The sequence below is a fragment of the Hipposideros armiger genome, unplaced genomic scaffold (assembly GCF_001890085.2).
Source record: "Hipposideros armiger isolate ML-2016 unplaced genomic scaffold, ASM189008v1 scaffold_14, whole genome shotgun sequence".
NCBI lineage: Eukaryota > Metazoa > Chordata > Mammalia > Chiroptera > Hipposideridae > Hipposideros > Hipposideros armiger.
In genome coordinates, this window is record NW_017731364.1 from 4794759 (window position 1) to 4935188 (window position 140430).

General features: G+C 44.0%; 2 protein-coding genes across 4 annotated transcripts; one reads left to right on the forward strand and one right to left on the reverse strand.

Annotated features, from left to right (window-relative positions):
• Positions 1-29508: 29508 nt before the first annotated feature.
• RTP1 (receptor transporter protein 1) lies at positions 29509-33742 on the forward strand. Its single transcript, XM_019668013.1, has 2 exons — positions 29509-29834; positions 31827-33742. Exons 1-2 carry the CDS (start codon positions 29563-29565, stop codon positions 32344-32346), a joined length of 792 nt encoding a protein of 263 aa, XP_019523558.1. The 5' UTR covers positions 29509-29562; the 3' UTR covers positions 32347-33742.
• Positions 33743-44076: 10334 nt separating this feature from the next.
• Positions 44077-107234, reverse strand: MASP1 (MBL associated serine protease 1). 3 transcript variants are annotated; one of them, XM_019623484.1, is made up of 16 exons: positions 107067-107234; positions 101254-101485; positions 80966-81143; positions 80077-80208; positions 77768-77964; positions 76145-76292; positions 74595-74713; positions 73545-73623; positions 66836-66973; positions 65950-66024; positions 55067-55204; positions 51214-51321; positions 48833-49018; positions 46952-47019; positions 45101-45200; positions 44077-44667 (listed from the first exon to the last, which is right to left on the reverse strand). In XM_019623484.1, exons 1-16 carry the CDS (start codon positions 107069-107071, stop codon positions 44477-44479), a joined length of 2094 nt encoding a protein of 697 aa, XP_019479029.1. In that variant the 5' UTR covers positions 107072-107234; the 3' UTR covers positions 44077-44476. The 3 variants fall into 3 exon arrangements, with proteins under 3 accessions (XP_019479029.1, XP_019479020.1, XP_019479035.1); XM_019623475.1 differs by lacking the exons at positions 44077-44667; positions 45101-45200; positions 46952-47019; ... (1 more) ...; positions 51214-51321; positions 55067-55204 and adding an exon at positions 59111-61586; XM_019623490.1 differs by lacking the exons at positions 44077-44667; positions 45101-45200; positions 46952-47019; ... (3 more) ...; positions 65950-66024; positions 66836-66973 and adding an exon at positions 70854-71074.
• Between the last annotated feature and the right edge of the window lie 33196 nt (positions 107235-140430).

Genomic DNA, 140430 nt, shown 5'->3' on the forward strand with positions numbered 1-140430 from the left:
GCAGTGTCACTGGCCCTCATATGTGGGATCCGAACCAGGGCCCTCTGGCATCCCAAGCCAGTTCTTAACCATCGCGCCACTCGGCCGGCCCTTGTTATGAGTTTTAAGTATGAATTTTTATAGCCTTTAGTTCTCCTTAATAATAGAAAAAGGCAGCTATAAGGCTTTTCACTTTGCAAGTCTCTCTTCTTCCTCTACTGCATGGGTAGACTGTTACCTGAAATTATGTCTTCTCTGTGTAATTCAACCTGGCTTCCTCCACTTTTCACATCAAAACTAGGTCCAGGAAACCTGTCATTGTCTCTACACTATATCCCATCAGTTATTAACAAAAGATTTAGGTTTTACATTTCACAGTGTGCTCCCTTCCTTAGAAAGTATATTTAATGTACTTTATGATCTCTTTCTGAGATCATTAGCTGTGGGTATCCTCTTTCCACTTCCTCCCATACTCATCATGGACTTCAGTGCTCTCCCTAACTCTTCCTGCTTCCTCTAGTTTTGTGACTACAGGTTTCATCAGTCTCCTAGTTTCTCTGAAAAAAAAAGTTTGCATTTCTGCTTCTCATTCTGCTGGTTGCTTAAAATTGATTTCCAAGAAGATAAAGAAATGGAAACCTTATGCCCATCTTCAAACCAGAGGTCCTGAAACTAAAGTCTTATTTTGCTGAAGTTTAGTCACTTGCAGTTTCCAACTTCCAGCCATGACAACTTGCTGGAGATTTTTTGATGCATGTGTATAGAGACCAGAGTATGTGGGAAAATGTGGCCAGTGAGGAATTTCCAAAGGTGGATATTTATCTTACTGCACATTTCCTTTGGAATATCTAGTATGGTAACTTCCCTGACCTTTGACCTGATAATGAACCCTTCTAGTCAGATAAATGGTCCTAGTTCATAGTCTAAATAAAGGACAATTTTTCCAGGTCCCCTATTTCCCATGTGATACATGTTATTTCAGTCTTTGTTGTCTTCCTATTTTCTATCTCATTTGTGAGCCACCTAAAAATTCCTTGCTATCAGAAATGAATTTGATGTAACCAAGGTCTTCCAATAATGGACTTCAACATTTCCTACCTCCTGGAAAGACCTGAAATGAAACCATACAAATACGCCTTTAAATTGTGTTATGGAAGAAAAGTCTTGCAATCTGCTTGTCATGAACAGATTTCTCCTCCATATAATTGTTCTTTAGCTGCTTTTTATGGCAATAGATTCCCCCACATTATCAAACTTAAAAATCCATTTCCCTTTGTCCTCTGTCAGATCCTCTGTTTCCAATATGCTCAGACCTTTCTCTCTCTTGGTTTATTCCCTTATTTTGATGTAATACCTCCTCTTAGTAATGTGCTAAGAATGAGTGCATGAGAGGGAAAAATATTTTGAGACATTATATATCTGAAAATATCTTTCTTCTTCTCTCATTTTAATTAAAAAAATGGCAGGGTATAGACTTCTAGGTTGGAAATACTTTTATTTCAGAATGTTGAAGGCCTTATTCCATCTGCTAGCTTCTAGGGTTGTGTGGAGCAAGCCAATGCCTACCTGCTTCTTGAACTTATGTATACAAACCCCCCTCCCCCCCATTTATGGGAAATTTTAGGATCTTTTCTTTATTATTGCTGTTCTGAAATTTCATAGTAAAGACCTGTTGTGGTTCCTTTTGTAGTCAATGTGCCACACTTCCGCTGGGTCCCTTAAATGAAGAAATTCATGTTTTTCTTTTTGGGAAATTGTTTCTTTTTATAATTTTCTCTTACTGGGGAGTTTATTATTCAAATATTGAATCTCTTGGATTTAAAAAAAATTATTTTACTGTGGTAATTTTAATCTTGATTTGCAACAGTTTTGGAGTCAAGTGATTCTTCTATAACCTTCCTGTTTGGCGTATATTGACTCATTCTCATTCTCAGCCATTTCTGCTTCAAGTCCACCTGCTTCATCATCTTCCGAAAGTAAACTTCCTGTTATTATGGTTATATGACTTCTTCAACTAAAAGAAGAAATCTGGAATTCTAACCCCTCTTCAAACAGACTTTCAGACAGTTCGGAGGTTTTGCCTCACTCTGAACCCCTGTCCTCAGAGATACCAGATGATTGAAATTTCCAAGGCTGATTTTTGACACCTTACTATTGCAGTTCTTTTCTAATGAGCAGTATAAAAATCACCCGAGGGCTGGCCGAGTGGCGCGATGGTTAAGAACTCGCTTGGGATGCCAGAGGGCCCCGGTTCGGATCCCACATATGAGGGCCAGTGACACTGCCCTCCACAGCTAAGATGCTGAACAATGGCTCAACCTGGAGCTGGGCTGCTGTGAGTCGCCGGCGACGGCATGGGCTGCAGTCCCTGCTGCAGTGAGTTGCCATGGGCTACCGTGTGTGGCCAGCAGCCAGCGTGAGCGGCCAGCAGCCGCCGTGAGCGGCCGTCCAGAAGCCGGCGAGTGATCTGCCTCACCCGAGAAGAGAGCAATGATGGTGCCAACTTGGGCCAGTGAAGCGACATCCTCCACAACTAGACTGAAGAACAAAACGACAGCAACTTGTCTGTCCCCCTTCCCCCAATTCCCCAGCACTGTTCCCATCCCCCCAATTCCCCAATAAAAATCTTAAAAAAAAAAATCACCCGAGGTGCTTGTGGAAACACAGATATCTGCCCCCACCTTCCCGAGATTCTCATTCAGTAGGTCTGCAATGGGACCAGAGTATTTGTATTTCTACAGGCTCCTGGGTGATGCTGATGCCTCAGGTGAGTGATGGTTTCTGCTTTAACCTGCAGGCCTTTCAGCTCCAGTTTCCTGACTACTGACCATCTACTTTCTTCTAATACTCATTTAACCAATTCTATTTTCCAAAATCGTATTAAATTATCCTGATGTCTGTAGTCTCATTTCCCATTCTGTCTGTCCTTATGGATTTATATATTTAAAAATAATCTTTTATCTTGTCTTTATGTGGTGTGGGAAAAAAGTGGGAATAAAAGCAAGTATTTAGACTGCTTCCATTTCTAACCAAAAGTCTAATTTGATTATCTGTAAGCTTGGGGCAAATCTTAATAGTGGTAGCGTCGTCTTTTCCAACAGCTGCTTCTCTATTTTCCACAGAGGTTGTCACAAACCACCATTACTTCTCCCTAAGTGTCCATCCTTCCCTTTTGTTTGCATCCCTCTCCCAGTAGAACCTTCCCTTCAACTTAACTCCTTTAGTTTCCTGCCTGCACACCTGAAACTTTATTTAGTTATCACCTCCTTGTGGTCTAGGCCCAGAGGAATAAGAACTCATTCTCCTGTTCAGGAAAATTCCTTTATCGTGTACCATCATTCATTCTCTTGGAATTCTGTATTTTCAACAGCTTCCTGTCTCTACTATAAACGTGTGTGTTTCTCTCTCCTATATGCAAAATAAATAAAACAACAACTTCTTTCCCCACCACCCAATAAATTATCCCTGGATTGTAAGTTTATCTCTCACTTATTTTAGTTCATTCTCTTTTGGGTCTGAACTCTGGGGAGTCTTGTACTTTAAATATTTTGGGGTGATAGATAATAGATGGCCACGGACACCAACAGAGGATCCAGTAAAGCATCAAGATGAGTTGGGTTTGTGGCTCTGACAGAGGGTCCATGTAATAGCTAGCTACGTGTTCTTGGGTATAATTCCTTTCAGTTATTTTTCAGGGTTGGGAATAGCATGCTTTTAATTGTAACATAAACTAGTCCAGCACTGGCTTAAACCAACTGGAGTTTATTTTCCTCACGTAAGTCCAGAGGGAGGCCATGGCTCAATGATGTCAGGAAAGCAACCGTCTAATGCTTTTGACCTTTTCCTCAGGATTGCAAGTTGCCTGCTAGCTCCTGACCAACACAGAGTGTGGATGGATCTCAAGGAATGAAAACTAAAGATAGTTAGGTTCAGCTGTGCCCCAAACAGTAGATTCTCTCTCCCCTTGACAGTTTTGGGGACTGAGGTACCATCTTAATAAATGAACCACTTCCCCAATAATCATCTCTGGGAATTATCAGGGCAGCTGTGGGTTTCTTGCTTCTCACCTGGCATTCTACTCTGGGGCATTTTCTATCTGCCAACCACAGTCTCTGCTGATACTCCTGTTTCTGTTCCTTTCATTAAATTCTGCTGCTCATCATTCTGCATTGCCTCTTTTCAGCTTTACACTGTCCTTATTGCTGGACACTTTGGTACTTGCTTTTTTCTGAATGCTATTATCTTTTCTCAGGAACCACCATCTCCCATTATGTACCACCTTGTCCCACTGGGCATTGCTGCTTCTCTCCTGGGTACCACGGTACCCACTGGAATTGGTGACTATGATGCAGTAGAACTATCATGTCTCAATGCTCCATGGCATTCATGGGGGGAGTACCCCTCTCCTTTGTATGTTATATTTGGTCATTGGGCACCATGACCGTGATGCCTGTTCCTGTGTTCAACGAGATGATTAGTGAAATAAGTCTTTTATTTTAATTCCACCTCCCACTGCATTCCCATTTCCCAGGGCACATGACAAGCAGTTATACTTAGAATGGTCCTGCCCCATCTGATGTCACTGGGTCCTCAAGTTCTGTCCAAACTTTCTTCCCATTTTCTATGCTCACTGCTTTTAATGAACTAGTTTAGCCAATTCCCCATTTACCCAGATATCTACTAATCCAATATACTGAGTTCCTATTTTTAGTTCACCAAGGCAGTGGACTCCCAAGAGGTCCCTTGGGAGGAGATAATATCCAGGTATGCAGCAGAAAGTTAAGGGAACACCTGGTTATTGGAGTCACTCATTAATCAACCCTGCCTACTTCTACATTCCCTGAAGCAAACTTCAAATTCTTCATCCAATGGAATGGTTACTAAACCCTCACTAACTTTGTATTTTACAATCTGCTGAAGGTAGCCGTGGGCTGAGACCTCTAGTGCCCCAGCAGTAGAATGTGGCTGTGACAAGCAGAGTTTATTGCCTGAGAATTAGATGCTGAAATTAGATGGAGCTTGAAGAACTCAGTCTGGGCTTATGAGGTTTAAAAAAAAAAATCTCAAAAACACAGATGGTGATGGGCTCTTCAATCCTCAACACATCCCTGCAGTCCTCCTCAGAGTTGTCTCCTGCCCCATCACTCATTGCAGCTTCATGTCTCTTCTAGAAGTATCAGCCTGGCAGCTTATATCCTGTGAGGTCCGTGGAACTATAGGTCTCACTGTTGAGTGAAGCTTCTCACCTGAGCTGCCTGGCTGTCACCAAGTTGTTCTTTGCTTCCTCTTTCTCCTTCCTCTACGTTGGTCCTCTTCCTCCATTTTTTTGTTTGTTTTCATTTTAATCTTGTTTCTTTGCTTCTTTGTCTCTCTCTTGTCTGCATTTCTCTTTTCCTGTGTCTATCTTCTTTGCTTCTAAAAATTCTGTATCTTCCCTTCCCTGACTGTCTTTGGTCAATTTATTTGAACACACATTACAAGTATGCTATGTGCCAGGGCATGTGTTAGATTGTAGTTATAGAAAGCTGAGTAAAATTAGATCCTTTTTTTTCTGAAACTTGGCTTATTGTTGGCATTGGAATTATTATCCACAAAATTAAAAAAAATCATTAGGTGACTATAGTATTTCAAGTGATTTACATGTTATTGTATTTAGTTGTCACAAAAACCAATGAAGTAAGCATTTCATTTTACATTTGAGAAAACTAAGACTCAGACATGATTGGAGTTAGATGACTAGTGGACAAAGCTCTGTATCCTGTTACTGATTCAACCTTTTGTCTTTTGCTCCTCTCTTTTTTCTATTAATGTTATCCCCTTCCACTTCCTTTTTCTCCTTAACCCACCCCCTATTATCTATACTTTCCCCTCCCTCTCAAATTCTTCCTGCGCTTGTTATGTCTCTTGGCCTTTTGTCCCCCTATTCTCATTTCCCTTTTCCCATTTTACTTTTCCTTCTCTCCCTTCTCCTCTCTCCCTGTATCCCTTCAGTTTATTCTGGCATTCTGATGTTGTCTTTCCTCTTTCTCTCCTTTCTTCATTGCATTCTGTCTTCCTTATTTCTGGGGAAGCAGAACAATATCACATGGTGTGTTTGAGTCAGGGTAGTTTTTAAAACTAGTTTCCTAACATCTAACTCTCTGCCTAACTCATGAATTCTTTAGTTTGTATTGGAGTCACATGTAAGGAAACATTCCATGGTTATTAAAAGCATGGGCTGCCGAGTTCCACCAGCCTGGGTAACATTTCAGTGCTGTGTGGTTTTGGTCAAGTTTTCTTCACGCCTCAGTTTCTTCATCCTTAAATGGGTATCATGATGGGACCTACTATATAGGCAATATATCAGGATTAAATGAGATAATGCATGTAAAGCACTTAGTGCCATACCTGTACATAGTTACTTAATAAAGCTTACCTAGTACTATTAAATTATACATGCTATTAATTTTTTTGCATTGTGTTCCTTATCTCTCAAGAATCCTTTTGTCACCTCACCTTGTTTCATACCTGTGTTTACAGTGATTACTTTGTTGCTTACCACAATTTCTTTTCTAGCCTGTCTTTCCTCTGTGCGATCCCCCAGTGGTCCAGGGCCTGCCCTTCCCCTCAGCCCTCCTGCTCCACTTGGTGGTTTTTACAGATTCTGGCAGGGCTTTTCCTCACTTACTTTTCTCTCAGGCCCTCTTTTCACATGTGGCTAGTTGGTCAAGGTGTTTCTCAATCTCATTTCATCTACATCATTCCCTGAAAAAATGTCTCCAAGGTTCTGGTCCTTGACGACACTATTCCTTGTTTTCCAGGGATATTGCAGATGATCACTCAGTATTTATACATTTTTTTTGTGTGTTTTCATGAAGTTTGGGTGGAAGGGGTGCTAACAGTGTGAACTCTAAAGCACATCTTGGCAAGGACACCTCGGCAGAACCCAGCCCTCATTGTGAAGGCCCAATGGGGTGACAGTTGAGTTTAACCTTCTCACAGTTCTGACTCCATCAGAAGCCCCACCTCTGCTCAGGGAAGCGTGTCCTCTTTTTGGCTTACCCCCTCACAAAGCTCCTGATGGCCCTAGAGAAGAAGTGAGTTATCTCCCTGGTAGCACCTATACCCTCACTCCTTGGCCAATCTGACCTTTTTTGACTCAAGCCAAATTTTGACTTTTAGCTAGAATTATGATTAGATTTCTCTAGCAGAGAGGCCTCTCAACACAAAGGCATAATTTGTCCAGGAGAAAGAAGCAGAGATAGATAAGAAGTAAAAATGGAAATTGTTAGACTCCAACTCTTGACAACACTTGGAATTTTTCCCAAGCCATAGAAACTTTTGGTGCTGAGAATAATGCGTAGTGATAAAGCACTGAGGAGGGTAACTAAAGTTCCTGCTTCACTGATCCATTTACCTGCTCACGGTGTACTTTTTAGCTAACACGTTTCTCTGAGCAATGGGATGAAACATGCCCTAGCCTGTGCCAATTTTTTTCGCCAACATGGAGACCGCGGATGTCTCCAGAGCATCAGCAGTGTGTCCAGCTGTGCCTTGAGGCCCAGGACTCTTACCAAGTAACCATGAGTGCAGGGATGGTGGGGGAAGGAGGAGGAGGAGGAGGAGGAGGAGGAGGAGGAGGAGGGGGAGAAGGGAAAGTTATAAACTAAACCTGAAAGTAGTAGGGCAAAGAGAGAGAGACATCTGGTGGAGTTTACATAAAAGTCTCTAATAAGATGGCAGTCAAGAAGTCTTGAGTCCATGCTTTTGGTGAATGGTGACCATCCTCATTCATGCTTTGGCCCCAGCCCTGCCTTTCCCAGCCCCGTCTGTCTCATACAAACGCACAGATGAAGAACTCATTGCTGGCACTAAAGGTCTCTTGGGGATCATTATATTCTAGTTGCAGTCCCCTGCAAGACGGAGCTTCCTTGAGGACTCAGGGTTGACTGCTCAACCTGCCGAACCCCTTGTCCTTCTGAATTTTCTGTTTGATGTTTCCTCCCAGTAACTTTGTGTCTTCATCTTTTAGACTTTTTCTGTCTTCAACCCTCTTCACCTCTTTCTCTCTTCACTGTCTCTGTTTCTCCCTTCATCTCTTTTCTCTTTAATTTCCTCTCTCCCTACTGACCTTTGTTATTTACTCATTCTCCCTCACACTATCTTCCTTTAAACATTTTTCTTTCAGGACTTTCCTGGTTCTTTCTATTTCTTCCCATCTCTTCCTCTATTCTCCTTTAATCCCCTCTCTTAGCACCTCTCTTTTCTTTTTATCTAACGCCAAGCTTCTCTTTGCTACTTTATTTCTTAATCTCTATTTCTTTCTACCAGCCTGTGTGTTTCTCTGTTCTTGCTCACTTTGTCAACCTCTTTTTTTTTCCTTAAAAGATATTGTAATGTGAAATATAAACATATGTACAAAGAAGGGCACAAACCATTAATGTAAACTTTAGCAATTTATGATAAATTGGGCACCCATGTAATTTCTGCAAAGGTGAAAAATAGATTATTGCTAGGACCTGTAGCTTCTCGTATGTGCCATCCTGACCACGAGCTCTGTGTTCCTCACAAGCCTCACTTTTGTGAATATCATTTCCTTGATTTTCTTTCATTTTGATCACCTGTGTATGTCTCCTCAACAATATAGCTTAGTTCTGCCGATTTTTGAACATTATGTACATGCAGTCATACCATAGGTATTCTTTGGTGTCTTGCTTCTTTCACAAAACATTACGTTTGTAAGATTTATCCATGTTGCTGCTTGTAGCTCTGTTTCATTCATTTTTTATTGCTGCCTAATTCTCATTGTATGGACATACTGAAACTTACCCAAACTATTGAATATCAAATTGTAGTTATCAGAGTACCTGTTTCACTTTTAAAAATAAGAGCTGGATTTGCTGCCCCCTTGTGTCTTGCAACAACATCTTTGCATGTATCTATCTTTACAGGCAAACATAAGGCTCCAAAAACCAGCTGAGAGTTTCACCAAAACAGGTTGCTCAAATTACACCTAGGGGCTAAAGCGACCACACCTATTAGTTACAAAGAGCTCTACAGAGGGAGAGGCTTTTATGACCAGCACCAAGCTCAGCTCTGACTCTACTGAGTCACCAAGACAGAAAGGAATTTAGAATGAATACATTTGCCAAGATACAGTTGGGAGAGGCTCAGGCGCCTAAAAGAATGTTTTTAAAAAAGATATCTTTTACAATATTATTAATTCAGTTACCAAGTGCTACACTGAAAGTAGGCTGGGGAAATTCATTTCAATGGGTATTTCATTCTTTTACTCACCTGATGTTTATTGACTGCCAGACATTTTTCTAGGCATGAGAATATAAAACTAAACAAATACAATAAACAAATAAGCAGATGACTGTTGTAGTAGGCTGCTAGTTAGTGATAACTACTAAAAAGAAGACAAATTAAGAGTAAAGAAATAGAGGGTAATGGGGTGGTCTGCGGAAAGCCACTAAGGGAAGATGCCATGTAGAAACATGAATACAATAACCTAGCAAGCCATGTGAAGATCCAGGGGAAGAGTGTAGGTAAATGGAACTGAAATGGCAAAAGTGTGAGGTGGGAAAGAACTTGGTGTGCCTGAATAACAGTGAGAAGTTCAGTATGATAAGAGCAGAGGAGGGAGGCAGAGAGTAGCAGGAAGTGAGGTGGAGAGATAGGTAGGTTATTGTAGATATGGTAAGGAAATTGGATTTGACTCTGAAAGTGTTGGAAATCCACTGGGGCATTTGATTAGGGAGTAATATAATCTAATTTACATTTTGAAATGGTCGCTCTGGCTGCTGGATAGAAAATTGATTCTAGGAGGACAAAAGTGGAAGTAGGGTGGTGAAATAGGAAACTGCTAAAAAAAACCCTGGCAAGAAGTGGTGTGGCTTTAGAATGGGTGAAATAGTGGTGATAGTAAGAAGTGATCATATCCAGGGTGTATTTGGAGAATAGAGCCCATTGGATATGCTGATGTGTTGGTGTGTTGAACGAGGGAAACAAGAGTCCAGATGACTAATTTGGGCTTAGCTGGTAGTGGAGGGATAGAGGTCAGGGACCTTTGTAACTTTTATATATACCATTCAGCCTTTAGCTGTTCCAAACATGCCATCCAAGTTTCGTGAAAATTTGTCCACTTAGATTTGAATGCTGTAATGAGAGATAGAATCTTAATTTTCTTTTTAAAGATAGGAAATGTGGCTGGACAAAAATATTACTTCAGGTAAAGAGCACATTCAACAAATTTCAAACAGAGGTCCAATGGAAAACTATTGTGTAATCAATAGTATGGAGCATGTGAGCCCCTGAGGAAGTTCTTTAGTAGTCTAGCCCTCACTTATTCATCTGGAGAGTTCTTTACAAAGGACTAACTACGAACTCCACAAACAGTTCCCAGTAGGGAAGAACAGAGAGCCATCCTTGGTCCTAAGCACTGCAGAGGGAAATGAGTGGGTGATAGGTCTACACTGCTTCCCACACTTGAGCTCGATGCATTTCGGAGGGTCACAGTCTCACAGAACTGAGCGAGCTAGATGGTGAAACGCAGGCCCGGGAGGTCAGTCACAGCCCCAGGGAAGCCTTCCTGGGTTTGTTTTGAATGTGTTGTTGAGGAGGGTGCTTTTGGAGACACCTCTCAGTGGCTCTCTAATGAAGACCCAAAGGAGAGGCTTTGCTCAGGACTCTGCATTGGGAATGGGGCTCCGCCTGACAGTCTTGTTTGTTTTTGCTGTATAGTCACTGAGAGGCTTCTCAGTATTCCTGTCTCCTTTTTCACATTGGTGGCTACAGACACAGAGCCAGCTTGGTGGCCACTCCTGTAACACGTATGTAGGGGTACATGGAACTCATTTTTGCACAAACTCCAGTTCTGGATACATCTTATTTATACTTCTTACTCTTTTATAGCCTCTGCTTTTGTTTTTACTGATTTTAAATTTTTTAGTATAAAATTTCTAAACATACTTACATGTAGAGAGAATAACACAATAAGCCTCCATATAGTCATTCCCCAGATTAAAGTTATCAAGACTTTGCCATATTTGCATCATTGATTTGTTGTTCACAGCTGGAAATTTTTGAAGCAGGTCCTAAATATCACGGCATTTTACCATACATACTTGAATATGCATCTCTGAAAATTTTGGACAAGTTCTTCAAATTCCATAATGATCTAGCACACCTAAAAAATGATTAATTGTTCCTCAGAATCATCTAACTCAGTCCCCCATCAAATTTTTCATGTTATCTCAAATATGTCTTTTTACAGTTTATCATTTATAGGCATAAGACTCTTGTGAAAATTAATATTAATCAGGGATTACCCATATACTTCCCTTTCCCCCCAATTCACCAAAGTGAACACTATAATGCCAAATCAACATTCCCCCACTCTGCCCCATGCTTTCCCCATAACTCACACCCTAAATTTGTCATTGCCAGCCCAGTTTCTACACTTGTAAGAATGGGTCACAAAGGATTTCAATGACAGAGAAAAATGACCTACGGAGAAAGGTAGAGCGATGGAGGATGAGAAAACTGAGGCCACAGAGGCTGGAGGTGGGCAATGTGGCAGAGAGGTGGAGATAGCAAATGAGCGGTGCCAGAGGACACAGAGGTAGGAAGCAGAGGGGGAAACATAGGAATTGGAGAAATGTTGCTACAACTTATGAGTTTGATCACTTTTGTCTCCTTTTGGAAAAGCAAGTGAATAAAATTCTTCTATAATTACTTGTTTGGCTCTTGTATGCATCTTGAACATAACACCATGTAGAGGTGGACCTGTGTGGACTATAGCACCGAGTTTTCATAACGTAAATGCTTAAAGTGTTTACAGATAATTCTAGAATGAGATTTAACTTGGCTGTCCATGAGAAATGACTGTGATTATGAATTTATGTATATGTACCAGTCTGTGTACTGACTGAAACCCATCTACATACGTACAATGTAGGTGTGTCTCTTTGTAATTATAAGGCAATTATGAGTCATACCAGTTGTCCACTATGTCCTAATGCTTGAATCCAGGTCTTCTGGGATGAAACTATATGCATCACTGGCAAAATTTCTAAGAAAGAAGAAAAAACGTAGTAACAGAAAATAAAGCCTGAATCTAAGCACAGACAATGTATTAGCTAAAAAGAATAGGCCAGGTTGTCAAAACTTTGTCAAGTGTGGCTGTCATCTAAGGAGAAACTGAGATCAGGCTGCCATGGTCCAAGGCCAAGGAGCCACTTTTGCCTTGCACAGGACTCTTTCATAGGAAAAGAGCCCTCTGAGTGTGGTTCTGGATGGCCTTAAGGGCTGACTCAAAACCCATTCCCTGAGGGTAATGCTTTGCAATCCTCTCTTTAGTTGACCTCCATCTGTGGAAAACCTGGGGCCTGAATTTAGGATTCTTTCCTCAAGAGAGGATTTAAACTTTTATTTGAAGTAGACTGAGGGAGTTACAGACCTGTGGTTACCTTAGCCCAGAGGTTCTCAACCTGTGGGTCGCGACCCCTTTGGGGGTCAAATGACCCTTTCATGGGGTCGCCTAAGACCATTGGAAAGCAAAAAGATATTCACATTATGATTTATAACAGTAGCAAAATTACAGTTATAGAGTAGCGACGAAAATAATTTTGTGGTTGGTGGTCACCACAACATGAGGAACTGTATTAAGGGGTTGCGGCATTAGGAAGGTTGAGAACCACTGCCTTAGCCCCTTTCCTTGGTCCAGGCTTACTCTGGAAATCTGAGTTGATTCTGCTTTTGCTCTGCCCCATGTTTAATTCTGGATTATTGTGCTGATATCGGCTTTTATCCTGAAGACAAATCTCCCTTTTTTTGCCTGCTGTTGGTTTCAGCTCAAGGTTTTAAAAGTAAATGTAAAATTTCCATATATTTATCTCAGTCATCCTCACAAGTACCCTGTGAAGCAGGAACCGTTATTTCCTCCCTACCTCCCACCCCCCAAATCAGCCAAATGAGGAAATAAGGCTTTTAGAGGATACGAACTTCTCTAAAGTTCCACTCAAAGTAAATGGTGGAGCCTTGATTTCAGCCTTGTATGTGTTTGACTCCAAAGTGCATTCTCTTCACCACTGTGCTTCCAGCCAAATCCTCCTTGGGGTAGACTATGGCCGTGACCTTCAAATGGCCACTCTGTGGTTTTCCTCATTTCAGTCCACTTTCTTGCTGCCAACCAACTGTTTCCTTTACAACATAGCTATCTAAGATAACATCAGTCTAACCATCCCTGATATGCAATCTCCCTACTTTCCACCAAAATGTGCAAAAATACACGAAAGACACAATTGCCACAGCACAGAGAATTAAGGATGGCGATGGGCCATTTGGCAGTGTCAGGGAAATTTCCCACTGAGTGAGATGTGGATGGGCTAAACATGACAAACTTTTCACTTTGGCCTGTGAAACAGAACAGCAAGGCTAGTTGTGATGATGCCAGGAAGCAGAGTTAACACTCTTCTCCCCCGGTTCCTCTCTCCAAGCCATGCCAGCATCCCACCCCCATCTCTAAGTCATCACATCCAGTGGACAGGGCAATTCCCTGGGCAGGGGGAAAAGAGAGAAAGAGTGTGTGTTAGTTTCTTCCTGGCATAAGATATATAAAAATAGCCAGGCGGAGAAGAAACCTAGGGTTAGTGCACTCAGGGACTTGGTTTCCTGAGACAGCACTGTCCTGCTTTCCCTCTCTGCACATGCCTTCTTGTGCCAATAGAAATAATGGAGAATTAATAAGTCAACAGGTTTTGTTGGGGGAGGTACTCAGGAGAACCAGCAACAGATGGGTTTCTGTGTGGTTTGGGAGAAAGAGAAAGAAAAAAATTTTTAAGGGATAGCTGCTATGGTAACTGGAAAATGGATGGGTGAAAAGGAAGTTTAGGATACTTTGTTTTGTGCAATACAATGAAATTTCCCATCTGGCACCTCTCTGAAAGATGTCAATAAAAATAAAAATTATTCGGGTCAGCTGAGTGGCGCAATGGTTAAGAACTGGCTTGGAATGCCAGAGGGCCCTGGTTCGGATCCCACATATGAGGGCCAGTGACACTGCCCTCCACAGCTAAGATGCTGAACAACAGCTCAACCTGGAGCTGGGCTGCTGTGAGTCGCGCATCGGAGTAGGCTGCAGCCCCTGTGGCAGTGGGTTGCCATGGGCTACCGTGTGTAGCCAGCAGCCAGCATGAACGGCCAGCAGCCACCGTTGAGCGGCCAGCAGCCGCAGTGAGCGGCCGTCCAGAAGCTGGCGACTGAGCTGCCTCACCCTGGAAGATCACAATGATGGTGCCAACTTGGGCCAGTGAAGCAATGTCCTCCACAACTAGACTGAAGAACAAAACGACAGCAACTTGTCTGCTCCCCTTCCCCCAATTCCCCAGCACTGTTCCCATCCCTCCAATTCCCCAATAAAAATATTTAAAAAATAAAATAAAAAATGAATAAATAAATTAAAAAAATATTTTTCAATGCCTTTTTGGGTTGTGCTTCTTTTCCTTGTGGCACTGTGTACTGAATAACTGTAAGGTGATCTAAGCTTATCTCCTATTCATAGTCATACAAATGGGCAGTGGAAGAAGTGAAGAATTCCTTCATGGCCTGGTTGAGTCAGTTCTGATGCATATCTATAATACAATCACCTCGCTCCAGGGTGTGATCTGAATGAGGGAAACCCATGACACTTGTCTGATGGAAAACATTGACCTTCCATAGATTTTCTTTCAAATTTGAGCAAATAGAGAAACACAAACAAACAAACAAAAACCCCAAATCAAATCAGGCCAAGTAAAAATAAAAACCCATTCCAAATGGAATCTATAAAAATAAGCCACAGAAAAGCATAGTAATACTCTAAGGATGTAAAGGAAGTTTAAACTTAAAAGAAGTTACTATAGGAACCAAAAGCATGCTTTAGAAGGACCTGCTTTGCTTCTTTTCTCTCCAACTGTTTCTTTCTTCCTGTGGCTCCCTTGTCTCTCCCAGTCTTTCACTATTCCATACCTTTTCTCACCTCTTTCTTCCCCTCTACTTGCCCTCTCTCACTTTTTCCCTCCGTCCGCATTTTATTGTCCCTATTTCCCCTGTATCCCTTTCACTTTAGGTAGTCTCTACTCAGGACAACATGGTGGACATCTTTACATCTTCCCCTCATCCTCTAACCCGTGTCTGTCTGGGTCTGAAGGTCCAGGTCTTCTCCATCCCTGAGCCTCCTGGGAAATTCTCTCTCCCTGTGGCTCCTTTCCTTGCAGCATTTGGCTTCATGTCTTACATCAGATTCCCTTGGTTCCATGTTCACTTATTGAGGCTTGTTAAAGAAGGCAACATGCACCAGGTGTGTGGCAGTAGTGATGCCCTATGTAGAGTCTTAGGGTGCCTTAGATTGAGTTTCCTGGAAACAGGCTCGGTGATGGAGAGTTGCATGCAGTTTACTGGGAAACACTCTTAGGAGTTACACCTCTAGGGAGGTGAGAAAGGCAGGATTGGCCAGACAAGAAACTGCCATGCAGTGTGGTTACAACTGACCCTCAGCAGATCCTGTGGGGAGCTCTGGAACTGAGATAGCCCTTAGAGTTGTCCCATTTCAGTTGTGAGGGCAATTCCCAGCGAGCCATCAGCATTCCTAGTATTCCCAGCTGAGGGATGGGGGCTTCTGCAGACAGGGGGGAATATGGGTGGAGATTGGAGTGATATTTAGGGGATGTACATAATACGGGTGTTCTATCTTCACCCACCCAATACACTCCTTCATTCTTCAGTCATAGCGATGAATGTGACAGAGGGTAATCAGACATGGGTTTGGCCTTCATACGAGGTACAAAGAGATAATGACCAAAATAATAAAAGAGCAAGAAAAAGATCAAGAAGGAAAGATATCATCCTCAGAGGATCTGGGAAGGCTCCCTTGGGGAGGGTGGGGTAGCTTTGAACTGGGCCTGAGAGAAAAGCCAGATTTTGATTTGTAAGATGAGCGACAGGGCAGCAAAAATGTAGACAGAGGGAGTCATTTTTAAGTACTTTAAAGTCTGTGCAGGTCTTCAAGCCCCAGAGCATTGTGAATAAAGAAATCCTGATTTCTCAAAGTAAATGTCTGTTAAAGACCTGGGGTACAACATAGAATGGATAGAATGGAGTGGGGGGAAAGCCCACGGGGCCTTGCCCTGGAGAGGTTTTCATGTATTAATACCTCAAAGATGGCAGAGAGCTGCAGGTGTGGAGGTGTACCGTGGAGACCTCGTGGCTTTAGCACCCTGTATTTAATGAAAGCTTAGTCACAGAGCCATTTCGGAGGCTTGTGCCTTAGGATGAGGGCTGGGGAAGCTCCATGGACGGTAATAGCTGCTGCTTTTAAGTATCTGAAGAGTTTTATAAAGTGGGGTCGGGTGGGCTTGGTGTACCACTTAGTTAATCTGGGTCCAGAAGGCAAGCCTAAGGCTACCGTATGAATGAAACAGGAAAACAGGTGGCTCAACTCACTAAAAGAAAGAGTTTAATGACAGTGCTTTGTCAAAATCAGGCAGGCTATGAGGTAGTTGACTGTAGGAGGAGATATTCAAGAAAAAGCTGGAAATGCAGACATGGTTAGAGGGAAGAGCCTGTGTTTGGGATTGGCAGTTGACCTAGATGAACTTTAAAGCCCACTCCAGCTCAGGTGATATAATAACGACTACATTTATTCAATGTTTACTACGCACCAAATACTATTCTAAGCAGTCTGAACATGTTATCTATCTCATTTAGTCCTCACAAGTTTATAAAGTGGACATTATTACTCTGTTCAGTTTTTAGATAGGAAATCAAAACTTAGGTAGATTAAATCATTTAGCCAACTGTCACACAGCCAGGAGGAGGTGAGGCCAAGATCAGAATACAGACAGGCTGATTCCAGAATCCAGTCTTCATCTCTTGTATGACTAGGGTATTTGAACCTGTGGCATCATTGCCCAGCAGGTGACACTGAGACAGTCAGTAGGAAGAGCCCGGAGCAACAGTGATGAACTCTGATGTGTTAGCAAATGCCCCCTCCACTTGGTAAGTTACTTAGCTCAGTAATCTATGAAATGTCTATAAATACTGTTACCCAAGGGACACATTGCTGCCTCTTACCTCAGAGTGGGAATGAGATAGTCAAACCCTTAATAAGCTCTAAATGGTGGGTTGCTTGGCATGTGAAAAGAAAATTTGCCGATTCCCCCCCACCCCCCATCCCTTATGAGGTGAGTTGGGGACCAAGAAGAAATGACCTAGTTTTCCTAAGTGGAAGTTCCTGAGAGCAGGAAGTGTCACCATGTTTCTTGGGGGTCAAAGATCCGTCCTTTCCTCCTGCAAGTCAACCTGGGTTCCCAGGCAAGAGCACTGAGCCCATTTGATTCTGTCAGACACAGCTCTGCCCTTAGGGAGCCTGTGAATGATTAGAATTGTTGTCACAGTTACAGCTCACTCAAGCTCAAAATAACATGGCAAGTATAACAGAGGCACCAGAAAAGGTTTGTGTGGCTTAGAAGAGAGAAAGCCTGTTCTCACAGGGACTAGTCAGGGAGTCTTCCCAGTGCAGGCAGGATTGTAGCTCATTCATTGAATGCCAACTTCCTTTAATGCTGTACTTGATGTGTCAGTGCATAAGTTGGAGGAGGAACCTGACCTCAGAGTGCTCATCTTTTCTTGGGGTAGACAGATAATCCTGCCACAGTGGTTAAGAGAGTGCACTCTGCCATCAGAATGCCCAGGTTCAAATCCGTCTTTTACCATCTGCTGGCCAAGTGATCCAGGACAAGTAGTTGAATCATTTCAAGGCTTATTTGAGTCACCCACAAAAGGCATAAAAACAAGAGCCTATTTTATAAGGTTGATGTGAAGATAAAATGTAAACCTTTAACAGAGTGCCTGCTAGGCATATAGTAAGTGCTCACTAAATGCTAGCAATCCTTATAAATGTGATATGGAAAATGTGGGCTGCTATAGAATACACAGGAACTCCCTGCCCCATCCCAGTATAGGGGAGTGAGCCTACTAGGCTAGCTAAAATGGTGCTCTATGAAGATGGAAGCAAGACCTTTCAGGTGGAAGAAACAGCAAGAAGAAAGGTGGGATTCCAGGTCCTGTTCTGGGAAAAGAGAGGCATCACCTAGGTGAGTTGAAAAAGAGTAAGGTGATGGGCACTATGCTTGGTGAGTTACATTGAGACTCAATCATGGGGGAACTCGAGTGCCACACTAAGTAATTAACCCAGTGTGGTGTCCCCAAAGTGTGAGGCAGGAGCTGGTTTCCATACCTGTGCATCCTTCTTTTGTAGACTCTGTTGAGTTTACTTGAACAGAAAAACTTGGAGGACACATTGACTCAAGTAAAGAAATAATCTAGAGGTGGTTATTCCATATTTTTGGTCCTTAAAAATTTTAAGGAGTTTTCTAAATAACCATCAGTTCTATTTTATTCAGAAAACATTTAATAAGGAAAAATTATGGGCATAGCAATATCTCTTCTTTGGGAAAATAGAAAGTAGCTCATGTATATATTTCAGAGAATCTGGGGGGAGGGTGGTGGTTGAGGAAGGGAATTCTGCAAAAGCTACAGGTGTTTCATATAATTGTGGGCCCACAAATTGTTAGGGCAGGGAGGAAACTTACAGACATACTCATATAGTACAATTCAACTAATTTTAGGGACATGGAAATGTAGGACCAGACAGGGCAAGTTCTCTGGGTCACACAGCAAGTCAGTGACAGAATGTAGGCCTTTCATTTCTCTTTCTTGTTCTTTCCACATAGTTCTTGCTAATACTATCGCTCTCCTATAGTTCTGAGAGTTTATATTCACTGAGTATCATAGTCACACCTAAAAAAGACCTGTTTATATGTGCAGGGGTATGTGGCACCACTTAGTCATGCCAGGTGCTAGTTGCTTCCAGAAGCCATGGATCCCAGATGTCTGAAATGCAATTTAGTCAAACAGTGGCAAGGAGTCCACAGAAAATAGTAAAGGTGTCACCTAAACTGGAAAGGTTATGGATGCCAAAGGCCTAAGGTGGCTGCCATGTGGAACAATACTTGGGTCTCATGAGCTCACTCTAGTGCAGACTTGGCTGATTCTGGGCTGGTGTGTTTTTTGTATATGCTTGGGCCTTCTGGACCTATTACCCATGGGCACTCAGATAAGGGGCTTCAGGCCCCTCAGCCTTCTATAGGTGGAGCTTGACAGGGCTCCCTGAGTGGAGTTTTGGCTCCTGGAAGCTGAAGGAGGGAGAAATGCAGCTTCTGAAACTGGGGCCCCAGGGAGCTGGCAGCAAGACTGACTTCATACTCGCCTTGTGGACTGGCCTTCTCATCCCAGTCCATTGCCAGTTCTGGCCTCAGCCTCACTTTTCTACTTCTCTTTCAGGCTCTTTCTGGCAATAAACATCTTGCTGCCCAACCCTATGGTAGATGTGACCAATACCCATCTAAAGGGATGGGCTCTCTCTCCTTGAGAGTTCTCCCTCTCATTCATACAGGAGTCACCCTCTGGGCCTAAAACGGGGTACTGCAGAAGATAATAGCTTCCCTGGGGTACCAAAGAGAGAGAATCTGGGGTCTGAAGAGTCTTAGCTCCCAAGTGACTAGCAAGTGAGGACCCTTTACTCCTTTGCTCCTGAATCAGATCCACAATGGAATTAACTTAGATTCTTGAAAGAGCAATGTTGGCTTCTAAGAGAAAGAAAGAACAATTTTTAACAAGCAATTGACTTAACAACTAATGGGACTGGCTGTGAAGGGTACTGCTGGTTTTTACCCTGTTCTTCTGTCTTGTTTGCATACGGCATATAACCCTCCAATTTTCTTCACCTATATCAAATATTGCAACCAAAAGTTAATCTTTAGACTTCCAAATTAACTTCTAAACCAAAGCTAATCAAAAGCTGAGGCCCTAGAAAGATGACAATAGCAGAACAAATTCTCCCTATTTTTTCTGCTGAGTTTCAAAAGTTACTTCTCAATAATTAATTCATTGGTGAGATGCTGGGCATTAGAATGTGATATCCAGCAATGCACTCATACATTATTCACTCAGCAAACATATATTGAGTATCTACTATATATTGAGCAATATTCTAGATGCTGGGGATCCCTATTGTCTTTTATTTTTATCAATACTATTAAATTTACTTGAACCCTGGTCAAGAAAGCCAAGTGAAGAATAATTTGTCTTTGTCCCCTGTCCCCCCCCCTCCAACTGCAGCATCTAGCAAATAAATTACTGAGTGGATAGATATTGAATGAGTGAAACTTTATTTAACTTTTATGGTTCACTAGGACTGTCCAATTCCTTTAACAGAAATTTTTTTTTGGCCTGAGAAGCTAGGCATCTGCATAATGGAACTACAAAATTACCTACATATGATGTGTGCACTATGTATTTCAAATACAGACATTCATTAGTAAATATAGGTGAGGCTGCAAAAGAACATGTTCAGACTATTTTGTATTTATAAGGCTGTCATTATAATGACAGAAAGATGCATAGAAACACTCAGACTACAAAGGGTTAAACTAAAGGCCTATAGGTACAAGGCACAGAAAGCATGGATTCATGGTTTCAAAACAAAAAAATTAGGAGTGGGCATTGAGGAAAAAAAAAGTTATTTACTTTCTGTTATGGAAATTTTCAGCATAAAAATGTAGAGAGAATAGTATAATAAATGCCTATGTGCCCACCACCCAGAGTCAACAATTATCAACTCATGGTTAATTATGTTTCATATATACTCTCACCCATATTATTTTAAAGGAAGTCTCAGATAGTATGTCAAAGAAAATGTTTTAGAGTGGCAGTTGGCTGGTGGTTGTTGAAGCTAGGTGATGGGTAGGTGATTTCATTCTCCCCACCCCTATTTTTATATGTGCTTGAAAGTTTCCATACACAAATTAACAAATAAATACAGCTTTGCTTTTGCCATTACATAAAATTATGTCAGAGAATAGGATAGATAGTACTCTGTCTTTCTCCTAAAGTTGTGTTGCAGTTCAATATAAGGTATTCTTAAAAGCTGTCATGTTTAAAGAATAAAACAAGCAGTGATATTCTGGCAATACAGACTTTAATACATTATTTAAATAGAGGCTTCTAACAGAAAAACTACAACACACTTCCCCCACCTTCCCCCAAAGCAGTTAGTATTTATGGACTGTACTGTGGGTCAACACTTCGTTAAGTGTCCCGTATTGCAAGGCACAGTGAGTGAAGACTGAGAGCAGAGAGTGAGAAGTGGGCACACAGCCAAGAAGGGCTTTCTAACAGCCAAGGGGTAGATAGATCTGCTGCCTCTGGAGAGAGTGTGTGTGCTCCATGGCACTGGGGTGTTCACGCTCAGGTGGGTGACTGCCAGACTGTCAACCGGCATCTGTGATTATTTGGACTTCAGTAGTAACCCGAATCCTGTATCACTGGATCTGTCTGAAGATCGACCATGAAAAGCCTCCTCACTCTGAGTGAAGAGTTATGTTCACACTAAATTAAAAGCTGATCATCTTATGCCTATTTTAGGCTTCACTTGCAATGAGTCAGTCACTGGTGCATCTGATCAGGGTTGGACTAGATAATTTCCCAGGTCCCGTCCACTCCTTGACTCTGTTCTACATACTTTTGAATGTCCAGGTCACATGGTAGAGGCTCAGCCAAAGTAATTGAATGCAAGTGTGATCCATATTTATCCTGTGGTTGCTGGGAAACACACATTTGTTGTCCAGAGAAGTTTCTCTTCACTTGCAAAGGAGAGAATCAGATTTCTCTTCATTGCTTTTCTTGGAAAGGTCATGCTTGGAAGGAGGACAGTGTGTGACATGATGGAATTTTCTTTCTCCTCCACCCCTTGCTTTTCTTCTTCTCTTTACTTTGATGAGTAGAGGGTCTTTGGTATAATAGAACAAAGGGACAGAAACATTGCTAACAAATCAGAGTTATACAATGGTAGGTGGTCAGTATTGGCAAGAAAAAGGTTTATTTGCTTGTAGATGCTCCACTTTGAAGACTGAAAAGCAAGAGAGCAGAAGAGCTCTAAGAGAAGACAGAAAGGCGGTCAGAGAGAGAGAGGGGAAAGTTCTGGACACACATCCTAGGTGGACTCTCTGTGTACTGACGGGTGACTTGATGAAAAAGGAAAGTTGTGCCCTGTCCTCTGAACTCCATGAGTATGACTTTCAACCACAATAAGACACTGATAATGTACTCTGCCCTCATTTCCTTCTGGACATTCCATAAAAAAAACAGGTTGTTAGAGTTGAGCAGCTGTATATCTTTCTAAAATCACCTTGGGACACCAATCTCTGGGGTTGGAGGGCCACAGTTCGATCTTGAAGAAGATACATTTCCATGGTAGTGGTCGCCTGGCAACAGGAGCATACATAAGGATCCGTCCTCATGTCATAGGTCATAAATGGCTCCGAGTTAGTCTGAGTCACTTGGCTGACTGATGTCATTGGACATGGAGCGGATGGGACTAATTCACTATTATGCCATGAGTCTAGTATAGAGCCTGGCATATAATAGTTGAGAATTCAGTTTTTTTAGTGAATAAGTGAATAAAAATTTTATTGCTTCCCCACATGTAATGTCATGGGGCCATGTCCCTTCTTTGAAATAAGGGGAAGAAGGGCCGGCCGAGTGGCGCGTTGGGTAGGAGTTGGCTTGGGATGCCAGCTCTGAGCAGCAGGGCCCAGGTTCAGATCCCACATGAGGGCCAGTGATGCTGCATCCTCTACAGCTGAGATTGTGAACAACAGCTCGACCTGGAGCTGGGCTGCTGTGAGTCGCCAGCGACAGCATAGGCTGCAGTGGGGCTGCAGTGGGCTGCCGTGAGCTGCTGTGAGCAGTCGTCCAATGGCTGGCGAGTGACTGCCTCACCTGGGAAGAACACAATGATAATACCAACATGGGCCAGTGGAGCGATGTCCTCCACAACTAGACTGAAGAACAAAAGGACAGCAACTTGTCTGTTCCCCTCCCCCAATTCCCCCAGCACTGTTCCCATCCCCCCAATTCCCCAATAAAATCTTAAAAATAAATAAATAATGTCAACTATAATTATATATACATATAGTCATGGGACATGGAGTAGAGAGTAGGAATGGAGGCAATGGAATTGTAATAGATAAGCATGATATTGGGGGTAGGAGGGCAATAGATGGGAGGATTGGGGTTGTTACTATGTGAGGGTGAAAAGGATAACTATTGCATTGTTCTGTACACCTGAAACTAACTAACTAACTAACTAACTAACTAACTAGCTAAATATATATATATATATAGTGTCAAAATCTAAGGTTATACATGAACATTTCATAGCATAATTAGAAGAATCTGTCAGATTACCTCAGCTATAGATGCCTGGGGATTACCCAATAAATTTTTGAATGAACGCTTGGAAATCCATTTGAGTTGATGACAGAAGGAGGTGGCATAGGTGAGCTCCTTGAAGGCTACACTCTTCTTTTTCTGAACCACTGAGAGTTGATCCAATTTGGCTTTTGTTTCTCTGAAGAAGGTGGAGTTGACATAAAACTCAGCTAATTTTTCTATGAGTGGCTTATCTCCCTTGGACGGCTCTTCAATCTCTGTGGCTTTGGAATAAAAGTGGATAGAGAGAAAGATTAACAAATAAAAAAATATAAATAAATAAATAAATAAATAAATAAATAAAATAAGGGGAAGAAAACTTTCTTTTATTTTGGATCAAATATCATGAAAATGGGGACAATAGTTTTTGAGGATCTGGTAATTTTTCTCAATACTCCCCCCCCCTTTTTTTTTTACCTCCTAAACCACAGCACTGTTCCTCTGTTAAAAGCTACAGAACGTTTTCTGGTAAATAGCCCTCTCAAAGACCAGGTAATGCACTCAAAAATAAGCACAAAGAAAGTCAGAGTTTTGTGGGGTAAGAGTTCAAGAGCATGAAGATTGGGGGAGTTTAGAGTTTGGTCTGTGACTGAGACAAATGGGGCTGAGGCATGGAAGTAGCTGTGATAGGGCCTTGCATGACAATGGCACAGAGGGCTCAGAAAACTGAGCAATGGCATGGAAGAGAAGCTCAATGGTGGTAGTGAGGGGAGGAGGGAAAGAAAAGGAAAGGATTCTTATACACCATGATTGGGCCCACAGAAATGGGTGGTAGTAGTGGGCTGAGTATCTGTGATGCTTCCTTTGCTGGGTTCCAAGGTGAGCAGCACCTTAATTCACCTACTGTTCCTTTCTGGTAATGTTTTGGGCTTGGGCTTGCTGGGTTTAATTGACTCTTTGGATACTTTTCCTCTCTGATCCTCAGTTTACTATTTTGCAAAATAATGTGAATCTCTATTGACATCATAGAATACGACATAGCTTTCTCAAGGCACTAAGCTTTTTGGAGGATAAGGAACATGAGCAGGAACTGTGGTAGATAGTCTCCGAAGATGCCATCACCAATTCCTTCCTTCCCTGTAGGCACATGCCACTTCCCCATCAAGAGGTGGAGTTTATTTTCCATCCTCTTAAGTCTGGCCCTATGATTGCTTTGGCCAGTAGAATATGATGGGAATGATATTCTGGGATTCCTGATCCTTGACTTAAGAGGGCTGGCAACTTCTATTTCCTTTCTCTTGGAATTCTTCTTGGAAACCAACCACCATGCAATGAGGAAACCTAAGCAGCTAAGTTGAAAGGCCAAGTAGAGGAATACCATAACAGTGAATAAGGCATTCTGGAAGCTCACAAATGGCAGGAGCATAGTGGCGAAGGAAGGCAAACCTATATCCATAGTAACTGTCCACTCCAGCGAGAACAAAGCTCTGCCCCTTCCCTGATGGAAATGGCCGTATGTAATGAAAATGCCACCAGGTGGTTGTTGGTTCTCCATGGGATAGTGCCCCTAGCAAGGATTCAGTGTTGATTTCAGATACTGGCATTTGGATGCTCAACAGTGGATTTAGAGAACACCCTGTTTACCATTGTGATAATACACACAGCATTTGCTTCTAACAGGGAACTCATTTCAAAGCAAATGAAATCTGGCAAGGAGCTCATGCCCATGTCATTCACTCATCTTACCATGTCCCCATCACTCTGAAGCAGCTGGCCTGTTTGAACAGTAGTATGGCCTTTGGAAGACTCAGTTCTAGAACCATCTAGGTGATGGCACTTTGCAGGGCTAGGGTAATATTCTGTAGGATGTGGTATATGCTCAAAATTAGCAACCACGATTTGCTGCTGTTTTCCCAGCTCCAAGAATTAAGAGTTGGGAAAACTCTCTCAAAATTACCCCTAATATACACTATTGATTTTTATTTTTTATATTATTATTTTTGTATTCCTTGCTTCCTGCCTCCACAACTTTGGACTCAGCTGGTTTAGAGGTCTTGGTGTCCAAGGGAGGAATGTTTCCTCCAGAGAACAAAACAATGACTCCATGAAAGTGGAAGTTGAGGTTACTACCTGGGTTCTTTGTACCAATAAACCAACAGATTATGGAAGAACTTACTGTTTGGGCTCAGCAAGGGTGGAACACTCTGGGAAGGAAAATTCCTTATTGTGGAACTGTCAAGCTCATTTAGATCCTTGGTCCCTGGGCACAGAGTGTCAACAGAAACTTCTAGTCATTGATCCAGCCCCCCAAAATAACCCTCCTCCTTCCCAAATGCCTCTTAAGGAAATGGTATTGCCCCTCTTTGAGCACCACTTTTCATTAGTGCATCATTTCAAGAGTGGCAATGTTTATTTTTGTAACATTTTGATAAGCAATAATAGAATAATGAGCGTTATAAAATATTTCTTATTGAGCCAAATGACAAATTAAGAGACTGGTTTTCTTTCTTTCTTCTCTTTTTTCCCCCACCACTCTATTTTCTATTAGGGAGTTAGTTTTAAAGCATTTTATGGATTTAAATTATGATCACAAACTTTAAGAAATCGGCCAAAGAGTCACTGGCTTTAAAGATATCTGGACTGGCAATCTCAAAATTGTGTATTTCAGGGCATCAGAGCTCATTTGATAGAGAACAAGTTGCAGTACCACAGGGTTATTTGTCATGATAGAAATATTACTTTATTAGATAAAACATTCTGTTATGCAGAAGGATGCATTACATAGGCCTGCATAGCAAGCTCAGGATCTAAATTAAACTTAATTTGTGCCAACGGGAATTGCATCAGCTGGTTACACACACACATATGCACCTGCATGCATGCGTGAGCACACACACACACACACACACACACACACACACACAACTTTGGTGATTCTTACCTTCTGTGTTCTTGTTTTTCATCACAATGTTTATTGTAGTAACAAATGCAAAAATACTTCCAGATAATTTTTTCCTGGTGTTGGGTAATACACTCTAATTCCAGGACAAGTTCTATAAGCTGTTCTCAGCCTCCATTCTCACTTTGGCCCATGGCTGCCACCTGAAACATCTCCCATCACACCTCAGAGGTTGGTTAAGTCAGTTTACTTCTCTGGGCATTGACTGCCTTAATTCAGAGGCAACAATGCTGACTTGAAGGATAAAAAATGTAAAGAGCTTAAAAATCCATCCCAGTGTTAGCATTCACTGGCTCTGATTTAATTTCTGTTCTTCTTACTGTGTCAAGTGCAAAGCTAGTGGAGTGACGCCTCCCCAGAGCTCTTTAGCTATGTAGCAGCCCTCAAGGAGACAGGTCCTGATTCCAGGCACTGCCTGAAAAGCCTTATTAGAAGCCAGCCTCTTCCATTTGGTGGCCTCCATCCTCCCTCCTGCCCTCTAAGGATTCAGGTTTCTAAATATAAAGCTCTTTGAATCCATGTATGACCACAGTCAGAGGGGGCCTAAGCATTGCCATCTCCTCTAATTCTTCATTGAACAGATGGGCAAACTGAGGCCAAGAGAAGTGATTTGTCCAAGGTCATAGAGCCAACAAGTAGCAGAACTGAGATATCTATTTCTATCTCCTGACTTCCAGTTCAGTGCTCTTTCCACTGGACCAGGGTGCCAGTACCCGTCATCAAATGATTATGGCTTCACAGAGATGGCGTATCTAGAGCTTGCTTTATACTCTATCTTTTCTTTGGTAAGACTTAAAGCTGAATTTTTCTTTCAACTCTAAAATATTTACAGTGAGCATCAGGGGTCTGTGGACACTGTTGTTCTAGTAAGTCCAGCAGTCGAGGTAGGAGCACAGAGCCTGGCGGGTCAACTGCGCCTCACTCCTCTTCCTACGGATTGTGGCCTCAGTGTGGCCTAGTGAACCATCTGCTGAAAGGATATGAATTTCAATTCTTAGAGTCTGGAATGGTCATATCCAGTGATGAAAACGTAGAAAGACACATTTATTCAGCAAATGTTTTGTTCTAGATCCCATGCTGGGAAGTGTACTGATTAAGCAGGGGTTTTGCAGACAGTAATATAGGTCCAAATCCCAGTTCCATTAATTATTAGCTTCTGAATCTTGGGCAAGTTATCGAACCTCTCTGTTTTAGCTTACATATGTGCAAAATGGAGCTGCAGCTGCTATTACGTACCTATAGGGATGGAATAATTAATATACACTAAGCACTTAGGACAATGCCTGATACCTAGTGAGTGCTATGTAGTAATTGCTGTTACTATAAAATTTAAAATATATTCACATAAAACATCAAGACATATTTTGCCAGAATGAAATGATACACATTAAGTATATTAGAATAGCTACCTATGAGGATACAAGGGAATTATATCAAACAAAACAAAACAAAACAAAACAAAAAACCCAGGCAAGTGATTCTAGAGCCCTTGCTTTTAAGGACTACAGATCCTGTTTCCTTATTCAAGGCATCAAACATTCATGTAGAGGCAGAGGGAGCACTTAGAAGATGGTCTCCTGTATTACATGGGAGATTAGGACCTTCTTTTTCTCTCGTTAACTTCAGGATCTACAGTCTGGTCATAGTCATACTGTTTAAAGAGGCTGCTCAGATTCTTTTAACTACACCAAGCTTCTGCAGAGAGCAAAGAGATGTGTTTCCAACTGCAGGAAGCATCGTCTTTGATGCCTGGAATGCAGATACATGAGCTTCATCAATAAGTTTTATACAAATAGGTAGCAAAAGTGTAATTGTGAGAGACTGGAAAAAAACTTAATGCCCCAAATAGAAGACTGGAGAAATAAATTATGCCCAAACATATAACAATATAGAAAGACTACAAGATAGAAGAATATTAAGGACCTAGAAAAATACTCATGATACTCGTGTATTGTTATTAAAAAGATAGATCACAGTGTGGTATGTAGAATGCATATATATATATATATATATATATATATACAGAGGGTGCCAAAAAGTGTATATACATTTTAAGAAAGGAAAAAGCTATTAAAGTTGTAATACTCAATATATACCAATAACAAAAGATGAATACAAATCACGTTTGACTTCTGCAATTACAAGAGTTACTCAAAGTGGTTACCATTGGCATCCAGACACTCCTAATTATGGTGAACTACTGCTTGAGCAACGTTGACCAAAGGGTCCATTTGTATACATTTTTTTTGGCACCCCACATATATACATTATATGTAGTCAGACAATTAAGATTGCAAACTTAATTGCCCGACCTTCGTGTGTATGCCCCTTTGTTTATACATACATATAGACATACACATACATGTATAGAAAATGGCAGGCAAGGTGTGTATATCATAATATTAACAGTGATTATCTTGAGTATGGGTATTAGAAAGTCTTACTTTTTCCTTATTTTATCTATATTTTACAATTTTTCTGCATTAAACAAAATGACATTTATAAAGGAGAAATAATTTATTAAAAAATAGCAGAAGACTCTATATAGTAAAGGTTGTTTTTCCCATGGATATTGTGCTCCTCTCCTATAATCAAGTTGAAAATCATCTTTTCTGCTCCTGGCAGGCTGATGCAATGGCCGCTCTTGTATATGGCTGTCACAGCATGGATCCTATTGCATTCTGGTTATTGAGTACATACTGAGTTACAGCCACCTGGCAGACAGCCTGGCAGATGGGTATGTTTGAAATGAATTGGTAGGGGCTCAATAGCTTGGATTTGGATATGAGCTCTGCCATTTATAAGTTAGATTGAGTCCCAGGCTTCTGATCTGTACAGTGGCAATAAAATTATGGGTCAAAAGACCTCTGATAGTTTTTGTAAATGGCAAAGTGCTGGTCACAAGACAGGCGGGGGTGCAGAGAGAGAGTTTATTATTGCAGTGTCTATTAACAGGTCTATTCTCCCCATCCCTCATTTCTCTTTGGCTCCCTAAGGCATCATAGTTACCATAGCAGCCAGATGCTGATGATGTCTCCAGGGGCAGCAAGGAGAAGCTGAGCCAGCTCCCAGGTCCTCACCTCTTCATGCCCTTAACAGGGCCAGAGTGAGATGGTCTGAAGCTCAGCTTCCTTTCAGGCCCCCCGCTCTGTCTTGGGTCACTTAGGCCTACAAACCCTGTCTCTGCAGCCTCAGGGCCCTGAAACACCCCTACAGGAGACTTTCTCCTCCACAAGCTCTGACTCTGGCACCCTGCCTGGTTGCCGTGGAAACAGGTTCCACTGCGGACAAAGGAGGGAGCTGGGCCCTGCTTCCTCCTGGTCCTGTAGATGAGGATTTTTAGACCGTGGAGACTGCGCTGCCCGGCCCTGCACCTGCCCTCGCTCTCCGTGTTCTCGCTCAGGTGGAGCTTGCCCTCCCTCACCACTGACGAGACCATGTGTAAAAGTGTGACCACAGGTGAATGGAAGAAAGTCTTCTATGAGAAGATGGAGGAGGCAAAGCCGGCTGATAGCTGGGACCTCATCATAGACCCCAACCTCAAGCACAACGTGCTGGCCCCTGGCTGGAAGCAGTACCTGGAATTGCATGCCTCGGGCAGGTAAGTAGCCCAGTAAGTAGGGGCCCTGCAGGCAGCCCCTGGGGCACCTGCCAAGAAGAGACAGAGACATGGAGAACCCAGGTACGAAGGGTCAGTCTCACTGTTGGACCAGTGTAGACTGTGAGGTAGAGAAAGAGCCCTCAACTGGGAGTTGGGACACCTGAATTTGATTCCAGCTCTTCCACTGAGCACCTAGGTACCTTTCCCTTTCTGAGTCCAAGTTTCCCTTGTAGAAAAGAAGTGAAATATATTTACTAGTTCTAAACTCTGACATGTTACATATTTTCAGATTTTAACAATCTCTTTAAATGGTGACAAGAAGGAGGGCTTGAGGTCCACTGGGGCGGACAAGGGGTCTGTGCTCTCGTTTGGGACAGCTCAGTTTCAACCTATTTAATTCAGCTTGACTGAATATAAGATACTGAGCACATGAAATGTGCTATGCTAGAAACTGGCTCTATTCTTAGCTCCGTGGACCTTGAGCAATTCAATTTCCTTTGTGTACCTCACTTTCCCATTTGCAAAAGGAGAGGTTAGCCTAGATCCTTGCCTTGTGGTTCATGGACCAGCAGCAGCAAAACCAGCTAGAACTTGTTGAAGATGCAGAATCTTGTGTCCCATTCTAGACCTACTGAATCAGAATCTGCATTTCAATAAGGTCCCCAGGTATATACAATATATGGCTTGTACAATAATATCTGAGATGACTTTCCAGCACTCTTGTCCTCTGGTCTACTACATAAAGACTTGCCTTTGGGAACACAAGATAGGCTGAGTGGTGCCACCTGTGTGTCACAAGCAAGGCCTTCCTTCCTGCCCTGGTTTAGCCCATTCAACTCAACTCGAAAATATTTATTGGGCATTTGTGATGTGCTGGGTACAAGCTCTGCCTCTAACCAGCTGCATATACTGTATAGAGATTGCTTTCTTCTTCCCTGTGCTTCAGAGTAAAACAAAGTGTTAATTAGGTGATTTTTAAGATCTTGACATTTTCTAATCCAAGTTTTGTAGTCTAGGCTGAGAGAAAGGAAAGTCCCTAAAGGATGTGAGAAAAGAGGAGAAATGAAAAAGTGAAGCCGCTAAATTGGCTGATGGGAGGGGTGTAAACAGCTGGATACTTCCTGGCAGAGCACAGGAGCTTCTTTAGGACTTGGAAGGCTGTGGGGCCCAGTGGGGAGGGCTTGTGGCTCCTCCAGGTGGGCTGGTGACCTGTGACCCCCGGCTGACCCCAGTGAACTCACTCTGGCCACAAGGCTGCCTCCACTTCTAGGTCTTGGGGTGCATTAATTCTGGCACTGGCTGGAGGCTGAAAGGTGGTAATAATACCGTGTTTCCTAAAAACAAGACCGGGTCTTATATTAATTTTTGCTCCAACAATCTACATTTATTCATTTATTCATGTACAAAAACCTACATTTATTCAAACAGTCATGCCTGGCTGACAATCTTAACTGAGGCTTATGTTTGGGGTAGGGCTTATATTACAAGCATCCTGAAAAAAATCATGCTAGGGCTTATTTTCTGGTTAGCTCTTATTTTCAGGGAAACACGGTATTTTCTCCTGATTTGGGTGTAGCCTGTTCACTCAGTGCTGACAGGGAAACGTGTGGATGGATCATGTGTTTCCTATATGGTGCGGCCATCCCCGCTATCAGGCTCAAAGGAGGTGTGAGCAAGAAGGACTCATCTAGTGCACCTGCATATTTTACAGCTGAGGCAAGGCCTGAAGGCATTGGGATGGAGTGAGCTGAGGCCTCTGCAGAGCAGAGTTGGTGCGCCAGGTGAGGGCAGTGCTGCTGGATGCTAGGTATATCCTGTGTGGGCCTAAAGGCACACACAGAAGGAGGCAGGCGGTAGAAAGCTAATGAACCCAGGGGACCATAAACACACTGCCTCCATCTCCAGGCTCTGCCTACTTCCTACCTGCTTCCTGGGGTTGTTTCCACAGCCTTCACTTTGCCCTGTCCCCCCTACCTCTCTCTCAACCTACAGGTTCCACTGCTCCTGGTGCTGGCACACCTGGCAGTCGCCCCACGTGGTCATCCTCTTCCACATGTACCTGGACCGTGCCCAGCGTGCGGGCTCGGTGCGCATGCGCGTCTTCAAGCAGCTGTGCTATGAGTGCGGCACCGCGAGGCTGGACGAGTCAAGCATGCTGGAGGAGAACATTGAGAGCCTGGTGGACAACCTCATCACCAGCCTGCGCGAGCAGTGCTATGGCGAACACGGCGGCCAGTACCGCATCCACGTGGCCAGCCGCCAAGACAACCGGCGGCACCGTGGCGAGTTCTGCGAGGCCTGCCAGGAGGGCATCGTGCACTGGAAGCCCAGCGAGAAGCTGCTGGAGGAGGAGGCGACGACCTACACCTTCAAGCGGGCACCCAGTCCCGCCAAGCCGCAAGCTGAAGCGGGTTCTGGATGCAACTTCTGTTCTGTCCCCTGGTGCTTGTTTTGGGCCACGGTCCTGCTGCTGATCATCTACCTGCAGTTCTCCTTCCGCAGCTCTGTCTAAAACTCCCTTGGTGGGCCCCAGGGGACTCTAGGGGCCCATGGCCTATGGGGGCCTGCCAGCTGGTGGGAGAGGGTGAGGAGAGACCTGGGCTGGGAGTGGGGTTAAGTTCTAGCACTGGTTCCCTGGACAAATTACCCAGCTTTCCCATCTAGAAAACCATGGGTTTGGGCTACATCCTTGGTTTTTTTTCAAAGTGAAACCCAGGGCCCCAAGTGTCTGCATAGGTGCCTCAGGGTCTTTTGGATTTGGAAGTCAGGCTCACTGAGTGAGCTTTTACATCCTGGTCAACTGCCCATCCCCAGCTCCTACCTCCTCCTGTTGTTTTAGTCAGAACCGCTCCATCTTAGATGGAGTTCCGTTTAAGAGGTTTTTTAATTTTGACAATTACAGGACGAGGTGATCTCAAAAGGCCTTTCCACAGCGATGCGTGTGCCCTTTCTTTCTTGTTACTGCCCCCACCCATCCCTACCCCTCATTATCTCCGACATGTGGAGCCGCAGCCTTAAATTAGCCTCTGCCTAATGGATGAGTCTCACCCACAGCTCTGCCTCCTGTACACAAAGCAGAAGTTCCTCTTGAAGAGAGAGACGTGGGGGCACTAGGCTGCGCCTTGCTGCTGGGGTCTTCCTGGCTCAGAGATGCTGCTTGGGGTAGAGTCCCACAGAGCTAGGCATCCCGCCCACTGTATTTGAACTGGCGGAGAATTTAGAGGAGGTTTAGAAGGTAGAGTGTTAGAAGCAAGGCATAAAATTCCTAGGAAACAAATGTAATTACTTTCCATTATAGTGAAGTGTCTTCAGAGTTCAGGGACCAAGTCTGACTGATTTTCAGCAGCTCTGATGGTCCGAACACAGGAGCAGTGTCCTAGCTTCCATGGTGACACCCTGCTTGAGAGACTTTCCCACATTGGCCATGCATGGGCCCTCTCACCAAAGATCAGCTGTCTACCTAGAACCACAAGGATGGTTCGCAAGAGAGAGAGCATTAAAGATGTGAAGTGTTTTGTCCATACTCAAGTGCATGGATATGTCGGGGAATCTTACGTCTCTTTAAAATGGGATGCAGTACAGTTTGGACTGGGAGAAGGGAAGACTTTCTGATAGTGGGGGTACGGAGTGGGGTGAGAAGGGAAGCAGAAAACAGGAGGTGGGAGGCCACCCTGTTCTTTTGAGGGTCCTCATTCACCTCACCTCTGTTAATACTTGACTCCTTCTCCTCCTTCCTCCCTTGCTCCACTTTTTAGTGGAAAGTCACCACTGTCTGTAGTGGTGCAGGGAGGAGGGCCACTTATATAGATGGGATATGTTAATAAAGATGGGAATATCTTCAATCAGGCTGAGTAGTCATTAATGTGTGCTTGAGATTCACCACACTGTCCCTGATCTGTAATGGGCTGTTGGATAACCCCATCCTGTCCCTCCCCTTTCTGGGGCCCCCACATAAGGCTTTATCTAGTTCCAGCTTCCACACTTGGGCCAATCATGTGCCTAGTCAGGAGGTATGCAGGGAACCCCCAGTTAGTCATCCAGGGGACTCAGCATAAGGTCAGTCTTATTCCTGTCCTTGCTCTGATTCTAGTGACTGGCTGGTGACGTCCTTTGCTTCATTCACACAGTACTTATTCATCCCTTTGTTCATATCCTGAGCACCTTCTATCTGGCAAGCCGTGATTTGGGTTATGGGAGCCAGTGGGCACTAAGGGGCAGGCCCTGTGTCTCAGAGATCTCTGTTTCCTGCAGAACTTTTCAGCCCTGGCTGTGCTTGTCAAATCTTGTGGAGCTTTTAAAGAAATATCAGGGCCCAGCCTCCACCTCAGATCAATAGATTCAGAATTTCTGGGTATGGGTCCTGAGTGTCTGAATTAGAATAAGACTCGCAGGTGACCCACCCGTGCTGCCTGGTGTAACACCTTCTAACTGAGGAAGAGGCTTCCTTTGGCACCCAGTCTTGTAATAATGAGCCCTGAGATCTTCCTTGATGACCTGCCTTGGATTCCCCAGGACTAGGGCTCAGCCTTCCTACTCACTCCCACTCCCTGCCCTGAGGACTTCACCCTCCCTCAAACCTTCCTGCTTCTACAGGTCTGCCCGCTAAGATGTTCGCTTTATCCTGCCCTGAGAGTTTCTATTGATTGAGCTCTGTCACCCTTGCCAGGTGCTTACCAAACTTTGTTATAATGACTTGTCAGTGGCGATCCTCCCTGCTAGAATGTGACTTACCCCAGGTCCCACTGCCAGTAGTCGCAGAGCAAGGAGTCCAACTCTCACCTAGTTTTAGTCCAGAACTCTTTTCTAAAGCATTAAGCTTCTTCCTGCTCTGTAGGAAGATGTCTACAATCTACGGAGGCCTCCTCTGTCTCCCTCATTTTCCCTTATCTTGCTATAGATGGGGGGTTCTAGGCTCGCTCACCAGCTTAGCCCTGTCTTGGCAAAGACTTCTATGGGATGTTTCTTTCTTTGCACATATTGCTACATGCCACATGATGAACTTGTTAGATGTACCCTAAGTGTTATAAATAAACTCCTCAGGAGCATTCCAAGATCCCAGGCCTCTCTCACTGGAGCGTCTGTGTATGAGTCTTGATGTTCAAGCCAGAAGGAGACCTCAGACACTGAACTGTGGTTACAGAGGCTGAAATCCTCAGTGTGGGGTCAGCAAGAAGTGCTGCCTGATCACTTCCCTCAAACTCATTGGGGCTGGGGACCAGCCCAGTGGGAGAGCTCTTCACGGGGGTGAGGAGCACTGAGAACCAAGGAGATCACTAAGGACAATTCCCAGCAGAGGAAGTCCATAGACCCCCCCTCCAGAGCTGTAAAACAGATTAGGAATGCCTCAATCCAGGACCCTTATGTCATGGATAAGGAACTATCCGTAAGCCTAAAGAAAGTAAGGAACTTGTCCACCACGGTACTGCATGGAGTAAGAGAAGATCATGCAATTTGGCGTTAAGAAACATTTGAGTTCTGGCTCTGCTACTTACGAGCTGCATGGCCTTAGGAAAGTTACTTACACTCCTCAAACTCCTGAGCCTCATTTTCCTTCTCATCAAATGGGAATATACTGTCTGCTTTGGAGGGCTACAGTAAGGAGTAAATAATACACTGTCTGTGACATTGCCTGATAGCACATGTTCTTTCTCTTCTTTCTTCCCCTTTCCATTTCAATTGACAGCCACCCCTCTGAGTCCTGAAGGGCTCTTTCTGTTTGTGATTTCAGCTCTGTTGGGAAATGCTTTAGGAAAAAAGAAAAACAAACAAACAAAAAAAAGAAGAAGGCAAGAGTAACTTCCCAGCCCAAGGCTGAGACCTGGTCTATTCTAATATATTTCTTTCCTTTTCCTTATATGCATCTTAAAGCAATGACTTCATTTTTTTTTTAGCAGCATTGGAGCCCTTCTTCGTTCTTCAAAGATAGCTATTTTTAAAATCTTCCCAAACAGAAAACACCAGTGATTTCTGGGCTCCATTCCACTGGTTGAAACATTCCAGAAGGAATTTAGTTCTTTTCCAAGTCCCATTCTGGTTCTCTGTAGGACTCCCAGCTAAGGAATTTCCTTTCGAGTCATTTTTGGCATTGCGTGGATACTGCCACATGCACCAAGAAAATGAAATCCTCCTGCTGTATGGCAATTTGGTGACAGGGCCTCCTTATGAGGGTGGGTAGAGAAAGCTCATTGGCTTGGGAGCCAGGCAACCTGGTTTAGCCACTATGTAGATATCTAGGCTGCTGACTTTGGGTGACAGTCTTTCCCCTCCCCTGGGTCTCAGCTTCCTCATTTGTAAAGCAGAGATAAGGTGACCTGAAGGAACCCTGCTATCTCTGACCTTGTCACACACTGATGCTTAGCCCCTGTTTGTCCTCGAACATTTGGGGCAGTGCCTTGACTCTGAACCTGCTAGCAGGTCATCTAGTTGTTGCCTCAGTCGGCTTAGGTTGGTTTGGAATTTGGCCCTCTTATCTGAACATTTTTCTTTCCTTTCTTTTCTGGAAGCAAACTTTTTTTTTTTTAAGAAATTTTATTGGGGAACAGTGTGTTTTTCCAGGACCCACCAGCTGTAAGCCAAGTAGTTGTTTCAGTCTAGTTGTGGAGGGTGTTTTTCCAGGACCCATCAGCTCCAAGTCAAGCAGTTGTCTTCAATCTAGTTGTGGAGGGCACAGCTCTTTGGCCCATGTGGGAATCAAACCGGCAACCTTGGTGTTGTGAGCCTGTGCTCTAACCACCTGAACTAACCGGCCACCCTGGAAGCAAACTTTTATTCATCTTGCTCTGACTAGACCTCTCTAAAGGGTATTCACATTTTGAAAGGCAGTTACCTTGAGAGGTGTAGCCTTATACAAAGACTTGGGTGGTAGTGATGGAATTTCAGTCTGTATTTTATCCCCTCACTTCTAAAATAAGCCTGATAATTCTTCACTCCTGTCTTAAAATGGTCATAGTAATAATTTGAGGACATAATAAGATATTTCCTATTTTCAAAATTCATTTATTTAACAAATACTTGTTGAATACATATTATGTGCCAGGCATTGTTCTAGGCACTGGGGTATAGTGGAGAGCAAAGTGACTAAATTGCTAACTTTATGGACAGTAGAGGAACTAGACAATAGATGATATAAGTAAGATGTGTGGTATATTAGATAGTGTTAAGTACTATGGAGAGGAATAAAATAGGCAGAGGGGGAGGAAGGGCACAGGATGGAGTTACAGTTTTAGACAGGGTAACTAAGGAATGTCTCACTAAGAAAGTGACATCTAAAAAAGATGAAGGAGCTGAGAAAGGGGAATGACATGTGCAAAGGCCCTGAGGTAGGAGCAGATGGAATGTTCAACTGTGAGGAGGCCAATGTGGCTGCAGTGCAGTTCAGGCTTAGTAGTCATTACTAAGTAGTAACAGGGGTCAGCACGTATGTCATAAGTTATTGTCAGGGCACTGGTTTTTAATCGCAATGAGACAAGGAGCCACAGGAGGGCCTGAGCCATGGAGTGATGCAATCCAATTACCATCACCATGTTGAGGATAGACCACAGAGGAACAAGAATGAAAGAGGAAAGATTAGCTAGGAGGCTCCCACAGTAATCTTGGAAAGAGGTGACAGTAGTCTATTCCAGGGTGGTGACCTGTAACAGGGTGGTAGCTACTGGGATCGAGTCTGGATCTATTTTAAAGGTAGAACTGAGAGGATCTACTGATGACTCAGATGTGGGGCCTGAGACAATGAGGAGTCAGAGAGGCCCCAAGATTTTTTTGGCCTGAGCGACTAGAAGAACAGAGTTATCGCCTTCTGAGATAAGGAAGGCTGTGTAAGGAAAAGATTTGGGGGCAATATGAGGAGTTTGGTTTTGGACAGTTTGAGATGTGTTTTAGGCATTCTGTTAGACATTCAATGCGAAAAATGCCATGGTGGCAGCTGACAGTTTATACCTGCAGTTCAGAGGAGAGGTCCAAGCAAGAGATGAAATTGGAGTCATCAACATTTAAGTAATATTAAGTGTCATGAGATTATTCATGCAGAACCCTGGGGCTCTCTATGTAGATAGGTCGGAAAAGAGAAACCCACAGGGGGATGGTGGAAACTGAGGCACAGAGAGCACGACTTGCTTGAGCTTTTAGAGCCATTAGGCAGCAGAGGTTGGCCTGGAGCTCAGGTCTTCAGAGTCAGGGTTCAGAGCTCTTTCCACTGGCCCAAAACACCTTTTCTCTTGTGGCACCAACTTGCTCCTTGGATTGGAATTCTGCCCATGTCCCTTGCTTGGGACATGTTGTTTCATCAAGTCTGAGCAGGACATGGATTTTTGTCTCTGTTTTCCTTGGTGTGTTTGAAGTATTTCATAACTTTAAAATGCACTAAAATTAAAAGCCTTAGTGGGAGGCCTAGACTGCCAACATGGATTTAAACATTGGACATGCAAACTCAGACCAAAAGGGGATGTTGTCGGAGTTGTTTAAAGGAAAGATTCTGTTGTCTTGGATCGCAGTGGCAGGCCTGGGCCATGTGTGAGCATTCAGTGGGAAGGAGTAAATAAGCCAGACAGTCCCAAGAGATGGGCAAGATGGAATCATGTCACAGGATAAACAGCTCAAGGGGAGATGAGAGTCCTTACTTTCAAAGTAGGTCAGCGTCTTCTGAGACTGAGGCCTGGGCTACATCTACACATACCCTTCAGATCCCTGGAGCTCACTCTGGTTGGTGCTGGCCTGTTGGTATGGATTGGAGATCATAACCTGTTCCTTTGCAGAGGCCTCCACTGGGTTTGGCAGATGTTGGTGGGGGAGATACGTTCCCACCCACACTGATCTGTTCATCATTCATTGTGCTTAGCCGGGACACTGTCCAGGCTTGACACACCTTCTTGTCATAACACAGTCTTGTCTTAACACCCCATCCCTTAGAGGGAACTCCCTTGGAGGCTGTGTGATCTGTCTAAGTGTTGAAAGGGTCTTGGCCCTTTTTCCTGTGATCAGAAGCTCATTGCTGGGAATTGAGCCTGTGTTTTTGTATCCAAATGACATTTTCCTTATCTTCTTGAAAAAAAGGCCAGCACATAACCAGATGCAGGGGATGGTGGTAAAGGCCCCGTTTGTCTCCTTCCCTCAAGTTCAGAGAGCTCTATTCCTTTTTGGTGACAAGCACTGGTGCCAGGAGGTCACAGAAAGACCAGGGGCCTGAAAACCATTAATGCCTTTGGGTTTTGGTCCCTTCCCTGTTTCCTCTCTACTCCTCTACTAATTCACCCTTCAGTGTTAATAGAGGTAGGAAATCTCTTAAAACTGGCGTCTTTAGGCCCAGCCCTGGGTTCTTAGAGCCCCAGAAAGCAGATTCCTGCCCTCCTCTCCACGGGCCTACCCTCATTCAGGGCCAGGGAGTCCCTCGCCTGATGTTCAGAAGCCATCGTGAGTTTCTCTGCCTTTAGCCTCTTCTCGCTCCATTTACTCTTCACGAATACTTCATTTGAACCATCAAGCTGATCACATCTCTCTCTCCTTGGTCCCAAAACCTCAAACGTCTCCCCATTCCCAAAACTAAGCCAGGCATCTCAGGCTGACCCTTCAGATCTTCCTTATGGCATTTTTTTTTCTCTCAATTTGCCTCTCCAGGGACACCAAGGCACTCAGTTTCCCCACTGCCTTTTCGTCTCCCTGCTTTCGCATAAGCGATGTCCCCATGCCTAGAATGCTTTCCTCTTTGGTCAGTTTTCCACTGCAAAATAAAAGAGACTATTCTTTCCAGGAAAACACGAATGAAGAAATGTCTAAGGGAGGGTGTTGCTGAGAGTCCCGATAAAGCTCTGGATGATGGGCCAGAGCAGTAGGGTGCCCACCTCTTCTCCGCCTCTTGCCCGCTGCCTCACTTAAGCCAGAGGCCCACGCTTGGGAAACAGAGGCTCCCAACATTCTTTAGGGGTTACACACCAGCACGACGGCCTAGCAACGTGGTTCTCAAACTGTATGCACATTAGAATTACCTGGGGAACTTTTAATACCATCCCCTCTTAAGCTCAGGCCTTACTCCTGACTTGTATTATACGAGTCTTTGGGGATGGGACCCACCCATCAGTATTTTTTAAGCTTCTCAGGTGGATTCTGTGTGCAGCCTACTTTGAGAACTACTTATGTAGAACCAGTGGAGTAAGCACTTGGGCTCCAGAGTCCATCAAAACTGGTTTCAAATTCTGGTTCCCCCATCTCCTAACTGTTATGCTCCTTCTCCTTTAAAGCAAAGTATTTGTATGAATTATTTGGCAGTCTCCATGGGAGATTTATCTGTTCTTCCTTATATTTATTTATTTATTTATAGATATTTATTTTATACTTTGGGATATAACCCAATATTATTTTATTTGTGTCTTTTTGCTCAACTTATTCCAGCTTTGGCCGCCGGAGCGCTTCCAGTTGGCTCCTGCGTCCCTTTGGCACCCCCACCCCCATCATTGTGTGACTTCCTTACTTTCTGGTACAAGATGCTCCAGGCTCATCTTGTACCAGAAAAATACCAATATTAGGGCAGGGTATATTTCTTGCCTAGTTTTAGAATCAGTTGCTTCTTCAAGGAGCTCCTTTTATTCGAGGATAGTATTAAAAACCAAAATATGAATATTATGTGTGCTTGTTGCTACTGGGGCGTTGCTGTTTCTAGGTTGGGCCACACTTTTCACCTCACTGTGCTTCAGTTTGCGCTCCTATAAAGTGGGGGTGATAATGGTACTTTTGTCACAGGTTATCGTGAGGATTAAATTAGAGAGTGTGTAAGAGCTTAGTACAGTCTCAGTCAGACAGTAAATGCTAAGAAATGTTAGTGATTGTTTCCCATAGAATTATTTATATTTGAGCTAAGTTTAGTTTCCCAAGTTCTTTCCTATTTGCTAATTCTTCTGACTCAACAACCCTCAGGCAGGAGGAGGGAAAAGGTTTTTCTGCCAGTTTGTAGATGGAGAAATTAAGTGGATAAGGGAGTCGAGTTATATTGCACTAAAACCTAAGTCTCTTAGTTTCAAGGCCTTTTCTAGATTCAGATTGGCCACTATGTCTGTCGCCTGAGTGGGGTAGATTTTCCCTCCCTGATTCTTGCCTACTTTTGCTTAATGGGCTTCTTGGTGGCACTGATTCTTTGATTCCTGTCACCAGGAAGCAAGATTAATGCAGGGCAGAAGGAAAATACATACCCCAGTTCATAACAGGCCACTCATAAACATGGAGCCGTGTTTTCTGAACCAACCAATTAGACACATGATTCAAAAAAATTTTTGTGTCTATTCTGGGTGTGACAATCAAGGAATGTAATTTGGATGTTAAGAGACTGGCATCCTGAGATGTTTTGATACTTTACAAAAACAACAGGACAAGGTATTTAATCAGAACTGACCTGAAAAACCCAAGACATGCTATTGTATCAATAATACAATCTTCCCATCATAGTCTCTCTCTTTCTTTTCATGGTACAGCAATCCTAATCAGATATACGGAAATGTTGACACATGAAAACACAACTCGCCAGCCTCATCAGCACATGAAAAACATACAAGCCAAACAGGATGCTTTAACTCAATGCAGATGTTTATTGGAACAAGTGTGTCGTTACCCACAAGAACAACAGCTTCTGTTGCTAATGAAATTGGCGTGATCATTATTGATAACAACATTCACAGTATGAAATCATAACTTTAGATATAAAAACTATATTCTAGAGAGGTGGGTTTTAGTTGCAGAGGAGAGACCTTTTTAAGAGGTGGCTCATTTTGTGGTTGGAATAGACTACATTTGGAGGTAGTGAGTTTCCCATCTCCAGAAATATTCAAGAAAGAGGTCATGAAGTTCAATGAGATGGAGTTAGACACTCCAACCATCTGCTTCTATGACTCTGTGAGTGACTTGGGTTTCTTGGACATTAACAGCAGTGCAGGGGTTCATATATCTAATAAATACTGTAGATCAAGGTTAGGCTGAAGTTCCACAGCACATTTAGATATTTCCTCAGAGTAAGGATGAAGTTGCAATTGGGAGAATAAATGGGATAAAATGGGTCCAGCCAGAAGTCAATACAGATCTCCCCTGCTTTTTGAAAGTTTGCTTTACTTTACTTTGCTTTTGCAAAAGACGTACATTTGTACCTGTTTCACTAACCGAAAGAAATCTGAAGAGGATTTTCACTTTTAAGAAGAAAGGTCAAAAGCAAAATTAGCATCCACTGTTTGTTGTGCAGTGAGCTGTTATCGTGACAGCACGCACCTTGAGCAGTGAGAATGGCCCCACCAAGCTCCTTCCGCAGGAACTACACTCAGCATCTTAGCATCAAGCCGCCATAGCTTTGAACTGTGTATGTCAGCACCTGGGCTTTATCTTGGCTTGCTCTGTGCATCGGTTAGCAAGATGTGTCCCAAGATGTGTCTTTGCCTTACTCCATTTGGCTTATGAAAAGTTTCATAGTAATGCTCCCTTTTGGTTAGCAGGGGTGGGGTGGGGAAGTGGGGGTGGTTGTGGAGGGGGACCTGTATTTGTATACACATCCTGAGGCATCCTTGTCAGGCTTTAAGAAGAAAGGCTCTTTTAGATGTTGGTTCTGATCCTAGAATCAGAACATTGGTCTACTAGACACATCGTTTTTGTGAGAGAATCTAGAATAATCTGAAGAAAGCCTGAGGGGACATTTAGTCTGTTCTCCTTCCACCTGGAATGCCTCGCTGTCGTACCTGTGGAAATGCCCACCCTCCTCAAGGTTCAGCTCCAGTACCACCTCCTCTGGGATGCCTTCCTGGTGTCCCCTCCTCCAATGCCTTTGTGCTGCTCCAACATGTAGCACTTGGTGGGGTTCATTTTGTCCACGGTGGTCACTTGTGCATGTTTCAGTTCTCCCTGTTGGAGCTTCTGGAAGGTAGGGATCATGTTCCCCTCATCTCAGTAGTTTCCAGAGCAGTCAGCACAGCCTGGGACATGGGGGCTCCCAGACAGCACTGTGAATCAGGAAGGTATTGGTGCTTTGGAATGCTTCAGGACAATTCTAAAACTTTGCATTGCAGTTCTCCTTTGGTGTATGAAATAGAGCTCCAGCTTGCTTGACACATACCTGATGGATTTGGGTACCACTATCATCTTCCGTTTACAGAATAAACCACAGGGCACAGAGAGGTAGAATGACTTGCTCATAGAGGCAGATCCAGGCTGTGCACTGCTGTCCCTGAGCATACAGCCCAGGCTTGGTGTCCATGCGTTCTCATTCCTCAGTATCTTCTTTCACCAAGAGACCCTGAATGACTGACTCCAGCAGCTGCTATGAAGTGAAAACTCCCACAAAGTCCAATTTTGACAGAACATAAGAGAGGGACTTGGGGGCTTCTGATCACTTGAAGGGCTTAAACCTCATAGCTCTCCAGGGGACGAGGTCCCTGGAAGCTTGCTGAGAGGGGGATGGTATTCTGCTTGGGAAACACTTATGACCATTTGGGGCTAGGTATTTGTGGTGATAAATGGGTGACAAATCAGGGGAATGGCTGCTTGGAATCAGCTGTGGACATAGGGAGGCAGAGTGCAGGGGCCTGAGCCTGGCCTACCTGAGCTGACGTTGTGCAGCTCAGGTTTTCAGGAAGAGAAGAAGGCTGGGGCCTAGAGCAGAGGCTCTGTTTAGGAATAAGGAAAGGTCCCTTGATGAGCACTATGTCCTTGGGAACCAGGATGTGGTGGACAAGGATGGGTATTGCTGACCGGCATTATTTTGTCTGTGTCAAAACTCTATTGAACCCTAAGGTAATTTTTGCTTTTTGGTTACTTTGGCTTTAACTCATCAAAGAAAAATGGCTTCATTGGATCCTAGATTGTCAGAGCTGGGAGGGTCCTTAGGGATGAGGGGAAGGGACTTGCATAGAGTCACACAGGGAGCTGGGGACAGAGATTGTTCTAGAACCTGGTGTCTGGCTTCCCAATCAACCATTCCCAGTCTTCCCCTCCCCCCCCACCCCACTCCCCACCCCATTCTGCTTCTCACAGGCACGCTCATAATTCGGTGTCTAGCTCATGTTCATAATTGCATTGCTATGGGACATGTTATAGGACTAAGAACCTTGTCTTGACTTTTTTAGGGATTAGGGGAAGGGACTAGGGTTGGGAAGGGTGCATGATAGTGCAGAAGCGTGGGGATTTGGGGCAGATGACAGAAGAGGTGGTGAAAGTTGAAGGGAAGGGCGCACACCAATCCACTCTAAGACCCAGCCGGGATTTGAAAGAGAACTTCACACTGACCTTCTGCTAAGTCACATTTATTGAGCACTTAGTTTATGCCTGCACTGTGCTAAGTGCTATGTATATATTAATTAATTTGACCCTCATCAGACTGTTATGAGGTAGGTAAGGTATGCCATTTCCATAATATGGATGATGAAGAAACTGAGGTTCAAAGAGGCGAAGTCACCTGCCCAACGTTGCAAAGCGAGTAAGTGATAGAGCCTGAATTCATCCCTGTGTTCTGATCACTTAGCTACTCTGCTTCTTTAAAAAGCGTGAAAAGGGGGCTGAGATGCCCCTATTATTGGTCAGTAATGGATGGACTGAATGAGGTGGGTGTAGGGCAAGGGTGTCTTGCATCAGATAATTATCCTCTCCTGATGACTGACCATAGACAGTGTGGGGGTGAGGAACCGAATTCAATTCTTCATTCTGGTGATGCTTTGGATCCAGCCCTTGTTTTGGTAAACATAGGAATATACTCCGTAGCGGTCTTTCTTTCCGCAGTCGTCGCCCCAGGACACTGTGCCCATCAGGTACCACCGGCCTGTCTCATTATTCAGGGTCACCATGGGGCCTCCAGAATCACCCGCACAGGCGTCCTTGCCCCCTAGATGAAAAAGAGACCCAGGTTAAAATAACGTGTCCTCTTCCCTAGCCCCAAATCCAAAGGAGCCTCGTTTTCCCCACATCTGACTTGTAGTTCAGGGAGTTAGGCACGAGGGGGCGCAAGCAGAACATTTAACTCAAACCTGGGCCCTGAGCAGTTCTAGGTCAGGCCTCTTCAGAGCTCAGTAATTTGAGAAATTGCAGGTTCAAGACTTTCTTGTTTCATAGGGGAAAAGTTGAACTTGGAGAAGGGAATGGAAATTCCTTAGCACTCTTGTCTCTGCAGCCGTTTCTCCAGAGGAAACCTTCCTCTCATGATCACCCTCTCCTCCTCCACTGTTCAGCCTCCCAGACTCCAAGGTCTCCAGCTCTTCCATTGTAGGGCTCTGCATCTTTCCCTGGTTGTGGTGCCCTATTGTATGCCAGCTTCTTACCTTCCTTCTCCCCAGCACAGATCATGTCCTTGGTCACTTTCCTTTTCAGTGGAGCATAGGCCTCCTGGCAGGTGCTGTGGTCAACAATTGGGATTTCGATCTGGAACACAAGGTCATTGTTGGACCCCACTCCTGGCTGAGGATCCCAGCTGTTCTGACACCCCCCTGGAGCTGGCTCCTCCCCATATCCTTCCTGGATAAGCCTGGGTCTACCTTAGACCTGGTCTCAGAAGCTGCCTTATAGTGCAGGTGAAGGAACACTGAATGGAGAATTAGGTGATCCATGACCAGGTACAGTCTCAGTTAAGAACTTGCTGTGTGACCTTGGGCAAGTCATTTGGCCTTTCTGGGCCTCAGTCTTCTCATCTGTAAGATGGAGATAATAATACTTGCCTAGTATATGCATTATTTCATATATGACAATGTATGTAAAACCTATCAGTCTTCTACTCCTACTATTACTGGTTGTGGGGCCTGGGGCATGTAGCTTAATCACTGTTTTTCAGACCTCTGAGACTCTGTTTCCTGATCTGAAAAATGGAAGTCACAATATTTGAAATACTCATCATAAAGAATTTTCCAAAGAGGAGAGGAATGAGCAGATGCTTTGTAAATGACAAACAAAGCATAAATATTAGGTATTGTAGTGTTCCTGCTGCTTGCCTTGAAGCAAGCATTTATTTACATTCTCCCTCACTGCAGTACGAGTTTCTACATCTAGGTCAGTATCTCGTACATTTCTGCCTTTCATAGCTTGGAACACAGTCAATATGTATATACAGAGGGTGCCTAAGAAATGTATTCACATTTTAAGAAAGAAAAAAAACTGTATGAAAGTTGTAATACTCAATATACATTGAAAACAAAAGATGAATACAAGTCATGTTTGACTTTTGCAATTATAAGAGGTGCTCAAAGTGATTACCATCAGCGTAATTTTAATACATTTTTTTCCTTTCTTAAGAGATGTACACATGTTTTTGGCACCCTCTGTATTTGAAATGAGGCAATAAAGTGATACATGAAAGTCAGGTATTGTGGTTATTATTTCCTTTGATTCAGCTTGGTTAAATGTTGGCATAGATGCCTGGAATAAAATGAGGAAACATATGAGTCTCGTTCAGCCAAACCAAAGCTGAATGGGTTATATGGACCCAAAGTACAGCTCTTTGGCCTTGCTGGGAAGGCACCAGAAGTCATTCAGTCACTCATGGGCCATGCCTTCCCAGATAAGTGGGGAGAAGAATTCAGAGTAGGGTGGTTGTGAGCATATATCTTCAACAAACTGTCAAGTGCCTGATTAACCTCTATTTATTGTTCAGGTGTCATTTAATTGTTACTTCCTCTGGAAAACCCTCCTGAACCCCTAATACAAGTTCAGATCCTTTGCTCCTAGTTCCATGTTCTTTTATGCAATGATATAAATGTGAACTTCTAAATGCAAGTCAAGTATACCACTGCAAAGACCGTGGCTCTCAAGGGCCCATTCTTTGGTCCATTCTTGTTTAGTCTGCTACGTGAGTCTTTATCGGGTACAGATGGACCATCCTTTCGAGTGTCCAAGCCTGCAAGCCTTGTTTTCTGCAATACTTTTCATAAGCTGAGTACTTAATAAGCTACAGAAATAGTGAACAGTGTTTAGAGCCTAGAAACCTATAACATGCAGAACGAACAGATCAAGCTTATTGAGATTCAAGGTCCCAATGAACTTTGGAAGTGAATGTGGATCCCTGGTGTCTCCCTCTCTTATCCCCTGCCCAAGTCTCCAAGTCTCTAAGCAGAAACATGGAGTAGGAGGGTCCCTTGCAGGGCAGACATGTCTCTTTATGTAGGGCATAAATTGAACTTCACCTCCATCAAGGTCTCTGGGAACCTTTGCAAGAACTGCTTCCCCCATCCACTGACAATGACCACAGCCTCTGGAGGAGAGAAGACACAGTCAGAGCAGAGAGGCCTCTGTGGGGTTTTCAGAAGGTTGTATTTTTTCAGCCCCACCATCCCCTGCCTGTGGAGGAAAGGCTGAATTTGCCCCTTCAGAGAAAGGCAGCATGGTGGAGAGGAAGACTGCTGGGTTGGAGGTTATCTGCAATAGAGGTTTGGGCATTTGTTTCTATGAATCGTTAGCTGGTTTATTTGTCTATTCTCTCACACTCCCAACTAGCATTGAACCTAAGCTTCATGAGAGCAGTCATCTTATCTTTCTCGTTCACGGCTGTGTCCTCATGCCTACAAAAGTTCTGGCACATAGTAGGTGCTCAATCAATAATTGTGAAAAACTAAAAATGTCTGGCCTAGTCCACAATACGCTATGCAGCTTTCAGCAAGCCTTCACTTCTCCCTCCCCTTCTGAGCCTCAGCTTCCCTGTGCATAAAATGAAGAGGCTGGACTTGCTGTTCTCTAACTCCCCCACGCCCCAGCTCTTACATTCTAGAAGTCCACGAAGTTGGCCAATCTCAGGGTGATGTGGAAAAGAGTTGAGCACTGATAGAGCACTTATTTCTTCATTTGAAAAAAGGGCCTGGATCCTGAAAACAGCGTTGGGCTTTAAGTTGAAAAACCTAAACTGCCAGCCCCAGGTCCGTTCTTACAAACTGTGTCTTGGGTAAGTCGCTTCACCTTGCTGACCCTCAGTTTTCTCATCTGGAAAATGGGACTACAATACCACCTCATGAGGCTTTTATCAGTAGTCAACAAATTAATGAATGTAAAGCAACTGGCACGTGGTAGGCACATGGCATCTGCTGAATCAGAGCCATATCCGTGCCTTTCTTGTTGGCTTTCTTCCCCTAAATACTCCTCAGATTCCGTTCAGCAATGCTTTTATAACTTCTTTGAAGTAAAGGCATTTAGCTATGACATGGCACCACTGAATTTAGAATAGAATGAAAAGGAAACCAACAGCCCTGCTTTGGACTCTCACTCTATGTTGGGTACGTTTGAGTATATAACTTCATTTAAATATCACCATCTCCCCATGGGGTGTTATCCTCAGTGTGGAGGTAAGGGACTTGAGATTTGGCAACTTCCTCAAGGCCAGTCAAGTACGAAATGGCAGCATGGGGATTTGAACCTACACTGGTGATGAAGCTATTGCTCCTCAGCTCCAAACTTACCCTTCTGTACTCTGCTTTGTGATGCTACGGATAAGGCTCTGAAATGACAGTTCTGCAGTGCCAGGGGGATGGTCCTGAAAATAGGGGGAACGTCCAGGAAGGCTTGCCATCACTGTTGGCATCACCCTAGCGATAATTCCTCACCCCAGCAGTGGTGGTGTGTTCCAGCTATTTTCCTTAGCACCATCAGCACAGAGTTCCCGCTCCACAGGCACCCTGTCTAAGCTTCTAGGCTCTATAACTCCCACCTCTTCCCTGTGTTCCCTCAGCCCCAGGAGTGGTGGTTTCTTCCTGAAAGTACCACCTCTACGATCTCAGCATTCTCCCTTCACTTCTCCGGTTCTCCAGGACCTTATATTAAGCTCCCTGTGTTACAATAACTAGCCTGGTTTCTGGTTTCCTATCTGGACACTGACTGATATAGAATTTACAGTACTGATTAAGCTTGGCTGTTTACTATGTGCTTCTTTTGAACCAGTTTATGGGAGGCAGCGGAGGAATCACGCAGACACCGTCAGCTGGCTCAGTTGGCACCAGAGCCTCACCAACGCTGGAGAAGAGGTCTCTGTGGAGGCACCTGCTGTTCTGCAGAGACGGGATCTGGGGTGGGGAGGGTACCTTTGTCCGGGGGCCTCTCAGGTAGACAGATGGGCATCACAAAGTCGTTCAGCACCGGGCCCTTTGACAGCTCCACCAGAGCCACGTCATTTTCAAATGTGTTAGGGTCATACCGGGGATGGAGGAAGGTGTGTTTGACCCTGAGATGCTGTTCAGTGTCATCAGACCGGAGCCTCCAATGCTTGCCTGGGCAAGAAGAAGGCACATGAGGTATGGGAGTAATGGAGGCGCAGAGTATAAGGTCACACATACCTTGCTCCCTGTCAGCCCCCTGCCCCATCCAGTCTATATTTCCAGCCTTAACTCTTTTACTCCCCTTCCTACCTTTTCCCAGCCACCCCATCTACCTGCTCTTCCCCACATATTCTCATGGGCTCCCAGCTCTGTCTTTCTTCATGAACTGATCCCACTGCCTTATAATACTCATCCCAGTGCTCATTTCCATATGTTCAAATCATATAATCACCCTTCAGTCTCTGGATCATGTGTTGCCTCCTCCATGAAGCCTCTCTAATTCTTGAATTAGATTTTTCAGTTAGAAGTCTTTTCCCTATGAATTCTCATGACATTTTATCTGTTTCTCTTCTATAGAACTTACTGGTTTCTTTTTTATACTAGAGGTCTTCATGTTCATATTTTATTCCTTTATTAGACTGTAAGCTCCTTGTGAGCAGGAACTAGATCTTAATCATACCTGTGTCCTTAGATCCTGGCATAGTGTCAGTAGAAAATTTCTGTTGAACTAATTGAATCAGCTGGTGGTCTTGGTTTTACAAAGGGGAGGGGAAGCTTGGATTGTATATATTGAGTTGTCGGAAAAGTCATGACACATGTTTGCGACAGATGGCACTAATTCATTTTTGGAAGTAGTAGAGTCATTCGCATCTACGTTATTGCTATATCATTTGACAGCTGACAGTTCTAGCTTCATTCTAAAAAACAATTGAGTGATTTGGTTGAGTTTTGGAGATTTTACAACAAGTTGAAGATGGAAGACCAAACTGTGCATTTTTGCCGTATTTTACTGTTTTACTTCCATAAAGGGAAGAACACGCATCAAGCTTGTGAAAAGTTGCATAAAGTTTATGGTGACAATGCTTTATAAGAACGTCAGTGCCAATGATGGTTCACGAAATTCCGTGCTGGTGATTTTGGTCTCAATGACGCTCTTCGGTCAGGGAGGCCCACTGAGGTTAATGACGACAAAATTAAGGCATTGAGCGAGTCAAACCCACATTACACAACATGAGAGATTGCAGAAACATTGAACACCCATCATTCAAGCATTCACGACCACCTGAAGAAGCTGGGATATGTAAGGAAGCTCGATATTTGGGTTCTGCATGCATTCAAAGTAGTTCATTTGATGGCGCGTATAAACATCTGCAATATGCTCATTAAACATGAGGAAAACGATCCTTTTTTGAAGTGACTGATAACTGGTGATGAGAAGTGGATTGTTGACAACAATGTGGTGTGCAAACGGTCTTGGTCCCGACGTGATGATTCACCTCAAATGACATCGAAAGCAGACATTCATCAGAGGAAGGTTATGCTCTAAGTGTGGTGGGATTTTAATGGTGTGTTTTTCAAGCTCCTACCAAGGAACCAAACAATCAATTCAAATGTGTACTGTAAGTAATTGGACAGTTTGAATGAATCCATCATCCAGATACATCCAGAGCTTGTTAATTGTAAAGGAGTTGTGTTCCATCGTGACAATGCAAGACCACACACAAGTTTGATCACCCATCAAAAATTATTGGAGCTTGGATGGGATGTATTGCCACAACCACCATACTCGCCTGACCTTGCGCCATCAGACTTCCATTTGTTTCGCTCTCTTCAAAACTCCTTGTGTGGTATAATGTTCAATTCAGATGAGGTTGTACATCAGCACCTTATTCAGTTTTTCACAAATAAATACAGGTCTTTCTATGAATGAGTAATTATGAAGCTCACTGAAAGATGGCAAAAGGTTAGCCAACAAAACGGGCAATATATCATTGATTGACCTTTGTTCTTTGTATAAATAAATGACCTTTGAAAAACGTACACAAAATATGTCATGACTTTTTTGACAACCCAATATATGATCCGTTTCAAATCATGGTTTCCTAGAAGCCTGAAGCATCTTTGGAAACTATCTAGACTGGACTCTTTATTTTACATACCATTAGAAAACATTGAGGCCTAGACTTCGATGACTTTCTCATGGTCCCACCACCTGGAAATCATTGCCTTGGGCTTGGACTCAGGTTCCTGAACTCCGGTTTAGCTCGGTTTTCATCCCAGGTGTCCCACCCTGATGAGTGAGTGAGTGGACACACCCCATTCCCAGAACCACACTGGCTTCAGTAATCAACTTGCCCTTCACTCACCCATGATGATTTTGAAGTCAGAAGGGCTGAGCAGGTCTTGTACAGCTGGGTCATCTGGATTCAGCGAATGGTGGAGGCAGTGAGCCGCAGTCACAATCCATTTGGAGCCTGAGAATAGAATCGTACACACCCGGCCCTGCACTGCCCTGTCTGGCTCCCAATATCTCAAGCTGAGGGCCTACTCCAGGGTACCCCTCTCTATTACATTTCACAGCCCCAGTCCAGACACTCATATCCTAATTTGAAGATGAGGAGGTAAACCTGTGATTGTATCTGCCTATTGCAACCAAAGCCAATACATCTTAAATAGGGTTTCAGGGCTCCCTTAAACCCATAGGCTCAGGGAGATCTGGACAGCCCAAGGTGGGTCCACAAAAAATCCCGGTGCTCGCAGGCCCCACAGCCCCTCTCTCCCTCAGGCCTTTTGTTCCCTGGGCCAGCATCAACAGTCTCATTTGGGAACTTCTTAGAAATGCAGGCTGTCAGGTCCCATTGCAGATCTATTAAATAAGAATCTGCATTCAGTAGGAAAATCTGGGAATTTTGACAAGATCCTCAAATAATTCCTATGCACACTGAAGTATAAAAAGTACTGATCTAGCATGGTGCTTCTCAGCTGTGGGTGCGCATTAGAATCACCTGAGGAATTTAAAAACAAAACAAAACAAATAGTGCTTAGGACTGAGACCAGACCGGCTAGGTCAGAAGTTGGCAAGCTTTTGAGACGGAAGGGCCAATACTGTCCCTCACAACAATTTAAAAATTATTCGAGACCCATAAAACAAATGAAATCACCATTATGTGAATAATAGCCTTTAAAATTTTTATAAATGAAACTATGATAGTTTTATTTTCATTTTCAGTTTTACTTCAGAGCCACATGTATGTACCCAAAGAGCTGCATGTGGCTCGCGAGCTGCAGTTTGCCGACCCCTGAGCTAGGTCACGGGAGTAGGGCCCAAGCACAACTATATTTTAAAAGTTCCACAGGTGACTCTACTGCTATCACTGCTCTGATCCTAACTTCTCATTTAATAGGTATGGGCCCTGAGGCCTGGTGTCAAGCAGGGATGTCTAGGGTTACCCGGAAGGTTAGTGGCAGGCCATTGGGTCCCCTGATGGTCCGCTTACAGCATTTCTTGTATCTCCAGTGTATTTTCCTCTCAATGGACAAGTTCCTGCCCCTTTCTTAATATAGTGTAAGGCTTCAGTTCATTCTTTGGAGTGGATGGCAAGCCCATGAATAGCTGAACCCAGAGCCATAACCAGGATGAACCAAGCAGAAAGAAAAGCATCAGGGCTCTGGGGTGGGGGTCTAGGGGCAGAGCTCGGAGTCCCAGGAAGAGGTACCTTTGTGGAGCAGGCTCCAGGCTCCACTTGGCCCTCTCAGGAGCAGCTATGTGCTCTGGTTACTGGGTTCTGGGTGAAGCTGCCTATAGACCGCCTGGAGGCATTTTTGATCTCTGACCATAGCCTAAGGCTATTGGCCAAATTTTCCAAGAAAGTGGGATGAGGTAGCCAGGTAGGACAGCCTGCCTCAGAGCAGGGCTCTGGCCATTTCGATGAACCAAGGAGTGTGCAATGGCCAGTCCAGAGATGCCGCTTGGCTTCCCAGCTCTGCAAATCCTCTCAGAGCCCCTGAGCCAGGCTCCCGCTAAACAGCCTTCAGTGCGGACACTGAAACGTGGCACTTGCCTTCCTTCCTCTCTCCCTTAGCCCCCTCCCAGCCCTCCCTCTCTCTACAAAACTGAATCACAGGAGGAGGAGATTCTAGGTTAGGAATGCTGTACAGGGCAAAGCATGAGAGAACTTGTAGCTTGGCCAAGGGTAGCGAAGCCGACTCTAACATGTTCGAAACAGAAGTACTAGGGAATAAACATGCAGTAGATACAGCCGGCCCTCTGTATCTGCTGGTTCCAGATCCAGAGATTCAACCAACCGTGGATCAAAAATATTAGGAAAAAAGTCACATTGTTGCTGACATGTACTATGTAGTTAGGCCTGGGATGGTGACGTAGATACTGAACATGTACAGACTTTTTCTTGTTATTCCCTAAACAATACAGTATAGTAACTATTTACATAGCATGTATATTATATAAGGTATAATCAGTTATCTAGAGATGATTTAAAGTATACAGGAAGATGTGTGTAGGTTATATGCAAATACTAAGGCATTTTATATAAGGGACTTGACATCTGCGGATTTTGGTACCCAGTGGGGTAGGTCCTGGAGCCGATCACCAGAGAATACTGAAGGATGACTATACAATAAGCATTGGACATTATTGAGCTTAAGAACTCAGGGCCTAAGACTTAAAACTGTGGGCACGTGATCCATCTCTTTTACTCACGTTCTAACAGAACCGGCAATGTCTGGTGAAGCAGCCTCGCGCCCTCCACTCTCCCTGTGGTCTCCTCCTCACCATCTCTCTGCTTCTCTGCTTCTCTTTTGACCGTTTCTTCACGTCTGGTTCCTCCCTGCTTTTCTGTCTCTCCTGACTTCTCCTCCCTCTTGGGTGTCTCGTGCCCTACCTGTCTCTCTTCCTCTTGTTGTATTTGTTTCCTTTTATTTTCCCCTTAATCTCTCAGCTCCCTCTCTTCCTTTTTGGGTCTCTCTCATGTTCTCTGTTCTCTCTCTATTTGTCCTTCTAGCTCTGTCTCTCTGTCCCTCTCCCCCCTTCTTTTTCTTGGTGGTCTCCCCTGCCCACTCCCCACAGGGCTGTCCCTGTCACACCTGTACTCACTCTCCATGCCCCTTTGGGAGGACTCCATAGAGTGGGACCATTCATCTTTGTGTTAGTGGGAATATAAGGATCAATTCCTCGCAGAGGAGGGCAGACGCCTGGTTGCCATTTCCCATTTCCCAGGGTGTCCAGATTGCAGCGCTTGTCCAGGGCGGGCGCCTCCCCTCAGAGATCCCTGATGAGGAGCTGTCCTCACCTGACTGTACCCCGGAGGAGGTGGATCAGTGAGAGGTGAGGCCTGCAGCCCAGGAGCGACCCAGGCAGACATGGACCCATCCAGGCCTTTTTTCTCTGTGATGGGATCAAATTGGGAACTGGCCGGGGACTCTAGAGTGCTATTAATTTTTCTTATGTTGTCTGGAAGGGACCTTAAATTATCTGAACCAAATTGCGGCAGGAAGATCTGTCAGTGATCCCTTGCCGGCCCTCACTCCTACTGCCACCACATTCAATCCATGACAAAATTCTGACAATCGTATTTCCCAAATGCTTTTGAATCTGCCTCATTTCCATCTCATTTCCTGTCCTTATTCTGAAGCTAATGACTTTCTTCCCCACTGTTGTAATAGCGACCTCAATGAACTCCTGACCTCAGAGATTCTCTCTCCTTTGAAACCACATGCCTTTGGAGAGAACTTTCCAGAACATGCTTATAAACCTGCAGCAGCATTCAGGATAAAATCTAAATTCCTAAGCAGGGCATTCAAGGCGTTTGTTAATCTCCTTTCCCTCACTTCTCCAGGGAGAGTTTCCTGGTTCCCCCTGATCCCACAGCCCTGGTACACCTGGCCTTTGAGCTGCAGGTAAGTGCCTTGTGTTGTAACCCTTGTTTGAGGGGCTGACTCTCTTACCCTTCCCAGTGCCAGAGACTGACCAGGACCCGGTAGGTGTTTGTTGACTGAAAGAGCCAGCTGGGACAGGGACACGTGTCTCTTGGCTCCAGCTAAGGGCTCTTTGTCCCACACTTTACTTCTGGGCCCCGCTATCAGTGTGGATAATGATTCTCAATGAATTAATCTTGATCAGTCTCAGAAAGAGAGTCCGGTCCCTTCGCTTCCACCCTGGCACCTAACTCCAGTCCTCCATCCCTTTCACCTTCTCCTTACCTATAAGGGAGCCCCCACAGAAGGGCTGCCCATTCAGGTGCGACAGCATGGCAATCCAGGGGGTGGTGCCCTTTACAGCTTGATGTCCATTGAAGATCCTGGCCATCAGATTCCGGGAGAATTTGGGGAGCCCGCACACTGCAGCCAAGAGAAGGAGGGACAGATCACACTCTGGGCTACCATCTCATCACCTTCTGTTACGAACATCTGTTATTAATATTTTTTGATCTCCCAGCATCCATTGCCCATTTCAGTCACAGCACACCAGTTTTCCTCTGGGCTCTACTCTCCTCCCATTCTTAGTTCATATATCCTGAGTTGGAATGACTTTACCAACTAGGATTCTAGGGGTAGGAATGTGACCCAGACCCAACTAATTAAATCCTCCCATCCTCTGGTCCTGGCAATTGCTCAGAGATGAGAATGCAACTCTGGCCAGGGCAATGAAAGTCTGACTTGAGAGTTTTGCTAAGCATATTGGAGAGAGGGCCTTTATCAGATGGGGTTGCTAAGCTGCTGGCTCTAAGCCCAGATATGCCAATGATCACTTCAGAGAGAGTCTGCTGAGAATGATGCTACTAACATAGGAAAGTGGAGCTAGAAAATGAGGAGTGAAGCAAGAGAGCTCTTGTATCCTAATATTTGAGCTCCTTGATTTAACCATACCTGAAGCCTTTTGATATAGACTTTTCAGCTATGTGAGCCTGTAATTCACTCTCTCTCCAGCCCCCTCACCCCCTGCCCTGAAATGGTTCGTATTGTGTTTATGTCACTTGAAGTGAGAGTCTTGACTAATAAATAAATGCCATGCTCTATCCACAGGGATCTCTTGACCTCAGGGAAGCCCTGCCTCAGGGCCTTGGGGATTGAAGACCCCTCCCTGCCCCCAACAAGTGACTGCCTGCTTCATACTGGGTTCCACTGACTTGGATTCACAGACACAGACACGCATGAATCTTACAGCTGAACAGCCCTTGGACACCATCTAGTCCATCCCTTTCATCGTGTAGCTAGAGAAGTGAATTGACTTGTCAAAAGTTATCCTATAAGTTAGTAGCAAGACTCTACTTCTCGGTCCCCTGACTTCCAACTTTGGGCTTTTCCCCACTCTGGCCAGCACCACTGACTCTTACCTATGTGACTTCCCGGAGCCTTCATACCTTAAGTCCCTGGATCCAGGCAGCTATCTGCCTTCTTTGTAGTTGTCACCAGGCTGCTGAGCAGGGCTGAGGAAAATCTCAAATGTGTGTGCTGCAACCTTGCCTGCCTCTTCAGCATCTCCCAGCACCATCAATTCTACCTGCTGTCAGCTGGTCGCCCCAAGCTAACCTCCTGCCCCCATTATGCAGATACTTAGAGGCCACGGGGTAAGATAGCCTCCAACCATCCCCCTCTTCCATCTGCTTCTTCTGTAAACTTCCTTCTCTTCAGAACTAACTCTGGGCTTTGGATTTCCTCTCCCTTCCAAACTCTTGGGGCTTTGGGGATTCTCTCCCCTCTCCTGTATCATGCATCTCTCCTTTCTCTAGGCCTCCAAAACTTTGTAGAATTCTCATTTAAAAATCAAACTTCCGTTTCCTCTGCTTCCCATTCATTTCAAAGTCTCTTCTTCTCTCATCCATAGTCAAGCTTCTGGAGAGAGGAGTTGTTACTCAGTCTCCACATTCTCCCCCTTCCTTGGGAGGTAAATTTGGAAGAAGTGCCATGCTCTGCACATACTTGGAAGCAAAGCGGCCATTTGAATATTTAATAGATCCACAGCCATAGATGGAGATAAAATGGCTCTGGGTCAATAAATAGAACGTCAACAGTGATATCTACATGTATAGAAAGACACTATTTGAAATTTGATCTTATGTACCTTCATCCCTAGGAAGTCTCCTTGTCCCGTGACTCCTCACTATTGAAGCTGGAGCACCCACTGTTTAGGTAAAGCTAGATACAGCTTTGACTTTGGAAAGAGCAAAGCACAAACCAAAGTCTAGAAATACAAACTTTCATTTGAAGAGTCAGGGATTTTGGTAAAAGATGTGTAGGTCTCAAGGAACCAACACCTGGAGAACTGAACATAGAATTTTCACCGTAAGAGACAGTGAAGGGAGGATGTAAGGGCAGTTTCCTGCCTCAGAAAAGAGATTAAAACTCAGAAAAGAGAAGTCTGGAGAAGGAGGGAGGGAGGGAAGTGGGAAGGGAGGGAGGAAGCGGGGAGAGATAGAAGAGAGAGGGAGGAGGAGGAAGAGAGGGGAAGGGTTAGGGACCTTAAACACCTGGCCTGCTCCCTGGTTCCTCGCTCAGAGTTGGCAGTAGTGACCGGGTCCCTGTCCCTGGGGAATGTCCAGCCCGGAAGCGTTCCTCTGGACTATCCTGTGGCATTTGCACTGTTGACTACTTTTCATCCCTCTTGACACTCTCCCTGGGTTCTAAAGCACGTCTCTTCCTGTGTTTCTGATCCCTCTTTTTTGTCTCATTTCTCTTCTTCTCTCTATGCCTCCCACGCTGCTGTTTCCCTTGTTCAGTCTGTTCCCATCCTTTTCCTGCAAACTTCCAGTAGATAATACGATCTCCTCCTATGCCATCATACCTCCTATACCTTAATGGATTTCAAATCAGTATCTCTAATCTGCCCCCTGCTCTGAAACACTCCCTCCTTAAGTCTCCAGTTGGATTGCTCATAAACTCTGCCAGCACAGCAAAACCAAGCCCTGGTCTCCACCCTTCACCAACCTTCTCCCCTTTGTTATTCCAGATATCTGCTGATGTCTGCACAGGCCTCATCCTTGTCTCCTCTCTTTTCTTCAACCCCCATATTCAATTAGCCACTAACCCAGCAAAACAATCACCAGGAGAAGCAGAGAGTAATGTGTCTTCTCCACTCCATGTCACAGTGTGCTCTGCATGTGACCTTGTGACACCTCAGTATCTCAATATGTCACAACATACAGTCCAAATGTCTAGAGGAAAGTAAAAATCTAAAATATAATAGAACACGAGACATGATAATTCTTGCACCTGCTACATACAACGTGTAAAACACAATTTAGGATTTCTTTCAGTTCTCAATAATGTAAAAAGCAAGACCTTTTCATTATGATACAAATTCCAAACAAAGGCACGGCATGAGTGCATCCCATGGACAGCCCTCACCAACAAGCTAACTTGTGCACCCCCACACCCCGGCATCTGCACTGCTTCTAAGCCTAGACACAAAGCCCTGCCCAATACACTACTTAAATGTTTTTAACCCCCCCCCCACACACACACACACACATCTGCACTATCACAGCCCTCCGTCTGGTGGGTGTCCACCGTCTCTCTCCAGAATGGTTGCAGCAGCTTCCCAACCACTCTCTCTGGCTCAGTCCCTCCCCGCACCCCACTTTCTATACCATGCTGCTTACCCTCAGACCTGCTTATTCAGAATTTCCTGTGGGTGAGACCCAGGGATCTGCATTTGTAACAAGCATCCTAGGCGACACTGATATACCCCAAATTAGAGAATGACTAGTTACAGCATAGAGTGCAGACATAGTGTGGCTTTCAAGACTCTTTCCACTCTGCCTTAATCCCCATTGCTCACTCCCCTCGTAGCACGTGCCTGCTTGATTTTTGTCCGCTCTGCCTCTCCCCTCCACATCCCAGTGCAGTCTTTACAACCTCTCTGCAAAGCTCTTCAGGTCCCCCTTTAGCTGTATGGATTTCTTGCTCCTTTAAGTTCTCGTAATACTCCAATCTCCACTCCTCTTATGACACTTAACTCCTTTTGTCTTAGATGTACATGATCTTGCCTTACATGCTAGTTGAAGCTCTTTGAAGTCAAGGGCTTAAATAGCAGGCAATGCAATGCAGTGAAGGAACGTGCAGCCTCTGAGAGGGCACATGTCAACAGCCAACCCCATTCTTCATTGCCCCTTCTTGGATGATGTTGTACATGACACAAGTTGTAGTTCTTCTGTAATGGGAGAGGTTTTGGCTTAATGAGGGGCTAGTTTCCCTTTAAAAAGTCAAAACAAAACAAAACCAACAATAACCAAAACCACAAATGAAGGCTGTTGATTATCCGCGGAGGTTTTATTTCCACTTTAGAACCCGGACAGGAGAAACAGAGTGCAGAGGCACCTTACAGAGCAGTGAAGCTTGTGATATAAAATATATACTATATAGCACCCTCTACATACACCGTTCATAGACATAGGAGTGTGGTTTCATGAGCCGATTAGAAAAGTGGACGCTTCCCAATTGTTCTCTTGGAATCCTTCTCAGGGGCTTCTCTGGCTGCCTTTCTGTGTTGGAGAATCCCAGGACAGCGAGCTCTGGGGGGAGGCAGACATCAGCGCCGTGAGGGTCAGGGAGAGGCTGCTGGCAATCGGAAGCACTGAGTAATGGAGGTGGAAGGACTCTGAGCGGGATCTAATGCCTTTCTTTTATTGATGGGGAAACTGAGGCCCAGAGATGGAAAGTGGTTTGTTAAAGGTTATACAGCCAGTTGTGGGCAGAGCTGGGGCTAGAGCCCAGGACTCTTGACTCTCTCTGTCTCTTCTCACTGACTTTCATGGGCAAGTTTCCGCCTTGCTTCACTGGCTCCTGGAAGCCAGAGGAGTGCATTCCTCTGAACATCCATGTTGCATGAGTTTTCTGAAGAGCTCAGCCTGCTGTGCAGCCTGGTGGGATCAGGTCACTCCTAATGTCCTGAGCCCATTCTTCTTCCATTTTCCTGCCCAGAAGCACAGCAGGGCACAGTGTGGGCTTTCTTTTCCCAAGCATTCCAGGTGAGTCTTCATGCCTGGGGCTGGGGCTCAGGAAGCCTTTTCAGATGCTGCGTTTCAAGGCTGGAAGGTTGCTTTGTGCTTGTCTGGAGTGGCAAGTGTGGACACACTGTGTTATCAGCTGGTATTGGAGTGTAACATATGGGCCCAAATGACATGTTCTGAGCTGACAATAGGACTTTAACAGCCTCCCACTGCTATTGTCTCCCCCCAATCCCCCAAACCTTCCCAGCTTTCTCTTTGTCCTTTAAAATTCCTTTAGCAGGGAACGTAAGGGCTAAGGCCTGGACTGCAAGAAGCTTTGGGGAGAGAAACCCCAGGGATAAGAGTACTGCAGTGGGTACACAAGGAGTGAGGGGCTTCTGGGACATGATCCCTATTTCCCCCAAACTGAGTGGTTTCTCCTAGAGGAGGAACTAGACTTCTCTGTGCCCAGAGGGCAGAGCTGGGAAAATGCATGAACTCAGAATTAAGCTCAATGTATGGAAACATTTTCTAACAATCTAGCCCAGTTACACCAACAGTGGGTGTGATAATTGAATAGGCGTGAATAAGATCACTGGGAAAAGCAGCCCTGGAGCGGGGTACTAGGACTGGCCCAGACATCTAGCTCCCTTGTATTGCTGAGGACAGTGAGGCCTGAAGAAGGGAAGGGACTTGCCCAGGACCATGGACCCAGGACTCTCGGGTAGAAACTTTCCCCCTACATCACACTTCTGCCTCTCAGGGTCCTGGGGCTTTCTCAGGAGGTGGGGAGCAGCATGTCCCATCCCATCTAGTCTGGTGAGTAACATGGAGTGTGCCATCGGAAGTGTGCGGTCAGCCTCACTCGGGCTGGGGCAGGGCAGGCAGGCCCTGAGGAGGTCAGTCAGTTCACCGTTCCACCTGGAGCTCCCCCAGACCTTGCGGGGAGCCCATCTGCTCCCACACCCAGTCCACATAGTTGGAGACCTTTGTGTAGACCCCATAGACCTGTTTGCTGCCACATTCTTCAGGTCCCCCCCAGGACACCAGGCCTTGGGCCACCCAGCTTTGGCTTAAGTCATCAAGGAGGACAAAGGCCCCACCGCTGTCTCCAAGGCATGTGTCCTTGCCACCTTCATAGTAGCCGGCACAGAACATGTTTTCGGTGACACTGTAGTTGCCCAAGCGGGACTCATAGCTGGTTTTGCACTCGGCGTGTGGCACCACAGGTAACTTGACATACTGAAGAATATCTGACAAGGTCCGCGTGCCACTGCTGATGATCTCATCCACTGTCACGTTAGGATTGGAGATGCCCCAGCCAGCCACCAGGCCCAGCGTGTGGGGCGCCGGGCCTTCGGGCTCGGGCCTCGGCAGGCAGATGGGCATGATGTGGGGCCCCAGGGGCACAGGCTCCTGAAGCTGCACCAGAGCTATGTCATGGTTGTAGTTCTGGATGTTGAAGTCTGGGTGAAGCACCACGCGGGCAGCGGAGCTGTTGGCAGCCCCCGATTTGTCCCGTATGTCATGCAGGCCCAGGTAGACAGTGATGTGCTCCTTGGAGACTGGTGTCACTGTGTTGTCCCTGCGCTGGGAGCGCAGCACGTGGGCTGCCGTGAGGATCCAGGACTCAGAGAGCAGGGCCCCACTCCCAAACCACTTGTCGTTTGGCACCCTCGAGGTATCTTCCACCACTATCAGGGCCTGCCAGGGAAAGAGGCCGGGCTCAGCATTCCGGCCCCCGATGATCCGCTTGACCAGGTTTGGCAGGGAGCGGGAGGGCTGGCCGCACACTGTAAGAAGAAGGAGGGAGTGGGGACGAGAGACGGAGACTGGTCAGGTCAGCCATGCGAACAGAGCCACCAAGAGAAATTCACATCTCACCCACTGTAGATTATGCCACCACGGGACCCTACTCTACGTCATGAGGTCACACTAGCCTCTGTGAGCTCTGTGAAGGGTCATATTTGGCCTAAGTCTTTCTAGTCTGGCCCTGCTATAGCCAGGGCCATCTGTGGACCAGGCCATTTAAAACATGGGCCTTCAAGATGGACTCATGTCTAGTTGGGGAGACCACTTCATAGTCGGTGTAGCGGCCTGACCACCACACTGTATATCTGAAGCTGATGTTGAACAATATTGTATGTCAACTATAATTATATATACATATAGTCATGGGACATGGAGTAGAGAGTAGGAATGGAGTCAATGGAATTGTAATAGATAAGCATGATATCGGGGGGGAAGGGCAGTAGATGGGGGGAGGGGGGTTGTTACTTTGTGAGGGTGAAAAGGATAACTATTGCATTGTTCTGTACACCTGAAACTAACAATAAAAAAATTAAAAAAAAAAAACCCAAAAACCCATAAGGGACTCATTCTGTGAATGGATGCATCCATGGTTAGGAAAAGGTGGCATAATCTACAAGCAATGATGCATGGGCCCTGCTCTGAGCCACCCATCATTGCACCTAGGGACCCTGTAGTACCTTCAAGGGAAGAAGAAAGGTCTGATCAAACTTCGTTCCACCGAGTTGTACCCCGAGCATGCACATGCACCACCAGCCTCCTGCAGCCAAACACCTTTGGCTCATGCGCAGAGGGTCTTCTGTACCAGCCCCCCGCTGGCTAAGAACAAGTTCACATGGGCCCTTCCCAGCATGGTTTTTAAGCCTGGGAGGTAAGCCTGGTGTGAGTGTGGGCCTTCTCTTGGTTGCAAATGGCCAGGCTACATTTCTGGCCCTGGAAACCATCAACAATCCTTTAAAGACCAAAGAGCATTTGCGTTTTCTTGGCAACTTTGGGAGGTCAGGCTTTCAGCAACCTAATGTTTTCCAGATGTTCTTCTTCTTGATGCCAAACGCTTCTTACATGATGCTAAGGCGCCCTGTCGTTGACCCCAGGCCAGATGTGAGCTAGCCTTTCTAACCCTCCAAAGGCCAGACTCCCAATTACAAGCAGCAGTATACAAGGTGACATCTCAAGGCAGATTTGTGATTAGCCCTGAACAATTTACCTAGTGCCAAAAGGCCCTCGTCTGGTGAGGAACATGCCTGTGGCTTGGTCCATGGGCATGACAGAACCAGTACCGAATGGTGCCTTTTCCCAACCAATGTGCCAGTGGCATACCCCAGGTCACAGAATGTCAGAATTGGGGAAGCTTGGAGATCACCTAACTTACAGATGGAGAAACCAAGGTGCAGAGAAGGTAAGTGACATAGTCATTAGTGGCAGAGCTATAAGTAGAGCCTGTTTCTTCTGACTCTCACTTCATTTTTTCCACTAAAGTTTGTTTATCTTCCTGATATTCTCTTGTCCTTTCAAGAGGTTGGGAGTGCTCATGGAAATGGGGCTGTTCTTTTTGGCTGGTATCATTCTACATTTAGTTTTTCTTGGGACAAAGGAATCTTCTTGAAATATTATAGCTTCAGCTGTGCTGAAGCCAGACTTGATCTCTAGAAAAGTGGAAGTACTGAGGGAGGGCTCTTAAAACACATGTATGATATTCTAGAATTTTGGGTTCATGAGACTAGCATAAATATAATCAGGATCAAGACTGGCTCAGCATTGCTTGTGTTGACATAAAAAATATTGGGTTCACCTTCCAGCTCTGCACCTAACTTTCTGTGGGTAGCCTTGGACAAATCATTATACCTCACTGAGTTTCCTCATGTGTAAAATAAGGGGCAAATAATATTTGCTTAACAGTTGCCTTGGAAAGGTGTATATTATGATGTTCAGTGAAATGGCTTTCTCCATTCTGGCTTGCTTCTGGGTTCAATCTCAGTATTTCAGGAGAGAATTTAGAAACCTCTGGCCTCGTCCAGTGATAAACCATGGTTCTTCCCAACATCAGGTGTTTAAAGAATTTCATGACTCATTGTACCAAGATGCTTTATATAAATATAAAGGATGATGACTATTAAAAGTTATAGAATGTCATGAATCACATGGTCCTACTCCCTCACTTCTGAGGTATGGAAGCCTAGTTCCAAAGAGGCGATATTACTTACCAAGGATCACAATTAGGAAATGATAGTACCAGGACTAGGACCCAGGCCCCTAACTCCCAGCTCACCGCCTCTTTCTGTTCCAGAGGTTGCAACATGGCTGCCCAGGATGGAATTCACCTGCAGTACTGTTTTCTTTGGCCCACAGAATATTTTCTTGGGTTTTTTTTTTTTTTTGTTTGTTTTTGTTTTTGTTTTTTTTAGCTGAGCCATCCTGCCACCTGTTGGCAGCTCAGCGGCAACTCAGCCCGGGCTGGGCATCGAACCGCTGTTGCTCAGAGCTCGCACTCTTGCGCGAGCTCTTAACCAACTGAGCCACTCGGCTGGACCTTGGCCCACAGAATATTTTATCAAAATGAAGATTTGAGGCCGGCTGAGTGGTGCATTGGTTAAGAGCTGGCTTGGGATGCCAGAGGGCCCCGGTTTGGATCCCACATATGAGGGCCAGTGACACTGCCCTCCACAGCTAAGATGCTGAACAACAGCTCAACCTGGAGCTGGGCTGCCGTGAGTCGCCGGCGATGGCGTGGCCTGCAGCCCCTGCTGCAGTGGGTTGCCATGGACTACCGTGTGTAGCCAGCAGCCAGCGTGAGCGGCCAGTAGCCGCAGTGAGCGGCCGTCCAGAAGCCGGCGACTGATCTGCCTCGCCTGGGAAGAGTGCAATGATGGTGCCAACTTGGGCCAGTGAAGCAACGTCCTCCACAACTAGACTGAAGAATAAAAGGACAGCAACTTGTCTGTTTCCCCTTCCCTGGTTTCACAGCACTGTTCCCACTCCCCAATTCCCCAATAAAATCTTAAAAAAAAAAAGGGGGATTTGACCCTCTAGTTTGTCACAGCTCCATCATTCCTATCTTCCCTGATACTTCACCACTTGTGCCCTTGGGTGTGCTCCTGGCTAAGTCTAAATGAGATGATGGGGATCTGCAGAGTGTGGGTGGGTTGACTTTTCCCGTGTTCTACCTGCTCATGAGTTTTTCCTTAGGAATAAGACCCTCCTAAGTGATGTCTTCCTAATCAGTCCTCACCCCTCCACTCCTAGACAACCATGTGACGTGACTTCCTCCTTCTCTGGGATCTCATAGCTCCTGTGATAGCCAAAGCTGATTCCCAAATGCTGACACTTTCTTAGTTCTTAAGGATAATGGTAGATGACTTGATAGGCTTTCCATTTTAATGTCTAACATCTAGAATCCTACTGAGTGATACTGAGGGTTACTAAAATATACCAGTCAAATAATACACTAGCTCAGTCTATCCAACACTCTAATTAAGTAAAATACAAATGCCACCCAACATGTAATCATACCGTGAAGCTGCTAATGTTCAAGCAAACACAGACAGAATCAGTGCTGCTTCTGAGTGCTTTTTTCAATGGTTGTATCTTTCAATTATTGCTACTCTTGCTTTTTTTAAAGTATAAATTTTTGTGTTGTGAATATTAAATTTAATTTCTGGGGTTATTTGTTTAACCCTACAGTGTGCATATTGGGCTGTGATTTTCTAACAAGTTGATTTAAAATATATATATATATATGATATATATATACACATATATATGTATATATATAATGATTATGATGAAAATCATCCATACTTTTAATGCTAACACAAATATCCACAAAATATCTCCTAAATCCATACACACAGTGACACTCCCTGTTACCACAAGTCTTTTTTCATTTTAAAGCAAGGTCAGTAGGTGAGCCATGGGAAGCCACAGTCAGTAACACTTGCACACGTTGCTCTTTGAAAGAACTCCTTACTCTGTCCTACTTATTTGTCTGATGTTGTTTGTTTTCTGTACAGTACAGTGAGTGCTTGATGATGGGGTGCCCACTTTCTTGATTTTCCCGACACACACAAGTTGTGTGGGGTGGGATAAAAAACCTGGTGTGAAGGGAGCAGAGCTGTAGAGAAAAGAGACAGGAGGCTCCTGGAGTGATAGAGCACATGAACATAGAGGCTGGTTGGTTTGAGGTGTGAGGCTGGACTTCTCTGATCTTTGACCCTCTGAAGGTACCTCCTAATAAAAGAAATCAAAGCACCATGCCCCCCATTTCCTACTCCATTAACAGCCAGAGCACCTGTGGCCCAAAGGCCTTCGATGGGAGACTTGGAGGCAGAGGACTTGAGGATGAGGTACCTGGCAGGCAGGTGGGTTGGTCTCTCCCCAGGACTTCATTCATCCAGACTCCTTGGGCAGAACAGGTGTATATACCTGGGAGAGTTAGGAAAAATTGGAGAAAATGGAGAAAATTGTTGATTGTTAGCACATTGGTTCTGTAGATCTGGGTTCTTAATTCCTGTATTGTGGGGTCATTGCAAGTCTTCCAAATCATCTTTCTGATGCCTTTCCCTCTGAGCCAGTCCTCTCTGCAGCCTGAGGCCTCTTTCTAAAATGAGAATCTGACCATGTCCCACCTTTGCTCAATGTCACCAATAGCTCCCTGTTGCCTCAGAAACAACCACACACTTCAGCATGGTGTCCAAGGTTCTGTGCAATCTGACTCCTGCTTCGTCCTGCCTGGCCCTGCCCAGCCCTCGCAGGCACTTCTCATTAGTCACAGGGGCCTTGGTTGACACAGAGCCCTGTGGTGCTGTTGCCCTTCCCTTTCTTCTCCACTTAACAAACTCTGACGAAAAGCCTTTATGTCTACCATCTCATCTGAGTCTTACGGTAGCTCTGGGAGCTATATCACTGCTCCCTTTTTGAAGTGAGAGCTTGGAGGCTTTAAAAAATTGGGAGAATTTTCTTAGTGCTACTCTGTAGCAGAGCAGACCTGATCGGCCTTCCCATCTCCCTGAGGGGTACTTCTCTGCAGGAGGCTGTGAGTATGTATGTGTGGGAAGCGGTGCCCTGTGGCCTAGATCCTGGGGTGCAGGCCTGAGCCAGGGAGAGGCGCAGCAGGTTTCCAAGTGTTTTTCCACCCAATTCCTCCAAAACATTGGCTAACTGACTGTCTGTTTCAGCCCCCAGCATAAGCCTAGACCCAGAGGATGTGAGGTAGGAGGGGGCATACAGGCCTCACCTGTGATATTGTGGAACATCTTGTAGTAGGGCTGCTGGCAGGAGTATCTGATCTCAGATTTGTATGTGGTGAGGTTGTTCCTGGTGGAGAAGGTGATCAGCCCATGTTCCAGCTCTGCTGGGTCTCCACAGTCTGCAACTGAGAGAGAAAAGAGTGAGACCCTCAGTTACCTTTGCTCTTCATCTTGGGGCCATCTGGTGGGTCTGTCTCATACAGATGCGCAGATTTTGTACTGCACACAACTTCAGTAACCAATGTTCTAGTCTATGAGAAGGGTGCCCCAGGGATTGTGGAGGGTACGATCTGTGTAGTCACCAGTGACCCGGCTTTTGGGGTCTCTCTCATCTACTGTGTGGTCAACTCACCTGGCCTGGTGTCAATTTCAGGGCAAGGGCAGGTCTGCTGAGATTTAAGCAGACTTGTCTGTTCCCCACCAGGACCCCTTCCTTGACTTCCAGTTCTGTTGTGTAATCCTCTTAGCCTCTTCTGCCCAAGCATGAAGCCTGTGGCTCTGCATGAAAATTCTGGCTGACATGAATAAAAAATATTCAGTTCTTCCAGACCCAAACACATACTGAGTAAGAGCCATTAATGTGCTCACACTGGAGCTTGGCAAAAAAAAAAAAAAGACAACAAAAAGAAACCCAACTCCTGCATGAGTATACAGTCCCACCCTGCTGGCTCTCTGCAGGCACAGAAGTCAGGAGGTGGGGTCCGGGTGGATCAATTTTTAGTCTTCAACTGCTCATTTTCTCTAACCATTGGTGGCTGGACATTGGGGCTCGCTGTAGGGTAAGGCCAAGATGACTGTTCCTCAGAGGTGGTCTTAGGAGAGATTGCCAGTCCAGCCAGGTCTTAGGGGAGTTGTCAACGCTGATAGAGTTCAGTATAAATCAGCGGGGAGTCAGGTTGTCAGTGTCTCTTCATGGGCCTCCATTAGGGGGCGGTGCTAGTTTATAAGGAAATCCTTATCTTAGGTCTTACAGCCTCCTTCAGAGTTGAAGAATCACAGAAGAATCAGAATTTCACAGTTGGAAAGGCACCTTAAGGCAGGCAATCTAGAATATCATCTTTATAGATGAGCCCAGGGAGGAAACTTGACTGGTCTAAGGTCATGCAGTGAGCTATGGTCTGAGAACTAAACCTGACCTTAAACTCAGTGGGTTTTTTGTTTTGTTTTGTTTTCTTTTCTGTTGTTGTTTTTTAGAAAACCAAACGTATAGCTCTTAAGGATCTGTTTTCTACTTAAAACTGGCTATAAGCAATGCTAGCTGGGCATGGCGGACATTTGCTGTCAATCTTCTGATAATTTCCGAGGACTGCATTCCAAGACCGTGGTAGAATTTCCAGTTTCCGTCTTCCCGAATTTTACCTGCTCACTATGGGTAACAGAGAGGGGATAATTTACCCCTCAGGCTACTCAGAAATTGTAATGTTTAACTTTAGGATTCCAAATTCATCTGTTTGATTGAGCACAGGATTGTCTAACTTAAAAATATAGCTAACTCCAAGGCCCTCCAGGATGGGGCAGAGGGTGAAGGGTGGAAGTTAATGCAGGTCCCTCCTACCCACGAGGAAGGAAAAGCCCGGAGAGCTAGTTAATGTTTTGTCCTGGCCTCCAACCCCTGGACACACCATTCCCATTTGTTTTGACCACCCAAAGTAGACTCACTCTTCCACCCTGTGAGGAAAGCATACGAAGGTCTTCACTAGGGCAACAAGAGGCGCTTTATTCTTTAAGGCTATCATCAGTTTTCGATGTATTTTCCTGCTGAGTCTCAAAGCAGATGTTTTTTCCTTTATTTGGAAATGCCGTTGATTGATGCCTGGATTTTCATATTACTGTTGCCGCCCTTAACTTTGGTCTAGGAGTTCATTTTGCCTAAGGTAACCTCAAGACCTGATGCCAAGTTTCAGGTGGAGGGATTCCAGCATTGGTCTTAGACATGGTCAGGCACTGAGAGCCTGTTACGTGGCCAACAATGGAGGGAAGAGATCTTTCCGGGTAGAAGACCTGCTTTCACATCACTCCAGAGAAGTGACTTTGCCCACTGATAAAGCTGGTCCTAGAACCATATAGAAGAGGTGATACATAGTGGAAAATAAAGGTTATTTCAGCTTAGGGAGAGTGAGCAGAGAAGGGGTACACTTTCTCCCCAAATCTACAGTGGCAGGCAAAGAACCATGTCTCTCTGTGGCCTAAAGACAACTTCCCTTTTTGAGGGCCCTTGAGCAGCTGCCTGGCACAAAGATGCTATATCCAGACCCTGCTTCCTTAGCTAGTCTATTTTTTTTTGCTTTAGAAAGAGTTTCATCCTTTTCTCTAAAGCAGCGGTTCTCAACCTGTGGGCCACGACCCCTTTGGGGGTCGAATGACCCTTTCACAGGGGTCGCCTAAGACCATCGGAAAACAAAAAGATATTTACATTACGATTCATAACAGTAGCAAAATTACAGTTATAGAGTAGCAACGAAAATAATTTTATGGTTGGGGGTCACCACAACATGAGGAACTGTATTAAGGGGTCGCAGCATTAGGAAGGTTGAGAACCGCTGGTCTAAAGCTTTATGTGTCCACTTCCACACTCTGGAATCAAAATGCCCTTCTCTTTCCCATTCCCATGGCTTCCGTTTCTCGTTATTCTCTAGAATGGAATGTATTACCCATATCCCATCTCCACTGTCACCTCTTGCTGCCATTACTTTCCTTCAGACACATCTTTCTTGACCTGCTGTCTTGAGTATGCTTTGTCACAATCCAGGGGCTTCCTAGAGAACTCACAGTTGGCTCACCCTGGCACTCAGGCCCCAGGGATGTCCTACCCTCCCACCCAGCTTCATCTTCGTCCTTCCCCTCATTGTGCTTATGCTCCAGCATCACAGATCCTTCATTGTACCTCTCTCTCACCTGCTGCTTTCCCCATATGGGAAACCCTGTGTGTCTATGCTCTGGCTATTCTCGAGGCTTTGATCAAAACTTGCTTCTTCCTGAAAGCCTTTTCTCATTCTTCTAATCAGGTAGGGCTGTTTCTCTTTATTTATTGATCTCTCTCTGATGTATGCATCTTCTGTAGCTTGGTAATGCAATTATTTGGATTCATATCAACCCGCTGCCTAAATTGTGATTCCCTCTATCACACCGAGTACACTATCTGTTATACTTTGTGAGCTTAAAAATATTGATTCAACTGATGCTTGTATTTAGTGACCATCCCATGTTCTATCTCAGGGGCACCCCTGCCCTAGGATGGCACCGCAGTCCCCAGACTACTCCCTGTCCACCCTTGCAGGATTCTGCCCTCCTCAAGCGGCCATTTCATTACCAAATAGACTGAGGAGTCATAATGCAATGCAGTGGTTCTCTAATATGTGTACCCAGATTTTGTTCAGGCTGAAGCAGAGATTCCCAGCATGCCGGCTGCCACTCCACAGCCCTTTCTTTATCACTATTTATGGCCCAGTGATGTCCCATGGCACCAGGGCTGAGGATTGCTGCTTTCAAGTGTGATACCTATCTTTTGAAAATTTTTAATCGGTAAATTTTCAGTAATGCAAAACTTGTAAGCCCCAGAGGAAAGAACACCTGAGGATGGAACCTCAGCCCTGTGTTAGGTAAAGGTGGAAGGAAAACTTTGGGGCATGAAGATATATCTATTATAGAGTCCCAAAAATCCATGCTATATGAGTTATCCTTAGTTTTACCTACTCATGGTTTTTAAGAAAGGAGCAACAGGTAAAAATATTATCGTCATAAAGTCATAGGCATTCTGGCCTATTTAAACTTGGGAGTGTAAAGTGGATTAAAGCCAGGACCCACTTTGACCTGGTCAACCAAAGATCCTATGATTGTACATTAAATCTTGTGTCTTTAGGACCAAAGTAATTTTTCCTTTGAGAAGAATACAGCACATTTAGAGGTACTAAAAAAATACCCCATTGTCTTTTCATTATTTTCCATAGTAATGTTTGAATAATGGGTGAACTCTCAAAAGGAGGACTGTTCTCATACACGCAGGAGTTTCAACTGCTTGAGACAGTGTTGCCTTGTTCAGCGTCCATTCTAATCCGCACTGAAATGGGAAATGGAGTGTTGGCAGGGTGGGGAGGGATGGAGTAGCTCTGGGACCCCGGGGTCTTGTGAGTGATCCATTCCTGGATGTCTGCACTGTGTGGGGTCCTGTCATTCTGTCACTTGCTCTGACTCAATCTCGAGTTCGCTCTCCACATCCATTTCGGTTTCTGCCACCATGGTGAAGATCAAAGAGGAATCAGGGGGTGCAGAGAAAGGAAGCAGAGAGAGGAAGGAAGAAAAAAAGAAGAGAAAGAGAAAAATTAGCAAGCAAAGCAGAAACAGTTCACGCAGGAAATCTAGAAATCACTCCACCAGAATTGATTAAGAACACACAGTTTAGGCACAGCCAGTGTGAAGGACAGTTTGGGATTTTGGAATTTATACCATTTTGAGAATTTGTACAGTCATAAATCCTGGCTCATGAGGATTATAACATTCTTCCCCTGGAGCGAGCTTTGTATTTATCTGGCTCTAACCCTCATTTGACGGATAGCATTCAGAGTGGAACAGGACTTGTCCTGGGTCACTACAGCAAGGTGGAGGCAGGGCCAGGACAATAACCCCTAATTTCTACTTCCTGTTCCAGTGAAAGTTTACTCACAGCACACACACACTTCCTGTCTGTTCCCAACCCCTTTGCCCACAATCCCTGGGGACTCTCAACATCTCAGATTTGTTTATCTTTACATCTCCCCTAGAACCCCACACATGCCTGGGACAGAGTTGCTCAGTAAATACCTACTTAGTGAATGAGCAGAGATGCTGAGTGTATCTGAATAGGGATCTCTAATAGCCCTAATCCAGGCTGTGCTGGGAGAACCAAATCATATTAGGGAGAAAAAAAATATTCTTCTTGTCTTTGGTACAAAATAACAGACATTCTTTTGTATACAAAACATGTCACAGAAAAGGGTACCATCAAATAGAGTAGTGCCTTACTCGAGCAACACTTCTGTTACAATGAAAAGTGAGTGTGTTTCATCAGGGGAAAAAATTATTATTAAACTTTCCTACTTTCCAAAAGCGTGAATGAGAGAAGCCAAACCTATTCCTGGTGGGGATGGGGGTAGGGGCGTGGGGTGGGGTTCTGAGTGAGGAGAAGAAATGAGCTTTTACCTATTCCTGGTGCTCCACAGGTGTGATATGTACATAAACATGGTTAGTCCTCAGAACAACCAAGTATGCAGAAAACTGAGGCGAAAAGACTGAGTAGATAGATGGCTCAGGGACTCTCAATTGGTAGAGTCTGAATTTGAATTCAGAACTTCCTGACTCCAAAGCCACATTGTATCCTCTACACCCCACATCCTTCTTTACTTCCTCCTTCCAAATGCCCCTTTCCTTTGGGTGGAACTCAGGGACAGCACTGCACATGAACCATGCACGTGCTGGAAGAGGTGGCAGATGAGTCTGCCGGCATTTGAGTTCCTCCATGTCTGGACCTTGCCTTTTCCATCTGAATTCCCTATAGACTGCTGCACAGGCATCCAGTAAATGTTTGTTGAAACTTTTTGTTGAAGTCATAAAATGTCCCCCCTTTTCCCACATTGGGCTCTGACTCCAGCCACATCATCATATAAAAAAGGAAAATTAAAAACAAACACACTCTGCTCCAAAGTTCTGCTTGAGATTTGCCTCAAGGGAGCCCCGCTCCGATAGTGTCCCATTGGGGCAGTGGGAGTGCTGCCTGCCCACTGGATCCAGTCATTTAGGAGAAGGGAAGAGGACACCACTCCAAAGTTTATATGTCATGAATTAGGGGTGGGTGGGACGAACTCTGATTCTTGACTCCTCACCTCTCCTTTTTAAAGCAAACTTTCCTTCCCTCCCTCCTTCTCTCCTTTTCCTTCCCTTTCTGTCACCATGCCTTCTCTCATCACCATTGCCATAGATGAGTTTCTGAAAATTGAGGTAGTCCTTATAAATTTTGCATTGAAATCACCTGGGTTGGGGGAGAGGGGTGGTGACTGGCGATTTGTATTTTTACAAAGCTCACTAAGTGATTTATATGGACTACATTATTAGAACCACCAGGATATATTCTAGAATATTAAAGCTAGTCCAAACTCCTTAATTTTGTAGTTAAGGAGAAGGCTCTTGTCCACGGTCACGGGGTGGGTTAGGAGCAGAGCCAAAGCAAGAACTCTGGGTCCCAAAAGCCACACAGAGCTGCCTCCCCTGCTTCACACATGTCTCCTGTGCTGACCCCACAGCCTGAGCTGTCCCAGAAAACTTAGTGGATATGGCTGATGGCCACATAGAGACTGGCAAGGTCACTCAGCTCTGGGCACAGGGACCAAAATAGTTTCCTGAATTAGCATTTGCCAGAGCTAGTTTCAAACCTGAAGACACACTATTTCTTTAGCAAGTTTGGCAACCTTTCTGCAGGCAGAGGTAAAATTAGTGTTTAGAAAGTAAACTGGGACCCACCAGAAGTTTCTTTTGGAATTCTAATGTCTTATTGCTGAAAAAAACATTAATAGTCTTTCTATCCAACCCTCATGTGTCTGTTGAATTCCTGCCTCCGTTCTTCTTAAAGTGAATCTGCCAAGCTGTCACTTTTGTGTGGTCCCTGCTTGGATCCCACCAGTGCTGGGGAGCTCACTATTTTATAATCAACCAATATTGTTTTCTTACTTTTACAGGTGGGAATCTTGTTACTCCATGTCCCATCCTTCAGACATTCGATCTGAAATGTGTCCATCTCCGCATTATCCTAGGAAGAAACATGGAGAAGGTGTGGAAGAAGGAAGAGAGATGGGGCTGGTGGTTGTTTCCCGGTAAAACCAGCTCAAACTCCAAACCGGAGTGTTCTTGACTGAGATTTTCCAACCATGGGCCTCCAAGAGCAAGCTTGAAGATAAGGGAAAGATAGATGCTGAATTTGTACTCCCTGGTCATACTCTGGAGAAAGGCAAGGGCTGGGTAGAGAAAGAGGTTTGGACAACTGTGGAAACCTGCACCCCTGACTCCTTTTTCATTGCATGGGCTCTCAAGCCTGAGTGAGCATTAGCATCCTTGAGGGCTTTTGCATAGGCTGCTGGGCCCCATCCCCAGAGTCCTGATTCAGTGGGTCTGGCCTGGGGACCAAGCCTTTGATGATGCTGCGGTGGGGACCCCACTTGGGTAATCACTTCTTGGGAGCAGCAGTCCTCTAGTTTGGTTCACATCAGAATCAGCTGGGCAACATAAAGAGGAGCCAATCCCTGGGCCCCACCCCAGAGAGTCTGCTTTAATTGATCTCAGGTGGGGACTGGGAGGTGCTTTTGTTTTGTAAATTAAGGAGGTAATTCCTAGGAGAACCACTGTTTCAGGGTAGGAGAGTGAGCAGTACCTGTGTGCCACCTCTAAAACCTTTGCTTTCCATCCCGGTTTCCTCCAGTAATCCTGATGAACTTCGTTAAGGTTGTTTGTCCTGACTGTAGGGCTGAATAGATCTAGATTTTTTTGAAATTCAAACCAGCCCACGCTCTGATAAAAGACTTTTGTACCAGTTCCAGAAGTGAGAGTCTGGGACACATGCTTTGAGTTTTTAGGAGACTGGAATTTCTGGAGCATTTTGAAGGTTTATGGGGAAGCCGGGAAATACCGTGGTGGGACCATGAAGCTTTGGAAGGCCACCTGCCCTGGGAGCCCTGGAGATTCCTGTGGCCTGGTGGCTCCCACTTCCCAGCCTGGACCCTGTACCTTTAGCACTTTGTAGCCTGTGTCACAGCTGATGAGCACCTGGTCTTTGAAGAAATACTTGGCTTGCAAGGGCTCGATTTTCCCGTGGACAGGAGGCTGGAGCCCTGGGCACTCATTCCCTGCAGTGAAAGAGCAGCAGGTGAGAAAACAAGGAAAAGTCTGACAGCAAGAGGCCAGCTCCTAGAATGCAGGGCCTGATGGGGGTGAGAGAACCACAGGACTGGATATCAGGGGCCTGGACCTACTAGGTCCAGAAGAAGACTTACTCTGGATCCTTGAGCAAGTCACTTTCCAGCGTGGACCTCAATTTCCTCATTTGTAAAATGAGGTGGTCAGCCACGTGATTTCATCAAAACCCAGGGTTGGAAAGTATATTAAATGTCATTGGATGAAACCCAAATACATACATATATATATATATATATATATATATATATATATATATATATATATATATATATATATATATATATNATATATATATATATATATATATATATATATATATATATATATATATATATATATATATATATATATATATATATATATTAAACATCTATTTGCATTCTTATAGTGACAGGGAGCTCAATACCTCCCAAACCTATACCTTTCATCTTGGACTCATTTGGTTAAAGGAACCGTGTTTTCATAGTCAATTAAAATTTATACCATTTTTATTTTTACTCATTGAGTATAGTTTGCCCTCTTGGGGGATGTCAGGATGACTCTAATTGCTCTTTCTTTTCAAGACCATTCCTCAAAGTGTTAGACTGTGATCATATGCCTGTGAGCCCTCTCTTCAAATGGCTAAATCAGACAGATCTGGGCCTACCCTTGACATTTTTTCCTGGACAAACTCTCTTTTGTTAATATTCTCTTCACTTCTCTCCCCAGAACTGGGCACTGAATTTGATCATGCCGGCCAGGATATTGGAGTCTACAAACTGGTTTAGTCATTATGGCCAGCTGTGGTCTTTTCGCTGATGTCCACCCTCTTCTTCCTCAAGTTACTGCAGACCCCTTGGGTCAAATGGCTCTATCAGGCATTGGGCTGGGACTGGCTGCATTGGGGTACTGGGCAATGAGGCCTGTGGGCTTTGCCAGTCTGCGGGAACACAAGGAGGCAAACTGCCATAATGGAACTTTTGGAACTACAGGCCCACACCCAAATTCACCTCAGTCTTGGACAGGGCTGGAACTACAAGTGTCCTCTCCAGGCCCAGTGAATAACAGTGTGAAGGGGTGCAGTTCAAGAAACAATTAAAAAAAATCTCCCCATGTGATTCTGAAGTACAGCAACTTTTCAAAACTATATCTAGTCCAAACACACCATCATTGCTGCCCTTCATCCCAATTTATAGATATGGGAAACTGAGTCAGAAAAAGAATGCACCCTGGTCCCAAGCTACTTAGTGACAGAACTGGGAGTGCCACAACCCAAGAGGAGTCCCAGGCCTGCACCGCCTCATCTCTCGGCCACTGCTCCATGAAAACTGAGCATGGCAACAAAGTGTGTGTGACCCAGGAGGGGAGAGGCTGTTTGTTACCTGTTGCACTATATGAGAGTCTCCACCCTCGGTTCTCGCCTGAGTTGTCACTACGGAACACGATCTGGACGCTATGGGTCTGTGTATTGATGGGTTCTGGGGCTTTCTCTCCACAGAAGGGTCCCAAAACTTTTGGACCAGCATTAATCTGTGAGGGACAAGATGGAGAAAACGAGGGTCACATCAGAGCAGTGGTGGCTGCTGCAGGGACCACCTTAACACTGCACCTTGGGTTTCCTGGAAACCTCCATATGAACCCATGATATTGACTCACATTTCTAGTGGGTATTACCATTCACCAAACAATTCCAATTCCACTGTCCAATCTACAATTTACAATGGCCCTGGATGTGGACAAGGCAGGCTAATAATTATCTGCTCAAACATATTACGACTCAGACAGGGGCAGAGCCCTGTCGATGCGCACAGGATCAAAAAGGCCTCTGCTCTGAAAGACATTGCAGTCTAGTCAGATGAGTCTAACAATGAATAATAAAATAATTATAGGCTGCGGTAAGGGTTATAAAAATAATCATGATATATATATATATAATATAAATGTATACTATATACTTATAATTTATATAGTAAAATCTATGCAATCTATATAATTCATCATTAATATGATAGAAAATAACTTTAAATAGGTTGTTAGGGAAGGCCTCTGTGAGGAGGTGACATTGGATTTGAAACATGTAGGATGAGTAAGAGCTTGTCATTGGAGGAGGGGGAGAGAATACTTTCCAGGCAGAGAAAACAACATAGGTAAAGGTCAAGGCCAAAGCTGAGAAAGAGCCTGAAAAGTATCAAGAACAGAAAGGAAGCCAGCATGGCTGGAACAGAGGGAGTGCCGTGTCACGAAGTTGGAAAGGCAGGCAAGGACCACATCATGTTGAAGAGTTTATGCTTATTTTCACATTCAATCTTGATCTAATCTGATTTTATAAAGATCAGCCTGGATGCTATGGGAGAACAGACTGTGTAGGGCAAGGGCAGAAGCAAGAAAAACAGCTAGGAAGCTTTGCCGTTGACCAGGAGTTAATGGGGTTTGGACTAGGATAGAGGAAGTGGGATGGAGAGAAGGGAATAGGCTCTATTAGCTGAGCCAGATTTCCCAACTCCCAGTCCTGGGTCCTCCCTATGCCTTTAACTCTTTTCCTTCCATCTGTGAGGACCAGGAGTCCTTAACTCTCATTTGGTGACTTCTACAATCCTGGGTGATACCTTCATCTTGTCACTCTTCCTGTGGAGAGTGGAAAAAGGTAAAGCCCCATGAGGTTAAGTACCTGGATAAGGCTCACAGTAAAGCTCCTGGGAAGCTGTGTGTGGGAGGCAGAATTCTAAGATGGTCCCACGTGACCTTCACCTGTGGTGTTACTTCATGGTGATGTTACGTTATATGGCAAAAGGGACTTTGCAGGTGGCCAAGAGGATAGTTTTAGATCAGGGAAGATCCCTGGACTTGATCTTAATGTAGTGGATGTTATTGTAAAGAATTACTTTTTGGGAAGCACACTACTTGGCCCCCTTATCCTGGGAGAAGGTAAAAGTCAAGAATATCAATTTTCCCAACCCAGCAGTATTTTCCAGCATTGCCAGGGCAAAGGTCCATTGTAGGTTTACCTTGATATAATCATAGGGGCAGGGCACTTCTGGATGGTCCTCAATGTCAAAAATGTCCTCAAACTGCAGGCTGATCACGAAACCCTCCTCCAGTTCGATCCCATAGAAGCATTCGGAGCTCTTAGGGTAAGGGTTGGGAAAGTCGGGGCTGGTGATCACACCGGTCCTCTGGGTAAAGAGGTTGTCATGGCACTCCACTGTGAGAAACATTGCAAAGCAAAGTGACACACCACACCTGGCCACAGCAACTCCTTTCTCATCTGTTACTGTACGATTTCCCAGTAGTCCCAAGAGACAAGCAGGGAAAGAATCATTATCCCATTATTCCTCACAAATGGGGAAATTAAAGTTCAATGATTATTTTCAAGGCCACACACACAGTAATTTTCAGAGTCCAGACTCAAAGGCAGTGAATGTGATAAACCTTCTCATCAGATTCTCTGATATTGGTTTGGGGAAGGAGGGGGTCTCAGATGGGAAGGTGTTAGATAGAGTGGTTGTGGGGGGATGTCTGGGCCTCTTTTGTCCTGCTCTCTCCCCTGCCCAGAACTCCATTAGGCCTCTGCTCAAAGCCTGCCTCCATCCCTCATCTAACACAGGACACTCACACACACCCTCACTCTCTGGGCCCTGGCCTTGCTTTGTTTCCCTTCATGCTGCTGACCACTACTTACCATATGTTTGTTTTGTGGATTTTCTTGCCCCTACTCTACTGAAAGTCCCCTGAGCTCAGGGGTTCTGCTTTGTCCCCCCTATATTTGCTTTACCAGGGGCCCAGGGTCCTGGGAGCCTGATCATGGCTTATCCCTGCTGAGGCTCCTTTATTGGCCACTGAACCTTTGTCCTTGGGCTGACCCAACCTAGATCTGGGGTGTCAATTCTTTCTAAACCCTTGTTCATCCTGCTCATTTGCAAATGAGAAAACTGTGGCCCAGAAAATGGGGTGTGACTAACTTGAAGTCCCACCATTGTAAGCTGCAGAACAAGGTTTAGATTGAGGTCACTTGAATCCCCAACTTTCATTTTCTACCCCAAGCGCTCTCATGGGGATGATATTGCCCCAGAGGGGGCTAAAAATTGGTTCTTGGTTGGGGGAAAGTCTTACTCTTTTTATGCATAATCCACAGATAGGCATATAAAACATAAACATTGCATATAATGTAGCTGTGGTATTAAAATTTCATGGGTAAGGGCAATTAGGAAGATAATGTTTTAAAAGTCTCCTGGAGGCAGGGGTGAAAATGAAAAAGAAATCAAGAAACCTTGCTCATTCTTAGCCCCCACTGTACTCAACACATGGTAGATACTCGATAAATACTCAGTGAAAACCATAGAAAATATAATCCTTTTCATGAAAACTCCTGTATGACTGATGAGTCATATAGGGATTTTATTCAGAAGAAAGGAGAAGTTTTTGAAGGAGAAAGGAAAAGAATTCTTGTTTCCAATCTTGCCCTCCTCCGATGACCCCTCACTGGGCTTCCAAGGGAGTTTTCTAAAACATAGATCCTTATCTGCAGTCACACTAATCTACTGGTAATTCCCCAAACATTCCAAATCATATCCTGTCTCAGAAGGTTTGTGGAAGCTGTTCTTTCTGCCTGAATGCTCTCGTCTTCCTTATTCTTTCATCTCCATCAGAGTCACCATCTCTGGGAAGTGTTTGGTACTCCCTAGGCAGACTCAGGTCTGATCGTGCTGTGGCCACACTTCTTGTGCAGCATTTACTACATTTCACTATTTGCGTGTGTGGCTGTTATGTGCTAGCCAGGATGGTCCCCATGGAAAGGGGCTGACCCTGCTGTTTCTCCACCCCTGCCCAGCCCAGGGATTGGGACAGAATAGGCATGTTGATGATAGATGAAAACAGAGAGAGCAGGAATGAGCTGTTTTCTTGCTGTCTTTGTCTTTCCCTCTCTCTTCGCTCTTCTTCCCTTTGGACTAAGAATCTCTTAATCACAGAGAAACTTCAGGGGCCATGGAAGAGAAGAGAAAAAGGAACTGCTGGGTAAGGCTCAGAGAGAGGACTGGGAAACCAATTTTCCCCCTTAACTTGGCCAGGCCAATTACCTGCAGTAGGAGAGGCAATAGGGACAAAGAGCAGATATTTCTGCTGCCCAGGAAGAAAGATGGCCTAAAAGGTAGGGCTGGTGAGCATTTCAGCATCTTCATCCATGTGGTGTCTGAGGCACAGCTCTCTGACTTCGTTTTTGATTGGCCCTACTGCATATCTGTCTTTTCTCGGAGCCTTCCTAATCTGATTGGAAAATGTGGCGATAACAGTGATGAAGAGTCACCCCTGGGCCCACCTCGGCAGGTCCTGTTGTCCGTGTGGAGGATGTAGCCAAAGCGGCAGGAGCAGTAGTAGCCGCCGATGTAGTTGTGGCAGTAGTGGTCACAGGACAGCTCCTCGTCCTCCCGCTCTGTACACTCGTCCACATCTGGGGGCAGACAGAGCCTCTCAGTCAACCAATCCGTGTGTGATGATGAAGACAACAGCCCATGTTTACAGAGCACTAAGTATGGGCTGCTCACTGAGTTGGGAGGTACAAGCATTCCCTCATATAGGAACAGAGCCCACAAGTAGCCATTATCTCTATTTACATGAGGCAGCTGGACCCCAGAGAGGTGAGCAACTTACCAAAGATCACAGAGAGCTAGGGTCAAACCCAAGCAACCTGACTCCTGGTGGTGCCACTATCCCCCAACAACTGTGATAATAGCAAGCAGGACTGTTACTATTCCCATCTGTAGATGATAAAACTGAGACTTAAAGGCCTTAAAGGACTGACTCCAAGTCACACAGATAGTAAATGGTGGAGTCAGCATTGGAACCCAGGTGGGCTGGCTCTTAACGTCTACTCCACGCTGCCTCTCTCTTTCTATGTCATTTATAGGGGTCTAACCCTGTCCAAAGCATTGCAAATATAAAGATAAAAAGAAGTATGTTCTCAAATCAATTACAAAATTTGAACATACATTTCTCCAAAAAGGATATATGAATGGCCAACAAGCACATGAAAAGGTGCTCCACATCACTAGTCACCAGGTGGATAGATACGTGATAGAGAAAATGCAGTAAGGCATTCATGGCAGAATCTGTGTACACAGGTGTTCACTGTGAAGAACACAGCACAAGGCACTGTTAATCTTTAGAGAGAAAGTGAGGCCTGTGGATGAGCCACTCCTCCAACTTACCCACAGCCATGTAGTGGGCATCAAAGCCTGTGAATCGCTCCTCATTGGAGAAATCTGACTGGAAAGTGATGGACATGAAGGAGCCAGGGGAGAGGACCACTTCCTGGCCAGGGGTATGCTCAGTGTCCGTGGACTCCCTTCCACAGAAGATTGCCAGCAACTGGTCTTCAGTTTCTACCTTTGGAGTCAAAGAAAAAGGGTACAAGATGAGCAGCTTCCCAAATTAGCATCTCTGCTGGTCTCCAGTAGAAAAGAGGAAGGGGTTGACTAGGAGCAGGCCAGGTGGCTTGGGAAACGCGACGAGTGGGGGTTCATTCTGAGATTTAAGGAAAGAAACATTACAGGTTAAGTCAATGTGGCCGCCCAATCACTGTTTCATTCATTTTGTTTAGGTCCATCAGAAGTAGCTTGACATTTGTCATTCCTGTTGACAACCAAATGGCATATTTGTTGAAACTAACTTGATGCTAAAATTCAAAAACAGTTATATAACCTCACAGATGAATTCTATATGCAGCAGACACTTACTACATTTCTAAAGAAAAGAAACCTTACATAGAATATATTTCATTTATTGAGCATTCAGTGTGTGCCTGCCACTGAGCATAGCATGGGATAGGGGGTGATTAGAGAGAGAATAAGACATAGAGCTGTGCATGGGGAAGACAGTGTTCAGACTGATGAAAACTAAGACAGAGCTATTATACAGGGTGACAAGTGATTTAATGGAACACAAGCAATGGGAATACACTCAGAAGGAAGTGAAAGATCCCCACTAGAATGTAAGCTGCTGGAGAACAATACTTTGTTTTCTTTGCAGATATGTCTTGAGTGCTTGGAACATGACCCGGCACATAACAGTATATTTGTTATCAAGAAGTCAAAGTGCAAGATCCATTCTGAGAACAATGAGAAGCCAAGGGGGACTGCAGGAGGAGATGTACTTAGAAGGATAGGCTGAAACTAGATTATGGTTGACCTTGAATGCCATAATAATACGTGGTTCTTCATTCTGTGAGTAAAGGGAAGACATTGAAAACTTTTGAACAGGGAAGTCATCTAATCAGAACTACATTTAACAGGTAGTCTTAATAATACTGAAACTACTGGAATCATCCAGAAATAGTATATGTTTGTGTGTGTTTGTTTTAAGATTCAGACATGCAAAAAATGCCTATTTGCTAAAAGAATTCACCACTTTGGAAGAGCCAGAGGCCCTGTGTAAATTCAGAGACTGAAGCAGAGGTCCTAAACTGGTTGCCTAATGCTGAGTTTTTGTGTTGGTTTGGGAAGCACAGTATGGCAGATGGCTGGCATATTTATTTGACCATGAATACTTGGCCTACCCACCATTCTATCATTTATACCCAAACCGATTCTTTTAAGCTTGTTTTTGTGTTTGCAACCTCTAGGCTGACCTTTTACCCAAGATGTATGAGAGAGTCTCTCAGCAAGAATTAATATTTCTGCTGCCTTTCAAAGTCATTAAAGAAAAGCTCTCAACCGCTGCCTAGCTCTAGTCGATTCTAATGAATTCATTGTTTTGTTCATTAGCTTAGTATGTCAGAGTATCTTGACATTTGACACTTCTGTTTTGAACTAATGATTTATTTATTTAACATAAGTGGAAGTTTTAAAGAAAAACAATTTGCCCTGGCAACAAAACACAAGGACAATTAATCACTAACTTTGGGACTTGAAGTGTAAACAGAAGATGAGATCATGGCTTTGCTATTTATTCCTCTTCTCTGCAGATACTAGCCTAACTCGCATCAGCCGTATTACCGTAGAATGTGCCTATCTGCACGCAGCTAAAATGTCACTTCCTTGAACATCACAGCTGGTTTGTTATTTTGGTTTTCTGAATTTTCCAGATAGTTGAAGTTTTACTTAACTATAATTTTAAAAAAACAAGGGGTTTTTTTTTTTGGTATAATGTTTTTTAAAGTGCGTTATACCAATTCCTGCTTTCTTAGGTGAAACATACTAACCTTTTCTTGGGGATCCAGGGACACTGTTATGAACGTCAACCACCTTGGGAGGGATATTGGGTTGTGTAGTGTTGCTTGCCCTGTGCTGAACGTCCTCAAACTCTAATGCCTTTGCAATTTTTATGCCTTCTTTTTGTAGTGTTTTATTTTCTGAATTTGTTATGAATTTATTGGCTGAAATATATTGTAAAATAGAATCCAGTTAAGCTGCTGCTCTTCTTAGAACTTAATAAAAATAAGACTAAATAGATTTAGCGTGAAGACCTTGGAAAGGGCTTCCTCTATGAATAGCTGCATGAACTGAAGTGTACTATCTTGGTGGCCTCTGCTTTAAAATAATGGGAGGTGTATGGATCTGGCAGGTAGAGGTCCTAAGCCCTATTCCCAACTCTACCATAACCTGTTATACAAACGTCCCTCTCTAACTCTCAGTTATTCACCCAATAAAACAGGGGTTTGAACTAGCTGAGCTCTATGTTCTCTTCCAATTCTGACATACGAGTATTCTAACAAGTCATCATATCCAATACTATCAGATCCATACATACACACTAGAAGATAGTGAGCAGTAGTTTCAACACATAGACTGCTTTCAGCTGAAGAATCTGATGAACTTGAACTTGTTTGTAGTCTATCAACATATAATACAAAAATAATTTACTAATGAGCAGTCATCTCTTGAACATTAATGCTTCCAGATACAGCAGCCTCCTCCAAAAGACCCAAGGTCTTTTGAGTTCTATAATGCCTGTAGCATGGACACTTTCAAGTGAAACTAACCAGAGGTAATTTGGATTAAGGAGAGACCTAATGAAGTTCTGTGATAAATAAACTCCCTTTTTGTATCTTTAAGGTTTAGGGACCTTTTCATGATGGAAGATAAACAGTCATCACCTGCAGAGCCATGTTATTTTAGAGAACAGGTAAGCATGCCCCAGCTGAGACCCATGGGACAATCTGAGCCATATACACCTTTAGAAGTAGGAAAGAGAAGGGCCTGGGGCCCTGTGGATTCAGCCTGTAGCCCTGGGGATTCAGTCTGTAGCTCAGAATAGAGTCCTAGAATATCAGAGTTGGGAGGGAAGGATCTTTAAGAGCTATTTCAATCTCCTTCCTTCTAGAGGAAACGGAAGTTGAGAGAGGGAAAGTGACTTGCTCAAGTGTAGAGAGATAACCACAAGTATTTCTTGATATGAATTTTGCTTTTGGAACTGTTTTGACCCTGGAGAAAGGAACCCACCAACCCAGAGCATCCATGACAAAAGACATAGACACTTTGACAAACAACTTTTCTGGCTCAAGGGCCTCTTGAAACCTTCCTTATCTTGGGTGCATGGACTGTCTCTCAGAGAGGATGTGGCTCAGTGACAGCTCCAGCTATAACTTAAACAGAGGGGGTCACTGGCCCTGATTAATATTTGCAGCTCCTGTTATGAATTGCAAAATTCTATAAAAATCATTTATCTTCCTGGGAACAGGTGGAATATCGAACCCTGGCTTCTTTCTGGACTGTCCCATTTCTGTCACATTAACATTAGGAAGGAAAATACTTTATCACATGAAGACATAAAATTCATAATAATAGACAGTGATCTGGCTGGGGATCACAGACTCTTCATTTTTCTAATTCTCACTATGGACAACCATGTCCTTTCTGGCTCTTGTTATTTAGGGTACCCACACATGGATACATGTCCTCAATTTGTTTTCTTTCAGCTTAATTCAGCAATTACTTATATACCAAATTCTGCCTAGACTATACTGTAGAGAATGCCAAATATTACTTATTTGTTGCACGAGCATAGTATGCAAGTCCCCTGCCTCTGGGAATGTAAAATTTAGTAGAAGAATAAGATAAGTATTCAAATACAGAGCATTGTCAGGGTACAGTGATTGCAATGAAAGATAGGAATGCCCACTGGCTTAAAAACGGGGGAATGGGAATTGCATCCAGCTGAGGGGAATTAGAAAACATTTAGAAAGGAGAAAATGTCCTTTGAACTGGGAACTAAAAGGTGAAAAGGATTTAGGCTGGTAGAAATAGTAGGTGGAGGGCTGGGGGTATAGGGAGAGCATCCAGGCAGAGGAAGTCCATGACCTGAGGGTATTCAGAGTCTCAACCGCCCCTCCCTTCCCACCATCACCTGACATAGAAAAAGGGTTCTATTGAGGATAGAAATCTGGAAAGAGAAATCTACGGAGAAGCCAGAATTTCCTATGAATTGTTTACCTCACTAAAAACAGCACAAAACTCTTAGGCAAAACTAAGGCAAAGCAGCAGAAAAGTTGGCCAAATTTCTGTGGGAAGACAGCTACAGCTGCTCTCCACATGTCCATAAAATTATCTCATCTGAGTTTAATAAACGCACTGACCTCTACCCATCAGCTCCTCAGATCAATGGATAGAAAAGGTAGCTAAGAGTGATCATTCTCATTTTATGGATGAGAAACTTGAAGCCGAGATGACTTAAATGAATCAGACAGTCATTACTTAGCTCCAGGTCTGCAATTTCAGCATTCAGATTCCATAGTCAATAGCACTCATGCTCCTTTAAGGCGTGAGGCAAACTGACAAAAGCTGTCCTACAGACCCAATGGCTCAAGGTTTTGCTTGTCAGTGTTCCTGAGCTACACCCTGGAGGCTAATGCATCCTAGAGGTCCTTTGATACCTTCTCTGGGTCCTCGAAGAGCTTTGCAGGGCTAATTTAAGCAGACATTCAGAGGGTGTGCTGGATTGTCCTGTTGTCAGTTTATCTGGGAACTATATGCTCAAGAATCTCCCTCCCTGTACGGTTCCAGGGTAGAGTTGGCCAAAAGAGGGAGTTGAGTGAGTGTAGAATGCGACAATCTTTTACTCTCTGAATCTTGTTTTATGATCAGATTCAGAGATGGACAGATGTAGATGTGCCCACTATGTTCTAACTTGTCTTCACACTCTCAATCTTCATCCAGATCTTCTTTGCAACTACTGATTCTGATGACCAACAGTGGCCCAGGCTTACCAACCAGATGCTTGCAGGTGGACCCACAGGGATGGGAGCTGCTCAGAGCCAACAGCTTCTCATTGACCCCTTCCCAGGAGCTTCCCCATGCCCACTTTGACTCCTTACATGGCCTGGACTTCTTGGATTCCCCTGCAGATGCCCTCATTTCCACCCATGCCAGTGTTTCAGGAGAACTGATTGGTTCTTCAACTCCCTGTCAATGTGAAGCTGGGACCTTCACTTTCCCAGCTCCTATAATTACATGAGTCCTAATGCCCATAAATAGCCATTATCTCACAATACTCATAGAAGCTCTGCTTTCTTGACTGTACCCTCGCTCATACAGTTATTGACATCAGAAGTAGCTGCTATAGGAATAAAAACCTAGACCATATGGCTTCAGTTTGGGGGACTGGCCAAGAAGTTTAGGCTAGAAAAGCTGTGAGAAAAATGCTATAAAGTGTTGACAAAAGGTGGCCTGAGTCATGTAGTGGTGAAACAATTGCCAAAACTTGCCTGTGGCAAATTAAAGGTAGATAAATGTACGGTAATAGGCTTGTAGATGTGGATAAGGAGATTTCTAGGCAGAATGTCAAAGTGTCAGTATGTACTTCTAACTGTATATAGGAAGGTACTTCCAGAAGAAGTAAGTCTTCAGAAATTAGAGAAAACACAGAGGGCCCAGGGCTAGCTGGGTTGAAAAATAAGACTATTTCTCACCCCTAGTCTCTACACTAGCAAAATATTTTAAAAGCAAAAATAGCTTTAGGATAAAAATCGTGTCAAAAATCTGGCTGTAAGTCCTTTCATTGAGGTGTAGAAGATTTAAGACAGTGCCTAGGGCTCCCTATCAGCTAGACAAAGGGGCATTGAAGAATCTGAAATGCATGGTCCCATAGCACCCTGACATGCACTCCAAAATAGAGCGAGGACTATTTTGAAGAGAGCTGTGGGTGCTGTTTTTGTCTAGTGGAGTGTACTATATTTTGAAATAAGAGACACATGAAAAAAATTTTAAGGGCGATGTTGCCAACCAACTTGGACTAGAAATGACTGAGGCAATTCAAAATCAAAAGAGGCCTCTAGGTCCCAAGTTTCAATGCACAGGAAGTAAGTGGGATGGTTTACTCAGCTGCAAACATGTGGCATTTCTTAAGGATAAGAAGAATGTCTCAGAGGGTGAAGCTGAGATCCTGAGGGCAGAGACAAGAGCCACAGAGAACAATGGACTCAGAAACCACTTTCAGGGAGAGGAACTGGGCCCTCGTTGAGGACAATTCCTGGTGTCTGGAGGAGGCAACAGGTGCCTGGCTGGATTTCAGATTGCTATGGAGCAGCAACTGTGATATGCCTCCCATTCCTCCCATTTTTTCAGTGGGAATTCTATTGTGGTTATCTTGTCCTTGAATCACCAAGACAAAAAGATAGTGGGTCTGTGGAAGGCAGATGACTTTTCTTTTGGGTTCAGAGCTCTTTAGATCAAGAGAAACTGCACTCAAAGATCTACAGCCTTGGTGAGTCATCTGCCTCTGACTCTGATTTAGACCATGAGGTCCTGGACTTCAAGCTTGACATATTAATGTGATGAGACTTTGGAGGGATGGGGCAATAGTGTATTTTACACATGGGAGGGACATGAATTATTTTGGCCAGAAGGTAGACTGATATATTGTTTACAAAAATACCTACAAACAATCCCTTTCATTTCTGTACATGGACCGTTTTGCAAAGTGACTTTGCTGCTCGTTAATTGGCCTTGTGAATTGCTTTGACAAAAAAATGTATGATGTGCTAGAGTTGATGTGCTACTTTCAAGAGGCCTTGTAGCTCTTTCAGGCCACAGGTGGCCATGTAGCTCTTTCCCCTGTGGAATACTGCCCTGAGGCCACCATATAAAGAAGCCCTGTCAGTCCTACTAGAGAAAAAAGGCCACACAGGACAGAGATACGCCATCCCAGTTAATTCCTTAGATGAACAACCTGACAACCACCACCAACCACCAGATGGGTAGTAAGGCCATCTTGGATCTTTTAGCTTAAGTCAAGATTCTAAATGATTATAAGCCACATGAATGATCCCAGACAAATTCAGCAAAAGGACCACTCTGCTGAGCCCATCTCAAACTGCTGACCATAGAATCATGATCAAATAAAATGGATTTTGTTTTAGCTATTAAGTTTTGGAGTGGTTTGTTGCATAGCAATAGGTAACTGATATGGAGAGTAAGGAAACAGTATGGGATAAAGAGTGAGACTGACATTTGTGAACTGAAACTTGGAGAATTACAATCTCATGGGTTTCAGGGGCCTTGAAAGTTACTTAGTGTAACCTCTTATCTTTCTACCATATCCTTATCAAAACTCATACCACCTTTTCATGATCAGTTGGAGAGATGAGAAACGCACTACCTTTCAACATAGATCAGGCCATTTTGGATGATCCTTTAGAAAGTTTTTCTTGGGCCCCATATCTGGGAATATAACCTAGGGGAAAATATTCCAAGTATGGAAAAAACTTCTATGAGCAATGATGTTTATAGCATTTATATATAATAATACCAAACTGGAAACAATGCAAATATCTGATTCTAGGGGAATGGGTTAAAGTGGCGTGAACTTTGTTAAGCAGCCATTAATTGTCACACTAATGGAGAATTTGCAATGATCTGGAAACATAATAGTAGCTTATATTAAGTGAAAAAGCATGAAAAATTGTATATACAGTATAATTACAACTATGTTAAAAGTACACATTGAAAATAAAAAGTGGAATGAATTAAAGCAAACTGTTAAAAATGGCTAGTGGAACTAGTTAATTTTTTCCCTCTGTCCTTGTATTTAAAAAGCATTTAAAAAAAAAAAAACTTGGACTCAGAGCTACTTTTGTCTTCTACCCAATGGCATAAAATCATTCAGTTTAGTTCACAAGCAAAGGGAATGCACAGGAGGGCAACTAAACCAGCCTAGAAGTTGAGTCCTTCTATCTCTTATAACCACCTGAGTCTTCCCTTCCTCATGGTCATGGTATGGGGACTCCTCATAACTCTCACCTCCTTTCATTTTTTTCTAGCCCTTGAGTCCCAACAGAGCTGAAAAAGAGATAAAAATCTTTTCTTTAATTCTATACAAACAATGCAGTGAAAAATAAAATTCTGATAAAATAATCAAGAAATTCAGAATAACTAAATTCATACATGGCAGTGCATGGCAGGGAGGCCTCATGTCAGGAAACAGTTTTTGCAATTGTCACGTCTAAGAGGGAGTCAGTGGGTGGGGGGTGTAAGTGGATGGATGAGAGGATAGAGAAGAGTTCCTTCGTGTGGAGTTAATGAAGACTTTGAGGCAAGAAAGAAGAAAGAGAGAACAAGAGATCGAACATTTAAGAATATTTGTGATAACAACATGTTTGTCCTTTTCTGGTTTCTCAAGAGAGTGAGTTGAACTGTGAATTGCTTTCGCTTTTTTAAGTTTTCTGTTATTTTGGATGTAGCCCCTTACTGAGACTGGATCATGTGGGAAACTCATCTTTACATGAGTTGCTCATGAGCCTTTACCAGCTATTAGATGCTGGGAGAATTACTTACACTTCTGTGTTGTAGGTTAAATTGTATTCCCTGAAAGGATATGTTCAAGTTCTAACCCTTGGACTTGACTTGACCTTATATGGAAATAGGTCTTTGCCATGTAATTAAGTTGAGATGACTGGTGTCCTTATAAAAAGAGGGAAATGTGAACACAGAGACACACACAGAGGGAAGTGTGAACTCAGAGACAGAGATTGGAGATATGTATAACACCTGGGAAATGCCAAGGGGTGCGAACAACCACCAGAAAGCTAAAAGGGGCAAGAAAGGATTGATTCTTCCCTGGAGCCTTCAAAGGAAGCAGGCCCTGCTAACACCTTGATTTCAGATGTCTAGCCTCCAGAACTGTGAGAGAATAAACTTCTGCTGTTGTAAGCCACCTGGTTTATGGCAATTTGTTATGGCAGCCTTAGGAAACCAATACACTGTGTATATAGGTTTTCTCAGCTGTAAAATAGTGAAGAAAATAGTATTTATATCACAGGACTGTTGTGAACACAATATGAGTTATTATACGTAAAACATTTAGAAAGTTGCCTGTAATATAGTCAGTACTCAGTAAATCAGTGAGAAGAACAAGACCACTGAGATTCGGCCAACTGAGATGACATCTTTCTGGACTCCCAGCCATTTGGGGCATGGGTAATTTTATGTGTTTGAAGAAGAATTAAGAGACTGAAATTGTCCCTGGGCATCCTTTTTTATCCACATCCCACTCCATTCCTAACCTCACTGAAGCCATCAGCACAGACTTCCCTTTCTATGAGATCCCCAGGTCCCTGGCAGAGGGAGCAGGACGGAGACCGAGCGATCCCGCTCGGCCCAGACTCCTTATTTGTCAGGTGGTGTCTTGGGTCCCTTTGGCTCTCTGCACTTCATAAGCCTCCACCAATCCTGGGAGGCAGGTGACATGGAAAGACTATTACCCTTATTTTATGAGACAGGACAGAATAATATAAAGGATCTCTAAAAGCTTCCCTTCACAAGAGAATAGTATTAAGTCCAAGAATCTCTTCACATTCCTGTGTTTCAAAGGATTTCTCTAGGCGAGTGAATGTAGGCCAATGTTTCAGTGACAGCCCTGGGCGCAAGACTCCTGACTCACAAGTGAGTGCTCTGTGTTCCTGAGGTCACCGTCACCACAAGCCCATAACCTCCAGGGACTGTGCCAGGGGTTAACAGCCCAATTGTGCTACATTATGCAGTTGTCCCAATTGCAGTTCAAGATCATGAGAAGAAGCAAATTAAAGGTACTGGATGCCAGACAAGAACCTGGGACTAGAAAAAAAAAAAAAAAGGAGATGTGTGTGAGTGAGTGAGTGTGTGTGTGTGTGTGTGTGTGTGTGTGTGTGTGTGTGTTGCATTTCAGAAGCTCTTGAAAGCCATGTAAGTAAAAAGAGCACAGCTGGTGGGCCTAAGTCTCCCCTTGGCCTCATTTGAGAGGGGCTGGAGGTTGATGCTTCAGTCCTGGCCCACCATTTGGCCATAAAAACAATAACAATAGCAACAACGATAATAGTAGTAATAGTCTCCTGCTCTGTGTGAAACTTTTCAGTTGGGAGAGGAGAGTATTTTCACCTTTATTTTATTTGCTCCTGATGACAGTCTTGTAATGAATGTACTTCAGGCAGACATTGTGATTCTGGGTCCAGAGAGGTGACATAAGTCCCCAAGGCTACATATCCTAGGAGTAGCAGACATTAGATAAAAATCCAGATATCCTGTCGTCCAGCCCTGGTTCAATAATTAAAATCGGAGAACCATAGGTCAGAGATAGAAAACATATCAAAGGCTATCAAGTCTATGTCTCTCCTTTCTTTATGGGGAAACTGAGGATCAGAGAAGTGAAGTAACTGGTTCAAGCTTACATGGTCAGCTACTGACAGAGCCCGGACCAGGGCCCAGGTACACTGATAGTCCCAGTACAGTAGTCTTACCAATTTGGAAGTCCCAGTTCAAACCTCCTAATGCAGCTGGGGGCACCCCTAAGAAGGCATTGTGTATATTCATGTGCTAGAGATCATGAACACTGTGGGGGCCTGAGACACAGCTCCCTTGCAGGGTTTTAGAGTCTAAGAATCCCACTGCTACAGCAAGGATTGTCATTTACAAGGAGGGCTCTGGACTGAAAGGGGGATGGTCTCCAGGCAGCCTGAGCAAAGAAAGAGCTGGCTTGGGGAGGGGTCGCTGGGAGCCTGGGAAGCAGGCGTCCCGCAGGTGGGAAACTGGCAGTGCCCACCGTCTCAGCAGGAGCAGGAGTGGGGGTGGAGAAGACTCTAGGACTCCTGGCTGGGAAGGAGGGGCCAGGAAAGATTTATATGCTTCTTGGCCTGTGAATGGTTCAGAGTCCCCACCCCACCCGGCAGAGCCAAGCCCATTCACTTGCAAATCCCCTCAGGCACTGGGAGGCTGAGCCCTAAACAGTTCAGGAAAATTGCCTGAGGACAGGAAAAAACAAAGCCTTTTTGTGTTCTTCTGCTGCATTGGCCACTTGGCTCAAGGTAAGTCACAGTCAAGACTGGAGTGAAAGCTGTGATTAAGTGCTGAGTGTAGAGAAGGGACCCGTGTCACTCTCACTCAGCAGTTTCCAGGAATGTGTGAGCTGGTGTGCTCCTTTGCCACTGCCTAGCACCCTGCCCCACCCCAGTCCAAATGTATCTTCTCAAATCTTCCCACGGAAATCCTTCCAGGGAGCTGGAATAGGAACTAAACAACCTGGTCACCGCTGTGCCACTCATATGTCGTGTGTCACTTTAACCCCCACCCCCGGGAAAATGGCGTGCGGGGATTGGCTTGTACCAGCTTATAGGAACCAATTGTCAACTTGACAGAGATTTTTGTAACCCTGTTGTTCAACATAGCCATCATAAAAAAATTGTTTCATAAACTTATAATTAAGCAATATATATTAAAAACAAGTTGTATAAAAACTCATCACCTCCCCATTTCATCATGTTACTATTATCTATGCTCTTGAGGTCGTTCATGTCTAGTATGAGTGGTGGATGGCATGCTACTGTGCCTCTCTTCTCCCTATGCTCCCAACCCACCTCCCAGTCCAGATCCAGTTAATCATTTATAAACACACCACTGTGTTCAAGCTGAGTTTTTGCAAACATTCAAGGTGGACATTAAGAGTCAAGAGGTCAAATGAAACATCCGTGTGAAAGCAGCTTGTCGAGTCTGCCCTTGCCGGTTAGGCTCTGCTTCCCTGCTCCCCACCAAACCTCGCTGTCTTCATTCCCTATCCCTGTCCTTGCTCCAGCCACGCGGCCATGCTGCTAGTCTTCAAACACACCAGGCATTTCCCATCTTAGGGATTTTGCATGGGCTGTTCTTTCTGGTTGGAATGCTTTTCCCCCAAAAAACCACATGATTAACTGTCTCAACTTCAAATGTTTGCTCAGGTGCCACCCTCTCAATGAGGACTACGCTGATTGACACATTTTGATCATAACCCTCACCTCGACTCACACGACCCTCTTTACCCTGATTTCTCAGCCTGTCACCTGACTACTTACTATATAATTTATTTATGGATCATGTTTAATATTTATTATGTGTTTCCGCCAGTGCAGGGGTTGGCAAACTGCAGCTCACGAGCCACATGCGACTCTTTGGATACGTACATGTGGCTCTGAAGTAAAATTGAGAATGAAAATGAAACTACCATAGTTTCATTTATAAAATTTTTAAAGGATATTATTCACATAATGGTGATTTCATTTGTTTTTATGGCTCTCGAATACGTTTTAAATTGTTGTGAGGGACAGGATTTGCTCTTCCATCTCAAAAGTTTGTCAACCGCTGCCCCAGTGCAATGAACATCCACCTGGCAAGGATTCTCGTCTGTTTTAATTACTGCTATACTCCAAGCTCTGGTAAATGGTAGGCATTCAATGAATACATTTGTTGAATAAATGAACAACTCTCCTTCCCTAACTTTCCCTTCTATGAGGAAATCAAAGTACACTCAAGCTCTGCTTTTTACGAAGGTGTGTCTGAGAGCCACCTGTGTACACACAAGCACACAGGTTTGCACGCCAGGTGCACTGCCATCCCGGAGCACCAGCACTTCTACACTGAGCACATTCTCTGCCCCAGCACTTTGACCTTCCTTCTGTTTTCCATCACCCTGTAGCCTGTGCTGTTTGCTCTTCCTGCATAAAATAAGCCTTTTTTCACACTTTTCTGAAGCTCATTTTCGCTTCTTGATTCTTCTGAATCAGCCAGAATTGGTGTTTGGGACACAGTATCTCAGGAGTGAAAGAATCCCACCGGGGAATACAATTAAAATTCATGAGAAACATTCATCTATTTCTCATTTTTCTTTTCTTCCAAGAGCCAAGGCCTGCTGTCCACTCCGATAGAGTTAGCAGAGCTGCTGCAATTCTGGGGTCAGTCACAGCCACAGCCTGAAGGTCGAGGGCGCGTTCTGAGTAAACACAGAGCTCTGCACAGAAATTAAGGGCCGAGGGTCAGAGGAGTCACTTTGGAGCAGGGCCATGTGAGGGACTTATCACTCAGTTATACAGCAGGATGCAGACTGACCCCTGAGGCCTGGGGAAGGGGGCAGTGGACTGAGAGTTGCAGCCCATCAGGGCTGAAAGGGCTTGCAGAGTTTAGCTAGTCCAATTTCCTCACCAGGCAGATGGGGAAACTGAGGACCAGAGCAGAGAAGTGACGTCCCCAATGTCTCAGTGGAAGTCTGGCTGATTTTTAGACCAGAGTCCTTTCCATCTGCTCACTACCAAGAGACATATGCCTTTATCTGTTCTGCCCCAGGACTGTGCTCACTGCTGGGAAAAAACACAGACATGAGTCCTGAACTTATGAGGCTGACAGTCTAGTGGAATGACCTTGAGTTCACCATTAGAACTTGTGAACCACAAAGAGATAAATCAGGTATTTCCCATCCTTCATAGCTCAGGCTTCATTTTCAAGTATTATTAATATATATTTTTTTGGTAAAATACATTCCTCTCAAAATTAGGATAAAAGAGAGAGTTCTTTAACAAAATCTAGATAACACAGGAACCCTCAAGGTCCTCCCATTTTACTAAATTACCCCGACAGACAATGTTGCCTTAGGAGTAATGCATAGCCAGGAAGCATCTCAAGGTTCCTGCCAGGATAAAACTTGTTCTGAGAAGGGACAAATGGAGAGACAAAATCATGACTTGGGAGTAAGGAGATCAGGGATTGAGACCTGATTTTCTGTGGAGACTTAGACAAATCCACTTAAGCTGTGCTCAGTTTCCTTTTCTGTAAATTAGGCATAATATTCCCTGCTCTTCCTGATCCACAAGAATGAAATGAGGCAATAGATTAGAAACTGCCATACATTTGTGTTACTATAAGGTAAACGCACAAGAGGAAATGAACAACTTCCTGCATTTGATCGGCTCTTTCAAAGTACTTTTCCATAAATTGCTTGAAAAAAACTGAGTGACATGAACAAGGCCATAGATGGCCCGTTAGTGGTAGAGTCAGAGCAGATGAAAAAACTGTCATTCATTGAGCATCCACTGATACCAGCAGGCACTTTATTACTCACAGTATTGCCATCATTACCACTATAACAGTATTTATTGAGCTAATTACATACATGTTAGACATACTCGTATATCATTAGAGCATTTATCTCAACTGGCATTCACAATTAGCCCATTAGATAGGCATTATTATTGTCCACATCTTACAACATGAGGTAGAGGCAGGATCTGGTCTGACTGGCTCTAAAACCTGATTTCTGAACCATTGAGCATGATTGCCTTTTGTGGTAGTGCTTCCACACATAGCCATCATCTCATTTAAGCCCTCCTACAACCTGGAAGGAACGTACTGTATCATTATAAACTTTTTTTGTACTGATGACAAAATTGATGCTTAGGAAGATTGAGAAGCTTAGGGGATTGCATTGTTGCATTCCTATTTGCCCTTTAACACCCAGAAATGACCACTCCCCAGCTTACATACTGCCTCATGACCCTCGTGTTATTTGCCCAGCTTTAATTTATTAATTATATACTTGTCCCATAACATACTACAAAACTGTGAGTTTCTGGAGGGCAGGTACTATCTAACTCATTTTCGTGGGCCTGGTCTTTGGCAGTGTCCAGCTTATGGTAGGTTTTCAGTAGGATTCTTAGATTTCATCCCATAGATGGTTCAGGAGACATTGAAAGGTTTTGAATGACACAATCAAAGCAATGTCTTAAGAAGATCTCTCTGGACATATATAGAAAGTCGACTGGATGGGGAGAGGCTGATAGCTGATAGACATTTAGGAGGCTATTGCAATAAAGTAGATGAGAGGAATAAGTATTGGAACTAAGGGGCTAGCAGGGGAAAGAATAGAAGAAATGTCAAATACATCAAGGATTTTGGGTTAACAGGAGAACAGTGGCATTACATCAGATGAGCATTTAACAGATGCCAATTGAGCTATCCACACTCAATGAGAAAAAGGCAGAGAGAGAATAAAAGCTGAATGCAGGCCTTTATTATCTCCTTCTCCAATGGAGCAAACTGGAAAGTAAGATGGGTGAATCTAGTGCCTTCTTGGAGGTTCTGGTTTCTAAGAACCTCTTTTAGTAGCTATAACTCCTGGGCTCCTTTCTGACCACTTGGACTCGACCAAAGCAACTGTAATTTGTTGCACTTCTGAGAAATTAAAAGTCTCTTCTAGACATACTGAAAGAGAGTGCACTATTATATTTAAGAGACTGAGTATGTTTGATTATAGACAATACTTGCCTTACATTATACTTACATTACAATACATTACACTTGAAAACCTAAGCATCCACAAGACGGGACTCCATTTTCATTAAATTTTTTAAAAGAATAAAAGACTGAGGGTGTTGAGATATAAATTGTGGTCCCGGTGTGACCTTGGTCAATAAACTGCCCTTCCCTGGGCTTCAATCATGATAATGATGGAGTTGAATCATGACTTTTGAAGTCTTAGATGCACAGAACATTAGGGCTAGATGGCCTTAGAGGCCATCTGGTTCAAGTCCCTGTATTTGAGAAAGGAGGAAACAGAGTCCCCTCTAGAAGTAGTCACTTGCCCAAGGTTACCTCGTTAGCAGAGAACAGCCACAAGGATCCAGGCCTACCGACTCCCTGCCCCTCACCTACAGCATTAACCAGCTGTAATTTGTATGCCTCGTCTGTGTACTGCAGGAATCCATACATTGTAGCCACATTCCAAGGAAGCAGATGCTGTCGTGCAGATGTGCATGAGCCTTGAAGACCAAGGACTGAGGGAAATCAGGCCGGAGAGAGGAATTTTTATAAAATGAGAGCATCCGGACCACAGCCTTGGAGTCCTGCTTTTCTTCAAGCTACCGATGTGCAGTGTCAGCAGTTTGGTCATCATCACCCTGATGAGCCAGGGTGGGAAGAGTGGACTGTGGGTTTGGGCTGGGCCAGAAAGCGTTCCTGTGAGTTGGAGGGCCCTATAAACCCACTTCTAAGCCTGCAAGGGGAATTTAGTCACAGCGTGAAAAAGCCTCAAAACAAAGGGACATTATCCCATCAAATGGAAATCAGTGATGTTTAAAATTGTTTAGAAAAGGATAGTGGTGGCATGATATGTTTACCAGTTTTCTTTAAATGACATGTCACTAAGGCATCCCCAGCAGACAGTAGGCTTTCATTGGAGTGTTTATGGCCATGGAACTTTTGAGAAGTGGCCGTTGTAACATATTATTACTGGTTTCTGCCATTATCCTAACTAGGATAATGAGAATTTGGTAGGGTCAACTGGAAAGTTCTGGCAAGAAAGGTTAGAATTAGAATTCTGGGATTTAAAGGACTTTAGGGATCATCTCATCTCACCTTCTCATGGAACAGATGAAAAAACCCCAGAATTTTGGAGAGAGATATCGACTTATTTGGGGGAGGCATGGCATTCTCATGCTTTATTCAGATGGAAAGGGAAGTGCTTCCTTCTAATTTGTAGCCAAGAAAGACATATATTCTGGGGTCAAGGGGGGGGCAATTGGAAAAAATGAAGGGGTTTCAACTATGTGGAAGGTGCCTGGGTTTAGGAGTTCCGAGGTGCTAGCCTTGTCCCTGAATTCTGAGCTTCAGTCTCCTCTTCTGTCCAACGGGAACTTAAGCAACAGTTAAGCTGTAATTCCTGAAAGGTGTGACTTTCAGGGTGACCGAGGAAGGAGGAGGAGTGAGCAGGGTGAGTTTCAGAACCACCTTCAACCTGAGCAGCCCCGCTTCTGTTTTCTATATTGAGCTAGAGGATTTGTTAAAAGGAAACGTTCACTAGGCAGAAAAATTTGAAAAACAGTAATAACAACAACAACAACAACATGGGACTAGATGAGTCTTCAGAGGGCCCCTGCAGCTCGATATTTTGTGGGTTCTTGACTTTAGGAGGGGAACTCTGCAGGGCATGTGTGGCCGAGGGCACAGGGCCTGTCTGCACGTGAGCTCCAGTTGTCAGTCGACCACGGTGCAGCACCCCGCAAAGGGAGGCCTGCTCAGGCCTCATAACTGCTGGAACCTCTGCAGGGAGGCTAATGCCAATGCTGGGATGGCATTCTGGAAGGGAGTCAGCTGGGCAAACACAAGCGGAGAAATCCATCGTGCCCTCCCTGCCCTATATGTTAACCCCTTCTTCCAAATATTTTGGAAAAAAATGTGTCTGAATCAGAGATACAAGGACTGCAAAGCACTTCAGGTAGTAGGTAGCTCAGCCTCTGCCTTGCCTGAAGCGATGACTCTTTGGCTATGCCCACAGGTCACAAGTCTAATTTTGGAACAGAGAGAATGCTACAAGATTTTCTCGTCCACTCCAGATCATTTGGGAGTTAATTCCAAATATGGGACTAGAACAGGCATTTCCTGAATCCCAGGCAAGAACCCCAGACCATGCTGCCCTTCCAGGGGGTCTAGTTCCATTTCCTTGGGCTTTCAGGAAGGTGTCTCATCACCCTGGATATAAAACATTAATCAATTTCCCAAATGTCCTCCAGCCAGAAAGGCCAAGCTTTGGGTAGAAATGTATTCCGGTGTCCTTAATTCAGCGTCAGAAGAGGTCCTCAGATTCTATTGTTGCCCTTCAAAAGTACCTTGTCATTTTTTTCCACTATGAAATGTAGCTGATGTCAGCTCCTTAACCTGCCTTGCCAGGAGACTGAATTTGAAGCAGGGGGTGGGGGTGGGGGTGATGTTGGACAAAGGAATGAGTTAAACCCTCTATTGTGCGTTTATCATCTTGGTAAAGGAGTCCTAACAAGGTCAAACTTGGCATCTGTATGAACAAGAAGAAAACTTGTGAGAAATGACTGTTCAGTGCATATGAACTGAGAGTTAATTCTTGGGTAGGGAAGGGGGAAATAATGAAAATAAGCCACTGTTTGAGCTAAAGAAAAAAAATAAACCTGTAACTTCTATGGTTGTGAGGCCTCAGTTACCAATACAAGCCAATGTTTTCACTGACAAAATTTCTAGATGGTTGACATGTTTGAAAGGAGAGAAAAAAGCAGTTAGAAAGTTCACATCTAGCCTTGTCTAAATCTATGGAATTTTCTGTCATATTAAGCCAATGTTTGGTCATTTCCTTCTGTTAAGTCCACTCTCCAACCCAAATATTCAAGAATGTCATGGTTTTATGACAAGCATTAGTTGGGGAAACGGGCTGAGGGATTCTGCTAACCTAATGCTCCCTACCCACAATCCATCTTCTCCTGGAGCTTGGCTCTGACAGAAGCTAAATTATATCCTGGAAGACATAACTGACCTATTTGTCAGACATTTCCATTTAGGATGATTAATACTTAGGGTCTCAGTGACTAGCCTCTGCCCGATCCTTGTGACTCTGAGGCGTTGGCTCCATTTTTAATGAATTTATAAAGACTGCATGTCAGTCTAGGTTACCAACCTACATCATCTCTTAGAGCAATCAGTTCCACCCCTTCTGATTCTGTCAGTCTTTTATTACCATTACTCTTTTCCATCTTGTGCAATGGCTATTTTCCTAGGCTTATCTGTCTTTGTAAGGGACAAAATCTTTTGTGTCCTTAAATTCTCATAGTCCCGAGAACAAGCCATTCAAAGAAAGGCAGCATCCTATGTAGCAGTGGTTCTCAAATGGGAGATTTTGCCCCTCTGGGGATATTGGCAACTTCTGGAGTCATTTTTGGTTGTCACAACTAGAGGGGAAGTGTTATTGGCATCTAGTGAGTAGAAGCTAGGGATGCTACTAAAAATCCTATAATTCCCAAAACAGCTTTCCTCAGAAAATAATTATCTGACTCAAAATGTCAGTAGTGCTGACACCGAGAAACTCTGCCATGGACCACCAATTTTGGGAAGTTTTTAGTTACAGAAGTCTTGTTGCAAATGAGATATTTGATGCAGCCCTGACATAAATAATAAGGAACACCCAACAATTGAAATGCAGGGTAGGGGTTCACAGCCCCACTTACCGGGCCTCCTCCCCTCTAGTGGCCTGGTAAGCCCCTGCAGAACCCTGGGGCTCAGTGGAGCACCGCTTGTGTGGCCAAAAAAGGATGCAATTGAAAATCACAAGACATGGGTTTGGAATGTTGCTCCACTACTTACTAGCTATACAATCTTGGATGAGCTGCTTCACCTTTTTGGGTTTGTTTCTTAGCCTGTAAAATGGGATAGTAGTCCCTGTCTCATAGGATTGTTTTCAAGGATGAATGAGATTACAAGTGTAAAATTACAAGTGTAAATACACTGCTTTGCTGTTGATCAAACATCTTGGTTAATAAAAGGTTAACTCTTGTCGAATTACTGGCTGTGGAAAAATGAGACTATAATAACACTAAAAATATACAAAGTCTAATCTAGAGTGGTTTGATGAGAACCTCTTCCAGGAAGCCAGAGAAAAGTTAGAAAGTAGGTTGTCATCTTTTTGAACCAGATACAACCTCATCTCTTCAGAAGTACTCCAAATGTATTTTCTTACTTAAATTACAAAAAAGAAAAAGCACTCCAACTTTTCTCAGCCCTACTTTTAAAGAAGAGCTTTCCATCTGTGACATTGTTGTGGGTTCTCTCTATAAATTCCAGGGAATATTATGCTGATGTAATCATTTCCTGCTCCTCTTCTGTGTGTGTTATTTACATGTACCTCTAATAGTGATCCCCGCCCTTGTCTATGCCCTTCGCTGATAAAATTCAAACTCCTTAGCATCACAGTCAAGGCCCTTCAGAATCTCTCCCCAACCTAACCCTCCAACCTCACCTCCTACTGTCTACTACCACATACCCTACACTTCCCAAACACATAATCATTACTTAGGGAACTGGACAATGCTTTCTAATGCCTCAGCCCTGGATATAATTATGGATGCATTCCAGTCTGATTAATGCTTACTTTGGGGGTCTCTGCCCTTTTCTGCTTTTTTGAATTAAAGGTGACCTTGGAGCAGAGGTTAGAGGAAACATTAAAGATTGAGAACAGAAAGACAAAGAGGAGGTTGCGTTTGGCTGAGTTACACTTTGCCAGCCTCAGTTTCCCTCATGGTCCTTTCTAGGTTTATGCACTCAGCCTACACCTAGCATACCACCCACACCTTCATTCATCATATTATAACCTGTGTGTCTCCTTCACTGGATGGCCACTCTGGGAGGGTAAGCACAGCACCTAATTCATCTAGGCTTCTCTAACTCTCAGCAGGCTCTCCAGCAGAGATCCTGGCCCAGTGAGGGAACATCAGAGGTCTCACCTTCACGTAGTCATATTCACAAAGGTAGGAGGATTCCAAGTTGAAGTGCATGAAGTAAAGCTTGATCCGAAATCCCTCTGGGACAGTGATATTCCAAGTCACTTTTGAATCACTCGGGTAGGAGTCTGGATAGCCAGGCGACTGAATCTGGCCAAACATGTTGTTGAGCTCCACAGTGTGGGCCAAAGCCTTCAACAAGGAGAAGCATAGAGCATGACAGAGAAGGAGCCACCTGAAAGACAGACACGGATCTACTGAACCTTCACAGACACAGGTCCTCACTATGTAACTAAACCAGCAGCTAGGAGGCCGAGTTCTCAGCATCTCTCTGCCACTGACCTGCTGTCATTACATTTCCCCTCTGGGGGCAGGAAGACGGTAACTTACCGTCGATGATACAGGAAGACAGCAACTCAGTGATTTCTAAGGTTTTTTTTTTTCCAGTTGTGCTCTTTTGAGGATTTGATAACATTATAGTATTAAACTGTCCCAGAAAGTACTACATTTGGGAATCTGACACATATTTTTCTGTTGAAAATGTAAATTTCACAATTAGGTAAAATTTGATATTTCTTTAGCTCAGCTTCATTTAAGAATCATAAAATCTTGGTTCAATTTTCTAAGAAGTAAGTAATGGTAACTTGGTAATAGTGGGATGAGATTTATACTGAATGATGGGATCTGCAGTATCTTACACAAATTTAACAAAATCAATCAAGGTATGCACAATTTTAAATTAAGACAGAATGGGTGAAAGAATTATTTTTCCCCCTTGGTAAGTGTTCTTAGAAAAGAATCAAGACCGTGCAACTTATTTCCAGCTGTAGGAATCAGAGATAATGGGCTGTTAAAAGAGTTGTTTAAGGGACAAGGAAAACTCAATAAAACTTACAGAACACACGCAAAGTAGCTGATGCAATAAAGAGGCAGAATGTCTAAAGCTGGTCAAAACCCTAATGGTCAACATACACCACAACAGGTTTCTAATAGATTGCACCCACGGCAAGACCCAAGGACCTTGAACTCAAACATCCAAACCTGGCTTATCAACTTTTTCCATAAGTCCTATTTGTTCTGCTTCCTACGTTTTAGAAATCCACCTGCTTTTCTCCAGTCAGTTAATTTAAACATTCTTATCTAGTCTATTGCTATCGCATACCAAGTGATCTTCCTGCCCCCACTTGATACCATTCAGCAGTCTTCCACCAAAGTTGATTTTCTAAAACACAGATATGACCATGCTGCTCCACGGTGCCTATGGGGCACATCTGACCCTGGGACGGCTGAGGACCCCTTTTTGATCTAGTGTGGATCTGCGGGTCCAGCTGCATCTTGGTGCCGGCCATGCTCTGGCATTTGTTTCTGGGAGCATATTATGCCCATCCATGCCTTGGCCCCGCTACCCCATTGCATATGCCCTGTTCGTTCCTGACCTGCTTGTCTTATTTCTCCTCCACCATCCAGCTCAAAGCTTCCCAGGCTATGGAGTACCCTTCGCTCCATAGCTCCCCATAGTACATGCTTCCACGAGAGCATCTTTCACAATGCACTACGTCAGAGGCAGAACCCCTGAAGTTAGATGTAGTTGGGTCCAAATCCCAGCTCTTCTACTTACTGGCTGTGAAATCTTGGTTTATTAGTCTCTCTGAGCTCCAGCCTCCTCAGGTGTAAAACGGGGATGATAATCTCTAACTAGAATGACTCACATGAGCATTCAAGATGATGCACATGTATACAAAGGAACTAGTATAGAGCCTGGTATGTAACAGATAATGAGTGAATGAATGCATGAATAACAGAAAGAAAGAAAGTGAGGCCTGAGTCATAGAGCCCAAAAAGTCAACGCCGGGAAGTTATACCAGCATCTTCAGATTAATAGTTACATGCTAATCAGGAAGCTGTTTCTCCCCAACCATTCCTCCCCAGTGTACAGATGCAAATATGTGTGTGTATGCATACACATGAATTTTTGTGTGTGTAAACACAAGATAAATATATACGTAGGTTATCTAGCTGTCTCATTCACTATTGACATAAAAGGTAAATAAGCAAATGCCAAAAGGCCTAGAAGGTTATCACCAGGGTATTACCAATAGCTATCACTGAAGTGGGAATATGGTGATTTTAATTTTTTTTTTTGTATATGAAATGTTCAAATTTGTCTAGAAGGGCCTATACTATTTTCTCAACAAAAAGAAAATAGGTTAATTAAATTATTTCCAAGGCCCCTACAATAGCAACACGTGAGACACAACTAAGAAAACAAAATGTTTTAATCCAACTGGCAGGGTCAATATGTTTTTAAACTAATCTGTGGGGGGACAGTCTCAGAGGCAGAGAGAAAGGGAGGCGGAAGTCCAAGCTTGCCAGTGGCTTCGTAGGAGAGCTGAGCTCAGAAGCTCTCGCTTGCAGGGTCCAGGCAGCCTACTTTCAAGTGAAGAAATGTACCAATGTCCGCAGGACAGGGGGCTCTGGTTCAATGCTGCCTGGGAAGGCGAGCGCGTTGGTCGTGGGTCAGAACTAGCTTCAAGTGCAGACTTTGAGTTCATTTATCTGATCCATCTTGGGGAAGTCATGTAAGGTTTCAGTTTCTTCATCCATTCAGTGGTGATAATAATGACGCCCCACAGGGCTGCTCTCACAGTAAAGGAAGATTGAAAGTGCTTTGTTAACTGTCCAGCCCTAAGCAAACTTTAGTTCTGATTACTCCATCGTGCTGCTTCCCGAAAAGCAGGGAGGGGCTTGGAGTGGGCTTTGGCTCCCAAACTGGACTTCCCTGCAATAGCCGCATCCAAATTATGCAAGGCTGAAAGGTCAGCTTTCTCCATGTCTGCATTTTCCAGACCACATGGAGGAGACTCTCAGCCTCCTGATGTGGGTCTGTCAAGCGCTGGCTGCTGACAGCCCCAGGAGGCCCAGGACCATATGTGGTAGGCAACTGGTCAGCGTGGGAGGAAGGCCTATGAAGCTTTCTGTTCTATTTTGTTTGCCTCTCAAAACTGTCAAACATACGAAACAAATATCTCCTTGTACATAATGGGCTTGAGCATATGCTTGCTTGCTTTAGGGGCTACAAATCAAAGAATGCAAGTGGCAGCTTTCATTCCCCATCACACTCTGAATTTTTTGGCTTCTTATACACCAGGCACCGGCTGTACAATTCCTGACACCTGCTATCTATTCTCCAGCTAATCAAAAAAGTTTAGCTACATTTGCTTGAAATGTCAAAAGTAATGTATAAAGCTGGGCTTTCATAGGCTCCACTATAGGAGCCGGCAATCAGGAATGCATAAAAATGCCTGCGTATGTCAATGGTTGTGGAACGAGTAACACTTTATATCCCCTCCATTCACTCCCCTCACTTCAGCCTACACTACACCCAGACTGTTTTTGAGTAGAACAGTTGAAAGGGGCTGTATAGATCCCTTTGACAACACCCTTATTTGACAGATGATGAAAAGGATACCCCAAGAGGTGACATGTCATGCCCAATACCATATGGTGAATTAGCTTCCACAGAAGAAGGGAATAACAAAAGCTCACAGAGGAAGCTGGGTCCTTGCCCATATTATGCCCAGGCATCGGGCCAAAGCAATTAATCCTGTGAAAAATAATTCAAAAACCCATGGCTTTATGTGAAAATTAAATAAAGACACTAATACCAAAGCCCTTCCCCAGCAGATTCTAGTTTAATTGGTCTAGAGTGAGGTCTAGTCATTGGCAAGTTTTAAAGCATTACAGATTCTTCTAACGTGTAGTTAGGACTGAGAGCTGCCAGTATAGACTGATACACTTGGTGGAGAGTTCGGTGAAATACAGTAGAAAAAATCCTGGACTTGGAGCCCAAAGACCCAAGTTTAAGTCTGAGCCTTTTCAAAAATCGTCAGTGTGTCTTTGGGCAAGTTAACTGCTTTTATCCTCACTTCTCCATCAATCCTTACCTTATCCACAATCTGAAGACCAGATGCGACAGTGCCTATAAAAGTGTTTTTGCAAACTCTGAAGTGCTGTTCTATGTGAGACAAGACTCTTTAAAGACTTCTAGTGGAATGCTTTTCCAATAGTACTTTTGGTATTTCAACAACTGACTTCAATTCAGCCAATATTTATTGAATGCCTAATAGGAAACAGACATCATGCTAGGTGCTGGGCACACAAAGATGGACAAGACATAGATTCTGTACCTTAAGAAACATTCAGCCTTGGAAAAGGAGGTCGATGTTTAAACAAGGAAATATTACAAAGACAAGAAGAGATGTAGCCCCAAAGGACAAAGACAGCACAAAGGAGGGGACGCTCATGCTGGGGATGCTGGCCAGGAGAGAGAAGGTGATGTTTGAGCTGACTCAATCAATCGGGTCCCCTAGGTACCAAAGGAGGGAGAGGGCTGCTCTGGGTTAAGGGATGAGTAAAAGCAACGATACAGAGCTGTCAGTCAACCCTGTAGTTTGGTATGTCTGGAGCATTGGGCGGTAGGGTGGGTTTCAAATAGTGACAGATCAAATTGTCATTCCATGTAGATGACATAAAGATCACCTCTTTTAGGAGAAAAGAAAATGAAGTTAGATGGCAGGTTTCAAATTACAATGGATTTAAAAAGAACAGAATGATTGAATTAACCTTAAAGACCTGATTATCTCTCTGAACCACAGATAATCTGAGTTGAAAGGGTTAACAGTCTGAAGTCCCCTCACTGACTCCAGGCTCAGAAAAGTTGCTAGGTGACTTTGCAGAAGAGAAACAAATAGAACCCTCTTTCCAATTGAGAAGAAAATTAATGGGAAAGAGGTGTTTAGGGACTTAACACATCCACAGAGTCTTTTCTTCCTTTCTTCCTTCCTTTCTTCCTTCCTTCCTTCCTTCCTTCCTTCCTTCCTTCCTTCCTTCCTTTCTTTCTTTCTTTCTTTCTTTCTTTCTTTCTTTCTTTCTTTCTTTCTTTCTTTCTTTCTTTCTTTCTTTCTTTCTCCCTTCTTTTCTTTCTTTTGGTATTTTTAATAGCATTAACACTTAAAGTAGTAAAAATAATTATGATGGTAGTGGTTTTGAGACTTACAGAGGAAAACTTATACAGAATGTTTAGTAAGAAGGATCAAGTGTAGTCTGAAGAATAGGAAATGTTGAAGAGCATAAAAACAATTAGAATTTAAAGTCCTAGGTTCAGAAATCTAAAGGCTAATTTTTTTTTTTAATTTGTGGTATCCCTTTAAGAGCCATTTGGTGCAATTGATAGCCTGATTCATGCCACCAGCTGCCTCTGGTTTCAGTGAGAAAGGCAGAAATTTATAGGGGACTGTAGAACAGGGACCGGTTTTTAGTTTTCTAAATTGAGGTTTTAACTGGCCAACTTCTGAAGGTTTAAGAAACCAGAGCCAAACTGTGGGAAGCTGGTTTCTTTTCCGGTCAGAAGAAATAAACACAAAAATACATATCTAACTCACAAAGTGTTAGAGATAAACCAATGCTCTTAGCAGAGGAAGAAAACAAAAAAATCAGCTTTGTGGGCAACAGGGGGAAAGTCCTATCCGCCAGCAGGCAGTACCCTATGCTGGCAGAGGGAGAAATCAGAGCCTCAGCAGCTTTGGGGCAGGATTTGCACAGTCTCCCGTTTCAAGTTGCATGTCTCCGGAGCCCCAGGGAAGGCATCCAGCCCTCATTTCCCTTCTCAGAGCCCCCAAGGTTGAGGAGAAACCCCCCTCTACCACCCATAGGACATGCAGGTTGAGTCCGCCCAGAGACAAGGTCAGACCTTCCAGGGTTATTTGACACCTGGTCCTTGAAGGGACACCCGTGCCCACTCCTGTCCTGGCACTCACCTCATTTTCCTGCCTTGGGTGCTCCTGGCTGCCTGGCCTTGTTCCCCCCCGGCCTGACTTGTCTATGAGCTCGTCCCTGGTGTGGTGTCAGCGATGCCTTATCTTTGTTCTGAGGTCCCTGTGTGTCTCTGGAATTGGCTGGCATTCTCCATTCAGGTCACGCCTTCCCCTGCCTGCAACACATCCCCTCTCCCCCTCTCCCCCTCTCTCCCTCTGCCTTTTCCTCTCTCCTCTCTCTCTCTCTCCTCTGACTGGCTCTTACGCACACTCAGAGGAACCTGACAGAACAGAATCTGTCTTCTTCCTTACGAGATCTGCTCCTCCACTTCTCTCCTTTATCCCATGTGGCTGGCTCCAGCTCTGGAGAGAAAATAGCTGAGAGGCTCAAATAGGTATTTGTGTCACTGTGCATGTGCGTGTGTGTGTGTGTGTGTGTGTGTGTGTGTGTGTGTGTGTGTGTGTGTGTGTGTGNACAGAATCTGTCTTCTTCCTTACGAGATCTGCTCCTCCACTTCTCTCCTTTATCCCATGTGGCTGGCTCCAGCTCTGGAGAGAAAATAGCTGAGAATTTCTAAATAGATAGGTCTCCAAACAAAATGTGCATGTGCGTGTGTGTGTGTGTGTGTGTGTGTGTGTGTGTGTGTGTGTATGTGTGTGTAGAGGGTGGAGGGGGACAAAGTCTAATTTCTCTTCAGTCTCCTTTGCCAGATGGCCATAGTTTTCTGTTCTTTTTCAGGGCACCAGCAAAAGGACACCAAGTTAACAGAAACCACCAACCAAGAAGACAATTTTAACAGCTACAGTAGGAAAGCAAACAGATCCCAATCCCAAAGCCCCAGCCTGTGGGCAAACACTACAGGTTTTCCCGTGAGCAGAGCCACTGGCCCACAATGGCAGGGAGCACCGAGTCCTGCAGTTGGCTGGGTCTTCTTCCCACTTAAACGCAGTACTTGTGCCGTTTACCAACTCGAGGAATGCAGAGGTCTAATACAGAGAAGATCCTCTGCAGCAAGAGAGCCCCTCACCCTGGCCCGTGTACATGTCTACAGCCAGGGTTTGTGGAGAAATCAGCACCAGATCTAAGCGGACCTGAATAATAAGAATATTAATCTCTCTACAACAATGACAACCAAATGGATGTACAAACTAGATTTTGCCGAAAGCCTCTTCTGTGTTAGGCACAGTGTTAGGCACAAACGTCATCTCAATGGCTCCCACATGCTTGTAAGGGTCCTACATTATACTCATTTTACAAATGAGAAAACTGAGGCTCAGGGAGGTGACTTGTCAATATTATGTGGCTCTTTGTTACGTCTTACTGCTACTACTGCTACTAGTTAACATTTCTTGAGCACTCTGTGTCAGGCACTTTTTTAGTAATGTGTTAGCTTTCTCCAATTATCTTTATATCTCATAAAAGTGGGTAGTAATATTGTCCTCATTGCCCAGAGAAGTTAAGTAACTCACCCAAGGTCACACAGCTAGAAAGTGATAAGGGAAAATCTGAGCTCTTACTGATTATACTGTACTGCTTCTCATAATATATTGTAATGCATATGACATTTTAAGTACCCACAACATTTACAGAGAAACTCGATTTGAGGCATTTTGAAAAGAGCGTTAGATGCAGAGTCAGAGCTTAATTGTAATCTTTCTATCCAAGCCATCTGTGTACATTGGGACCAATACTTAAAAATCTTTGATCCTGTTTTCTTATCTGGAAAATAGGGTTTACTATGAGATTTAAGTGAGATGATGCTCAGAGTGCTTTTTCAGCTGTCCAGTGGTGTACCTACCTGAGAGAAGGTACCACCCACTCTACCAAAGGGGGCGAACACGTGCCTCTCAACCCTGCTTTGGCACGTTCTGGGTGAAAAGTGGCTTGAATCTCACTGGAATTCTCATTGCTCCATTTTCTCTATTTTAACACTTTCAAATGTCAGCCTTGCCAAGCCTTGCATTATTAAGAGGTTGTGGTTGATAATGCGGGTGCAAGTATATGGGATGAGAGAACATGTTTGTCCTCAGGCACTGTTTCAACAAAATGTTGCTTTGTGTTTCAGGCAGAATAAAAGAAAAAAAAAACCCTTTAAAAATCCCATTAAGAAGACTCACAGGCCCCTCAGACATCAAATAACTCTCACAAAACAACATTTTAATGATTTAAGTGTAAATGAATCAGAAACACATGGACTACATTTCTCTTGGAATACACAAGGGTTTTAAAACCAAAGGAGAAAGAACTTGGCTCAAAGCACACTGAACTGTGCAGAGGGCCCTGCCCATGAAAGACATTTCCTCCATGCTGCGGCTGAGCTGGCCCTCTCGTACTTTAGGGCACACACAGGGAAATGCAGTCATTTGTCCTGGGTATGGACGGAAAAGCTTGGGGGGGGGCGTGCGGGGGCGGGGGAGCCATCAGCTTCTTGTAAAGTGCCATAGAGCCATTGAGCCTCCTGGAATAATTGTTTGCCCATATTTTTTCAAGGCTGCCAATGTTCAGTGGGAGGCATTTGAAATATGTTGTAAGCCAAAGTTTAGCCAATATACAGAGGATCTGATACGGGCTACCCTGGGAGTTATTCAAGGCTCTGATGGAATCCGCATGAAAACAAGAACTATGTGATCAGGAATGATCTGGGTGGGCTTCAGAGCAGTTTCCCATTGGGATGGACTACATTGGCGATATTGTCCTGTGCTTGTGATAAAAGCTCCCTGTGGTGTCATTAATGGATGTGGGAGTGAGAGGAATGGACAGGAAGTGGTCGGGAAGTAGGGTCAGTATTGGTGCACTAACTTGCATGTGACCTTGGGCAGGTCACCTACTTTCTTGGCCAGGGGATGAAGGAGGAGAAGCATCAGTTTACTCCACTGTGAAATCAGGGGATTGAACTCTGTTGAGATCATGAACATATATAAATATAGGCATGAGGACTCGGGGATGGTGTCGCAGTGGAGGTCAGGTGCATTGTTAATGACCTGTAAAGAGAGTCAAGGAGTCCAGAGTGGCCCTCTAATCTTGACCCTGGCTTTATCTGTTGTCATAATAGCACTCCATTACTCAGCATTCAAACATAGGTATTCAGAAAAATAATTTTTAAGAAGATTCAACTAGTTTTTAAAAAGTTTCACACAAATGTTTAAAATATGCGTACAAGAAACTGACAGTATATCATGTAGGATCAGAAAAGTAGAGAATGTAAGTTGTAGGCTCAACACCTCCAAGTTATAGTTAGGGGAAGGGGTCAGAAAACAACTACAAAAGAGTAAATGCCACAGCATTCCTACCACTAGAAGGGGCTTGGTTTACATGTTCTACGGAAGTATTTATTATATGCAACTCCTAAGTCGGGGCCTTCTGGAATTCCATGAATGTGTTAGAGAATGTAAGAAATTTGGGCAATGGGTTTTTGTTGGCAAAGTCTGAAATCCAGGCTTCCTATAGAATATCTAAGAAACTGATAAATTTCCCCAAAGATCTCAGCTTAGAATTAAATTTTGGGTTATTCAACACATTGACTGACAATATGCTGAAAGCCATCACTTCAGAAGCTATCAATTATCAGAATAATATGGGAAATGAAAAAAAAATACCAATTCCTGAACGCTATCCCATATTATAATTTAATGAATCTGGAATAGGATTCCTGGACCTGTAATTTTCAAAAGCTCCCATGGCATGATTTTGCCATTTTGGGTATGCATAACATAATGCTGCATGTCATAATTGATGGTGTTTTAGGTTTGATAAAATATCCTCAGTATATGGATACTTTTGCATACATTGCTACACGTAATATTCACACCTTCTTACAGATGACAACGCGGAGTTTCAGAGAGACTAAGTGTGCCCACAAGAGGACGATCAACATCTAGAGCCCAGGCCTCCTGACCCCAATCCAGGGCTTTCCTCTCCTCATAAGCAGGCTCATGATTCTGCTTGTGGACTTTGAACATCCATGAGCCATGTTGTCATGTGATGGCAAGATTTCAAGGAAGGAAAAAAATAGTTTCTATTAAAAAATAAATTATTAGGACTTTGTTATGGACTGAATTATGTCCTTCCAAAATTCATGTGTTAAAGCTCTAACCCCCAGTACCTCAGAATGTGACTTTAGGGTTTTCAAGGAAGCGATTAAGTTAAAGTGGAGTTGTTAGGGTGGGACCTAATCCGATATAAATGATGTCTTTATAAGAAGAGATTAGGAAGGATACAGGTAACACAGGAAAACCCATGTGAAGAGGCAGCAAGAAGGCAGCCATCTGTGAGCCAAGGAGAGATGCCTCAAAAGAACACCTTCATCTTGAACTTCCTTAAAGTACCTGCCAACACCTTGATCTTGAACTTCTAGTATCCAAAAGCGTGAGAAAACAAATTTCTTCTGTTTAAGTGACCCAATCTATAGTACTTTGTTATGGCAGCCCTAACAAACTAATACAGTCTGTCTACAGAAGGTTCTCCCAAAGTCTGAGACACATACCAACAGTGACATCAAGCTGATGTCAGGTGCCATGTCCATGGAGTTAATGAACACTGGGTCAGTTAGGATTCTATTTGGTAGGTAATAAGAGAAACCTTGATTAACGCTAAAACAGAATTTATTTTCTTCACATAGCAAGAAGTAAGGAGGTGGGTAGGTCTGGGGCAGCTGTTTAACATCGTAGTCTTTCTTTCTTTCCTGCCAGCCTTAGGATTTGGGCTTTTATCATCTTGCTTGTCACCTTATTATGGTTACAAAATGGCTGCAGTAACTCCAGATGTCACGTCCGTCTCTAAGCAGGAAAAAAGGAGGAAGAGGAAAAGGTAGCATCAAGGGACTTCTCTTTTTTTTAAAAATTTTTTATTTTATTTTTTAAAATTTTTTTAGCTGAGCCATCCTGCCACCTGCTGGCAGCTCAGTGGCAGCTCAGCTCGGGCCGGACTCGAACCGCTGTTGCTCAGAGCTCAAACCTTTGAGCAAGCTCTTCACCAACTGAGCCACTCGGCTGGCCCAAGGGACTTCTCTTTGTGTCTCACAGGCCAGACCTGAGTCCCATGGCCACCACTAACTGCAAGGGAGGCTAGGAACACAGTTCTTACTTTTACAGCTTATATAACAGAAGCAGGCAGTACAGAAGACGGGGGTTGAAAATGGGAGTTGTCTGAGCTGACCCTATTAGTGTCTATCACCATCATATGCCAAGAAAGTCCTGCCTTTTTTATTTTTCTTTCACTCCTGACATTATGAAGAAGAAAGTCTAAAGGTATTGCCATTTTGCTATGAATGCAATTTTTCATTTTAACCAGGAAAGCAGGTCTCAGGTTCAGAGTTAGTAGAGGCAAGAGAATTCTGCTAGGATTTAATAATTTTGAAATTCATTATCTTTATTTTTATATGATGGTAGTAACATTCTCAAATATGTGGATTTTAGTTAAAAAATAAATCCAGAGTCAACTTAAATAAAAAACATTTTAAAAAATAATAATATAGGTGGTATTCACACACATGAAAAAAAAAATTGTAAATTAAATGACTGAGTGTTGGAAGCATCGAAGGTAGACTCAGTAACAGCAGCCTGGCATGGTTGGAGAGGCTTGGCCTGTGAGTCAAGATGCCAGGGATAGAGGCCATATCCTGCTCCAACCCAGTGTGAAACATTGTGCCCTTTGTCTGTCCTGAGTTTTGAGTTTCTAATTCTCAATGATGATGTTGAACTAAGTCTTTTGTTTAATTTTTTTAAAAGTACATTCCTACTCAAACACTTTATGGCATCTCTGTTTCAGTATGTAGAACCATACCTATTACACTATTATTGAGAGTGGGTTAAAGTGTCAGAAGATCCCAAAGTATTATAGTTTTAAAACAAGGGAACACTCTGAGATAAAACAGAAAAAGCCATTCCCAAGGAGAATGCTTCTCTGTTATGACTCATTTTATCCTCCAAACAACCAGCAAAGGCCATACAGTAATATCTCTATTTTACATACATGATTGATAATATTGAGATGAGGTAATTGAGTCCCAGAGGAGAAAAATGCATTGTCCAGGGTTGCATAGAAATGAGATTGTGGGGCTGAAACCATGAACTCGGATTTCCCTATTCCCCTGCTCTTTTATATTAGGCTGTAGGCCACTCTAATTGAGACTGAGTACTTTAAAAAGAAACTTGTTTGAAGATCCTTTCCTCGACAACATAGCTTGGCTGTCTACCACACAGTATTGTCAAACAAAGAGGTGCTCTGAGGTATTTTAATCTCTTTTGAACAGCAAAATCCTCGTGCTTTCTCAGTGCCATTAGGCTTATGCGTTCTAGAACCTACGTTGGTCTCTATACAACAGGGGATACCTCTCTTTTTTTCCCACTCCTCCGGCTTACCTAATTTCTACCACCTTCCTTACTCTTCTCCAGGGCAGAGTCTAAGTTTACTAGTAAGCAGTGAAAGTGAGTCAACTGGGCACGCACATCAACTTCTGCTTTCTGCTTTATTTCATTCAGTGAAAAGACAACTTTAAAATACAACTGTAAAATAAAAAATATCTTTAAAAATTAATAATATAGGTGGTATTCGCGCATGTGAAAAAAATTGTAAAGGTAAATGACTGAGTGTTAGAAACATCAGTAACAGCAGCCCGGCATGGTCAATTTCTTCTGGTTCTCTCCTTGACTTTATTTCTCTATGCACCTGGTGGTAAGAGAAGGAGATTAGGATTTAAGCTCTGGCAAGGGGTGGGGCTGCTCCACTTAAACTTTTGACCAAAGGAAGCATTATCATCTAACCAAGCTTTACTGAAGAGCCTGATCCAGTGAACCTGGTACTAGCCTAGCAGGTAATACAGGGTACCTGGTTTCCTCTTTGCTTGTTTCTCCTCATGGTAGTCTTGCGGAGGCAGGGGGTGGTATATAAGGGAGAATCCTGGTGTTCTTAAGAACTTGAGACATATTCCATACCATTGTTGTGGGCTGAATTGTGTCCCCTCCCCAAGTTATATGTTGAAGTTCTAACCCTTAGTACCTCAGAATATGACTGCATTTGGACATAGGGCCTTTAAAAAGGTGATTAAGTTAAAAGGGGGCTCTTAGGGTGGGCCCCAATCCAATATGACTGGTGTCATTAGGAGAAGTAGAGATTAGGACACAGACAACACAGACAGAGGGACAACCATGTGAGGATACAGCAAAAAGGCAGCCATCTGTGAGCCACCCAGGAGAGAGGTCTCAAAAGAAACCAAACCTGCCAACACCTTGATCTGAAACTTTTAGCCTCCAGAACTATTACAAAATAAATTTCTGCTGTTTAAGTGACCCAGTCTGTGGTATTTTGTTATGGCAGCCCTAGGAAACTAGCCGTCCCTTACCTTTGCTCACCTAAATTTATTTTATACCAATTAGAGTTACCATCCATTCATATTTGGTCTCCTTTCTCCCAGAGGTTCCCCAGATGCTAAGGTCTCATGGACCAAGCAGATCCAACCACAATACAGGACTGATCAGGCCATTAGAGGCAAATGGAATGCTGAGATAAGACCATGAGGGGAGCAGGACTCAGATCATGGTGGAGTTAAGGTCCTCGCTTCCCTAACTCTCTACTGCTGTTTCATGACCATTACATTTTTACCCTTCTCCCAAATCCCTCTGCTCTTCTATCACTCTGGTATAGCCTATTCATCTCTGTTACTGTTGCCTTCCAGCCTCTTGGTTCTATTCTTAGTTCCTTTCATTAAGATTGTAGGCATGTGGCACCATTGATTACCAATCCTTCTCAATTCCTGACGTCTTGAGTGACACTGGGATCTCATTCCTTGACCTCTTCAACTTCCATGATGACTTCTCCCTCACCTTAGCCATGTACTATACCCAGAGCCATATTCACCTCTAAAATCTTAAATTCATCACACCCCATTCTCTGACCACCATCTTCTATCTTTCTAGATCTTTTGCTCCTTCAACAGCCCTATTCTAGACTTCAACCTCACCAAGACATCCAGTCACTTGACACCACTCCGTTTTCTACCAGCTGATCAGATCCTCTTGGCTTTACATCTTTTCTGAATCTCATAGCCAATGGCCAGCATTCCTTTGCAGATTATTATTTCTCTACCTGTTTCATGGTTCTCTTCTTACTTCAGAGGAGTGGTTTTTCATCTTTCTGGTGAATCATTGAGAATCTAATGAAAGATAGATTTTCCCTGTCTGGAATACCCAAGTAAAGCCTCACAGTTCACTGCCTCAGCTCTCTCAGCTCTTTCTAAAAATGTCACCTTTGCAGTGAGGTCCTACCCAACCACTCTGTTGTACTAATTCTATTCCTACCCATGTTTGCTATCTCCATATTGTGTTTCATTTTTCTGCATGGTACTAATTGCCTAAGAGGCTATTTATTTTAATGATTTATTTGTTTCTTGCTCCCCACCCCATTAGAATACCTCAATCTCCAAGTGGACAAGTATTTTTGTATTTGTTGTTTACTGCTGTATTCCCAGTACCAAGAATAGTGTCTTTAACTTGCACATAGTAAGACCTTCAAAAAACATTTGTGAAATAGACCTTCTTCTAAGAAAAAATTAAACATTCACATGTTCTTCAAACTTGTCATATAAGTTAGGGGCTTAATGGCCATCTTGAGGCCAGGAAGCTCAGAAGCTCAGTTTTAACTATTCTTCCTGAGTATTTCTCATATGCATGACCACTATAGTTTTAAATACTGTTACACACTAATCACTTAAAAATCTATTTCTTTAGCCTAATATTTCCCCACAATTCCTTACTCACAAATCAAATGTCTATTCTCACTCCCATCTGAAGTTTCCAATGGTCAGAGGTTGTTAACTTTCCATTTCCAGTAAGCTCATTCTCCTACACCAGTTGTGTCCATGAACCACCATCAAGTCAGAAACCTAAGCCAGGTATTTGAGTATTATTCTGATTTATGTTTTCCCTTTTTCCTCATATGACATCAGTCAATGTCCTATTGTTTACATATAAGTATCTTTCAAATCCATCATCATGCATATCTTCCATTCCTATTCCCCTACATTAGCAGAGGGCTTCATCAGTTCTCACTGGGTTGTTTCAACACCCTTCTAATTGGTTTCTCTGCCTTTAGTCCTACTCTTATAAAAATGCAAGTCTCATTAGTACTCTCCATTTGCTAAATCTTTCAGAGACCTCCTTTGCTTAGAGAGTAAAATCAAAATGCTTTAGAATAGTATTTGAACCCTAACGCACAATGACTTGAGGTGCCATGAGGTTGAAGTAGCCTGCCTGCAGTGCTGAACCACGTGGAGGACAGCTGCCCTGGGGAGTCACCTGGGCCCACAGCAGACTTTGCATGAGAGAGATAGAAACTATTGTGTGAAGCCACTGAGCTTTTGGTATTGTTCGTTACTTTAGATAATCTGACCTACCTTGACTGGCACACTATTGTTATATGGGATTGCTCTTTCACCTCTATATTCTCCCCCACAACCAGCACACTTAGACACATCCACACTTTAATGAAGGATGTTAGAGATGGTTAGTGTTGAAGCTGTAGAGAAATGAGCACACTTATACAATGCATGTGAGAATATAAAGTGGCCTGGACACTTGAAGGGCAAACTGGCGGTATTGGTAAAGTAAAAAACGCATGTGTCTTACAAATCAAGAATCTTATCTCAAGGGATCTGTTTTAGAGAAACACATGTGCAAGCATGTTCATTGTAGTTTCATTTGTTAAGGTGAAAACTGGGCATCAGTAAAATTAATGGCTAAACATAATACATTCATACTGTGAAATATTGGGAACCAGTTAGAAGGAATGAGAAGGGTCTATATGCATCATCATGGATTTATCTTCAAGACTGTTGAGTGAAAAGGGCAGTTTGAAGAATGATATGTACATTAGAATATAATTTATTTAATAAAAAAAGACCACAGGCTCACCAAACAATACATATTTTGTATGTATCATAAATATTTTGTATATGTTTTCCATATCATAGAAGAAAGTGGGGAAGGAGACATATCAGACACAAACTATTATTTGTGTGGAGGGCGTGATTAACAGAGGCTTTATTTGTAGTTATAATAATGCAAAGCCTTTAGTGCCCAAGCATGTAGGCTGGTTTAGGGGTATTTAATCAGGGGAGTGGCACAATCCAGTTTACAATGGTAAAAGATCCCTCTGGGCATTTGGAGGCGAGGAAGCAGGAAGGCCAGTTAGGAGACAATCGCAGCACCGTATTTCCCCATGTATAAGATGCACCTTAATTTTGGGGCCCGAAATTTGAAAAAAAATGTATTACATAAAGTCATTGAACTCAAGTTTTATTCATCATAAAATTCATACAACTCCTCATCACTGTCAAAACTCCCAACCATTAGCTTGTCCTCATCTGTGTCTGATGACGAATCACTGTCTTCATATATTGCCTCGTCCTCAGTGGGAAATGAAAGTAAAAAAATCTACAACCACTGTATAAGACGCACCCAGTTTTTAGCCGCCAAATTTTTCGAAAAAGGGTGCGTCTTATACATGGGGAAATACGGTAGTTAGAACCAGGGCCCATTCATCCATCAGGCACAGTGGGCATAGAGCCCGGGGCCCACAAACATGTTTAATTTTCGTTTCTTTTAAAATCAGAATAAAAATCGTGAATTAATAAATACATAACCATGAATTCAGCCTGGATTATGTTTGACTTTCTCCCAATGCAGCACTAACGTATAATTTTATCTTAGTTTTTTATGGATGAAGGGGCTTATAAAGGCAAAATATATTTTGTAAGAAGAAAAGCCTGAACCTGGCTATAAATTGAGAGTCAGGAATGTAGGATAGGCAAAAAGCAATGATAACGTCCATAATTCTGACTTAAGATGGCATTGGCTCCATTTACAGAGATGAGGTAGAGAGGTGGAAGGTAAGTAGGGGTCAGAGTGTAAGGAGCCCACATGCCAGGCTAGATTTAGAAAATTTACCTCTGATCCAGCATCTTGAAAGGGTTAAGGACCACTGAACTTTTAGGCAACAGGGAGACAGAAAAGATTTTTATTTTTATTTTATTTTATTTTATTTTTTTTTAAAGATTTTTATTGGGGAATTGGGGGGATGGGAACAGTGCTGGGGAATTGGGGAAGGGGAACAGACAAGTTGCTGTCGTTTTTGTTCTTCAATCTAGTTGTGGAGGATGTTGCTTCACTGGCCCAAGTTGGCACCATCATTGCGCTCTTCTCTGGCGAGGCAGATCAGTCGCCGGCTTCTGGACGGCCGCTCACTGCGGCTGCTGGCCGCTCACGCTGGCTGCTGGCCACACACGGTAGCCCATGGCAATCCACTGCCACAGGGACTGCAGCCCACGCCGTCGCCGACTCACGGCAGCCCAGCTCCAGGTTGAGCTGTTGTTCAGCATCTTAGCTGTGGAGGGCAGTGTCACTGGCCCTCATATGTGGGATCCGAACCGGGGCCCTCTGGCATCCCAAGCGAGTTCTTAACCATCGCGCCACTCGGCTGGCCCCAGAAAAGATTTTTAAATGGAGATGAACATGATCAGATAGTTGTTTTTTTTTTTTTTTCAAAGATTACCTTTTATTGCCAGGATTTGCAGTGGCTTCTGTCACTACAGAAGCTATGTGTAATCTTTGACCTCCACCAGCCTAAATTTCAGCCTTTATTTAGTTTATTTATTTTCGTGTTTTTAATTTTTCAATTACAGTTGATATTCAATGTTATATTAGTTTCAGGGGTACAACATAGTACCCTCAATTAGTTTAGTTACCCACCTGGCAACATACATAGTTATTACAATATTATTGTCTATATTCCCTGTGTTGTACTTTACATCTCCACAATTGTTTTGTAACTACCATTGTGCTTCTTAACCCCTCCCCCTTTTGCACCCAGCCCTCCAGCTCCCCTCCCATCTAGCAGCCATCAAAATGTCCTCTGTACCTGTAGTCGGTTTTTGTGTTGTTTGTTCATTTATTTTGTTCTTTAGATTTCATGTAGAAGTGAAATCATATGGTCTTTGTCTTTCTCTGTTGATCAGATAGCGTTTTTAAAAATTCCTGTTTGATTGCAGTGTGAGAAGTAGAACCAAATTGGTGAGCGGCTAGAACATAAGCAAGGAGCTAACAATACCTACTACCCAGGCCTCCTGATTCTCATGCCACTCACAGGCTCAGAAAAAATGTGATGAAACTCAAGCAGTTTGGAAAAGAGCAGGAAAGACCGCCCGGCTAGGCCCAACCCAGAGCTCATCTTGGCTGAAGTTCATGGGGTGTGCGGCACATGGACCTTGTGGCTGGCAGCACCCTCTGGCCAAACCACAGGGCAAATTTAAACACTTCAATTGCCACAGCACAACAAACCTGAATGATGATGAATTTTTCTAAAGCAGGATTTCCAAAACAAAGACACTTCTTCACAAAAACATCTCAGGAAAGCTGGCTATCCCTCCAGAGATTGTTTGAAAAGGTTGGGCCTCAAAACATTTTCAGCCCCTGCAAGGGGCACAAAGCTCTATGGATCTTTTTGTCTTTACTCATCTCTGACTGAATAAAATGGCGACTCTTCAGAAGACATGTCAGTAGACTCTAATAATTCAGTACTTACTACAGGATGCTCAACGCTGTGTTCATTAGGATGGTGGGGTAATTGGGGAAGCCAGAAGAACTCTTTAGGCCTGAGTTGTTTTGGGTTTTTTCCCTGTAAGATGGGAGTAGTGATAACACACTTCCTTATATATTGTTTTAAGAGCATAGTTATTCTTAAAGTCTTTAAAATAACTAATACCTTTGAGAATCTAATGAAGGCTGTTGACTTTCTCCAGAAAAAAGTGTGTATTCAAATAAAAATTTTCATATATCTTTGTTTTTATAGGATTAGTGGTTAAAACCTTCTTGGTAATGTCAACAAAACACCCACAAAGCAACTGGCCCTTTATGGGGACTCAACCAATAACCATAATATAATTGGAAAGCAGGGGTAGGAGGATCATGAAAATAATATTTAGAAAATGGCCTTCAGCATGAGACTAAAAAGATGAGTAGGATTTCAACAGGCTGAAGGAAGAACACAAACTAGTGACAAAAAGGGGAGTTAGAAAATCAGTGAGGGAGGGATTATGCAGAGTGAGTGACAGTACAGACTTCACTGAGCCCTTGCTATGTGCCAGCCATTATATGCATTATCTTATTCAGTCTTCACAGCAAGTTAGGCATTGTTAGCCCCATTTTAGAGATAAGGACACAGAGTTAGGGAGGTAAGGAGTGAGGCATGTAGAGGTAGGAACTTACCTTAAAAGTCTCCTATGTCAGTCCTTATGCAACTCTCTTTAATTTTGTGTATGATTAAAAATTTCCATAATAAAACATTTTTTAATTCTCCCATTCTCTGAAATGTCTATACCACAGAATGGCTTACTGGGAAGAACACTACATGTAAGACCTGTTAACTGTGGACACATTGCTTTCTCTTTCTAAGCTTCAATATTTATTCCCCTCTGTAAAAGCAGGGTATGAGTCTAGTATGATCTTCAAGCACTCTTCCAACACTTAGTGTCTATGATTTTTTTTTAAAGGAGAAATTGTTCTTATCCATCATTTAATAAACACTTTTTTTTTGCATGTTCCTTTTGATGTCTATTTCCATCGCACCTTCCAGAAAGTTTACCCCAATTCCCACCCACCACTCCAGCAGAGGGGAGTGCCAACAGATTAACTTTCAGCAAGGGACATTGCTGATGGCCAGGTCCACTGACCATAGCCCTTGTCCTGAGCAGCCTCTGTCTCTAGAGAGGCCAGGCCAGGGGGTGTGGACAGGTTCCTGACTCAGCCTATATCCAGGGGATCATTTCAGCTCTGTGTCCTGACATCGTAATGGAGATTCTGGCGGGCTTATTAAGGGTAAGGTCAAGTAGAGTGCCTTTTCATGCTAATAGGCTTCCAGGGAGCCTGAGCACATCCCGGTAGGCCATTTATCCATCTCCGTTGTCCATATCTTTAATAAACACTTTCCTTTTGCTTGTTCAGACTCCTACTTGCATAGTAGCTCATGTCATTTTATTTATTTATTTATTTTTTAAGATTTAATTGAGGTATTGGGGATGGGAACAGTGCTGGGGAATTGGGGAAAGGGGAACAGACAAGTTGCTGTCCTTTTGTTCTTCAGTCTAGTTGTGGAGGACATTGCTTCACTGGCCCAAGTTGTCACCATCATTGCGCTCTTCCCGGGTGAGGCAGATCAGTCGCCGGCTTCTGGATGGCCGCTCACGCTGGCTGCTGGCTACACACGGTAGCCCATGGCAACCCACTGCAGCAGGGGCTGCAGCCTACGCCGCTGGAGAGTCATGGCAGCCCAGCTCCAGGTCAAGCTGTTGTTCAGCATCTTAGCTGTGGAGGACAGTGTCACTGGCCCTCATATGTGGGATCCAAATTGGGGCCCTCAGGCGTCCCAAGCCAGTTCTTAACCATCGCGCCACTGGGCTGGCCCATGTTATTTTATTTTTCAGACAGCTTTATTGAATTGCTCTTGACATTCAATAAGCTATATAAATTTAAAGAGTATACAAAAGCCTTTTCCACATATTCCAGAGACATGGCAAAACCAGTAGTGGGATGTGGGACAGAAGTTATGGGTTTTAGTCTTGCCTATACCACTCTTTTTGGTGGTGTGAACCTTGACAGATAAGTTTGACACCTTGAACCTCAGTTTCTTTCTCTATAATACCATCATCATCATCATCATCATCATCATCTCTTTCAAGTCTACCCTTTCAGTTTTCCTGGGGAATCAGGGAGATATGGAGCAAACATATTTAAAAAAACCCTCTAAATCTCTCTTATTTGTCATCTCTTCCAGGAAAACTCCCCATACCCTCTCCTCTCAGTAGTCTGGGGCTGGTTGGATAAACACCTCCTCTTTGGATCCCTGTGTACTGAGGATGTGGGGGTACACTCCTAGCTCCTCCGGCAGTGTGATCTTAGGCAGTCATCTTGACTTCTTAGAACTCTTATACCTCATATTAATCCTTAGACAATCTTCAAACCTCTTCCAACTCTGACATAGTCTTGGTTCTAGGGGAGCATTTCCCAGTATATGGCTAGTATACACTCATATTAAAAAACAGCTGGTTGACTCCAGTTGATATATAATATTATTCAACGGCAGCTTCAGATGTACAGTGCCAGTGGTCAGGCCTCTACACCATCCATGAAGTGGTCTCCTGACACGACATGAGACCATCTGGCCCCCTAAAAAATATTTGCAACATTATTGATTATATTCCCCAAACTATCTTTTCTATCCCTGAGGCCATATTGTAGTTACCAATTTATATTGTCTCGTCCCTTCCCCTTCTCCCTTATTTCCACCCCCGTCCCATCTAGCAACCCTCAGTTTTTCCTCTGTGTGCCTGAGACTATTTCTGTTTACATTTCTCATTTATTCAGTTCTTTAGATTCCACATATAAGTGAGATCATATGGTATTTGTCTTTCTCTGACTGACTTACTTCACTTAGCATAATGTTCTCTAGGTCCATCCATATCATTGCAAATGGTACTATTTCCTTCTTCTTTATAGCTGAGTAGTACTCCATTGTGTAAATGTACCATAGTTTCTTAATCCAGTCATCTACCGATGGGCATTTCAGTTGTTTCCAAGTCTTAGTTATTGTGAATAGTGCCACAATGAACATAGGGGTGCATATATTTTTTCGAATTAGTGTCTTGGGTTTCTCTGGATAAATACCTAAGAGTGGAATTGCTGGGTCATAAGGTAGTTCCATTTCCAGTTTTTTGAGATACCTCCAGACTGATTTCCATAGTGGCTGCACCAATCTGCAATCCCACCAACAGTGCACCAGGGTTTCCCTTTTCCCCACAACCTCGCCAGCACTTGTTGTTTGTTGATTTGTTGATGATAGCCATTCTGACTGGGGTAAGGTGGTATCTCATTGTGGTTTTTATTTGCATTTCCCTAATGATTAGTGAGAGGGTAAGGGGATGGGGAGAGGGGGGTTGCCACTTTGTGAGGGATGAAAAGGATAACTAGTGCATTGTTTTGTACACCTGAAACTAATAATAATAATTAAAAAACAAAAAACAACAAATAAAACCCCAGCTGGTTGAGTTGGGGTGGGGCAGAGTTGATGGTGGGCTGGCATGTTTTCTCAGCTGTTCTATGTAAGTAGCATGGCACAAAACAAAGAGCACTGGGTCTGCATTCATGCTACCTGAATAGATGGACACAGCTCTAAGAACTTGAGCATCCCATGTAACTTGCCTGGGCCTGTTTCCTCATTTATAATGAAGAGACACAAGTCACCGTTCAGCCTACCATTTGGCTCTGTAAAATGGAAAAGGATTATTATTATTGTCATAATTTTTTCTGAATGTTTCAGAGGTTTTTACAGTGATGCAATGAAAATATATATCACAGGCTAACAAATGAAATATACCCAAAATACTTTTTGTACCAAGTTAGAATTTGAAGCAGAAATTATTTACCAAACAAGCATTACTACTGGGCATGTTTTGATTTTCAATTAAATTATTTTTTAACTCTGGCTCCATTGTGTGATGGTTTTGGAATTAGTAATATTAAAACATTAGTAACACTGGTGAGTAATGGTTTTATTTAAAACAGAATGAAAATGTTAACACGGTGGTGCCCAGAACCAAATGTCAGACCTCTAAGTGGCGATCCTTGTGGATGGTTAAGGCCTTAGCCATTACTATTAATCTGTGGGTAGGTGGTTGATGCTCACACGGCAACCTGCACTCGTCCAGCAGCTTCACCTTGCTGTTTTATCCATGCCTTCAAGCCCTTTAGGGAGTACTTGCCATCAACTTTTGTTACTGGCAGAGAAAGTGGGCCTCTGAAAAATGGATTTGGTCAAAGTCACACAGCATGTAGGAAGTGACAAATCCCAGGAGGCCATGAGGCAATTCCAACCAGTGGAGAGAACAGGGTTGGAAGTCAGCCATCAGCAGGTGTGGGTACCTGTGTAACTTGGGAGAAGTTACCGTGCATGGATGGGGATAATGCGTACTTCATGGAGATAAAATGTGTACAGTGCTTAGACCAGGACTGGGCACCTACTTAAATACTTAGTAGAATTTAATAAAATTGAATGCTTCTTATTCATCTTCCACCTCATTCTCCACTGGAGCACATGGGTGTTGACAAGCACAGCCACAGGCAACCTGCTACTTAGGCAGTTCCCCCAAACCACCCAGTGACATGTCCCTAACAAACCAGGCTGGAACTGGCTAAATGTCCACTTCCCTCCTAACTTTCAAATCCTGAACTTTGAAGGTTTTCTTCCATTCCTGTCTCCCGCCGCCCTCACAGTTGGCACCTCAGCCTGAGTCCTGATCTCACCTGGCCCTGGAGTCTTCTGAGAGTGTGCGTGGCAGGGGGCGGTGCTTCATTTTGGGTGAGAAGGGAGGAAAAAAGAGGAAAAGCTGGAGTTACTCCTCCCTCTCCCCGGCCGCCAAGGGGTCCCTCTCTGCTCTCGCAGACCCCCTTTCCATCCGTCCCCCTCCCCCAGGCCTGTATTTCCTTCTCTTCCTTGGCTCCAGCCCTGAGAGCCAAACTCCCTGGCAAGCCTGCTTGTCCTCTGTAGCATGGGGCATGTAGTTTTCCTCTGGTCTGTCAGAGAACTCATGTTAACACCAGACCTACTGAATGAGAACTCTGGGCATAGGGCTAAGCAACCTGTGTTTTAACAAGCTCCCCAGGTAATCTGGATGCGCCCAGAGTGTGAAAAACACTGTCCTAGGTAAACAACTGAGGACCTGAGCATTCCATGTAGCTTCTTGCCAAGCTCAGTGAGCACCTCAAGTTATTGTTGAAGGCTGCACGCTTGCTCCAGGCACAGGGATGAGCATGGGTGGGGGAGGGTGGGGGGGGAGGGGAAGAAGTGGGCCTTGGAGGAAGTCAGGGACTGAGCTGGGGAATCTGAGAAGTTGGGCTGGGAAAAGGGTGAGGAGAAGAGGATGAAAGTGACACAGACATAGGCCCACAGGCTGGGCCATGGATGGGGTAAGGCATTATACATGATCATCTTGTCCAACACCTTCATTTTACAGATGGGAAAACTGAGGCCAGAGAGGACAAAAAAGACTTGCCCAAGGTCACATAGATAGTCAATGTTTACTAATTCCCAATCCAGCACTCTGTCCCAGGCCCTATCAATAAGCAGTTTCTTCTGTTTTTAAAAATTGCTTTTAAAAGTTTTATTTTGAAGTAATTTCAGTCTTATAAAAAAGTTGAAAAAGTAGTATAGAATTCCCTTACATTTTTTATTCTGCTTCCCCTATAGGTAACATCTTACATATTCATAGTCTAATTATCAAGAACATTTAGGGGATTGAATGAAACTTTTTTATTTTTAGATAATTGCAGATTTACATTCAGTTATAAGAAATACTACAACACACACCGGCACCTCCTAAACAGTAAGATTATGGATAATAGTTCTTTTCTTTTTCTGCTTTTCTGTACTCTGCACATTCATACAAGAATGTTTACAACATTAAAAAATAATAATATAGAGAATGCCTGTGTATTCTTTATGCAGTGATCTCAATGGGAACCTTTTATCTAGAGATTTTATGTTTGTTTGTGTGTTTTTAGTTTATTCTTCAGGTTCATCCTCACTCGGGAGAAAGCTCTCAGATCTCTTCTGAAGAGACAAAGACAAAAAACAAAAATAAATAAGAATGATAACGGTTGTCTCAGCAGGAAAGATGGGCATCTGCTTTTTCTGGACCCACCATTGCCTTGTCAGGGATTGCCCACGGCTTCCAACAGAAATCTCTGGCTCTAAGCTCCTGCAGGCCTTCCAAGGAGAACTGTGCTCCAGGAGGCAGCAAGGGAGCAGTGGCAGTGTTCCAGGAACTTCAAACCTCATGAAACGTTGTACTTGGGAAGGATCTGGGAGGTCAGTCACCCAATTTTTCATCTGATGCTAGAGTCTCTATCAACCTCTGCTTGAACACTGCCAGTGCTGGGAACTCAGTCCTATTGAAAAGCTTTGATAACTCAGAGTGCTAGAAAGTGCTTTCACAAGACCTGAGAGCAGGACTGTGCTTTCTTGTTCTCTGTTATATTCCTCCCCGCTCCCCTACAGGGCTCAATAAATACTAGTAGAATGAGTGGAGGAATGAATGAAGTAATGAGCAGACATTCTGCCCAGTTTGTGAGGTTGGAAGCGCAGTCTTCCTCTGAAGAAAGGTGGCAGACAGCTGTGCGGGGCACTGCCATCATAACCGAGCCCAGCCTGGTAGGGCGCCTGTGCCTTGCTGAGGGTAAGAGCCCTTGGAACTTGAAAAGGATGGGAGAGCGCCAGGGTAAGACGTCCCTGGGGGGTTGGGAGGGGGAATGACTCTTTCAAGTGTTCCGAGTGCCATGACCCAGTGGCAGCCTTCCTCCATGGCCCTGGCTTATTACATTCCTGGGTAAGTTGAGGGAAATTCAATCCATATGTCCTGGAGTTCTTTACACGATTCTCAGCAAGTCGCTCTTGTTGTGTAACAGCCATTTGACGTCGGTGGTGCTGCTCTCTTTTTTCCATTCTGAAAAGAGTCCCTGAAGAAAAGCCAACTCCACCATCCCTGAAGAGGGAGGGGCAGGGACACAGGGAACAGTCATCTCGGGCAACGCAGGGTCTGAGACTGTTTTCAAGGAGTCTCCAAAGGGAGGGTGGGGGGGGGCAAGACGGGTACTCGGACCACTGCCCAGATGTGTGCCCATGTGAACTCTGCTAACTGCTGCCAGCAGGACCTCAGTGGAGCGGGGAGAGGCGGAAACAGCTTAAGACTCCCAGAGCAGGGAGGGACAGCTGGCGCAGTGGGAAGATAGGGCTTCCAGGAAGGGCAGCTGGACTTGCATTCTGGTATAACCTTGGATACGTTACTACCTCCGCATGGGTCAGTTTCCCCTTTGGCAAAGGGTGAGGCTGCACTCTGTTCCATGATCTTTGTAGGTCCTACTAGCCTATTCTAGAACCCTTTCTTGTGTGCCTTATGGGAATATTATCTAGCACTGCCTAGATAAATATTTTTCAACAAAATAGTTTTTCCACAATTCTCAGTAAGAAATACGTTTTACACAGTAATCTAGTATGTATAACTGAAACAAAGTTTTCACAAATCAATACTTACCTTTTCTACAAAGATAGACATGTAGCTCAGTGGAACAAAACAGAGAATCTAGAAATAAACCTACAAATTTACGGTCAATATTGATTTCCAAGAAAGGTGCCAAGGCAATACATTTGGGGAAAGACAGCCTTTTAAAATGGCGGTGGCACAATTGGATATCCATATATGCAAAAATGCATACATACATACATACGTACATACATACATAAACTTAGACCCTTACCTCACATGATACACAAAAATGAATTTAAAAATGGGTTAAAGACTGAAATGTAAGAACTACAATCAGGAGTTCATGTAACAAAAAGAGTGATCTTCACAGATATTACGCTAAATGAAAATTCAAAGCCAAACATGAAAGGCTAAATATTTTGTGTTCTCATTTACACGAAGTTTCTAGAAAAGGCAAACCATTAGAAACAGAAAGCAGATCAGAGGTTTACTCGGGCTATGGGGCTATTGACAGGTGTGAGGGAACTTTGTGAGGTGACGGCAGTGTCCTAAAACTGTGGAGAGGGCTGCACAGCTGCAGAAACTTGCTAAAAATCATCAAACTGCACACTTTCAATGGATGAATTTTATGGTATATAAATTACAACTCAAAGAGACATGACAACTAATAAGCTTCAACCTAAAGGAGAAGGATGATAAATGATTCATTCGTTTGTGTCCTCTGGGCATGATGAGTTAGTTCCAAACCACTTGTTGCTACTTGATGAGTCTCTCTTCATCATAGCCACAGCATCATTATGTGTGGATATATTGCTCATAGATGACTAGTCGTTTGGAAAGACTAGAAAGGATAGAGGTAAAGTGATTAGATTTATAGTGAAAACTAAACTCTTAGAAAAGGAGTTTATAAATCTAAACAAATCTTTTGACGTTTTATATGTAACCCCAATCCATGTCATTAGGAGACCATAATTAGCCACAGTTTCAAGCACGTAAGTTTGTGATGCTCACTAAAGGCACAATTGAGTGGTTCTGGATGCTTGTGAAGCACAAGGAAGAATGTCCTGTCCCTTTAGTATTGGGTTGTCGGAAAAGCCATGACGTATTTTTTCTATGTTTTTCGTTGCAAAAATGCATCATGACTTTTCCGACAACCCAATAGCTTAGGGTGGGAACCAGACACCTCCATAGATTTCCTAACCAGTTCAGGGGCTTCCAAACCTCACTGGTCATCAGGATGATTCATTGACAGCGTCCTTCTGCACATCCCAAGACCTACACAATCCCAATCTCTGAGTGAGGGAGGTTTTAGGGCTCTTCATTTTTGCAAAGATTTCCCAGGTGGCCTGGGAGAGTTGTGAGATTCATTTGGTGAAATCAATGTAATCAGTTTTGAGATAGATCACAAAGAACTGGTTTCTAATATAGTTAAATATCAAAGTCTGCAAATGAGTAACTTTAAATGTTATAAAGCAGAGTCTAGACTAACTTGTCTCCACAATCATCCCACCCACTATTCCTTGCCTTCTCATATCTTTAAAAAAGGATGGAGTAAGTGCTGATAGGCTAGAATTCTGCAACCTCTTGGGATCCCTCATTCATCATTTCAGATTCTTAGTATTTAAGTCTTAAAATCCTTTTTAGTCAAATGAAGAATATCACCAATTAATTTTTTAAATTGTTGGCTGCTATTAGGTCAGGTCACCTTTCTGTGTTTGTAGAAGCACATTTTTAAACCAAGTGAAGAATTTACGTTTGCACCATGACAGCTAGCTTTTAGCTCTTGGCTCTAGACTCTTAAAGTCTTTTTAACTCTTCATTCAGTTATTTAATGAACTCACTATTTGTCTCAGATTTATATCAACCCTAATTTTGACAAACTAAATCTACATATTTATGGTATTTGTTTTCTTTGTCCCTTACTTTAATCAATCTGCAAACTTATTTTCACTCATACTTTTCCCCTTTCTCTCCCCACCGGCCTCAGGAAAGAAGGGACCCTTTTCCTGTCATGGAGAGGGCTTCAGGATATCCCCCAACTCCTGCTTGTTCCCTAGGAGCCTCCTTCCTCAGCCACTCACTCCTGGGACCTCTGCTCTTGATCTCGGCCCACTCCTCCTCTACAACATAGAAAGACTGTTAAGACTTTCCCATTTAAAACTCCAAATCCTTCTCCAGTACAACAGTTTTCTTCCCATCCAGCCTCCATCCCTTTTCTCATTGCTTTCCCAGTCAAGCTTCTGGAGGGAGAAATATCTCCTGAGTGTCAGTATTTCTCTTCCTTAGTTATTGCATACCCTCCAGTGTCTGGCTTCTGTCCCCACTATTCCAGTAAAACTGCTGCTGGGTCATTAAGGACCATATAGTTGCCCAAATCTAATAACCCGTTTTCAGTTTATACTTAATTTAAGCTTCCTGTTGGGTTTGCTTTGGGGAACCATTCTCTCCTTTTAAAAACAATCTTCCTTTGGTTTTTCTGGCACCGTTTGTTCCCTCTTCCCTTCTCATCCCTCCGGCTGTTCTTCCTTAGGGATCACTGCCAGGCGTCTCTCTCACTTCTCATCCCTTACATGTCATCTTTAGTCCTTGGCTCTGTACTCCTCTTATGTTTCTCCAGTGGTGCTCCAAGTGTGGCCCGTAAGCTATTTATATCAGAACACCCACAAAGCTTGATTCTTGCTGAAAATGCAAGGTCCTGGGACCCTACCCCAGACCTACTGAGTCAGAATTACTGCAAGGGGACCTGGGAATCTGCATTCTAAGCTATCTCCCTTGGAGATTCTAAAGAGCACTAAAGTTAGACGACAATGACTCTAACGATGTTCTCTGGGTCACACTGTTTATTCTAACATTTCCCAATTCGTTGCCTCCACTGCTGCCCAGACCCTGTCTCATTGTTCTCCTTAAAAATCCTTTCTGGTGATCTTACCCCTAGAAATGGAGGCATACGCTGAACACACCTGCTTGCTCACACCTCTGTCCCGGCTGTTCCTGCTTCCTAGGGCCCTCCACCAAGGTTCACCTACATTTACCTTCAAGTCTCAGAAACTTCCTTGCACATTCTGCTCTGACTTACCTCAAGCTTCACAGCCTCATCCCAGTGTCTTCTCTTTGCCCTTAGGGCACCCACACGTAAGACTCTCTACACAGTATTGTGATTCATGACTGACCTCACTGGGCCTTCTACCTGACTGGAGCTCCGCATGATCGGGGACCATGTCTTGTTCTCTCCAGGATGCCTAGTAGCATAGGAGTTCCATAGCCCAGAACAGAAAGACAGCACATGGTGACAGGTGCTGCAAAGGTGCTTCTGGCCCAGGCTCATGCAGAGCTGTTCACCTGGGTGATGAGTGACTTCATCTGTTCATGTGTTCCAGGCTCCTGGGGTGCAGAGTGTGAACAGTCTGTGCTCTCAAGGGCCTCCTTTTGAGCTAAGGGCACAGAAAAATCAGTCAGGATAACCTGGAAAGACGATCCTGTTGCAGAAGGAAATTCAGGGGCCGGTGGGGGCATAGAGGAGCACAGTCAGTCCAGACTTCAATTCCAGATAGAAAGTTCCTGTCCAGGAAAGGAACGAAGTGGTAGGAAAGGTTAAACATGACAACATTGCCTACAGGGAAGAAAAGCCTCCCAGCAGGACTGTGTGAAGTCCTGAGCCTGCATCAAGGCTCTGCCACTAGTAAACCATGCGACACATTATTTACACAATCCCTGAGCTGCCACTTACTGTAAGTAAAGGGATGGGTGAACTGAATTCAGTTCGGAAAGCTTTGAAAACATCAGAAATACGGACTTAGTATAAATGTGTAGTGAAAGGTGCATTGACAAGTCAGAGCCACCAGATGGCACTAGAGGATCTCTTTCTGTAGGAACTTGGGCTTGGCCTCCTTTACTGAACTCTCATCCTGGGGGTAGTCCACTAAAATTTGGGGCTGATGGGTGGGTGCCACCAGTTCCAGGTCTGGCCTCTATGAAAGGGTCTTCTGAGACATATGAGCATGAATTCTCATTAAAAATCTCACTTTGGGGAGCTATTTATTAGCTGTCTTTGAACACACACATTTTAAAAGCAGCCCCTTCGGTGCCTGCTGATGCATTTTGGAGGCTCTCCTGGCATTCTTATGCTTATAGCTCTGGTCCTGACCCCATTTGTATGCTGGACATGTGGAGAGAGATGTTTTGTTCAGGTCCAAGTGCGACAACCTGTCCCCCTCTCTGTGGGAGGGCAGGCATTGATCACAGGAAATGGCATGGGCTGCCTCGCAAGAGACAGACATCTCATCTCTGGGGCTTTGAGAAAAGCTGGGAAGTTGGGGGTCCAAAGAGGTCATTCTAGATCCTTGTGTGGCTATATTTGAATCAGAAACCCCATTGAATACCTGATGAAAGCCATGGACATTGTCTTCCAGAATATTCACAATATGCATGTCATTTCAACAACTTCTCAGACCTTCTCTCTAGGGACCCAGGCCCTGGACCACTCAGTTCCTTTCAGCCTTAAGAACGTAATGTCGGGTAGTGACTCTGATGGTCAGCTATACATGCTAGCTTCCCAATTCGTAGAAAGACTACACTCTTGGTTATTTCCTGTGGAGAAGAAATAGTGGGGGTGATGAATTCTGAGTCTTACCATGGTTAATACCTAAATAGTGGACCATGCAAAGATCAGTTAGACATAACTATGATGTGTTTGGATCTGGCTTTTCTGGTGAGTGCTTCAGTCCCACCAAAAGGCTGCATTCTGAAGTTTGGCTGCAGGGAAGGCCAAAGAGTTGCACAAGCCCCCCCAGGCAGCCTCCCCCCACCCCGCTGCCTGCTGGGAACGTGCCTTTGCAGCTCCAGGAGGACTTGGAGCTTCTTGCCAGCTGTGCGCCCTCATCTCATTCCTGAGTTTTCTTTCTAAATCTTTCTTTGTGCTGGAAAGCTCCGAGAACCTTGCCTGCGTTTCTGTGCACTGTACAGCTGCTCCATACACACATGTGTCTGGGGTTCTTCGTTTCCTCAGGCTAGTGACCTAGAAGCATAACAGGACAAAATAAATAGCAATGGTCTTGGGATTAGGAATCTTGGTCTGGTCCTGGCTCTGGCGTTTATTAACTGTGAGGCCATTGACCTCAATTATAAAATGGTGATAATGACTCCTATTCCTTGCCTCATAGGGTTCATTTATTAAATAGATATGCATTGAGCACCTGTTAGGTGCCACTCACTGCTCTAAGCACTGTGGATACAACGAATGAGACAGACACAGTTCCTCTGTCCTGATGAAGCTGACAGGGTAGTTTAAGAATCAAATCAGAAAACATATTGAACACCTCCTGTTAACTACCCAGTGTTCCGTTGACATACGCTCTTCCTACTGTTTTTGTTTGAATGGTTTTGCAGCCTATTTTGGCAGGAAACAGCCTCAGGGTTACAAACACTACAAATGTAGGGCAGCTACCTCCAAGCAGGGTCGACACCTCAACCCTGGTGGGAAGAAAATTGTAATGAGACTGGCCACGCCTGTCCCCATTTCTTTATTTTAGTCTTTCTCCTAGAAGTTAAATTGGTGGGGCTGAGACCTCCACTATTGAAACAAAACTAAATCCTCCCCTGGGGTTTGGGCAGATAACCATGCTGTTGTGGGGAATGCAGGCAGGACATGCACCCCAGTGCATCTCTGAGGCTCATGTCCCTCCGTCGGGTCCCACTGCTCTCACCATATGTAGTTCTGAGTACCAGCCTTCATCCATCATCCTGAGCCTTCACCTTATGTTTTTATTTATTTGTTTTTAGCACAATTGACTCAGTATGGCATTGGGAAAGAACAGTGTTTAAAAAACGAGGGGAGATGACAGAAATGATAAGCTGTGCAAAATGAGACATGTTCTTGGAGAACTGGGTTTTGAGCAGCAGAATCTATAGCAGGGGGCTCTGAAACTTCTTCCCCACTCCTCACCTCCACCTGTGGGCTCCCAGCTGGCCTAGCATCTTCCACATGAGTCCCCTTACTGACTCTGCATGAGGTGGTTTTCACCTTGTTTCCTGGTCATTCAAGCTTGGGGGTGAGTTGACCCTATTCAAGAACAATTTCTAGGGGCCAGCCGAGTGGCTCAGTTGGCTAAGAGTTAGCTTAAGAGCGTGAGCTCTGAGCAGCGGGGCTGGTGGTTCGATTCCCACATGGGCCAGTGACGCTGTGCCCAGAGCTGAGTTGCCGCTGAGCTGCCAACAGGTGGCAGGATGGCTCAGCTGGTAAGAGCACATGCTCTTAACAACAAGACTGCCTGTTCGACAGTGGGCTATGACCGCCCACAACTAAGACTGAATTCAGCACCTTGAGCTGAGCTGCCGCCCGGATGGCTCAGTGGATAGAGCATGCACTCTTAACAACAAGGCTGCCAGTTCAACTCCCACATGGGATGGTGGCTATGCCCCCCCACAGCTAAGATTATAACACAGCACCTTAAACTTAGATGCCACGAGCTGCTGACGGGCAGCCAGATGGCGACTGGCACCCTCCACAAGTAAGACTGAAGAACAACAACTTGGCTGGTCCCCTTCTCCAATTCCCCAACACTGTTCCCCTCACCCAGTTCCCCAATTTAAAAAAACAAACAAACAATATCCAATGACCTGAAACTAAGGCTTTCCTTCTCTCAAAACTCCCTCAGTAACTCCAAGTTATTGAGATGTGTTGCGGTCACAGCTGATTTGAAACCTTCTTCTGCCTCTCTCCCCACCGTGTCTTGCGCCTATCCTCTCTCATAGTCCACCTCTCTGTACAGGATTGATTTCCATGCCTCTCGGTATCTGTGCCCCTGGTTGTGTCTCTCACATGGAATTTTTGCTTAGCTAGGACACTTACTTTTGAAAATATGACAGTAGCATACTCTGTATAAGCAGAGGTTTTTAAAGTGTCTGATTTCTCTCTTGGATCATGACGATATGCTGGGCTTGGGTTGCTGGAAAGATGTGATAGGCACGTAGAGGAAAGCTGACCACAGGGTCCCCAGCCAACTACCAGCTGACCAACCACAGACACAGGAGTTAGACCAGTCAGGATTGGCTGAGTGAGTCCAGAGCAGCAGAACCACCCAGGTGACTTGTGGATGGTAAGTTTTAGGGCGACTTGTTACTCAGCAGTACCCAGCTGATGCAACTATGTGGCTCAGGCCATGATCATGTCTTCCATAGGGTATGGACATGGCAGTTCATTGGTAATTCAATGGCAACTCATCTCCTGGCCTGAAGACAGCATTCTTCTAATCTAGCCTCTACTCTGACATCAAGTGATCTACTCATGTTACTATTGGACTGAACTAAATTATTACCTGAAGAGGCCATGAGGATCATCTTGTCCATTTCACAGGTGAGGAAACTGAAGCCTAGAGATGGAAAGTGACTTGTTCACATCACAAAGATGCCTTGGCAGCCCCAGTGCGCCCCAAGACTGGAATCCAAATCTCCAGGCTTTTTCCCTGCACTGGAAGCCTGCTGTCTGGTCAGAGCAAGTCACTTCCAACTCACATTCTGAAGGTGTATCCTATACTAGCTTTTCTGGTAGCAAATGTCTACTTTCTCTTTTCACTGAGAATCATTTTGGAAATTCAAATGCTTCTCCTCAGGTGTCAAAGGTTACTGATGTGGAACTGCCCAGTTCCAGTGACACCCCTAGAAAATGACAGCTACCCCTCTCACTCAGTCCACCCTCCCTCTGCTTTCTTTTGCTCTGTTTGGAGGTAGCCTGGGCCACTCTTGGTCTGAGAAGTCGGCCCTTATACCCTGAGACAGCTGTCCCTAACATTTTAATGTTCCCATACACATGCCTTATGAAGTCCACTTGCTAGATATGCTTCCATGGGCCTTCCCAGGGTTATAAACATTCCCAGTGTAAAGCTTTAACTCTACTTGTTTTGCTCCTTTTAGAGGGAAAATAGGAAGGGGATGAGGGTGACATTATTAAAGGAACAACCTGATGACACCTTGATTTAGACTCACTGGAAAACTCTTTGTAACACAGCTCCCTTCTGAGCATGGCCACAGCACTGCCCTTGAGGTTCCAGGCCACTTGCAGCCTCTCTGAGGGACAGCAGGATGGAGCCCCGGCTCTCTTCCCACCATAACTGAACCCATTTTGGACGTCCTGAGCACTGGAGCAGTCATGTTTTTACATTATCAATATATGCATTATTATATGCCTGGAGCCTCCCAGACAAATTGATCCCTAAAAACAACCCGTACAAGGTTTCCATTTGATCCCACTCCTTTAGGGGGTCTTAAACTCTCATAACCATAGGTTACCTGTGTTAAATGAATTAACATTAGTAGAGGGGGGCTGGGAGACCCTGGATCCCCATTTCCCACTCTTATCCCCTTTTCATTTCCAACAAGGCCCTTCCTCTGGGGTGGGTTCTGCCTCAGGGCAAGGAGCTATCTGTGTACAGGCTAATGCTGAGCAGCTGTGGAAGTCCACAGCCCAGAGGGCTCTAGGCCAGAAAATGGGGCTCCTCCTCACCCGAAGTGTTTAGAAATGGAAAGTATAGTCCCTCTGCTCTCCCCAGTGACCCTCTCAGTCACTGGAATACCCACCTCTCTTATTGGATGGGCTTTAAATCAACACAGGCTTTTAGACAAGACCTGCTTGTTCAAGGTCTGAGGTCACTCAGCAGGGTATGGACAGCTGGAGGTCACTAAAATCTGTATGTTTATTGAAGAACATATTAGACTGGAGCTATTCTGTTCTGAGCAAATTACTCAGAAAACAAAATTTCCTGGACAAAGTAAAAAGGCAGGGAAAAGAAGAATTCAACCCCTCTCTCTTGTTTCTGAGAAAATTGAATAACATTGTCTGTTCTGCTTTAAAGAAGACATATGTGCAGTGTTATTGTACAAAACAATTTATTTAGTGCAGCCTTCCCTCTGTTCCCCTCCTCCTCACATTCCCTGAATACCAAGAGTCTCCTGTTGGTCTTGTGAGGTGATGTGAAGGCCCCCATCCTTCCAGATGCTCAGTCCTAAAACCATGCTATCATTTTGACCCCTTTCTTTCTCTCATGGCACAGATTCAACCAGTCGGGAAATTCTATTGACTCAACTTTCAAAATATATCTAGAGTCCAGCCATTTCTCACACCTTCTGTGGCTACCATTGTGATCTGAGCTATCAGCAATTCTCACCAGGATGATCACAATTGCCTCCTAAGTGGTCTTTCTACTCCTGCCTTTGCCCACTGCCTTCTGTTTTCAAAATTACAGCAAGAGTGTTTTTGTAAGTCACATTCAGTTGGTTCTCTTGCAAACCATTTTGTCAAAAAAATAAAAAATAAAAAATAAATAAATAAATAAATAAATAGATAATTAAAAACTACTTGTATTCTCTACTGATCACTGGAATATCCTGACAGGCTATACAGAATCTACCTGTCCATTGTTCAGTAACATTAATTATGACAAGCTCTTGGGTTTGGGCCTAATTCTTTTATTTCTTCTTAAAGACTAAAAAAATCTTGGAAATGAAGTAACAGCAGAAATAGGATGAGGTTATCAATTTTTATTTTCCACTAGCTAAATTGGGCCTTTGGTTCTCCTGAGACGCGCAGAGCAATGATTTTATCTGGGCCCTGCCATGGTAGATCCAAGGGACCCATCCAAGGCTAGCACAAGAGAGCAATTGTAGGGAAACCGAAAGAGCCATTGAAAAGTCGACTGGAAATAAATGAGCCCTGGATATGCTTCATTAACCTGCAAGTTCCCTACTGCCCCCCTTCATCCAATGCCTTTCCTTCTGGGGGTCCTGTGCCAGTCAAGTTCCTAGGTCTTCATGTGACAAAATCTGATCTGAGTAATGGGATGTAATATTGATGATGGCTAATAATTACGAAGCACTTACTTTGTGCCAGGCACTATTCAAAATGTTTTATATCCATCCATTCATGTATTCACTCACTCAACAAACATTTATTGGGCACTTATTACACAGGTGAGTAAATAAAACAGAAAAATAAGTTCTTGGCTTTCAGAGCTTACATTTTGGTACTGGGAGATAGAAAATATTTAATAACCATAATGAATATGTAAATTATATTGTATATTAGGAAGTGATGGGGCAGGGGAAGGGAAAGAAAGTATTTGAGGTCAGGTAAGTTCATCCAGGTAGGCCTCATTGAGGAAGAGGAATCTGAGCAGAGATGGAGGTGGTAAAGAAGTTATCTGTATGATTACCTAGGGACCAGTATTCCAGGCAGAGGGACCAGCCAGTGCAGACTCAGGGGCGATAGCAGCTTAGATGCTCTAGGACCAGCAAGGAGCCCCATGGCTGGAGTGGAGGGAGGTGGGAGGATAGAGGGGATGAGGTCAGAGATGTAAGGGCGGGCAGAGGCCATGAAGAGCCTAGAAGGCCACTGGAAGGACTCAGCTTTCTGTCTAATCAATGAGGGAGCCACTGGACGATTTGAATTAATGTGACCTATGTTTTACAGGATTTCTCTGTCTGCTGTGTTGAGAATAGAGTATAGGGTGCAAGGGAAGAAGTAATGAGGCCAGTCAGGTGGCTATTGCAATAATCCTGTTGAGAGATTGTGATTGCTCAGCAGAGGGGTTGGGAAACGTTCAGATACCCGGTATGTTTTAAAGGTAGGGTCAGTAGGACTTTTTGGGTCTGTACCATGAGAAATAGTAATGAATTAAAAGTGGATACCAGGTTTTGGGCCTGAGCACCTGGAAGGATGGAGTTGCCATTAGTTAAGACAGAGAAGAATGTTTGTGAACAGATTTTGGGAGGAAGATCAAGAGTTCAGTTTGGGACGTGTGGAGTTCGTGGAACCTATTATAGTGGGCAGTTGGAGATGAGTGTGGAGTTCAAGGGAGAGGCTGCTCTGGAGGCAACATTTTAGGAGTCTTTGGCATATACATGGCAATTAAAGCCTTGAGCTTAGATGAGCTCACCGAGGGAATGTGTGTAGATTAAAGGACCAAGGACAGGGCCCAGGGGTCTTCCGCATCCTGAGTGTGGGAGAAGATAAGTAGCCACCCAAGGGGAATGAGAAGGAGTAGGCAGAGAGGAAGGACAAAGCCAACAGTGTGCTTGCTGTCCCAGAAGCCAAGGAAAGGAAGCGCCTCCAGGAGGCAGCAACGGTCTGCTGCTTCACATGTCACTGGTGGCTCAGAGAAGAGCAAGACTGAGAATGGGCCATCGAATCTAACAATGTGGAAGTCGCTGGTGACTTTGGCAAGAAGCCTTAATGTGGAATAATGGGCATGAAAGCCTAGTTTGAATGTGTTTAAGAAGAAATAGGGGGAGAGGAACTGGAGACAGTGAATACATCAACACAAGAATTTTTGCTGCGAAGTGTTGCAGAGAAAACAGGTGGTGGAAGGCAAAAGAAGCAGAATCAAGGGAAATTAAAAACTGTTCTTTTTTTTTAAGATGGGACAAATAACAAACAGCCTGTGTGGATGCTGTTGAGAATGGCAGAGTAGAGAGGGAAAAACTAGTGCGATAGGAGAAAAAGGAAAGGCTGTTGGAACAGTATTTTGGGGTAGTCTAAATAGGCAGAATCTCGTCACTTTAGGTGACCAAGGATTGGCTTTTGTCACAGTGTTCTAAAGCTGCCATAAGAAAGTACCACAAACTGGATGGATTAAACAATGGAGATTTATTGTCTCACAGTCCCGGAGGCTAGCAGTCCAAGGTCCAGGTGTTTTCAGGGTTGGTTCCTTCCGAGGTCTATGAGGGAGAATCTGTTCCAAACCTCTTCCTTAGCTTCTGGTGGTTTGCTGGGAATCTTTACTATTTCTCAGCTTTGGGATACATTATCCTGGTCTGCCTTTTTGTTCACATGACGTTCTTCCTGTGTGTGTGTCTCTGAACACATTTCCCCTTTGTATAAGGACACCGATCGTATTGAATTAGGAGCCCACTCTACTCCACTATGACCTCATCTTAACTAATTTCATCTGCAATGATGCTATTTCTAAATCAGGTCACATCCTGAGGTGCTGGGGGTTAAGATTTCAACGTACACATTTTTGGAGGGTACAGTTCAACCCATATTAGCTTTAGATAGGAGCTGGACAATTTATATTTAGCAATAGGAGGGAAGGTAGAGCACCTGTTTGAAAATGGTGGCAGGTTTATACATATATTTGTGGAAGTTCCTGGAAATGTTCTGATTGTTTCAGAAGTGTGGAAAGGTCCTTCATTAGCTGGGAGCACAAGGAAAGACAGAATGAGGACGGGGAAGCTGTGAAGTTGTTTCTGGCAGGGAGGGAGAGTGAGTTGTCTAAGAAAACACAACATGGTAGCTGAGTAGTTTTAAGGCACACCTGTGGGCCTTGGTCCTGTATCTACAGCAGGGCGATCGGTGTGACTGGGAGTTTTTCTCAGGCTCCACTCTACCGCGTGGGGGTAGGCAGAGGGGATGGGGAAAGCTGTGATTCCCTAGGGTTGTGATTTTACAAAGTGAGTAGAGCACACAGTAGAGTAGGAGGGGCCAGGGAGTTAAAGCAAATGCAAGGAAGTTATAATGATAAACTGTGGAAATAAAATTGGGTAAGAGGGAAGATAGGACCCTACGTGGAGATACTATGATTAGTCCGATTTTACAGATGAGAAAAGTGATGTTCAGAGAAGTACTTTTGGGGGTTCAATCCGTGGAAGAACTAGAATCTAAGCCTAGGCTCTGCAGCTCAGAGCTCACGTCCTTAGAGACAGGACCAGAAAGGTGCGTGGAAAGAGGCAGGAAGGACGAGGCTCCGATTAGAGTTATGAAACTGTTGTTTCCACTGACTCGGCTTGTAAACATAAGTAAGGCGTTCCTGTGTCCTGTAATACAACGTTCCACGATTCCAATGATTTCCTCTTCTTTGGAGAAACCTCTTTTCTCTTTTATTCTGACAGATATTCTCTTTTATTTAGGACAGAGATCTGTTTCCTACTAACCTCCCATCCTCCCTTTCTTTCCTCCCTTAATTATATACAATGTTTCATTGTTTGCAAAATACTTTTGTATTCATTTTTACACTCTGTGTCCACAGCCACCCTGCTATGGCAGGCAGTTACTATTATAGATAGAAAAATCAGGTTCAGAATAATAAAAAGATAAATGTTACTGCCAGTTAATAGTAGATCTGGGCTTCAAATCTAAATGTCTAATTTTAAATTCAGTTCTCTTTTAACCTCTTAAGATACTTTCAAAAATTGTGTTTTTCTGAATTTGAAATAGGGTGAATTAGAGAGCACGTATATACTTGTACCTGACACTGGAGAAGTCCAGGAACTTAGATTAGCACTCTTTAGAATTC

Excerpts from the sequence above, each read along its gene's own strand:
- RTP1 (XM_019668013.1), top strand. The coding sequence starts at position 29,563 with ATGAGGATTTTTAGACCGTGGAGACTGCGCTGCCCGGCCCTGCACCTG. Across the intron at positions 29,835-31,826 it reads GAATTGCATGCCTCGGGCAG|GTTCCACTGCTCCTGGTGCT; the intron begins GTAAGTAGCCCA and ends CTCAACCTACAG.
- MASP1 (XM_019623475.1), bottom strand. Across the intron at positions 81,144-101,253 it reads GTGAATATGACTACGTGAAG|GTAGAAACTGAAGACCAGTT; the intron begins GTGAGACCTCTG and ends TTGACTCCAAAG. Across the intron at positions 77,965-80,076 it reads GGACAACAGGACCTGCCGAG|TGGAGTGCCATGACAACCTC; the intron begins GTGGGCCCAGGG and ends TGTTTCTCACAG.